This window comes from Mus musculus, chromosome 14, assembly GCF_000001635.26.
Source record: "Mus musculus strain C57BL/6J chromosome 14, GRCm38.p6 C57BL/6J".
Taxonomy (NCBI): Eukaryota; Metazoa; Chordata; class Mammalia; order Rodentia; family Muridae; genus Mus; species Mus musculus.
The window spans coordinates 45,350,279-45,494,457 of NC_000080.6; the positions used below are offsets into that span (position 1 = coordinate 45,350,279).

At 42.6% G+C, this 144,179-nt stretch overlaps 3 protein-coding genes and 2 long non-coding RNA genes across 11 annotated transcripts in view; 2 read left to right on the plus strand and 3 right to left on the minus strand.

The window, feature by feature from the left end:
• Window positions 1-907: 907 nt before the first annotated feature.
• Window positions 908-26,606, plus strand: Styx (serine/threonine/tyrosine interaction protein). The gene is made up of 11 exons (NM_019637.3): window positions 908-1,251; window positions 4,668-4,700; window positions 6,435-6,488; window positions 8,981-9,078; window positions 16,321-16,381; window positions 17,404-17,440; window positions 18,029-18,068; window positions 18,143-18,193; window positions 20,741-20,813; window positions 22,107-22,200; window positions 23,234-26,606. Exons 1-11 carry the CDS (start codon window positions 1,195-1,197, stop codon window positions 23,305-23,307), a joined length of 672 nt encoding a protein of 223 aa, NP_062611.2. The 5' UTR covers window positions 908-1,194; the 3' UTR covers window positions 23,308-26,606.
• On the minus strand, window positions 26,143-38,709 carry Gnpnat1 (glucosamine-phosphate N-acetyltransferase 1). Of its 4 annotated transcripts, none has more exons than NM_019425.2 (6): window positions 38,470-38,518; window positions 34,303-34,470; window positions 33,116-33,178; window positions 31,278-31,405; window positions 30,659-30,720; window positions 26,143-28,208 (listed from the first exon to the last, which is right to left on the minus strand). In NM_019425.2, the coding sequence occupies exons 2-6, from the start codon at window positions 34,454-34,456 to the stop codon at window positions 28,061-28,063; spliced, it is 555 nt and encodes a 184-aa protein (NP_062298.1). In that variant the 5' UTR covers window positions 34,457-34,470; window positions 38,470-38,518; the 3' UTR covers window positions 26,143-28,060. The 4 variants fall into 4 exon arrangements, with proteins under 4 accessions (NP_062298.1, XP_006519339.1, XP_006519337.2 ...); XM_006519276.4 differs by lacking the exon at window positions 38,470-38,518 and adding an exon at window positions 38,654-38,709 and having other exon boundaries at window positions 26,161-28,208; XM_006519274.3 differs by having other exon boundaries at window positions 26,161-28,208; window positions 30,655-30,720; window positions 38,470-38,677.
• Window positions 38,710-41,454: 2,745 nt separating this feature from the next.
• On the plus strand, window positions 41,455-72,092 carry Gm41143. Its single transcript, XR_874578.1, has 3 exons — window positions 41,455-41,558; window positions 69,090-69,297; window positions 71,621-72,092. It is a non-coding gene; the product is annotated as a predicted gene, 41143 (long non-coding RNA).
• Window positions 72,093-92,116: 20,024 nt separating this feature from the next.
• Gm34250 lies at window positions 92,117-96,789 on the minus strand. The gene is made up of 3 exons (XR_383393.2): window positions 96,602-96,789; window positions 92,933-93,161; window positions 92,117-92,543 (listed from the first exon to the last, which is right to left on the minus strand). It is a non-coding gene; the product is annotated as a predicted gene, 34250 (long non-coding RNA).
• An 11,724-nt stretch (window positions 96,790-108,513) lies between these two features.
• The window catches only part of Fermt2 (fermitin family member 2), a 71,519-nt gene continuing 35,853 nt past the window's right edge, over window positions 108,514-144,179 (minus strand). Inside the window, exons 4-17 of one of the 4 annotated variants that reach the window (XM_006518826.3) lie at window positions 132,154-132,288; window positions 126,140-126,172; window positions 125,610-125,835; window positions 125,295-125,397; window positions 122,494-122,601; window positions 118,962-119,096; window positions 118,225-118,274; window positions 117,060-117,184; window positions 114,806-114,912; window positions 114,446-114,667; window positions 112,437-112,457; window positions 111,838-111,962; window positions 111,489-111,630; window positions 108,517-109,745 (exon numbers count right to left, since the gene is read on the minus strand). In XM_006518826.3, the coding sequence (XP_006518889.2) occupies window positions 109,572-109,745; window positions 111,489-111,630; window positions 111,838-111,962; window positions 112,437-112,457; window positions 114,446-114,667; window positions 114,806-114,912; window positions 117,060-117,184; window positions 118,225-118,274; window positions 118,962-119,096; window positions 122,494-122,601; window positions 125,295-125,397; window positions 125,610-125,835; window positions 126,140-126,172; window positions 132,154-132,288 (1,706 nt within the window). In that variant the 3' untranslated portion in view covers window positions 108,517-109,571. 4 annotated transcript variants of the gene reach the window in all.

Below are 144,179 nucleotides of genomic sequence, written 5' to 3' on the forward strand. Positions count from 1 at the left end.
ATCCTGTATATTGAACATGCATTACATATATGACAACATGAAAAGAGTTAAGAGGAAATCCAAGTTAAACACGCGGTCCTTCCACTTTAAAGGATTTTTTTTTTTTTTTTTTTTGATAATGACAGTCCTGAGGTCTCTAGGAAGTAGTGTTAAAATACAGTGAAAAGTAGTGATAGTCTTAGTTACACACTTTGCAGCCTTCAGTGATTCCTTCAGTGAGACCAAAGGTGGTTCAGAAGTTCAAACCAGGCCTTTAATCATTTCATCTCAGAACTCTTGTAAATTTGAGGACCAGCCTGGTGTACATAGCGAGACCCTGAAGAAGGTATATTCTTCAAAAATTATTAACTCTAACGCCAGCTCCTCACACAATCATCTTTTATGTTGAAAAATAGGCTCGGAGAAATCTTAAAGAGTACCGAATACAATTTAGTAAGTAAACTATCATTTACATTTCTGATGACTTTTTTTAAGAATCATTTTCTTGAAATTTTCTGGATAATTTGAGTTGTTAACACTCCGGAGTATACCTAAGAGGCCACTTTCTACTTTGTTTAAAGATGATGGGTATCTCGGGGTTTTTTGTTTTTGTTTTTTTCGTAGTCTAACATGAATTTAAGCTGAACTCTTCCTGTTTGGTTATGACTTCCCCCACGGATTGGATCGAGCAGCATTCCTCTGAGTGTGGAGGACACTTTGAAGGGACGGACTCCCATCCCATTTGGGAAGGCCTTGGCCCCGACCGCTCCTCCCCTACGGCCGCAGCTCCGCCCTGCGGGAAGCTCCTCCCCCCGCGTCTGCGCGCTCGCGGACGGGCGGGGCGGAGGCGCGCTGACACCTGGCGGCGGGGGCGGGCCGTCGGCGAGCGTGGGCTGGGATTGGCTGGGCCGCGTGGGCTGGGGCGGGAGGAGACGGTTATGGGCTCGTGCCTGGGTCGGATCCCGGCTCTCTGAGGGGCGCGGAGACCTGCGGGAGGGACACGGCCGCAGCATGGCGGCCGGCAGCGCACCGCCCTGCCCTCCGCCTTCCTGTCGCAGCCGCTTGGATCCTGTGGTCCGCGAGTGCTTGCTGTGAGCCTGCCGCGCGTCAGCCCCCCCACCGCTCGCCCGCCCGCCCGCCCTCCTTCCCTTGTCGCCTCTGCCAGCCCGGAGGGCGGCCGGGCGCACCGCGCCCACCCACCGGGGCCCTGGGACCATGGAGGACGTGAAACTGGAGTTCCCCTCGCTCCCGCAGTGCAAAGACGACGCCGAGGTGAGTGCCCGGCGGCCCGCCCTGCCGCGGGCAGCCCCCGGGTCTCCGGCCAAGCAGCGCCTCTGGCCCAACTGTCCCAGACTCTTCCCTTTCCCCTTGGGCGTGAAGGGGCGTCAGTGAGGTCCTCCTCCCGCGGGACCCTATCGGAGGAGCCAACCCGGAGAGTACTCTTGACCACTCGCCTCGGCGTTGAGGCTTTTCGTGAACACAGACTCTTCCTTACCAGAGCAACACGCTGTGGAGTTGTTTTTAATCTGAGCTTGATGTTAGATTCACATGCGGGACACATAGCCAGCCCCACGTGTGGAATAGATCGGAGGCGTGAACTCTGGAATTGCACCCCTCTAATAGTACTCAAGTCAAAAACCAACCACCACCACTACCAAAAAACCCACAAAAAACGATGACTAGCGTGGGGCGGGGGGGGGGGGGGAGTAGAAAAGCTAAGCTTCTTTGAATTTGAAAATTTTTAGTAACAAATCTTGCCTGTACTATCGAGAGCAAAATTCTCCCAATTTATGATTTAAGGGTTCTTTTCACCCCACCTTGATTTTTTTCTTTACCTAACATCTGTTGCAAATATTTTATGGTACCAGAAACTGTTAAGTTAGAGTTTGCCAGAGGCTAAAATTAGTGACAAGGATTCTTACCTGTGACACTTAATAGGATCAAAAAAGGATTCTAGAGTTTTGCTTGTGTGTTTGATATAAGTCCTGGCTGTCCTGGAACTCACTAGACGAGGCTGGCCTGAAACCCAAAGAGATCCACCTGCTTCTGTACCCCAAATGCTGGGATTGAAGGTGTACACCCCTTAATCTCTCAGTGTTTTAAAGGTATTTGGGACTACTCTTGGCTGGCACACTTGTAACCCCTCTACTTGGGAGGTGGAAGGAGAAAGGAGGGGTCACTGTAGCCTTGGTTCTATAGCAAATTTGAGACCAGTCTCAGTTACAGATGAGATGGAGACTTTATACCAAATGCTCAATTCTATTGAATGTCTTCATTTGATTCAGATCACTTTTTTGTATTTGTTTTGTTGTGATGGTGGGTTTTTGAGAAAGGGTTTCTTTGTAGCCCTGGCTGTCCTGGAACTTTGTAAGACAAGGTCTTGTGTACCCAGGAATGTCCCCTGTTCTCCCAAGTGACTTACTGTCATTTGAAGGATTCTCTTTCTTATTTGTAGTAGTGATGGTTGAGGCATACATAATATACATACATGCACAAAAGCAAAACACTAATACATGTAAAGTAATAAAAATCTCTAAATAAAATTCTGGGGACAGATAAGATTCTTTAAATAGAATTTAAAATAGAAGTATAAATAAAAATAGACACAATGTTAATACTTTTGTTTTAACAGAACACTTTTAAATTTTTTCTTTAATAAGAATCTGTTTGGGGAATGCCAGGGCCAAAAAGCGGGAGTGGGGGGGAGGGTATGGGGGACTTTTGGGATAGCATTGGAAATGTAAATGAGGAAAATACCTAATTTAAAAAAATCTGTTTATAAAATTGGTCTTTATAGCCGGGCATGATGGTACATGCTTTTAATTCTAGCACTTGGGAGGCAGGGGCAAATGGATCTCAGAGTTGCAGGCAAGCCAGATCTACAAAGCAAGTTCCAGGACAGCCAGGGCTACACAAAGAATCCTTTTCTCAAAAATTAATTAATTAATTAATTAATTAAAAAATAAAATCGTGTTTTTATAAAAAGCTATTAGGGGGTCAGGGGCAGGATCTAATCTAAGCCGGCTTCGAACTCACAGGGATCCACCTGTCTCTGTCTCCTGAATATTGAAATTAAAGGTGTGCTACTATGCCCAGCTTGAAAGAAGTTTTTAAAGATTATAAAATCTTATTTGTGTACATAACGGATGTCCCTGTGTATGCACTCAGTCATTTATCACTGTGGCTATTCTGAGCAGGGTCTCTGCCTGAACCCGGGGCTCATGTTTTCTTGGCAAAGCTGGAAGCCAGAAATCCCAAGCCGTCCTCCTGTCTCTGCCTAAGTCAGAGCTGGTATTATGCATTTGAGCTTTCCTGGCCTGTAACATGAGCACTGGGATGGGAGCTCTGGTCTTGATGCCTGAGCTACCTTTCCAGACATGCTTTCATACAGGATTGCCATTTATTCTTGTACTTTTTTGTTTTTTACAAAATGTTTTTTTCTGAGCTTGTAGCACTGAGCTTATAGAACAGGTATTATGCTGCCAATTTTATGTCAGCCTAACACAAGCTATAGTCAGCTGAGAAAACAAGCGGAGAAAACTATGAGGGGTAAGCCAGTAAGAAACATTCCTCTATGGCCTCTGTGTCAGCTCTTGCTTCCAGGTTCTCATCTGGTTTGAATTCCTGCCGTGGCTTCCCTCAATAGACAATGACTACGGATTTGTAAACCAGATTAAACTCTTTCCTGCTCCCGAGTTGCTTATGCTCTGGTGTTTCATTACAGCAATAAAAACTCTTAAGACACTTTACCTTTTTAATTTTTCCTGTCATGGATTAGTCTTTATTTTTGTTATATGGTCTGTCATTTTGGCTAAGTGCTCTTTGTTTTCATTTGTTTGTTCAGGACAAGATGTCTCTGTGTAGCTCTGGCTATCCTGGAATTCACATTTTAGACTAGGCTAGTCTTGAACTCAGAGATCTCTCAGCCTCTGCTTCCAAATGCTGCGATTAAAGTCAATGTGTCACCATGCCAGGCTAAGATAGAAGAATATTTTATCAGTTTAAAAGGGCATCCCATGGAGCCTGGAGAGATGTTTCAGTGGTGGTTGCTCTTCTAGTGTACCTGGTTGACTTCTGTCACCAACATGGCAGCCTACCAGCATCTGTAGCTCCAGTTCCAGAGGATCTGACACCCTCTTTTGGCTCTGAAGAAACCAGGCCCACAAGTGGTACATTGGCATAATGCAGACAAAACACCCAGACACAAAGCAAAAGAAAATTAAATTTATTAAAAGAAACTAAAAGAAAGGTATCCAATGTCTATAGGCATTCCACCCAACATAACTCCAGGCAAATTGTAATCTGGTTTCTGTCACCAGGGATATCTACTATAGGTAGGTAGGTAGGTAGGTAGGTAGGTAGGGAGGGAGGGAGGGGTGTGTGTGTGTGTGTGTGTATGTGTGTGCTTGTGTTTGACAAAATAGCCCTGGTTGGCCTGGAATTCACTGTGTAGACCAGGCTGCCATAGAACTTGGCAATCCTCTTGATTTTATCATCTAAATAAATACATAAACATGCCACCATACCAAGTTATTTCTTTGCAGCATTGGGCTCAAAGGGTAGCTAGTATTCAGGATTCCGGTCTCTGTCACTTGGGTTTCAAGGATCAATTTCAGATTGTCAGACTTGAGCCATCTGACCAGCCTGTGATATTTTTCATGCTGTTTATTTTTGTTTTCCTTTTCAAGGAGTGGACTTACCCTATGAGACGAGAGATGCAGGTAAGGCAACTTTTAGTTTATTCAAACGACCTCTATTATTTAATAACTTACACTTCACAAAGGAGACCTGCTGGTTCATAATCTGTAGGTTTGTCATATTTACCCAGTTATGAGTATTATGCACTGTGTATATACATTAGAATATCATGTGATAAATATGTGCCATTTGTGTCAAAAAATTTAATATGTAAAATGAATCCTTAATATTACTTGGATTAGATTTAAGATGAAAGAAATATGTAGATGTGCTTAATGAGTCACTCTTTTTGTGTTCCTTTTAAAGCAGTTTGCTTTCCTGGCTAGTTTGGATAAATTCAAGAGACATTTACCATAAAATAATTGAGGGTTTTAGGTAGTTATTCTTTTTTTTTTTTTGTCTGTTTCCAAGTTGACATCCATAACTTACTGATCTAGTACTCAGTGAGTTGAATACTTACTATTTGGAATGAATTATCCTCTTTTGTTTTTTTTTGCTTTTTTTTTCTGAGACAGGGTTTCTCTGTGTAGCCCTGGCTGTCCTGGAACTCACTCTGTAGACCAGGCTGGCCTCGAACTCAGAAATCCGCCTGGCTCTGCCTCCCAAGTGCTGGGATTAAAGGCATGCACCACCACCGCCCTGGCCTCTTTTGTATTTTTTATCCTTTGCAGTCAACTTTGCTAGTCCTCAAGATAAGCAGTGCCCCTCACTCTTCATCCCATATCTTGCAAAGATCTGCTCCTTTTCTTAATGAAAACTGACTCTTCTTTGGGAAGCCCACACCCATGCTCTCAGGTGTCTTGCTTTCCCTTCTAAGTGTTTTTCTCTTAAGCCTCATGCTTTATCAAACCCCAACTCTGCTTCATTAAAAAGGAGAGAGAGAAGAAGAAAGTTCGCTTTTAGACCTTTAACTGTATGTGAGTACATATGAGAACTAACTCGATGTTATGGGGAATGCAAACATAAGTAAAATGTAATTCATACTTGTAAGATGCTGTTAGGACCATTCCTCTATAATCTCTGCACTCAAGAGACTGAGGCAGGAGAACTGCTTGGAGTTTAGGGCCATCCTTGGCTATATGTTAGGAGGATGCTATTTTAAAATGAAAAGAAGTTAGAGAACACAGTGCTATCTATCTACAGGAATTGAGTACAGTTAGCTTAGCTTTTATTTACTGTGATGACAATTGTATCCTGTTTCATCTTGTGCTGCTTTTGTTTCTGAAGAAAGGACAGGCTGGCCTGGAACTTACTATGTACCCAGACTGACGCAAACTCAGTTCCTCCTCCTCAGCCTCCTGGGTGCCGGGATTAGAGCTGTGTTCCACTATGCCTGGCTCTTGCACTGCTTTTTGTCTTGACCAAATAAAAGTTAGTGTAAATGTAATTCTAACAGGATGATTTTTTTTTTAATGCCTGTTTTATTTTTAGGCTATAGCTGCTAATAGAAGTTAAAAAGGGATTATTGATGTGGATGTCAATATTATATCCAGTCCTACTTATAAAAAATGTAGACTCTCAAATATCTGGCTTTTCAGAATAAAACTTAAATTGGGAACATCTCACTTGAATTTATAAAGGCACACCTATGTTTCTCACTCCAGTTTGCTAAATGTGGCTGGGAAATGCTCCCTGATCAAAGTTTTAGCCAGAATATTGCAAAGGCTGTTAGCCCTTGCACACAGAGACAAATTGAGCTATATGATATATTATATCTGCTATAGGCTTAAACTTTACATATGTATTTTCCCCCCTAGGAAGTTTTGCCTGGATTGTTCTTAGGCCCATACTCTTCTGCTATGAAAAGCAAGGTATGAACTTTAGGTTAGGTTCTCCAAGAGGCTTTAGTAAGCCAACTGTTTATCGGGTAAGTTTTTAATAGTAAGAGTTCTATACCTGGGAACATTTATATACAACTGTGTTCATAATACTTGTACCTACTTTTAAATTTACTGGACCATTAATAGTTTTGAAGTGTTTCACCACAAATTACAAGTGAGTTTTTATAGTTTATTTTTCTCATGAAATCTTGTGTTTGATAGATTTACAAATCCTGTAACTTTTAATAATTTATTTACTCTCTTAAAATGTTATGTCTGTGCCTGCTAGGCATCTTCTGACTAGTATCAGATCCACGCAAAGTATCAGAGGAGGAAATAGAACAGGGTGTTAACTAAAGTTATCAAAGTTAAGACTGCATGTTTTATAGTGGTTTTTCTTTTACATTGGAAATAGACTTGTTCAGTTGCACAGTTAAGATGGGGGTGTTTATTTTAGTATTTCGTGGTGGTCTTGCCACTTTCTAAGGAATTCTCAGCAGCTTTATGAATTATGGGGATGATATTAATTCTTTTTGAGTGATATATAGTGTGAAACATTGTATTGCAAATATCTTCCCCATGGGCTTGCTGATTCAGAATTTAATATACTTTTGTATGATAGTTTCATGACAATAATTTTCAGAGCCATCCTGAAATTGAAAGGTTCTTGATAGTTGAGGTGACCAACAAAGAAGCTGGAAAGGGTAGATGATGTAAAAGTGAATAAACAAGTAGAACTTTGACTTCCTAGAAGATGGTATCAGCAAAGCTGTTGCCCCAGATTGTACTGATGACCAGATGCAGGTCCTTACAATCATTTGTGCCCATAATAGCATATATATAAAAATTATACCTAGTAATGGGTTTTACTATGACATTGTTTTCTCATGTGTATAAACCATTTTGATATTCAAACACCTATCTGCTTCCTCTCTTGTTCTCCACCGACTCCTGTTAATCCCTTTTCCAACTTATGTCTTCTTTGTGTGCATATTTATATTTCCAATCTGAGTTACCATAATATATCTCACATTTCTACTTATACCACCCCCAAAAAAGTATCTTTTGACCATAAAAATTAATACTGGGGATAAAGAAACCAAAAGGGATGACTATCTTTCTAAAGACTCATTTACTAAAGGCATATCATACTATGTCCAAATACCATTTAAGTAAAAGAGATGAGTTCAGGTTGCTTGTAAGCCAGTGATCTATTTCTCTTTATAACTTTTGTCTATTTGTGTTCGGAAGGTAAAGTCATAGTTCACTTTTTATCAATGTTTCTATTGAAAGGTACAAATACATTCTGTTATTGCATTCACATTTCATTCTGATAAGCTTTGCTTTACTTAGTTAAATGTGCCTTGAAAGCTTTTAAAGGAGTTTTTGGTTTGGTTTGGTTTAGTTTGCTTTCTTTCTTTGTTGTTACTGTTTGAGACAGGGTTTCACTATGTAACTCAAGCTAACTTGGAACTTGCTATGTAGATCAAGATAACCTCAAACTCAGATCCACCACCACTTCTGCCTCCCAGGTACTGAGATTAAAGGCTTGTGCCGCCATGCCCACTTACAGCAGATTTCTTCATGCCCTCTTGTAGTTTTTCATATTAGTAAAATAAAGTAGATGCAGAAACCTCATCTTAATTACTAAGTGTGAATTAAAGAATAAATGTTAATTTTGGAGTTTGCATACATGTGAACATAGAACGTTGGCTCATTATTAATCCTGTCAAACACTTCTGAGTCATTCAGCAATCACTCCTGCTTATATACCAGGACATACTTAGAAAATATAGATAACTCCTACTAACATTAAGAAAACCATATTGTCTAGTCAGTTTGGACACTTCTGAGAAAACACCAAGGTGTTGGGTGACTTGTCTCACACAGAGAGTTCCTGGGAGCCTGACTTTGTCTCTCAAATGGTATATCCCTGCCTTATGATAGAGTAAGCAGGCTCTTTTTTTTTTTTTTTTTTTTTTTTTTCATATAAAGGTCATGTTCCCATATGGGATTTCCATCTCATGACTTTGTTTAAACTAAGTCTTTACACATTTTTCTTCCCTTACAGTTATTGTAACTGCTTAGGTAAGGATAGTGTTTCCCATTCTCCCAGGACAAAGCTGAGCCACAGAGCTCAGTCATTGGCAGACCTGGGATTTCTAGCTTAGGAGCTCATGATTCTAAACTCCCTGGTTTTTGCCACAATTGTTAATAGAACTGGTTTCTTGAAATGTTATCTTTTAAGTTCTCATCAAACTCAAGAAATAAACATAAATAATGTCCATGTTAAAGTTCAGAGAACATTTTGTGTGTTAAGCTTGAGTCATTGAATTGTCTTTTGTATCATGTCAGGTCAATTACCATAAAATTAACTTTAATCTTCTGTACTTAAGAATTAGATATAGGTCTTGTCTATTTTCATACATATTGTAATGTGATGTTTTGTATTTTAAACTATTATCTCTCCCTACTTTTTATAGCTACCTATACTTCAGAAACATGGCATAACTCATATAATTTGCATACGGCAAAATATTGAAGCAAACTTTATTAAACCAAACTTTCAACAATTATTTAGGTAAGAATTGTTACTGTGCTTTATGGAAAAAAAAATGTTAAGGACAAAACATGTACTGCTGTTTTATTATTACTGATCTTCAAAGTGTTTTAAGATTAAACCCAGAACCTCAAGCATGATTGGTAAGAATTTTCCCTGTCCTGTAGTGACTTGGTTTCAAGTTTGTTACATAATATAACTTTCAGCTACTTCATAAATATCAGCTATATGGTATATATTTTAATAGAATTTATTTAAAATTTTAAAATCTTTTTCTCTCTCCTTTCTCTCTCTTTCTCTTTCTTTCTTTCTTTCTTTCTTTCTTTCTTTCTTTCTTTCTTTCTTTCCTCCCTTCCTTCCTTCCTTCCTTCCTTCCTTCCTTCCTTCCTTCCTTCTTTCTTTTTTAATTGAGACAGGGTTTCTCTGTGTAGCCCTGGCTGTCCTGGAACTCACTCTGTCTACCAGGCTGGCCTTGAACTCAGAAATCCTCCTGCCTCTGCCTCCCAAGTGCTAAGATCAAAAGCATGTGCCACCACTGCCCAGCAAATGTTTAAATCTTGTTTATAATTCTAGAATGTGTTCCTGTACTCCTTATCTCCCAGATACTCAGCCCCTTCCTCAAAGGCACCTACTATTTTTTTCTTCATTGTGTCCACTCAAATGCATATTCCTGTTTATAAAGTTGTTCTGAGTATTTTTTGAGTCAGCCAACGCTTCCCTCAAACCCCACCCCCACCCCCATAACATACAGAGATCAGGAATGATTGTCCCTCAACAGAGGAATGGATACAGAAAATGTGGTACATTTACATAATAGAGTATACTCAACTATTAAAAACAATGAATTCATGAAATTCATAGACAAATGGATGGATCTGGAGGATATCATCCTAAGTGAGGTAACCCAGTCACAAAAGAACACACATGATATGCACTCACTGATAAATGGATATTAGCCCAGAAGCTCAGACTACCCAAGATACAATTTGCAAAACATATGAAACTCAAGAAGAAGGAAGACCAAAGTGTGGACACTTCGATCCTTCTTAGAAGGGGGAAAATACCCATGGAAGGAGTTCCAGAGACAAAGTGTGGAGCAGAGACTTAAGGAATGACCTTCCAGAAACTGCCCCACCTGGGAATCCATCCCATAAACAACCACCAAACCCAGACACTATTGCAGATGCCAACAAGAGCTCTCTGACAGGAGCCTGATAAAGCTGTCTCTTGAGAGGCTATGCCAGTGCCTGACTAATACAGAAGTGGATGCTCACAGTCATCCATTAGATAGAGCACAGGGTCCCCAATGAAGGAGCTAGAGAAAGTACCCAAGGAGCTGAAGGGGTTTGCAGCCCCCTAAGAGGAACAACACTATGAACTAACCTGTAACCCCAGAGCTCCCTGGGACTAAACCACCAATCAAAGAAAACACACAGAGGGGCTCGTGGCTCTATCTGCATAAGTAGCAGAGGATGGCCTAGGCTGTCATCAATGGGAGGAGAGGCCCTTGGTCCTGTGAAGGTTCTATGCCCCCAGTATAGGGGATTGCCTGGGCCAGGAAGTGGAAGTGGGTGGGGTGGAGAGGGGGGAGAGGATAGGGGATTTTTAAAGGGGATAGAAGTTTGGAATGTAAGTAAAGAAAATACCTAATAAAATGCAGAAAAAAAATGAGCTTTAAAAAGAATATATCTTTTTTAAGTTAGGATACATAAATCAAGTATTTTTAATCTTAGTGTTTTGCTTTACTGGTTGTGTATGTATAACATATACATAAAGCACTAAAATGTGTGAACACGTATTAGAATATATGTAACTACACAGGAGCTAAGTAAATGTGTACGTTGATGTTAGTGATTACAAGAACAAAGCAGGGTACACATAGATGTATAGTCCCACTATTTAAAATATATATGCTTTGTGTTTATAAGTGTTTTGTCTGCATATATATCTGTGTACCATGTAAGTGCCTTTGGAAATCAGAAGAGGACATGAGATCCCCTGGAACTAGTTGTGAATTGCCTTGTTGGTACTAAAAACCAAACCCAGGTTCCCTGCAAAAGCAGCCAAGTGCTTTTTAACCACTGAGCTATCTGTTCAGACCCAAAGTTTAATTTTGTCTGTCTGTGTCTATCTTTCTATCAGTGTTTTGAGACAGGGTTTCTCTGCGTAGTCCTGGCTGTACAGGAACTCACTCTGTGGACCAGGCTTACCTTGAATTTAAAGATCTACGTGCCTCTGCTTCTCAGGCACTGCCGTGTGTCACACCCAGCTCCAGCCCCAAGTTCATGTATTCTTATCTGCACATTGAAGCTTGAATAGTTGCTTCTGAGAAGGGAACGTCATGGTCCAGGATGGTAGGGGGAAAAGAGTCTTCCTCAAGACAAAGTTTGGATCTTTCTTTGTCTCTCTGACTGTCTTGTAACTCTTGTCTGTAGACCAGGCTATCCTTGAACTCAGAAATTCACCTGCCTCTGCTTTAGAGTGCTGCATTTAAAGGTATGAATCATCATGCCCAGTTAAAGTTTTAATTTTTTTTAAAATTTTAATTGTGAAGAACATTTTGTGTCTTAACTTTTTAGCCATGAAGGAAATGTCTGCTTATTGCAGTTTTAGAGTTGGAGGTGTTAATGGCAAGATTAAAGGTGCTACGTGGGCTTTGACTTGCGTTTGGACTAGTAGAAGGGGTTGGCTGTAGAGCTGGGTGTGGTCTCTGTAAAGGCTTCTGCCCTAGTAGTCGCTGGGTCTGCAGCTTGGGGGTTGCTGGAACCGCCTGCCTTCTCTTTCCAAGAGGCCATTATATTAAGTTTTGTAGGAGCCTGGGAAGTACTGATTTATAATACTAATTTTATAATTTAGCTAATGTTTTTTCCTAAATAAATGATATTGGATATGTTAAAGTTAGAAGTTTTTAGCAAAAATAAAAGAACAAAAACAAAAAACTAAAATATTCTATATAAAGTATAGTATAGTGATAGCACCATATTTTCTTTCTACCATGAAACTCCACAATAAAAAATCTTTTAGCTACTTTTTGCTTTACTAAGTATCAATTCAAAACAATGAATGGTTGACTCAATGTTTCACCAGACATTTTTTAAAAGATATTTTTTAAAATTATGTAGATATGTGCATGTGAGTCCGGGTGCCCTTGGGGGCCGGAGGTATCCACTCTCTGTGGAGTTGAAGTTACAGGCAGTTGGGAGCCACCTGTAAAGGGAGCCTTATATATTCTTTACCACCAAGTCATCTCTTCTCCCCTTGCTTTGCTTTTTTGAAACTGGAATCTCAGTAGCTCAGGCTGGCCTGGAACTCAGGCCTGGAACCCCCTGCCTTGACCTCCCACCTGCTAGAGCTACAGACTGAGCCACGACAGCGTTTTGTTAGCTCCCTCTCCCACATTCCAATGTGAAGGTTCAAGACAGGGACCACTGGACTTGGAGAGTCTTCCCACCGACTCACGGAGGGATTGATGGAGACGGGAAACAGGAGTGAGGAGTAGATGGACTTTTTGTTTTAACTTTCTAGATTCACTCTAAAGCGCTCTTTACTGCTTATGTTTTTTGTTTTAATTAGATAAACATTTTATACTGAAATATCAGATGTGTGTTGTAAGGCTTTAAATGTCAACGTAAGTTTATGACACAGTCCCTAGAGATATGGTGGGAGGAGGGGAGTAGGAGAAAACCCGAGTCCTGCAAGAGTTCCAGTGCTCTGGGCTGGTGGGCGTGGAATACTGCCGCACACTTTCCATAGGCCCCCGGTGGGTGTCTGGCTGTGTGAAGCCACTGACCCCAGCTCGGCAGGTGGTAGACAAGGGGCAGTCCTAGGCACCAGGTTCCCAGCCTCTGGCAACCCGCGCTGGATACCATGGAGGAGCTGAGAACAAATGGGGGCCCCGGGCGGCTTGATCAGCTCCAGGGCCAAAGGGAGGAGAGGGCACATGATGGCTAGAGTCCTTGGTCCAGTCCATAGCTAGAGCGCAGGAAGGCCGTGGGGGCGGGGGGGGGGGGGGGGCGGCGAGGGGAGTTTAGACACGGCTCATTAGGGGCAAGCCTATCCCATTGTTCAAGCACCACAGGCCTTGATGAGCAGAGACAGTCTGGTTTTAGAGCTTTATTGTAGAAAGGTAGGGAGAAAGAGAAGGTAGAAAGAGAGAGAGACCGGCCATGGCCACGTTGGGGGGGGGGGGGGCTAGAGAGTAAGAAAGGTGAGAGCTTAAAGAGAGGGAGGATGGGCCACTTTGTCGACCAGGCTGGCCTCGAACTCAGAAATTCACCTGCCTCTGCCACAGCTCCAGCTGAGTGCTGGGATTAAAGGCATCCGGAGCAAGCCTCATTCAACCAAAATAGGCAGCCTATCACAGCCCCACATCTCCTTTCCTTTTTTCTTTTTTCTTTTTTTTTTAAAGGGAGGGGTCACTGAGTGACTGTGTCATTCATGGTAAAAATTTAGGGTAGGGTGGAAGTATTAGAAGAAAACCTAGAGGAGTAGCACAACTAAGCCAGAGCAGTAAGGAGGATGACAGGTAAGGATTGGGAAGGCAAGAGATTATCAGTCAATTGTTTCATGGGTAGGACAATTTGAGTGTAATAACATCAGTTTTGAACAGCAATTAATTAATCTAGATAGACTTGATTTTGTTTGTTTGTTTTGCTATCATGTAACTTCCCCCAAGTTCTGCAGGCGTTTGGCTTCGGCTGGAGGATCTTAAAACTGTCTTCTGAGGGCTTCAGCACATGATTCGGGAGTCTTCAGTCAGATAAGGTTTTGGGAGAAAGGCAGCTTTGTTGTCTGTAGGTCTCAGAAGATGGCGCTGTCTCAGCTGGAGCTGTGGCAGCAGGTACCATGTGGACATAGACCTGTAGAGTAATTGTAACAGAGGAGCAGAACCCCAGCAGGGGATGTCTGCGTAGGGTGGATAGCAAACACTATGCCTGCAATTGTTTGTTTGGGAGCACATCATGGTCCCTTGTTAGGATCCTAGAAAACTGAGGGTGTTTGAGGGATTTAGTCCTGGAAGGCAGGCATCCTTCAAGTCTGCTTTGGATGGCTGAGGAAGAAAATATGTTAATTGTGTATCTGGGGTACACAGTAACAGATTGTCAAAGGAAACTGTTAATTAAGGGTTGGATGTTGGTAATCAGCCCAGTTGATTTGACCTGTGGAAGTAGATTAGATGTCTTTTGAACCTTAAAGGAAATCTTAAACACGTTGAAAGATTTTTTTGGACATATATCATGAATACTAGAGCGAAAATAAGCATTTAAATAAAGAAGCAAGAAAATTTTGGGTTGAAAAGCAAGATTTAGGTGTTCCTGCAGGGGGAGGGGAGCAAAGCCTCCGGTGCAGCTTTGGCGGGCTTAGCTGGATGGGGGAAGGGGCATGCCATGAGGTTGCCATGTGCTGACAGGTTTTCCCCCTTTGTTTTTTCTTGGAAAGCAGAAGGAGATGAAAATTGAAAAAAAGATTAGCATAGAGGGTTGTTTGAAAGGCTTTTTAGCCAATGTGGCTATAGCCTGTTGGCCAGTGTGAGAGCACGAATCTTGTCCTCTGGCCTGCAGAGACCTCAGAACCTCATGCCAGCTGGCAGAGGAAACAGAGCTCAGAGCAAACACTGCTGTCTGAGGAGGCAGAGTTTAGAGCAGGCACTGCCAGAGTTCCGGTGCTCTGGGCAGGCGGACACGGGAGGACTGCCGCATGCTTTCTCCATGGCCCCAGGTGGCTGGCTGGCAGTGTGAAGCCACTGATCCCAGCTCAGCGGGTAGTGGACGAGGGACAGTCCTAGACACCAGGTTCCCAGCCTCCGGCATCCCACGCTGGATACCATGGAGGAGCTGAGAACAAATGGGGGCCCCGGGCGGCTTGGTCAGCTCCCAGCTCCGAGGCCGAAGGGAGAAGAGGATGCTTGATGGTTCCCACACAGGCTAGAGTCCTTGGTAGTCCTTGGTCGAGTCTGTGGTTGAAGCATAGGAAGGCCTTCTGGCGGGAGGTTAGACGAGGCTAGTTAGGGGCAAGCCTATCCCATTGTTCAAGCACCACAGGCCTTGATGAGCAGAGACAGTCTATGGTTTTAGAGCTTTATTGTAGAAAGGCTGGGAGAGAGAAGATAGAGAGACCAGCCATGGGGGGTTGGGGGGGGAGAAGAAGGGCTAGAGAGTAAGAAAGGTGAGAGCTTAAAGCGAGGGAGGATGGGCCAAGCAGCTCCTTTTATAGTGGGCTGGACTATCAGGTAACTGTGGGAAGGAGCATACCTAGCTATAGTCAGGTAACTGAATAGGTGGAGTCTATTCAGAATGCCAGAAGCTTGGGACATTGTCTGTGTGACTGGTAGTCACAGAATTATGGAGTTGGGGGCTGTGTGGTGTCAGGCACGTGACTCGCTTTTCCGTCCCTTTTAGAGGTTTTTTTTTTTTTTTTTTTTTTTTTTTTTGGTTTTTTGAGACAGGGTTTCTCTGTGTAGCCCTGGCTGTCCTGGAACTCACTTTGTAGACAGGCTGGCCTTGAACTCAGAAATCCGCCTGCTTCTGCCTCCCAAGTGCTGGGATTAAAGGCATGCGCTACCACTGCCCGGCATAAAACCTTTTTAAAAAAATAACTATGACACCTTAGTAGTAGCACACAATCCCAACGCTGGGGAGGCAAAGTTCTAGACAGCTAGAGCTACATAGAAAAAGAAAAGAAAAAGAAAAAATGAATTTTTTTAAAGGGGTGTGAAGTATGAGAGGTGGAAGTAGAGTCTCTGTCCTGGAGGAATATGGGGAAACAATGGAAGATATAATCAAAATATACTGTACGCATCTATTGAAATTCTCAAAATAACAAATAATTATGTTAAAATAGATACAAATTTTTCATAGTAAAAATATACAGGGAAATGGAGCTCATAGAATAAAGAGTAGCTTAAAAACTCAAACTGTTAGCTGGGTGGTGGTGGTGGTGCATGCTTTTAATCCTAGTACTTTGGAGGCAGAGGCAGAGGCAGGTAGACTCTAGAGTTTGAGGTTAGCCTGGTCTACAAATCAAGTTCCAAAGCAGTTAGAGCTACACAGAAAACTATCATGAAAAAAACAAAGTCAAAATTTTAATACACAGATATCACATGATAGATGAGTTGCTTACATGAAAGATAAATGCAATGGAAATGTAGTTAAGAATGATAGCTTATTATAAACAAAGAGATGAAATGTTATTTTTATTTTAAAACTTTAAGTTTTTGTCTGGAGATTTATCTAAGAGTATAATCACCATAAACTTTGTTTTCAGATATTTAGTTTTGGATATTGCTGATAATCCAGTTGAAAACATAATACGTTTTTTCCCTATGGTAAGTATCGGTATTTTTATATCACTTAAAAATTTATGATTTGGACCTAATAATTTAGATTGTAGAACTATTTATGCTGCTTTATCACTGAAAAAAAAATGTAGGCTTTACTTTATAATGAAAGTGAAATATTGCCTGGCAGTGGTAGTGCATGCCTTTAATCCCAGTATTTGGGAGGCAGAGGCAGGTGGATTTCTGAGTTCGAGGCCATCCTGGTCTGCAGAGTGAGTTCCAGGACAGCCAAGGGCTACACAGAGAAACCCTGTCTCGAAAAATAAAACAAGAAAGGAAGGAAGGAAGGAAAGGAAGGAAGGAAAGGAAGGGAGGGAGGGAGGGAGGGAGGGAGGGAGGGAGGGAGGGAGGGGGAGAGAGAGAGAGAGAGAGAGAGAGAGAGAGAGAGAGAGAGAGAGAGAGAGAGAGAGAGAGAGAAAGAAGGTCTTTAAAAAAAAACCTTTAAAAGTTGTATCACTGAAGGTTTGTTATTGTTGTTAATACTTATGTGCGTTGCCTGAATGTGTGCATGTGTGTCACATGGGTACAAGAGCCCATAGAAATCAATAGTGTTGGGTCCTCTAGAACTGTAGGTAGGGATGGTTAGGAGCCATCATAGGAGTTCTAGGAACCTCCCCTGGCCTTCTGCACAGGCAGTGGACAAGTGCTTTTCACCACTGAGCCATCTCACCAGTCTCTTCATCAAGGTTTTTTTTTTTTTTTTAATTGTATTACATGTTTTGTGTTTGTGCTCATGCATGTACACACACTTTGTGTGCCATGGTGTCACTATGAAGATGAGAGGACAGCTTTTGGAGTCTGTTCTTTCTACCATGTGTTCCAGGATAGAACTTGGGTCATCAGACTTGTTGATTAGGTGCCTTTACCTGCTGAGCCATCTTGCCAGCCCAAGAATTGTGTTTTTTAAAGATTAGGTGTTTCTCTGTAACTTTCAGCCTCCTTTTGTTTTATTGTATAATATATTCATCTTACTCTACATGCTTTTTGTAACATGTTCTCTCTTACCTCAGACTAAAGAGTTTATTGATGGAAGCTTACAAAATGGAGGTAAGTAATTTTTTTTCTGTTATTAAACATTTATATCTACATGTATGGATGTGCACTACATGTGTGCCTGGGGCCTGTAGAGGCCAGAAATGTTCGTCTGATCCTGTATAACTAGAATACAGATAGTTGTGAGCTGCCCTGTGGGTCTGAGAATCAAACCTGGTCCTCTGCAAGAGCCACAAGCGTTCTGAACCACTAAGCCATCTCTCCGGGCAATAGCATTTGTTTTATTTTTAGGAGTTTTTGTTACAATAACCTTTTAGTTGATATCTTTTCTAAATGTAGGATAGAGAAATTCTATATTTATATGATAGATGATATTCAAATGTATATTTTCCCAGCTACTTAATATCATCTTATGCTTTTTAAAATTTTTCCACTGAACTACTTTCATTTTCCCCTAAAATCTGTTGTATTCTCTACGTAATTAAAATAAAGCCTTGAAAATTAATAACTAAGTGGCAAGTACAGGAAATAAACTATCTAAGGAAGATTCACCTTAGCCTGATATGTGGCTTTAGTATATTTTACATTCACATTCGAAATCTTATTTTTTTAGATGATTAACTATTTTTCAAAATTTTTCAGGAAAAGTTCTTGTCCATGGGAATGCAGGTATCTCTAGAAGGTATGAAGATAGATAACCTTTGTTTCTTGTGTTTAGTTATGAGTTGTATATTCTAACTGTTTCTCTGTCTTCAGTGCTGCCTTTGTCATTGCATACATCATGGAGACGTTTGGGATGAAATACAGGTAAGCTAACACACTCAAACCTAGCAACAGTTCACGCTCACTTAAACAGACTTAATAAAATAGTTGGGAATTTAAAGTTTAATATAGATAGATATTTTATAAATAGTCATAGTTGGTTAGGCAAAACTGGAAAACTACTTGCCATTAGGGAATTGATTAGTTTCGGCTTAAAAACTCTATAGATACAAATGTTGGTGTTTATTTTACTTCAAGTTGACATTACTGGGTATAGTAGAATATGCCTGTAATCAAAATACTCAGCAGAGTAAAGTAGGAGTACTGCAAATTCAAGGTGCAGATCAAGACCCTGTCTAAGAAAAGAAATAAGTAAGTAGGAATTGTGTATATCACTCTCTTACATATAAATCAGGGTGATCTTTCACACTAAAAATCACTTCTTACAATCAGTACATACATTTTTAAAGAGAGGAAGACCTAAGACCTTCATAATAAAAATCAAACTAGTATACAGTATTACCTTTCTTAGTCTTTTTTTTTTTTTTGATCCACTTATTTCTTTTTTTATTAGATATTTTCTTCATTTACATTTTAAATGCTATCCCCAAAGCCCCCACCTCCCCCACCCACTCCTGCTTCCTGGCCCTGGCATTGCCCAGTACTGGGGCATATGATCTTTGCAAACCTTTCTTAGTCTTTTTTTTTTTTTTTTTAAGATTTATTTATTATTATATGTAAGTACACTGTAGCTGTCTTCAGACACACCAGAAGAGGGAGTCAGATCTTGTTACAGATGGTTGTGAGCCACCATGTGGTTGCTGGGATTTGAACTCTGGACCTTCGGAGGAGCAGTCGGGTGCTCTTACCCACTGAGCCATCTCACCAGCCCCCCTTTCTTAGTCTTAAGAGAGCTAGAAATCCTGTCCACTCTATATCACTTCCAAACAGAAAACTTCATGTGGCTGGAGAAATGATTGAGGACCTGGCTTCAGTACCCAGCACTACCTGGAGGCTTATAACTTTGTTAACAGTTTCAGGGAATTCAACAGTCTTTTCTGTTCCCCTGCAGAACACACACACACACAATACAAGTAAAGCTCTTATATACATAGTTGTTTTTTAAGTAGTTGCCTCTGACAGATTTAGGCAGGGTAGAAAAGCTGTCAGTCACCCATTGATGAACCATTTCAATCCAAGGTCACACACACTAAATGCGTCTATTGAATGACAAGACATTTCCGATGGAGATTTAGTACAAATCTACTCACCTCCACTATGGAGTCCACAATAGACCAAAGTATGGGTATCACCACAGCCCAATTTGTTGAACCAATGCATCTTATTAGAGTTACTTACAGAAATATGTGTGAAGAATTACTTAGAGGAACAGAAATGAAGGCAGTTGCATCACCAAAGCCCACCCCTGCCTGAGTGACAGGTCACAAAAGCTGGGACTCTGGAACACACTCAACTGGTTGGAGAATGTTCTTTCCATGTGACTTAGTCCTTGAGTGTAAAGCTCTTTTCAGGCAGCTTATTGGTTATCTGCTTCTTTGAAGCAGCTTGGCTTCTCTGAGAGTAACTGCATTTGTTTACTATGGAGAGAAGGGCTTCTAAATCTGGTCAGTTTCAGGGACTTCCTGAGACTTTTGAGTTGTTTGTTTTAGCTTCCCTGCAGGAAAGAATGTTACAACCTTATTGGAAAGTGCTACACAACAGGTTCACAACACCAGAAGTAATTAATGCCAGGAGACTGGTATACTGAGGAGACAAGAATCCAGAGCCCAGATAAGGGTATGGCTGGGTTCATAGGGATGAGGAGAATAGGGCAAATTAGAATACAGTGTATACATGTGTAAATTTGTTTAAAAAAAAAATTGATACAGTTTTAAAATATTTGAATGCAAATAGTTGAAAAATATTTTCCTCCTATTTAGGATCTTGTCATTTATAATCTCTTAGCTCATTGTGTTTACTACTAGATATCACATGTAAGCTTTATAAACAAGGGAGTTGGAGTTCACTTCTCATTTAATGTGCACAAATGTGCATGTGACAAGTGTGCCACATGCAGAAGTGCTTTGCACGTCTCTCATCTTCCCAGCAATCCACAGAAGCAGCATCACAGTGCCTGCTTTCTTTACCAGTGAGAAGAAAAGGAGCAAGGTCCCTGTTAGAGGTGGTGAGGGGAACTGTGAATTTAGTTGGCCTAACCTCTCTCCACCATGACACATCACCTCTCTATTGTGTTATGACTATTGTTTACTATTTTGGCAGATTATTATTTAGGTGGTTTTTTTCTACTGTGTTGGGAATTGAACCCAGGGCCTTGCATTAGCTAAGCAGTTGTATCTTTGATTTATTTGAGACAGGGTTTCTCTGTATAGCCCCTGCTGTCCTGAAACTCACCCTGTAGACCAGGCTGGCCTTGAACTGAGATATCTACCTGTCTCTGCCTCCTGAGTGCTGGGATTTAAGGCACACAGTACCATCTCCCACCTACCTTCAAGTAAATTCTAAATGGAAAAAATATTTTAGATTATTTCATGAAATAGGTTCTTATATGACTTTTTCTTCCTTCGTTTTCAGAGATGCATTTGCTTATGTCCAAGAAAGGAGATTTTGTATTAATCCTAATGCTGGATTTGTCCACCAACTTCAGGTAATGAACTCCTATGTCCACTCTGTTTAAGGCAGAGTATAGAATGATTGAAATGGCTTGTCTATACAATTTAGGTATAGAATTTACTTTCTAAATACTTGATATTATTATAATCTGACTAATCTGATGATTATTCCAGTTTTCATCTTTATTTAAATAATTTTGTTTATTATATAGCTCTGGCTGTCCTGGAATTCAGCGAGATCTGCCCCTCTGCCTCTGAAGCAAAGGCAGGCATATCACTGTGCATTCAAGACTAGTAAAAACAAACAAACAAATAACAGCTTTTAGGGCTAGAGAGATGGCTCAGCAGGTAAGGGCACTGACTGTTCTTTTAGAGGTCCTGAGTTCAAGTTCCAGCAGCCACATGGTGGTTCACAACCATCTGTAATGGGATCCGATGCTCTCTTCTGGAGTGTCTGAAGACAGCAACAGTGTACTCATAGAATAAAATAAAAATAAATTAATCTTTTAAAAAAACAAAAAACAAACAAAAAGACTGGGGAATATAGCTAGCAGCAGACTGCTTTCTCACCCAGCTTGCTAGCATGGGTAAGGCTTTAGGTTCATTTCCTAGTGGCAGGGTAAAGAAGTATTTGATGAAGTCACATTTGCCAGTATGCTGTCACACACCTGCAATCTCAAAAGGAAGGAGGATCAGAGGAAAGGCCAGCCTCAGCTAAACAGCATATTGGAAGCCAGCCTCAGTTCTTTGAGATTGTGTCAGGAGGGAGGGGGAAGAGGAGGAAGAAGGGAAAAACATTTCAAAGGCAGAACACTCCAGCACTCAGGCATGCAGAGGATTTGGAAATAAGACTAGCAAAGGAGATGGCTAGTGATAGAGCAAGAAGATTCTGGTGCTCTGATTTGGGGGATGGAAGATTGAAGACTTTGCAAAAGGAAGGAGTTTCGAGTCCTTGTGGGGAAGATAAACTTGTTCAGGGAAAACTAGGAAAAGATAATTTTGTTTTTATTGATTCTTAGAACCATTTAATAAACTTACAGATTTAAGTTTTGGGTCCCTCTATCCTTTGGGCTATTTTAACATACAGAATTAAACCACTATAGTTAATGCCCAATGGCAGAAGGTACATTGTGTCTGGCGGTGAGCTATTGAACTTGGTTCATTCCTTTTGTAAGAGTATTCTTCCCTTTGTCTATAAACTACGAATACAAAGGTATACATTTGTATACATTTTTTTTTTTTTTTGGTTTTTCGAGACAGGGTTTCTCTGTGTAGCCCTGGCTATTACATTCATCTTTTATCTGAGCTATTTAAAATCCTTTTTTTAGGAATATGAAGCCATCTACTTAGCAAAATTAACAATACAGATGATGTCACCACTCCAAATAGAAAGGTCCTTAGCTGTTCATTCTGGTACCACAGGTAAGGGGTTTGCTTGCTTGTTTGTTTTGTAGAAAATTAAAGAGAAAGGTAATAGTGATGGAAGTAGAAAAGAAGCACCTATTACACATTTCACATACTGCTGAGCAATCTGTTTAGAAATGCTGAGGAAACTAAAGAATTTCAAAGGATTAGCAGTCTAACATGTACTATTTCTTCTTATTATTATGTTATGCATAAACTATAATGCATAGCCAATTATAATAACCAGTTGAATCTACTGTGTTTAATTTTAACTCTGTTAAGTTATATAACTATTATAAGATTGAAATAAGACCAGTCTGGATAACGTGGCTGACACTAAAAATGCCATTGCTGGATATGGTGGCAAGCCTATAATCTCAGCCCTGGGGCTGGAGAGATGGCTCAGCGGTTAAGAGCACTGACTGCTCTTCTGAGTTCAAATCCCATATGGTGGATCACAACCCTCCGTAACGAGATCGGACGCCCTCTTCTGGAGTGTCTGAAGACAGCTACAGTGTACTTACATATAATAAATAAATCTTAAAAAAAAAAAAAGTCTCAGTCCTGGGTGATGGAGGCAGGAAGATTATATCAAGACCTTGTCTCAGAACAAAATGAAAAAAGTGATTAATACATAAAAAAGTGTGTTTCAAGTTCAACAGTGCAATTCAAGTTATCTCAATTTCTCTTTGCTCCTGTCTTGAGTTTTTGTTGTTTTTAAGCTTTATTATGAGTGTTTGCCTGCATGTATGTACACACACATATACTACGTGCATGCCAGGTTTCTGAGAAGATCAGAAGATGGCAGCAAATGTCTGGAACTGGAGTTATAGATGGTTGTAAGCCACCAAGTAAATACTAGGAACCAAAGCTAGGTCCTCTGAAGGAGCAGTGGGTTCTTAACTGCTGAGCCATCCTTCCTACTATGTAGTGCTGGATGGCCCAGAATTAGCCATGTAGCCCAGGCTAGCTTGGAACTCACCTAGCTACTTTGCTGCTTGTGGTATCCCAACGTGAAGTTCTCACTGTGCGTTCATTCAATAACCTGTAGGTAGTGTGAAGAGAACACATGAGGAAGATGACGACTTTGGAAACATGCAAGTGGCAACCGCACAGAACGGCTGACCTGTGAGGACTGTTACATGGGTGTGAGCTTCCATCTGGAAAGGAGAGGATCCTAGTGATGATAATGTGAAATGGTAAACTCACAAATACTTTCTTTTCAATTATACATTGCTTCCAGACATGTTTCTCTGCAACACTTTAAGATGTTGGACTTATGCAGTAGATGGCACTGATGGGTGATGGGTTTACTTAAAAAAAAGAGAAAAAAAGAAACAAAAAAACCTTTATGGTTTTATTATAAACCAAGAATTTTGGACTTGCAAAGAGGTATTATTGCAATAATGCACTTTTCATACTTGAAATTTATTTGTATGATATAAAGTTATTACTTTAAACAAAATACAAGTTAGGGGGATTTGTTTATAGATTTTGGATAATTTATAACAAAAAAATTTCCTAATGTTTCCTAAAAACTCATTTTGTGTTATATATATTACATTTAAGGTAATTTTACAGTTCAATTTTATGATGAAGCCTCTTACAAAAACATTAACAAAATGTAGAACTTGTCCACATTTTTTAGTATAATTCAGTAACTTGATTACCATTTTTTTAAACTTCTTGGTCCCGTATCTTTAAATCATGACTTTAGCCAACTAGCCTACTTTACAATTTAATACAGTTAATACTTCCTTTCTAATTGCCTCCCTTATTCTAAATGAGAAAAGTTGAAATGATTAAAGAAAGAGGTCTTACTTTCTAAAACCAGATACTCCAAAAAATAAGGATAGTGTTATATTTTCCACATGACTTTTTTCTCTTTGCTGTTTAAGCCAAATGTAGACTTGGTCTTTTCAGAGTTGCTGAGCTCTTCTAACTTTTGTCCAAAATGGTTCAAAGTAGACCAAACCAATGTAGCACTGTTTCTTCAATATGAAACCCCCAAAAGAAAAGTGCCTTGCATCAACAAACAAGCAAATCCTCATGACTTCTAAATTAGTATATAAAGCAGTGAACAGCTATTAACGTTTTTCTGTAATTTCTTGTTTTAAAATCATAAATTAAATCTGATGCTTGAAGAAAGTAAATTATTTGGAATGAGACACTTCCTTCTATTTTCTGTTAATTATTTCTCTGAGGTTCAGCTGACAGCTTTGCTTTGAAGATGTATCCATTGGGGAAAGCAATTTGTGGGTGGCTTCAGTGTATTGTAGATTACTGTTTTAACTTGTTCCTAAATTAATTCAAATTTGTACCATAATTTGCATTAGCAAAATCATTTTATGGCTCTTTAGTTTTCCATGTTTTTATCTATATGTATAAAAGTTGTTCTACAAAAAACATTTTACTACTGTAAATGTGATGTGCAGAAGAGAGAAGTGTTTTTAACTTTTGTACATGATGACTTTAGGGTAGCACAAACACAGCTCCTTTATATATATATAGCTCACGTGTCTCAGCCCTCTTTCGAGGTGCTTTACGGTTGGGAATGATGCCCGCACACTCCCAGGGTACCATGAGGCACTGTGTAAGGTAACAGGTTGCACTTAAGTTCCTTGCTTTGCTCACCACCCTATGACATCAACAGTATAGAAAGGTTCTTTGTCCTTCACAGTAGGAGCCTGAATATAAACCAGAATTACTGTTACCTTGATTTCTAGCCTCTTCTGGTTTCCCATCCCATCTCCTATCTTTCAGCTCTGAAAAAAAGCATTGCTTTTAATTCTGTTGTGTCACAGGCATGGTGGTCTAGCAGAGCCAAGATTACATTGGGTATTCAAAAATCCCTGTATACATACAGGCCAACAAAGATCTCTCTTGGAGTCAACCCATAATCCATGGCTCACTGAACAGAAATTGTGATTAAAGCAATCTCTATTTTAAAAAAATTGGATTTTCAAGATGAGACATGTGAAGTAACTTTTTAAAATAAGTTTTATAAAAATACATGTTCCTCTTTAAATAGGAGTCTGTCCAAAAACAGAGGTTATTGACATTCATTTGTAGCTGGTAATTTTCCATTTTTCTATCCACTGTCATTTTTTTCTTCTCACATAAAGTGCCTATCCAGCACGATATACTGGAGACAGTCTCAGACACTAGGGACTGCCACCATGTTGAGCACAGTTGATGTGGACAGATGAAGTTTGTCCTTTCATAAGAAGCCTCCAAGTTTCTTTTCTTCCTCTGTATTTACTGTCAGTAGCTGTCTTAGGTTCCATTTCTAGTGATGTTTTGTAAGTTAACTATGATAAATTTATCCAATCATGATTTATTCTCTAGACAACTTGAATAATGTATGAATGTCCACCCAGTTTCAGTATTAAATATGAAAGCTGGGTTCATAATTAAAACTATACATTTTCTTATCAAAACTTAGGGAACTTCATTACTCCCCATTTGAAAGTTTGAGACAGCTCCTGGAAACTGGAGTGGAGAAGGGAGTCTTCTCCTAGTTTAACTGATTCATGCTAGTTTCTTGTCTATTAGATGTTATACCAACTCTATAGTAGGAATGTTCAAGTGTGATAACTTTGCTACCAACTTTCAACCGCTTGTAGAACAGAATATTCATTTGAAGGGGTGTAGGGCTGTACTTAATCTACTTAATCTGAGTCTAGAAGTAATGTCAGAAAATGCTAAGCATGTCCTTTGTAATAAAACATAAGGTTCTTAATTGTTTAACTGCTATGGAATTCACATGAATTAGAAGTATTTAAGTGCAATCTTGAATTATGAAGTTGGATGTATATATTAGGATGTCAACTTGATGTAAAGTAAATGAGCAGTTACCTGATGGATCTTTTTAAATAACCGGTTTAATTCACAATCCTAAAGCATAACTTCACGTCAGTATTTACAGTATCTTTGTCCATTCAACAACACTCCAATGAGCAAATAGTAGGAAATAGCTGAGAATTACTCAAGGATTTTGTTTATTTATTTTTATTAGGAAAATAAGTTTCTAGAGTCTTGAGTGCTGGATAATTCTTTTGTCTTTCCCATCCATGGCAGCTAAAAAAAAAATCACTCAAAATATTCAGGTTTACATGTTCTGCTCTCTTACAGGGAGCTACCATACCTCACAGTTCAAAGTGTTTTCTCAATCAGTAACATGATACTGACATGTAATTGCAATTTACTATGCAGCAAAAATGACTCAAGAACAGTAACATATGTGTCTCTTTACCTCTGTATAGGCAATTGCTTACGTTATTCTACTTTTAACATTTGTACTCAGATAAAATGCTTATGTATGTATAGGAATGTCACAGTGCAAGATGCTGCTAGCCTGGGCACAAAGTATTAAAATTATTTTGTGAAGACTGGTGGTTGTATTAAAACTCTTGTGCCATTGTACTTGCAATGATTGAGAAGCTCATTCATATTCCTTATGCCTCAAGACCTCTTTGTCTTCTGGGTAGAAGTAACCCAGCTTTACTCCCACAGATTAAGGTGAGTAAAAATTTAATAATATTAAAACGGTTTCAGTTGGTGACATGCTACAACTGTTTCTGTAAGACGATTTAAGAGAAAACACAACTCCATGGGTTTTATTGAAATACTAACATCACAGACTGTCTTACCAAAGAGTTTAATGTTAAAAAATAAAGTGCTAAATTTTACTTTGGGGAAAAGGCTTTTTTTAACATAGATAAAACCTAATGAAGCTGTGTCATGGTTACAGAACTAAAGAACTCTGAAAATCAAAGACAAACCTAATGACTGCAGGAAAATCCAAAGTCCAATTGAAGTACAAAGATACTTAAACCTAGGGTATTAAGAGCCAGGTCTTAACCTAATAGACTGAAGCTGATCATGGTGGTACATGCCTGGAATACCAGTTCTTAGAACATGTGTGAGGGGTTCCAGGATATCCTGGGCACCCTGTCTCAACAAAAAAGAAAAACACAAGACAAGATTCTAACATGAAAGACTATTCATATAAACAAGTTTAATGTAATAACATGGAATGCAAAAGATTAGAACCACTATTAATAAAGTATCTGATTCTATTTTAAAAATCATTTAAATAAAACAGAAAGGACAGGGATCAGAATAATAGTACCATTATAATCACATTAAATAGAAAAGCTACCATCATTTTAAAGCTATACTAAATTTAGGAAGTACTGAACATTTTTTTGTGACTCAAAGGCTTCAAATGTCAATGGTACGGAAACCAGGGTAGCAGCTCTGGGAGCTGCTCATTGACAAATGAAAAGGACCCTGGATAATTCTAATACCATGTGACAGGTGGCAGGTGGTACAGTATCTGCACAAAACTTTACACTTAGTAAATCGTTATTTAAGCTGTTGTACCTTGTCCCATTTTTCTTTTGTTGCTTTAAAAAGACTGCAGGGTTAGGATCAACAACAAATATGTATCTGGTGGTCATGATAACAGAAGTGTCCAATGAGAAATGGTGCACCTTAAGTCTATTTAGATGTATGAGACAAAAATAATTTTATGGTAAGAAACACCCTTATTCAATATATATGTATATACATATATTTAAAAATGAGCAGCATAGAGCAGACATGTTTACTACCCATACACTTGACTACCAAGAAATGAAGACAAACTTTAGAAAAATACAATGCAAGAAAAGATTCAAGTTGAAAATATATTCCTTTGGTTAAAAATCCTCCCCTTTATTTGTATTCCCAGCATCCTCCCAGGTTACTACACACTGGCACACCACAGTGTACTTCAGTCTAGTAGTTAGGGAGCTCACTGGGCTGCAGCAACAAAAATGAACTCTAAAACAGTTATTTAAGCTTTGTAGCATTAACCTCTTGATGGTGGTTTTTACTTTAGGAACCTCCGACACATGTAATTTTCTTCAGATACTGTATAGTCAAACTTTTTGTAGAAACCAACATTTTGTGGTAGACATTCAAGGGTGATCTTGTAACAGTTCAATTTCTTGCTTAGCAAAGTAAGAGTTGATAATAACCTGAAAAAAAGGATAAGAAGACAGCATTAACCAAAATGGGCCTTGATAATGACACAGATTAGTGTTACATAAAAATAATAGTATTGATTCAGTATATATAAGCTTAGATCGTGGTCTTTCCAATAATACTAACCCCACCCCCACCCTACCCCCACCCGAGACAGGGTTTCTGTCCTCGAACTCACTCTGTAGACCAGGCTGTCCTCAAACTCAGAAATCCACCTGCCTCTGCCTCCCGAGTGCTGGGATTAAAGACGTGCGCCACCACTGCCCAGACCAATAATACTCCTTTAAGTGTTCAGATTATTAAGTTGATAAACATTTAAGTCGCTGAAGCATTTTTATTCTGTTTCAAACACGTTAGCCTCCAGACTGTTAATAAATAACTCACCCTCTTTTATTATGGGCGGAGGGACACACCAGCAGCACAAGGGTGAAGGTTGTTTCCTGTAGTTCTCTCCTTTCTGCTTTCTTGGGATCAAACTGAAGATTACTCCCAAGTGTGGCAACTCTCACCCCCTTGCTAACCATATGAGAGGCTGGAGTGCTAGGCTGCTTGCCAAACCTGTGTGAAGCTCTAGCTTCAGTCCCAATGCTGGGGTTAGGGGAACCAAACACAGCAAAACAAACAGAAAGACACTAAAATGCATCAGGTTTTAAAAAACATAGCCCATGTTATTTTTTTGTGAAAGGTCTCTAGCTAGCTTTGGTGACACAGACCAAACAGGAAGCTCTGGAATTAAAGGTCGTCTTCCACCACAAAGCAACAGGAGACCTTAACTCAAAAAAGAAACCCCAAAATATCTTTGTTCCAGGTTGGGGGGTGTAGCTCAGTGATATTGTAAGGTTGCAGGGTGGGGGTACCTTTATGTTTTCTCCAACTGAAAGCATTTGCCAGGTTCACATAAAATGAGTATGAAATAGCTATGTTCTTGAGACAGTCTCATTGGCTGGCCTGGAACTGGCTATGCATTAACCCGCAGATCTGCCTGCCCCTGCCTGTTGAGAGCTGTCTTCAATCATTTTATAAAAGCTACTTTTTAAAGGAAATATGGATCAGATTAACTCAAGATTAGTCTGAATCGATTTAATTTCAGTACTAGGAAAAAGAGAGATCTCAGAGTTTGAGGCCAGCATGGTCTACAGAGTGAGTGTTCAGCCAGGGATGTACAGAGAAACCCTGTCTGAAAAAAAGCAAACTGTGCTAACTGAAGGGTCTTCTGTTGTGTGTATATTTAGACGCGATCTTGTCATATAGTCCAGGCTGGTCTTGAGCTTGAGGTGACTGTCCTGCCAATTTTATAGTTAGGCACATCCTTTGTCATTCTTGAAAAACAACGTTCATGTTCTAATGTTTTAGACATGACTAGTTGCCTGGATTAGAATAGTAGAAACTGGTGCAGTTCATACATCAAGGATCCCAATGCTTAGGGACTACATGATGCATACCCGATGCCTATTTATTGAGTAGACTCATTAAAACTCAGAGGTTATATCTAAATACAAGTTCTTCTACTCATAGCCTGGCAGTTCTCCTATGCAAATATTAAACATTGCCTTTGATTTGTATCTGACAAAGGAGCTGAATACTCACTGTGACTTGCTTGAGTCTGAGAATGCTAGTATTGAGAGTTAAGGAGGTTACTTTTCATAAGCCAGACCTGTTTTCACCTACTCCAGACTCTGAGGCAGAAGGATCACAAGTTCATAGCGCGACTGAATTAATGAGACTTGTCTCCCAGCACTCAGGAGGCAAGTGGGTCTCTGTGGCTTTGGGTCTGCAAACAGAGTTTGCAGAGTTCCAGGACAGCCAGGGGTACACAGAAAAACCTTGTCTCAAACACAACGGGGCTGGAGAGATGGCTCAGTGGTTAAGAGCACTGACTGCTCCTCTGAAGGTCCTCAGCTCAAATTCCAGCAACCACATGGTGGCTCACAACCATCTGTACCCGTCTGATGCCCTCTTCTGGTGTGTCTGAAGACAGCTACAGTGTATTTACATGTAGTAATAAATAAATAAATAAATAAATAAATAGATAAATAGATAAATAAATAAATAAATCTTAAAAAAAAAAGAAATACAGAGGGAGTAGGGGTTGGAGGGAGTGGTATCAAGGAGACTGCTTGCAACATTCCTCAGTTAGCAGAACACTACTTGCCTAGCATGTTAGAGTTAACAGTACCATACAAATACGCACAGTTCAATTACATGTTACTCTTGGTAAATGATATGTTTTCAGTTCTCAAACTATGAGGTAAACCTAACAAAACTGTACTTAATTTTTCATTAAATTCAGTCTAAGATACAGGAGAATGAGTTCAGAATTAAAGAAGGTCAGAAATAAATTAGAAAAATCTTAAAATAAGTTTCTCTTAAAATAAGTTTCTCGGCAAGAGGCCAAACTGGGACAGAAACCATACAGTTTCCATGGTTACGTGTACATACTTACAGTTTGCCGAGTTGCTTCCCTCTGCACTCGTCACTAACGACGACATCTTCTACTCTCCCTCTCTGCAAACAATCACAGTACTACAGGATGAGCCTTCAGCCTGTTTTCTACTAAACAATAGTTGCTAATTACAGTTTTTACTTTTTCACAGAGGAAACAGGAAAATCAGTTTCTCCTTAACCATTTTTTTTTAGCTCTATGCTCAACCTGCCCTCTGTACTGCTAAAGCAGAGCTCTAAACCCCAATCCCCATAATGCAATCTTGTCATAAACAGAGCATATCCAAAAAGAGTGTGTGAATGTGCATCTGCATTTGTGAATGGCTTTTGTGGAAGTTGAACTACAACTTGTGGGAATTAGTTCTTTCCTCCCACTGTGCTGATCTCAGTGCTAGGACTTGGGTTGTTGGGCTTGGTGGCCAACCTCTTGAGCCATCTTATTGCTGGCTCATCTATCTGAATTTCATTGTATTGTAATTTGCAGAAACTCCAGAAGTATCTTCTGCTAAGGAGCAGTGAACGGTTACTGGAACATTGATTTTGCTAATGAAGTTTTCCAAGTTGGTTTCATTAGAAAATATCTGTGTGCTTTATTCATAGGCATTAATGTGAGTACATACCTTAGCACATGAATGGATAAATTTATGTTCTATTATCAGAGTTGCTGTAGCCACAATTTGTCCTAGGGTCACATCTTCCACAACTGTAACGTAGTAATCTCCAGACTTCTTCATATGCTCAAAAGATTCTGTCAGGAAATGTCAAAAAGTGTTAGATAGTATGCATTTCTAGTTTACTGAATTCAAGAAAAGCACCAAGCCTGTGTGACTTCATCTTTGAATGTTGACGCTATTTTGCCTCAGTGAAAGCAAGTGAAGTAAATTGAGCTTTTGAGGCAGGGTCTCACTATATCACTCTGGGTGTTCTGGGACTTCCTCTGTAGATCAGATTGGCCTGTCTCTAACCCACCCACCCCCGCCCCCCAAGCTCTGGAACTAAGAAAGGGTGTGCACTTTAAAATTTAGTTTCCTCTTCTAAAAATACTACATTATTTAAAACATTAAGGAGTTGAAATACCAACGGTCAGCACTAGGTGGTCCACACCTTTAAAGTCGTCTGTTAGTACAGAATGGGGACGTAACCCTGAGGTAGAGAGTGATGTTACTTGGTTTAGTTTGCAGAAACACACATACAATCTGCTAGCAAAGTAAGACTGAGTTCTTTCAGATGAACAACACAGAATTACAGAGAAACTGTGCATGTTGCCATTTCTGTGACTAATTAAAACGTCAATATCTTCCCACTTAATTTACATTTATCTAAAACTAACACTCAACAGATACTCAAAGAACAAAACTGCAGGTTATTATAAGAGTATATTATATCCACAATTCAGTCTTGGCTTCAGTGTACTTTAACAAAACAGTTTTCCACTTGTTTTCCAATGTTTCATGATTATGTATTTGTTTCTTTAGAAATAGGATCTTTGCTGTAATAGCACCTTACAAAGATGAGAGATACATCCCCATTTAAACAACTTTTCCAAAGTCATACAAACAATGTTTAATACTTTGTATTGCTAGAAAAAGCTACACTTTCTCATCTCTTCTGATATGAGAAACTCAGATATTGTTTATTTTCAAAGTCTCATTCTATATAGGTCCCAATCTGGGGGGGAGAGGAAATAATTCAATGAGGGAAAATAAACAAAACTATAGAATATTGATCTTCATTCTCAGCCTAGTTGGAGAAATTACCGACTAAAGGAGCTGCATTAATAGAAAATGGGAATAGACTGAGTTACGACACTGGATAAAGCTAAGAAGGTTCCATCTCTCTTGGCAATAATTAACTGTGATATCGGGTACGACTGATTCTTTTTGGAAACCCATTTTCTCATGTCTCAAAGGGAGAAGGGGATTGTTAGACTAAGATACCCAACCTTAAAATTCAATATAAAAGCAAATAAATAAATGGATTAATGAATGAATAAATAAGAACAAAAGGAAAGTAGGAACATAAACTCATAAATTTTTTTTAAGTTTGTAATGAAATTTCTGTGCTAACCATAACCACATAGAAAGATATTCTACAGGGCTGGAGAGATGGCGCAGAGGCCTGCTCTTCCAAAGGTCCTGAGTTCAACTCCCAGCAACCACGTGGTGGCTATGAGATCTGGTGCCCTCTTCTGGCCTGCAGGATACACGCAGGCAGAACACTATATACAAAATATATAAATCTTAGAATTACTTTCCTTTTATTGTAGTATATATCTTTTTTAAGATTTATTTAAGATACATACTACAACAAAAGGAAAGCAATTCTAGAGTAAATATCAAGTTATACAAAACATCTCGATTCTATAAATAAGGATGGCTGATTTGTAACTAACCTATCTGACTGAGCGGGTACTGACCAGATTTCTATGCATTCAGACGAAGTGCCGCATGGTACTTACTCATGAACTGTTCCGGGCTGACGACGCCAGTCTCTGTCAGCTGACCCAATACCTTAAAAAAACCTAGTTTTAAAACATTTCAGGAGAAAAGCAAAAGAAAGATTAAAATATGGAAAGCAGCAAAAATATTCACTGGGTAGGTTAAAGAAAGTTACTTTTTCAAAACTCTATAATCATGTTTTATAATAATCTTTAATCAAGATTTGCTGATTAAACATGCAATTTTTTCAATAGTGTGTTGTGCGCATTCATTACACATGGTACCATACACATAAGGGCATTTTCATATAAGTACCTATTTTTATAAACAGGATAGCAAGTGACAGCCTTCAACAATATTTGCCTGCATATGATTTTACGGTAGTTCAAGCCTTAATATCAATAATTACAGAACCAGCATGTATACTGTTAAGCGCTATTTAAATTTTATGTAAGGGATGCCACATTCTCCTAAATATATGACCCAAAAAGTGCAAGATTCTCACTCCACTGAATATATCACTTGTAAGATAAAGTGTAACTAGTATAATGCTGTTGGGACAATTTAAAAATTTTTTAATTTTAATGTTAATAGTGGCACATAACTTTAAAAATCCCAGCACTTGGGAGGCAGAGACAGGTAGATCTCTGAGTTCAAAGATAGCCAGGAATACATAGACTGTGTCTCAAAAAAATAAAAATAAACCCAAAAAAACTACTGATAATGTTAAAAGTACATTTTCTAACTTTTTTAGTCTTAATTTTTCTACATGCAGTAGTTCTGGTCAAATTTACTTTATTCAAATACCTATCTAAAAGAAAATAGTAAGGCAAAATGTTACCAAAGTTTCAGGAAATTGTTTTGGATAATTTAGATGTTAAGAATTACACAGGACTAAATAAAACCCTTTCAGTTTGTCCAAAGAATGTTCCTTTGCCTGTCTTCTTGGAGAAAACTCATCCATGTGTTTATACATTATAACTTCAATTTTGTTTTCAGATATCCTTTTGGATGGAATACTGCTATATTTAGTTATTTTTAAATTCATCGTAGTAATATCTGGTCTTAGGCATGATACATGACTATTACAGTTGAGTGATCCAGTCACTTTAAGTACAAAGTCAAGTACTGTTTCAAGTTAGCATCATGCTTATGAAGAAAGCAACAAATTCTGGTCAGGATTCCCAAACTAAAATTGGGCCCATACCTTTATTTAAGTCTGCAGTACAGAGAGGCCTCAAAACCAAGCCTTCTCCAGGATGCGTTGGAGAAATGGCTGGAGAAAATATAGCTGTATTCTGACTCCAGTCCACTTCTTTGAGCAAACTTGGGTCAAACATGGGAGTTTCATCGGGTTTCATCTTTCCAGTAAAGTCTAAAATAAAATTTCAAATGTTGAGAGGCTTTATAAAAGGAAAAGTATACTTGTTAAGAAAGTTAATGTCATCACACAAATGGGTTCTATAACATTTTATCAGCTACTCTACTCTAGCTACCTAAAATCTGTAAGTGTAAACACGTTTACTTGTTAAAAACCATCTTTACTGTCAGTTGGGTTATGGGTTGAGTAGTCAAATTAAGTCACAAAAACAAAACTTTAAAACTAGCAGATCCTGAAGATGCTTTATCCTGTGGGTTGGGCTCCTGGTGTAGCACTGTCATCTTGTGGGTGCTCACATTTGAACACTTAGAATCTTGCAGTTATTACTAGGCTCAGAAATCACCTGGTAGCCAGGGGTCACTAAAGACTCACTTAAACATATGAATATGACTTATTTTATATGAACCACAAACAAGAAACGTAGGAATTACTCAAATTACTTCATTATTCTCTGTATTCACAATAGTATTATCTTAGCCATGACAGACACTGTGTGTGGTAGCTACTTCTAAACAGTTTAATAACCAGTGGGTTGTTTTGTTGGTGGTGGTTGGTTGTTTTTCATGCTATGCACCAGACATAGAGGGACGTGCTTATAATCCCAGAACTTCAGGCACCAAGGGAATAGGAGTCTTAGGCCAGCCTGGGTTAAACTTTGGAATACTGTCTCAAAAACACACATATGACCAATGTGATATGAAACGCTGTCTCAATAAAAATTAAGTCATAATAAATTTTAACCAGTTATTAATAGTTTTCTTGTACATTTCTTTAACTAAATGGTCCTATTTTGTAAATAATCATAAAAATATGTAATATTAATTTGGTGTGTACTTTATATTTGTTAACAAGTAATAAAAGATGTATCATGATCGTATCTTATAGACTAGCAAGTAGATAGAGGAACTTGCAAGGTTCCAGGCCGAGGACAATAACATGGCCACAGGCAGCATCCAAGTGTCACAGGCCTGTTGCACACAGCTTAATGTCACTCTGAAACTCTAGCAATTTTCTAGCAGTGAGTGTTACATCTTCATTTTGCCCTTTACCACAAGTTGCATCATTGATTCTACTAGGCAGAATGATGTCACCTCTTTACTAGTCTAGTTTAGCCAAATCCCTACACTCCATTATTGTTTAAGAGTTAAAATTAAAAAGTTAGAATTAATACTTGGAATCTCAATTTTGGAAATGAGAATTTCAGACTAATCAAAATGTATAAAGGCATTCTGGTAGAAATAAGAACCCACTGTCCAGGCACCAAGATATGGCTATCATGTTGTTTTAATGAACTGTTTACAAAATGAAAGCAGCTACATTGGGTTCACCTGAGCTCAGTCTTCAACTAGCAAAACTCTGGTGGTGGGCAGCGAGGATGTTGGGAAAGGGAAAGCAAGATGTGATTGACACCAAAGGATTTTAAAGAACTCATGGGTTATCAATAATTGATTTACAAAAGAAATCGTTAAAGGCTTCTAAATAAAATGACACGTTTACATAGCTACATGTTACACTGGATAGCTGAGGCACTTTAGTACCCACAAATTAAACCCTGAAGCTTCCAGGTAACTAAACGAAGGCATGAAAGCTGTGTCCATCCCACATGGGCCCCACTCTAGCTCTCCCTGTTCCCCCTTTATCCTTCACTAAGCTATCTCCACCCATACTGAAAAGGCCATTTTTGATAAGCTATGCTCCTGGCAAAGGTGAGCAGCTCAAGGGGCAAGCAGAAAAAGGCAACTTGTGATTAGCACAGTAATTTCTAGCTACTTTCCACTGATCAGCTACCCAGGTCCCTAAGTCAATGGGTGAGAAAGTACATGATCTACAAGGAAGCCACATAAATAGTGAAGAAAGAACAATGCCAGGAGGTCACTTTCTAAGAACAGTTTCATCATGTAGCTTAGGTTGGCCTCTCGCCCTTCATTGTATGTGTGAGTTTGTGTGGGCATGTTTGTATGTGTGCACATGTGTGTGTGCCTGTGAGAGTGGAGGAGGCCCAAGGTTGACATCAGGCGTCTTCTTCAATCTCTCTCCAAACCCACGACTCAGTTTTTAGGTTGGTGAGAATAGTCAGTTTACTCAAAGGACTTCTCTGTCTCCTGATGACACCATTACAGGTGGGCTACTAAGCCCACCCTATTTTCTTTACGTGCGCTCTGGGAATCAGATTTCTGGTTCTCAGTCTTGCACTGCAAATGATTTACTCTCTCAGCCAACCTCTCCAGCCTCCCTCTAACTCTTGGTTCTCCTGTTTCCATATTCCCCAGGCTGATTACAGGTGTGTCCCACACCATACTGGACAGCAACATTCCATCAGTTTCTAGCGTTCATTACTAACTAGATGAGGACAGGCATTGGTCTGGTTAAACACAAAGGATCTGATGAGAGCCAAACCTCTTTTTAAATGAGATTTATAAAATCCAAAGGAAAAAAAAGCCTTTCTTCCTAGTCATAAAGACACAGTTTATGATGCTGACAGAGGTCATGCCTAATTACAATCTAATAAAAATTCAGGTGAGGTGGCAAAGACCTGGATTCAGTGCTAGGGAGGCTGAAGCATGGACTGTGTGGGACTCAAGGACAGCAGGCTACCCAGTCACACCTATCTCAAACACACACACACTTTAAAACTAATTATTGGAGTTGATTAAACATGGAGATTTTTTTAAAAAGCTGGTTCTAAGGTACCCCTCTCTACTACTCCCCCCCCCACCCAAGTTCAAGGCTAGCCCCTGCTACACAGGCTGTTTTATCAAAACAAAACTACAAGAAGCCTTCATTCTGTAGCACTTAAAGGTCACCACCTAACTTCCTCTCTAAGTTTGGTTGTAAACTCTAACTAAAAGCCCCTCCCCCTCTACCCAGTAGGGTTTAACTTCTAAATTAGCATTTGTTTACAATGCTTGAGTATTGCCTAAGCCCTAGTCCAGTGAACCTCTAGTCAATGAATAATGAATGACGTAAGGTATTATCTAGAAATCACATTTCAGAAAGTCATGTAGAAAAAAAGATTGCCACATGGCCACAAGTGAGAAGACAAAAGACATACACCCAACTTCAAGTTTGGTTTCCCAGCCTCTGAATGAGTCTGGATATAGATGGGGAGCGGCTGCTTCCTGAAAAACAGCGGAGCAACAAGTAGGAAGATTGAAGACCAGGATTCACACATTTCTAAACATGATCTGCAGCCAAATCAAACTCGCTGTGATAGGTTACAGGTAGACAGACAGATAAGTAGACAGCTCCGAGTATCTTCATGAAAGGTAGTATTTCATGAAGCAAGAAGTCTTTCCCGTTAGTGTACTTAATCTACACGATCTGATTAGCCCCAAGTCTAGTTGCACAGTTGGGAGCACCGAGTTTCCAAGACTAGCCCTAAGGTTAGTTAACACTCATCAACAAATGAGTGGCCTGGAATGAGGATCCTCTCATTTTCCCATAGAGCATTACTGCAGGAAAGTCAACAGATGACAATCTTTGCATCATGGAATCTGTTTGAATCATACAATTCCTACCTTAATGAATCCATTTCCTGAGACCTACTCTTGGATTAATTAATCCCAAACAAACCCCCATTTATTTTTTTACAGGAACAAATTTTATGCTTGCCTTACATAAACATTAGCTCTAACACATAATAGAAACCACACAGTTGGTGTTTCTAGAGGTTCAAGTTCTAGGTTCCCCCACCCCAGGTTTCATACAGTCTGCGCAGCTGGGGCTCTTCAGAGCCGGTGCTTGTCTTCAGCGGCTCTGACCGCTACACCCGTAAAAGGGAACCGAGGGTTCGCGCCCTTTCATAGGGACGGCGGCAGAAAAGGTGAGGACCGTCCCCCATTCCCACGCCACGGACACTCCTAGGCCCTCCAAGACCCTGCCCGGCCAGACTGCCGGGCATCAAGCTTTGCCGCCCGGCTCCCGGGCAGGGCGTCTCAGCCTCTGCGGTCCCAAGCCCGCCAGCCCTCGCGTCCCAGCCCCAGGCCGCCTCACCGCACTGGAGCGGACCACGCTCCAGTCCCGGCGCGTCAGTCTCCCTGCGGGTCAAAGCGCCGCCGCATCCGGATCCGGCTGCAGCTCCAGCCCCGCCCCCCGTGCGCCCCCACGCGCCGCAGCCGGAACCGCCAGGCCAAACGTGGCCGGACCAACGCCTCTGCCCTGCCCCGCCCTCACGCACCGCTGCGCACGCGGAGGCACGGCCACGCACACCACTCCTGGGCTCCGGAGGCGAGGCGGGGCGGGGCGGGGCGGGGCGTGGGGCAAAGACCAGGGGCAAAGCTTGCGTCATCAGTTTACCTTCCAGACTTGCCTTTCGCTCACTGCACGAGAGTACCACCGTCGCTCTCACACCTTATCTGAAAATAAAGCCATAGGAGTATAAGCAGCCTACCGCGATGACCGGTGTGGGTTCCTTTCATTCTCCGAGCCCTAAGGCTCCTACCCTGTCAGTCCCATCGTCCCCCTCCCTCACTTGCATGCAGTCCATTAACAGGACTGGTGATTACATCTCCTGATTGTCAAATGTCTGAGACAAGGCTGGGCTTCTGTCTTCTAGAAACTGAGCTGGAACCACTCACCCTTGAGCTCTCTTGAGCTTTCCACTGCAGCCCTTTGCTTCCTATGACACCCGGAACATTTCAGCTTACTCTGGGCAAGAAGTGGCTACGTTCTCCAGGCAGTGAAGAGTGGGGTAGAGGCCAGGGCCCTGAAAGCATCTTACAGTATACAGCAAATACTGTGCTTGTTCTGTAATCTCAGTCCTGGGAAGGTTCCTACCTCCAGTGTCTCTCTCTTAAGTGTCATTTAGTGTCATCTGACAAGTGAGGAAGCAGAGATTTGGAGATATACATACATACATACATACATTCACACACACACACACACAGCGAGTGTGTGTGTGTGTGTGTGTGTGTGTGTGTGTAGTACTTGGTGCATGCCTTTAATTCCAGCACTAGAGACCAGAGGCTTTGTGCATCTCTGTGAGTTCAAGACAGTTCTACACAATTAGATCAAATACAGCCCCGAATATGTAGAGAAATGCTGTCACTAGATAGATAGATAGATAGATAGATAGATAGATAGATAGATAGATAGGGGAGGAGGAAGAAATGTCTTGAATATACCAAGACGTATACCACTTCCATCTCTGAACTCATTAAAATATTTGTTTTTTTTAAAGATTTATTTATTATATGTAAGTACACTGTAGCTGTCCTCAGACACACCAGAAGAGGGAGTCAGTTCTTGTTACAGATGGTTGTGAGCCACCATGTGGTTGCTGGGATTTGAACTCTGGACCTTTGGAAGAGCAGTCGGGTGCTCTTACCCACTGAGCCATCCCGCCAGCCAAAATATTTGTTTTTTAATGTCTTACTACATTATTTTGCTTATTTTAAAACTTGCAGCATCAGAGAAATACAGAATAAAAAGTCATGTGTCCCCATGGCTTCGCCTGTAGAATTAACATTATGTTAACAGCTTGGTAGAAATGTCTTCGGATTATGTGAATTTCCTTTGCTGTGCTTCCATTTTACTTGTGGCTTTGAACATTTGTGACACAGCTTCCTAATCTTTGGTGGTATCTGGTACCTAATCTGACACTGTGACGGTCTAATAAAGCAATACAAATAAAACATTCAACATGTATCCTGGCCTGTAATATGTGCTTAAGATGCTAGTTTGTGTACATGTATGTGTGTGTAGAAGGAATAAACTACAGTATGGTGAAATGAGGAACATCTACCCAAATTCCAGTGCAACAAAACCTGTTAGTTAACTGCATGTCTTACTCAGAAATGGCAGCGTAATTACTCGATGCAATCTCATAGGGGCCCAGACCACCCTGTCACAAAAATACTATACTCTGAAATAAATCATATCTTTAATGAAAAGAGACTAGAAAATCACAGGTAGACCTTTACCGATTAACTCAGGCTGATGTTCCACTCACAATGACTGGCCAATTAGTAAACACAGCCTTGCCTAAAACTGCTAGCTAACTGGAACAGGGCATAGTTAGTGAGCACCGCTACGTCTTTTACAATCCCCTGTCTCTCCTTTCACTCAGGGCAGCACAATACATGTGAACTGTATTCTGAATTTATATGGTGGATATCTCCCCACATCAGTGCAGCCATTCACCCGCTGACCACGTGTTGTGCCCTCTGCATATCAAGCGTTGTAGTGTTGGGATAACATATTTGCTAAGGTGCTACGCTCTCCGGTCGAGTCAACTGGACAAGCCGAAAGGCTTAAAAGTCACTCATGAGGCAAAAGAGTTTCAAGGAAGCTCTTCTCCTGGAGTCTAGCATTCCCTACCCATACAGTAATTTTTCATTCCCGCGTTCCATTCCTGCGTTAGTCTAGTGTATGGATCCACGTGCTCTCTTTCAGTATTTTCCTATTATAAGTGCTTTTTAAAATTGAATTCTGACATGGCTTAAGCCTTCCACCAGTGTTCCAACAGTCCTAGTTCGTCCTTAGCAAGACCTTGGTCTTGGAATTCAGTAAGATTGTAAAAGCTAAGTCACTCCCTTACACAGGAATTTACCATCACTAAGGAAGAAGGAAGTTTCAGACCAAAGGAGAAACCAGAATAGATTCTATAGCAGAGTTACACCCATACACACGTATTTACAATGGCCTAAGGGGAAGGTGGACTATACAAGAGACTAAAATAGGAACTATGGCAAGGACAGGAAGCCCTTGACCCTGGCTTCTAAGATTAGTGAATTTTAGGTGGAGCCCTTGTTGATCCCAGCTGTTATCAATGTATTCTATCCTGGGTGGTTCCTGTTAGACCTTTTGTGTTTGCATTCCTCTGTTTTATGTAAGATTCCGGTTACCTCAATTGTACCTTGCGAATATGTCACCCAACTTCCTTATTGTCCTCTGCATAAAAAGTCTGATGCTCAAGTTGTAAAATTACACTCAGATTGATTCCACATGAACTCTCCTGTGTGTGTGTCTGTTTGTCGTTCATCCACGCTTTGCCCACCCGCGTCGAGAGACCCCGTTCCACGCAGACACAGGGACCCAGAAGGTCTGCAGCAGCTGGCGCCCGAACAGGGACACCAGAGCGAGTTAGTCTTTAGTTCTTCTTCTTTCTTTTTTCTTTTTCTTCTTTATTTTCTCAGGCAAAGACAGGATCTCATCGGACTGTGCTGCAGACAGGCTGATTCGTAGATCAGTTAAAGGACGAGTAAGTTTTTATCATGGGGCAGTCAGAATCTAAAGAGAAGAGGCTGTTTCTCTCGGTTTTCAAGCACATGTTGTCTGGAAGAGGCCTAAAAGTCTCGGATAAATTTTTACAAGAATTTTATGATTTCGTGCAAAAAATCAGTCCCTGGTTTCCAGAGGAGGGAAGCTTAACATTAGAAGATTGGACGTGTGTAGGTAAGGATATGAGAAAGTTCTATAAGAAATTAAACCGTACAGGCAAGAAAGGGAGAAGGGTAGAGGAAAGTGAATCAGAGACTACTGACAGTGAAGGTGATGTTGAATGGGATATTACTGAGGGAATGAGAAAGTGTGAATTTAAGGGGAGAAGAGATCATTTTCGCAGCTACCAAGACAGCAGTGAGAAGGAGTCTTTACTAGGAGATCTCACACTCACTTACCCGGGTAATTTGCGAAGGGAGTGAGCCGTGATGGAAACCTTTGCCATTAAAAACTCTTAAGGAATTACAGTCAGCAGTAAAAACGCTGGGCCCTACTGCACCTTATACTTTACAGATTCTGGATGCAGTAGTAAGCCAGTGGCTGACCCCTTGTGATTGGCACCAAACAGCAAAGGCTACTCTCGTTCCCAGAGATTTCATTCTCTGGAGAACAGAGTATGAAGAGAGGGCCAGAAAGTTAGCTCAGGAAAAATCTACATTGAAAAATGGAGCTAAACCCACGGTACCTATGCTTCTTGGGCAAAAAGACTATGCTAGACCAGCAGCACAGCTGAAAACCCCAAAGGCAGTGTTGAAGAAAATCAATCAGATAGCCGTATCCAGCTGGCAGAGTTTACCTCCACCTAAGGCTAAGTCCACAGTCCTTTCAGGAATTAGGCAAAAACATGATGAGTCTTATGAAGGTTTTGTGGCTAGATTGGAAGAGGCAGTTTCTAGGATGCTTACCCCCTCGGAAGGAACTGATATATTAATAAAACAATTGGCTTGGGAATACGTGAACACCTTGTGCCAAGACCTGAACAGACCAATCCGCAAGACAAGTTCCCTACAAGATTATATTAAAGCATGTGTAAATGCCTCACCGGCTGTAATTCAGGAGATAGCTTACACCCAAGCAAAGAAAGGAAAGACATTCAGCGCTACTGATGGAATTACATGTTTCGGTTGTAAAAAACTGGGGCACCTGAGAGATTGTAAAAATCTCTCAGGAGACAAGAAGAACATTCCTTTGGGTCCTTTCCAGCGTTGTGACAAACACTGGAAAAGTGAATGTAAACCAAAGTCCCATAAGAATGGGACTCTGCTCAAAAAAAAGACAAAAAACTAAAGGGGCAGTCTCTTAGCCCCGTTCAGAAACTGTGGAGCTCATTATAGGACACAGCTCCAGTTATAAGAAAAACTTCAAGTGGTTCTGATACTTTAGGTAAAATTAAAAGTTATGGTTAAAAAGCCGGGCGTGGTGGCTCACGCCTTTAATCCCAGCACTCGGGAGGCAGAGGCAGGTGGATTTCTGAGTTCGAGGCCAGCCTGGTCTACAAAGTGAGTTCCAGGACAGCCAGGGCTATAGAGAAACCCTGTCTTGAAAAAGCCAAAAAAAAAAAAAAAAAAAAGTTATGGTTAAATTATGGTTAAAGTATAAAAAGAGACTTCATAAAGGTCAAAATATAGGTCACTTCTTACTGTTACTTTATAATTTCCCAGTCCTACATTGTGTCAAAAAATTTGTAGAAAAGGCTTTATTGGAAGTTAAGAAATCGTTTCCTAAAACATATAATTCATTTTGTCAATGGTATTTTTGTTGGTTGCAGAAAATAGAGAGCATTTTTGCAGATGGCTATAAAATATTTGACTAAGTGGACTGATGATGGCTTCAAAAAGATTCAGGATGGTAAACTTTTAGGCTATTTGAGACAGTTAGTGTATAGAGATTGTGTGTTTTCTCAAAAATTTGCCCTCAGATTAAATAAATTAGAAGTTTTAGATGCTTGCCAGAAGCTGTTAAAAAATTCTAGATTTTAATCTTGGTTTGACAAGCTGCCTCTTACAAACAGGAATGGAAAGAAAGAAATAGAGAAAATTGATTTTAGAACTCTCCCAGGGACAGAGAGAAATCGGGGGACGCCCTGTTTTATTCCCTCTGGCCCGTACAGGAGAAGTCTCTACCCTCTTTCTATTGTCTATGTTTGGTGCACCAATCATGTCAATTCATGTATGTTTTTTGTTTCGTTGTCTGAATGATTGTTTCGTTGTTTGAATGACTGACTGTTTTATGTTTCATGTTGAAAAGAAAAAAAAATGGTTAAAACTTTACCTACTGATTCACTCTCAGTTTGCACAACGGAGGCTGAGAGAGGCCTCTCTCACTTTAGCCAAAAATCAAGCACAGCAGGAGAGGGCCTGCTAAAAAACTTGTCTTTAAAGAAAAGGAGTCTGCAACCTCTTAGTTCTAAGACAAATAAGCTGATAGTTGTTTTTCCTAAAAAATTCTCTGCAAGTTTGTGATTATTGTGTTTAGCAAATTACAAAGTGTTTTATCTTATAGTATAGCTATAAAAAGTAAAATTCTTTGATTGATCTAAATTTATAAGATTCATGTAGCCACTTGATTTGGTTTTTGACTGGTCTTAAAGGTATAAATATGATCTGCATATCTTGGTCATAGAAAATTGGCTTATAAGTTATTTGGGTATGATTAAAAAGATGTATCACTGGTTATAAAGTTAACTTAAAAGTAGTAACTCAGGGCCAGAGTCATTTTCAAACAAAAGCACCTGGCATAAACCAGCCCAGAGAACTAGTCCTCTAAAGATACTTCTAAATTAAGATAACATTTTATGTAATTCTTATCCTAAAAGATAGACTTACAAAGATAAAATTTTAAAACGATGTCTCTTTAATGGAACATTAAAATCTAAACTGTCATACATTAATGAATTGACAGCCAAATTTTGTAACGTGATAGTGATGTTTTTAGTATTAATTTTAAGGAAAATAAATTGTTTAAAATTGGGTCTTGCTTTCCAAGTTATAGATATATTTTAATATTGCAACGGAAACTTAAAAATTATGGTTAAAATTGCTAGTGTCCCATTGACTGCAGTTTGCAGTTTGATCGAAAGCTTAAGATTTTTAACTCACCCAAAATTAAGATTGTTACAAGAGTAATCATCTTATGAGAGCTAATGGCACTCACTTTGGCCATTCAGCCATACAAAGCAAGGCAGAGTTAACTAGATAATTCGTCTTTGTGCAGAAATTAGACCCTCACAAAATCAGTTTGGCTATGGTTGCGGCCTTACAGGACCATAAAAGGTTATAAAAGAAAGTGTTTAAGGTATAAGTCATCTTAAAAAAGATTGTCCAAAATTAGAGACATGGATAGAGAGTTAAATTGTTCCTCAAAAATCGGTCCTCATTACAGGAGGGCCAAGATGCTCAGTTTGGAAAACATATACATGGGTTGATACAAAGCTTAAAGCAGCCTCAGGAAAGTTTGTGCAAAGTTTCTTGCGTTTTGCAGACTGCGCCTATGGAAATTCTTGAAACTTCACCCTCCCTGCCTTCAGGGAGATTTCTTTTAGCTAAACAACATTTTTTTCTTTTCAGATATACCCAGGTGTTGTTCATAATAAAGTCTAAATTAAAGATTTATAAAAGGTCAATCAGGCTTTAGAACTTATAAAGGCATTACAAGATAGCTTACCTACTTCAAACAAAATTATTATAGATTTGAAAGTTTATTATTTCCTTTGCATCCTGTTAACTGTAAAGAGTTTACTTCTAGTGAACTGGTGACCATTAAAGATTTTTGTCCCTAGGTATGGGTAACATAGCTTTATAATATGTAATATAATATATAATTGTACCTTGCAAATATGTCACCCAACTTCCTTATTGTCCTCTGCATAAAAAGTCTGATGCTCTTGAGTTGTAAAATTACACTCAGATTCCACACGAACTCTCCTGTGTGTGTGTCTGTTTGTCGCTCATCCACGCTTTGCTCACCTGCGTCGAGAAACCCCCGTTCCACGCAGACACAGGGACCCAGAAGGTCTGCGGCACTAAGGTTTCTCTTCATAGGCTTTGTTTGATTGTGAAAAGATCAGAAATAAAACTCTTTACAAATTATTTTTTATTAAGAGGTAATAAACGTTATGGTTAAAAAAGATAAGAAAAGGCCACTCCTAGGGCCTCACAACTTTAATTCCAACACTAAGAAGGCAGAGGCAGGTGAATCTGTATGAGTTCAAGGCCGGCCTGGTCTACATAGTGAGTTCCAGGATAGCCAGGACTACATAGAGACACTCTGTCTCAGAGAGAGAGAGAGAGAGAGAGAGAGAGAGAGAGAGAGAGAGAGAGAGAGAGAAGAGAGAAAGAAAGAAAGGAAGGAAGGAAGGAAGGAAGGAAGGAAGGAAGGAAGGAAGGAAGGAAGAAAGGAAGAAAGAAAGAAAGAAAGAAAGAAAGAAAGAAAGAAAGAAAGAAAGAAAGAAAGAAAGAAAGAAAGGAAAAGGTAATAAGGTAATGTTAGGGTGTTGTTCTATTCGTTTATTCATTTATTCATTCTTACTACATGGCCCAAGCTGGACTTGAACTTTTGACACACACACACATTCCCCACCATTCTTGTTTGCAGTTTAAAATGTGATGGTCACTAGAGAGTTCTCTAGTATCTCATTCGAGTTTAATTCTGAAAGGAAGTAATTCTTGTAAATATCATTAAAGAAAGAACATTCCAAGAAAATAAATGTGTTCCTAGCTGCTGCTCTCTCTCCAGCCCCTTGATAAACTTTGTTTAAAATATTCACATCTCCTAATTATTCTGGTTGTTTGGGTTTGTTTTGTTTTATTAGTTTTTTGAAACAAGGCTGCTCTCTCTGGAAGTCCTGGATGTCCTGGAACACTCTGGGTAGACCAGGCTGGCCTGCAACTAAGAGACCCATCTGCTTCTGTCGCCCTTGTGAGTGCTGAGATTAAAGGCCTGAACCACCACAACTGGCAAAAAGACCCTTTTTAAAACAAACAGAATAGAAGTGTGGTGGTGGTAGCGCAGGCCCTTAATCCCAGCGCTGGGAAGGCAGAGGCAGGCAGATCTGAGTTTGAGGTGGTTCTGGTCTACAGAGCAAATTCCAGGATAGCTAGGCCTACACAGAGAAACCCTGATTCAAAAAGACCAAAACCAAAATAAATAAATAAGTCTTATTCTGTAGCTCTGTAGCCTATTATACAGAACAGGTTGGCCCTGAACTTGTTTTGCCTCTGAGTCCTGGGATCACAGGCATGTGCCACCATGCCACCCACAATGTCTAACTTAATTTCCTGTTAATTTTATTTCTTCCTCCCTCCCCTACACAAACACACGCACACGAGTATGCATCATGTTTATACATGTATGGAGGTCATGGGGTGACATCATCAGTGGCTCCCATCTTATTTTTTACACTGGGTCTCACTGAACCTGGAACTCAATGATTTGGCTAGACCAACCAGCCAGTGAGCTCAGGAATCCACCTGTTTATGCTGCCGAGCTCTGGGTTACAGATGCACATTGCCATGTGCATTTAAGTGGGTGCTAGGAAGCCAGACTTGGGTTCTCATCTGCTGTGGGAAATATTAAAAAATTGATACCATCCCGCACTATGTCCTGCTACTCTCTACCCCGGCAGTCTCGGCCTCACCACCTCCACGGCTAGCCCCCATGCAGCAACTGATCAAGGTCTTCCCAGCTCCAGTATAGCTGCCTACACTCCCTACAGATGGAGGATGAACGGGACGATTCAGATTCCACATGGCTTTAAATAGCCACAGCTAGCTATAATATCATATAGGGATAGAATAATTGGGGTAACTTGTCTAATTTAGGTGAGCAGCTTGTATCATTATCAATTGGCTCTGAAATTATTGTGTGGGCATCTTGAGAATTTATTGATATACAAATCTGACTGATTAGTTATAAGTTTCTAGAGTTTTGATTTTTCTGAGTTACTGGAATTTGGGACTGCCAACTATGGGGGGTGGATGGCAGAGAAAGTACAAGCAGCTCAGAGGCAGGTGAACCGGAGCTGAGAAGACCGCCGCACAGAGGCTAGCCCAAAGATGGCGGGACCTCCGGCAGAGAGTAGCTAGGTGTAGCTGGGAATTTGCCGTTCTTTTTATTATGTCCTGCAACACTCATGCTCACACAGTACTTACTGAGTCCTCATACTGATTCAGATAAAACTTTGTGTTAAGAATACATACCTATGCTGGGCTTTAGTGGCACAACACCTTTAATCCCAGCACTTCTGGGGCAGAGGCAGTAGGTTTGAGGCTAGCCTGGTCTACAGAGTAAGTTCTAGAATAGTCAGAGCTACATAGAGAAACCCTATCTCAAAAACAAAACCCCAAAATACATATAATAGTGCATATATGCATATATACATGCATACACTTTTATATTATAAACAGTGGGTTATAAAACATACCTACAAGGAGTTTAAACAGCTGTTTCAAAAGTTCTTGAGGTGTTCTTGCAAGTCGCTGGATGCTTTGAGTGGAAAGTTTTTCTTAACCACATATTTATGATTCTTCTACTTTTAAAAGTGTTCTGTCATGATTTAATTTCTGTTGTCATAGAAATCAGCTGTACCACACAAACATCTTGGTGACTTCCATCATGTTTTGGCTAAAATGACTAAGAATCTCAAGAGCTCTAGATCACTGGTGAGGTCTGAGACAGAAAATGAGATCAGCCTGGGCTGAGCCCAGAGAGTTTGCTCAGCCCTTACAGGATTATATTGTGGAGTCACTCCCAGATGCACAGGGAGTGTCATGGAAAGATCACTGTTTTAGAACTACTCAGTGCTTAAGGGAAATGGTGACAGGCTGGTCACTTAGTGAGGAAGAACTCTTGTCACCGACATGGTTGCTACCATTAGCTATACAACCAAACCTAGGTGTCTGAAGGAAAACACACCACTTGTTGAGGAGTTGTGTTAAAAGAGCTTTGGCAGACAGGGTGTGTATAGCTTAGTGTGTGAGGGCCTGGGCTCTGTTCCCAACATAGTGGGGGGATGGGGATGGAGAGTGATGGATGTGAGAGTGATACAGGCAGGTTGAACTTCATGACATTCATAACATTAAAATCCTGTTTCGTAGCCAGGTGTGGTGGCATGTGCTTTCAGTCCCAGCACTCCAGAGGCGGGAGCAGGCAGATCTCTGTTGGTGCAGTGGCTTGTCTTAACACATATCAGGCCCTGGTTTGATCTCAGCATTGGAGGAAAAACCAAAAGCACCGGATGCTATGGGAACTTTCCAAAGGTCACCAAATGTCACCAAATGTGGTGTCCAAAGTGGGCTTTAGAGATATCAGTTAGAAGCACAGGATCAGACATTTGAAACCAGTCTTGACTACATAGAGAGTTTCAGGCCAACCTGGGGTATGTGAAAACCTGTCACAAAAGAGAGAGAATGCTAAACAAGAAACTGAGTTGGCTAAGGGTGTTCCTAATGAGTTCTCATGCAGCTGGGAAGTACTTCAGCTTACACTTGCTTGCCTTGAAGTGACTCTTCATCTGTGTGTGTGTGTGTGTGTGTGTTTGTGTGTGTGTGTGTGTGTGTGTGTGTGTGTGTGTGTGTGTGTTGGGTGTTACTTTCATCACATCTGTGTACCCACATGTGTGCCTAGCAAGCCAGAAGCTGTCAGATTCCCTGGGACTAGAATTACAGACAGTTGTGAGACAGATGCGGATGCTGGGAATCAAACCTGGATCCCCTAGCAAAGCCGCCAGTGATCTTAACTGCTGAGCCATCACTCCAGCCCACACATATCACTACTTTATACTTCTTTCTCTGTTCTCATGGTCAGTTCCCAGCACCCATATGGCAGATCACAGCTATCTGTAACTCAGCCCCTGAAGGTCCAACTCTCTCTTCTGGCTTCTGTGGGGACCAGGCATGGCCATGGTGCACATATACACATGCAGGCATAACACCCACACATGCAGGTCTAAAGTTGTAACCTAATGGTTAAGAACATTTACTGTAATTCCAGAAGACCCAGTATACTCAACAGGCTGGCTCACAACTGCCTACAACTCCAACTCTGGTGGATCCAGTGCCCTCTTCTGGTCTCTGTTGGCACTGTACTCCTGTGCTAGGAAACTTAGCAAGACTGTGTGGAGCAAAAATGAATAGAAATAAGGGCAGGAGTTGTGATTCAGCGATGGAGCACATGGCCTAGGCTCGATCCCCAAGAAGATAAAAAGAGCTGAGCCAAGTTCTCAGTCAGGAATAGAAGAGAGGAGGAGAAGAACACACGCAATAGGAACTCAAACAGATCCCACCTTCACCTGTGACAGGAACCATGGGCTGAGTGTGATCGGTCTCCTTGACCTTCCGCAGTTAATGGAGTCAAGAGGGCTTACACCTACTGCAGCCACGGCTTATCTAGGTGAGGCCTGTAGACAGTGATTCAGATTACAAAGCCTCTAGATCGAGCCCTGTCACTGAGTCCTGGTAACTTTTAAAAGAGGGATAGGCCAGCTACAAAGACATAGACCAGCTCGCTCCTTTTCTTCTGCAGTACGATGCCACGTGGCACCTCAGAACTCTAGTAGGGCAGTAGTAACCAGTACCGAGCCAACACCAGTGCCATAACTATCAGCTCACCAACTAATTAAGCAAACATATACACACAAATACACACACACTCACATATACACACTCCTATATACATACACTCTCACACACATAGACACACCACACACACAGAGGCAAAATATTTTGGCATTGGAGTCAGATGGGACTCTTTTTTTTTTTTTTCAATAATAAGACTACATAACCCAGCTTGGTCTCAGATTCCCATGACAATCTCATACTAAAGATCTTACTGCCTCTGCCTCCCAAGTTTGGGGTATAGGTATGCGCCACCATAGTCAACATAGTGACATTGACAGTAGAGACCAAACCTGGAAGATTTGCACCTTTCGATGTAAACTGTTGTAGTAAGAAATGCAGCAGCATACCACAGGCCAGAACAGATGCAACACCTGCACTAGGGAGGCTGAGGCAGAAGGACCAGAAGTGTGATACCAGCCTAGGCTACATAATGAGGCCCTGTCTCAAAAACCTTTGGTATCCAAGAGGCACACCTAAGATGCCAAAACCATAGCCAGTGACATGGCTCAGTAGGTAAAGGTGCCTGCAGCCAAGCCTAACTACCTGAGTTCAGTCACTGGGACCCATATGGTGGAAGGAGAGAGCCGAGTACCATGGGTTGTCTCTGTAACTACCACATAAACACAGAGAGAGAGACACACACAGAATCAATCAATGTAGTTTTAAAAAATGCCAAATCCATGGATAACCAACCCCTTTGTATTTATATAGAGTTGTATTTGCATAACTTATTTCACTAGTATATTTTATTTTATTTTATTATTTTATTTATTTATTTGGTTGGTTTTTTCCGAGACAGGGTTTTCTCTGTATAGCCCTTGCTGTCCTGGAACTCACTTTGTAGACCAGGCTGGCCTCGAACTCAGAAATCCGCCTGCCTCTGCCTCCCAAGTGCTGGGATTAAAGGTGTGCGCTGCCACCGCCCGGCTCACTAGTATATTTTAAAGAATACTGATGAAACCTAATATAATAAAAATATTATGGGATTATTCATTATATAAAACCATGTATAGAATAATGATAAGAAGAAAGTATATATGTAGTACAAACACAGTTTCAGAACATTTTAAATTGTTATTACTATTGTACCTGTGTGGTTGGTATGTGTGAGGTTCATGTAGGGTCAGAAGACAAAGTCAGTTTCTCCATTCACCATTACGTGGGTTCTGGGGATCAAATGCAGGTTTCCAGGCTTGTACCATAAATGCCTTTACCCGCTGAGAGCTCACTGACTCTCAGACACACTTTTTCCAAATTTTTTTTTCAGGAACTTAATATTTGTTTGTCTGTTTGTTTATTGGGCGTAACTTCCAGAAGCTTCCATCACATAGGTCATGGGGATTGTCTGCGACAAGTGTCTTTACTTGTTAAGCTACCTTGCCAGGCCCATTTTAGGAACTTTAATTCATGTTTGTTTGTTTAAAGATTTATTTTATGTGAGTACACTGTAGCTGTCTTCAGTCATACCAGAAGAGGGCACCAGATCCCATTACAGATGGTTGTGAGCCACCATGTGGTTGCTAGGAATTGAACTCAGGACCTCTGGAAGAGCAGTCAGTGCTCTTAACTGCTGAGCCATCTCCCCAACCCCCTTCCAAATATTTTTAACTTGTTTTTTTGTTTTTTGTTTTTTTTAAATCTGAGTGTGTGAAAACTGAGCTATTAAAGGCTGCTGTGTAGATCGTTGGGTCTTTGTCCTCAGTTCTTGGCATCTAAACTCCTCCATGCCTCATAGTTTTCTGAGAGATAGACAATGGGAGCACATTTGTTATAATTTGGTTCTTAAACGAAGTTTCTAAAACCCTTGAAGCTACTGAGTGTTAGGTTTCAAACCCAGGCAAAAGGCTAACTGAATTACCTGCTTAACATATCAAATCAGACCTGGATGCCATGTTGTCCCAGAATGCCTCAGTCCTTTCTTACCTGTTACAGGGTGTGGCTGGCATACCATGCCCCCTATCCTAAACTTCTCCAGCTCAGGGGCTGGGATGCCCTTCCCTAGCTGTCCTTCCCTATATAATCCAACATTTGGTTGCCTGGCCTTTTTTGTCTACCTTTCACTCTCCTGGTCTCAGGCTCTCTCCTCTCCCCTCTCCTCACGTGGCCCAGCTCAGGGTCCTGCTCACTCTGGACTCTCCTAGATGACTCTGCCCCTGACTATGCTTTATCTACAATAAACCTCCTCCACCAGACCTAGGAGCAGCCATGTCCTCCTTGTTGCTTCTCCGGTTCACTTTCTGGGGATGATGCTATCCTACCAACTCCCTTTGGCTCACACCTGAGTGTATTCTAATGAGACAACTCATGACATGGTATGATACCATTGGGCTGGGTTACAGAAAGACCCAGTGCTTAGAGAATGACAGGGTTGGAAGTTGCAGCCCATTCAACCCTAGGAAGTAGGAGGTGGGACCTGGAGCTCAAACTGGGTTAAAACTTTTGGATATGAGAAAGCTTAGTTTCTAGGCTGGCCCTAGGAGGGCTGCCCACCCTGAGTCAGCAGGACAAGAGTTCAAATGCTTGCTGGGCTGTGGTGGCACATATCTTTAATACCAGTACTCAGGAGGCAGAGGAAGGTGTATCTCTGTGAGTTCGAGGCCAGCCTGGTATACAGAATGAGTTCCAGGGCATCTAGGCTACACAGAGAAATCCTGTCTCGAAACAATAACAACAACAGAGGAGTTTGAATGCTCTGGAACCTTCCACACATTGCTCCATGTCGTGGCTTGACTATGAAAGTCACACCCTCCTCCCCAGCTCCTGTGTGAAATGCTTGATCCCCATTTGGCCATGCTGTCTGGGGAAGTAGTAAGACTGCGGGAGAGTGGGCCCATCTGGAGGAAGGTGACTGGGGACATGTCTTTGGAGGCTGTGACGTGTTCTCTGCCATTTCTCTCTGCTTCCTATCTGCCATCGGTGAGCAGCCCTGACACATACTCCTGCTATTACAATGTCGTCAGGCTTGGCGGTAAGTACCCTTGCTATGTCATCCCAAGGGAAGAGGGCTGCACTTTATGGCTTCTCTTTGGCATATCCGAATTGCCAACAGGACCATTCTTGGTGTCATTATTAAGTAAAATAAAACCTCGTTAGGCACAGCAGCTGTGGCTCCATGAAGGCGAAGCTGAAGGTCTAGAATAAGATCACTACTGAAAATTTGAGCCAAGGTTGAAGCAAGCTTTAATTAAATACTTGCCAGGAGGATGTAGTCTGGCCAGGACCGTTCTAGTGTCACCAAGAAATGGCCACGAGCCATGTTTTGCAGAGGCTTAAAAAGCAAACCCACGGATTTCCATATTTTTCATCAGGTCCAATCAGGGCAAGAGAAGATCCAGACTCACTTCCTGCCTGCGTAACCCACCCCTTCCACCCACACCCAATCAGGGGCAAGTGTACCTCCTGACATATTTCCTGCTCATACCCCCCCCCCATCTCCATGTGATCACAGCTGGTGTCGTTGGGTCAAGTAAACACATTTAGGGGAGTGAGAACGTGTGTTAGTTATCTCCTATTAACATCAGCCTTCAACATTTCAGGGAGTACTTGCCCTTGGGCAAGGGGCTTGCAAGCTAGAGAGAGTTCTGTTTCATGGACCTCTTAGGCACAGAGAAACTTAAATCATAACTTTGGCTCTCACAGTTGATTAGCTGATTCACTCCCAGGGCAGAATCAGGTGCCATTGGCAGACACTATCATGCAGATGATATACTGATAGTATATTATAGTATCAGTCAGGGTGTGATTTAAAGTTTATAGATTGCTTATGTTTAGAATGTTCTGTTTAATATTCTTGACCTTGATTAACCATAAATTTGTTTGTCACAGGGTGACATTTAGTCTTGGCTGACCTCAAACTCATTACCACTTTAGTCAAAGATGACTTTGGTCTTCCTTTTTCAACATTCTGAAAGGCAGAAACCTCAGGGAAACCTCTGCCTCCATCAGGAAAGTGAAACAACTGTTGGGGGTGGGGCACTTGTAATCCCAGCGCTCCAGGCACAGAAGCAGGAGATTGCAAGCATGGGACAAGCCTGAGCTCCGTTGTACAATACCATCTCAAAAATATTGAACTTGCTAAATAATAAAAACAAACACAAATAAAGCAAGCTGACCGTGATGGCACACACCTGTAACCCTGTATTAGTCAGGGTTCTCTAGAGTCACAGACCTTATGGACAGTCTCTAGATAGTAAAGGAATTTATTGATGACTTACAGTCGGCAGCCCAATTCCTAACAATGGTTCAGTCGCAGCTGTGAATGGAAGTCCAAGGATCTAGCAGTTACTCAGTCTCACGCAGCAAGCAGGCAAAGGAGCAAGAGCTAGACTCCCTTCTTCCAATGTCCTTATATTGTCTCCAGCAGAAGGTGTAGCCCAGATTAAAGGTGTGTTCCACCACACCTTTAATCCCAGATGAAAGGTGTAGCCCAGATTAAAGGTGTGGTTCTTAAACTCGGAGATTCAATCTTCTGGAATCCATAGTCACTATGGCTCAAGATCTCCAAACCAAGATCCAGATAAGGATCTCCAAACCAAGATCCAGATAAGGATCTCCAAACCAAGATCCAGATAAAGATCTCCAAGCCTCCAGATAAGGGTCACTTGTGAGCCTTCCAATTCTGGATTGTAGTTCATTCCAAATATAGTCAAGTGGACAACCAGGAATAGCCACTACAAACCCCAACCTTCCAGAAGGTGGAAAAAGGAAGATCAGGAGTTCAAGGCCAGTCGACTGCAGTAGTGAGTTTGAGGTCAGCCAGGACTAACTGACACCTGTGAGAAACAAAGGAAGGCAGGTGTATCCTGATACACTTGTGCCTCTCATCCCAGCCCTTGGGAGGACCAGGAGTGCTGCAATTTTGAGGCCTCATCTACATAGAGCATTCTAGAGCAAAGTCCTGAGACCTTTCGGTATCTATACTCTGTCTGAATGTGTGTGTAAATTTAAGAAAGAAAGTGAAAAGACAGCAAGTCACACAGGACAGAAGAACATGGCGGCTGAGGGTGACAAAGCTCCCAGCCGAGGGAGGACACAGGATTGGCAGGAGTAAGGCCTGAAGCTCGTGGGCAGAGGCCCGTGGCATCAGCTGCAGACTGTTTTCAGTGAGAGTAAGCAGGTTCCACTTTTAGCTTAGGTTTTCCCTAGTCTGAGACAAAGACTCAGGTGCATGACTCAGGAGCTCTTGCAAGGATCAAGGTGATAAGGGGGGGAGTCAGACCTGAGATGGGAGAACCACGGGAAATGACTGGGTGGCGTTGATGTCAGCAACTGCATAGTCTATTGCATAGTCTCTCAGAACTGCCTCCTTGTACCCGAAGACTCCAAACTCCCCTAAGATTACTTTTCCTTCACAGGTATTAGAGATTCTGATCTATATAACCGAGACTCTTTTAGGCCTGATTCATAACTCAGATTCCGTTTCATCAACAGCCAGCTCTTACTTGGTAGTCATGGGTAGCAGCTCTCATGGGGTCCACAGAATAAGAGAAGTCTCATTTAGCAAACACAGGGCAGGTTAGGTCATGCCCAATCTACACAATGTAGCTTTTGTTATATTGATTGTATTAACGCCAAAACTGAGGCTCTCAAACTTAAGAAACTTGGTCAAGATCACAAAAGAAGTAAATAGCAGATCTGGTTTCAAATTCAGGTCTGAAGGAAAAAAAATTAAAAACTCAAAAAGCAACCTCCAAAACCAAGTCTCTTTTGTTGTTGTTGAGTTGTGTTTTTCTGAGACAGGGTTTCTCTGTGTAGCCCTAGCTGTCCTTGAACTCACTCTGTAGACCAGGCTGGCCTCAAACTCAGAGATCCTCCTGCCTCTGCCTCCCAAGTGCTGGGATTAAAAGCTAGCACTAAAGGTGTGAGCCACCACCAGCTGGCCCAAACCAAGACGCTTTATCATGATGCCTCTTAGAAGAAAGGATTAAGATCCTTAAATCCCTCCTCAACCTATATACTTTATTTTATTCTTAAGTAGGTCATGTAATCACTTAGTACATAAGTCAATAGCTGTACGCTGGTGGAAGCTGGGTGTGGCAATGCAGTCTTCAGAGGCTGAGGGCAGAGGAGGGCTACCAGCTCCAGGCCAGCCTGACTGCATAGCGGGACCCAGTCTCAAACAAGACAACCAAAAATAGGTCCTGAGGTGATGGCTCAGCCAGTAAGAGCTTGTTGCTGCAGGCACAGCAACCTTCCTTTCAGATCTCCAGATGTGGTCCTATAGCCCCAACCGGGGGGGGGTGGGGGGGTGGGGGCAGCATGATGGAAGAGAAAGGCAGACACTGGTGGATTGTTAAGGCTTGCTGATCTCCAGCCTAGCTCCAGCTTCTATGAGACTCCAGAAAATGGTGGGAAAGTGGTAGAATCGTCACGACGTGCCAGAGGGCAAGAGACAAACAGCACAAAAATCCAAATAGGCACAAGCACTACGAACTACCCTCCCTCCCACAGAACCCTCCAATCCAAAGAGCATTCAGTAAGAACGGGTCCCCCTCCCCTTCCTTCCTCCCTCATCCTCTCCCCAGTTCCTTTTGAGAAGGCTGATTCCATGACAGACTTCACCTTGGCAGTTAAAGAGACTAGGCCTAAAAACTGGGCAATCCAGGCAAGTCAATTACAAATAGAAAGATTCCCAGGCTCGAGCCTTCACATCCAGGTAATGGAATGTCCCAGCCACCTGGCCTGAAGCAAGGACCATGGGTCAGCAGCAGTTTCCAGACTTCCTCAGCTTCTTCCTCAGTAACAGTTCCCAGATCTTCCCAGAAAGTTTCCAGCCCCCACACCCTGTAAGGGAATGTTCATGTTTGTAGAGATGGACTCAACAGATTAACATAGAGATCATACCCCGGAATTCCCTAATGTGCCTAATCAGGCCTGCAAGCTCCCTTGGGGGTCTCTTTCTATCTTGATAATGGGAGACCCCAGCATGCTGGACTTCTGCAGGATGAAATATTCTTTGTGTTTGCATACTATTTGAGACTGGGATATCATTCCTTGGTAAGTCATGGACCCTTACATTTGGGGGCTCTTGTCTGGGATCTTCTGGAGACCCCTGACCCGAACAGTGCAGGGTTTTTCCGATTGGTAAGACTGGGTGCCCGGTTGTCTTTTGTTCTGTCCATCTCCGTGTTTCTGGTTTGGGTTTAATCTGGAGGCTGAGAGGGACAAAGCAGACAAGTATTTTGTCACCTGGCCAGGGGCAACTGAGGATGCTCTCAACCCTATACGAGGAGCTGGAGAGCTTGCTAGTTCTCAACTGAACTGGCTGTGGGTCTATGGGGCTCCCACGCATAAGGAGGAAGACCATCTGAGACAGCCTTTCTGTTTGTTTTTATTTTCCTGGGGATGTCCTTCTGTGTCTGTCTGTCTGTCTGTGCTGTGCTGTTTGTGCTTTTTGTCCTCTCGTACAATTTACTCTGCGTTTACATACTATTTGAATCTAGGTTATCATTCTTCATCGAATCATCGACCCTAACACTTTCTCCTCTCCCCTTTGTTGCTAAAACATAACCCCACACCCTGTGCCTACTGGGTGAGTGGTCTAACACTCCGTGTTCCCAGGCTAAAATCCTACACTGTGCCCAACAGTCACCAGACTCCTTTCTTCAGGTCGCACTAATATTTCTCCCCGCTTCTCTCCCAAAACGTTTCTGTTAGGTACAAATACTGTTTTCTTAACAGAAATGTACACATGTACTGGCTCCTCCTCAGTTTTGTTTCCTGCACTCAATGTATGGAGGTAGCTTGGGCTCTCCACCAAAAGTCTTCCCTTCCTTGTGTTCTTGCATGGCCTTGCTCTCTTCAGTCATAGTGTTTAGGTGTGTTGTTTGGCTCCCAAGTTCCAGGCTGAGAAGATAGCTGCAGACATGCCTGGCAGGTCCAGACTCTGTTCTCCAAAAGTCCCAGTGCTCAGGTCTCTGTTTCAATGTACAGTCCTTGACTGTATTCAGACTGTTCTAAACCATCCATAAGTCTAGTTGGATCTGACACCCTCCTCTGACCTCTCTAGGCATCAAGCATGCATGTGGTGCACAGACATACACAAAGACAAAACACCTATTCACACATAATATGAAAATAAATGTTTCTTTTAAAAAAATTATTGAGGGCAGAGACCCCATTTCCCCTCACTGAGCTGACGCAAGGTGGGTTAGTAGGTAGTTGTCTTAGGGCTTACATTGCTGTGAAGAGACACCATGGCCCAGGCAAGTCTTATATTGGAATAACATTTAATTAGGACTGGCTTATAGTGTCAGAGCTTCAGTCCACTATCATCATGGCATGGCAGCATCCAGGTACACATGATGGTGGAGGAGGAGCTGAGAGTTCTGCATCTTGATCTAACTGCAGCCAGGAGAGGACTGACTTCTAGGCAGTTCCGAGAAGGGTCTCAAAGCCCACCACCACAGTGGCACACTTCCTCCCACAAGGCCACACTTCATCATAGTGCCCCTCCCTGGGCCAATCATATTCAAATCACCACAGTAGCAAATGACAAAAAAAAATAAATAAATTTAATTATCCTGCTGTTTCCTTGTGCACCGACAGGGACCCCTGCAATTGGAATGACCGACACACTCCTCTCTCAGCCTCTCAGTTAAAGGAGGTGAGAGAAGCCCGCTTCATAGAACTCTCTTTTTTTTATTAGATATTTCCTTTATTGACATTTCAATTGTTATCCCCTTTCCTATTTTCCTCTCCAAAATTCCCCTATCCTCTCCCACCTCGCCCTGCTCTTCAACCCACCCACTCCTGCTTCCTGGCTCTGGCATTTCCTTATACTGGGGCATAGAACCTTCACAAGACCAAGGGCCTTTTCTCCCATTGATAACCAACTAGGCCATCCTCTGCTACCTCTGCAGATAGAGCCACGGGTCCCTCTGTGTGTTTTCTTTAATTGGTGGCTTAGTCCCAGGGAGCTCTGGGGGTACTGGTTAGTTCATATTGTTGTTCCTCCTAGGGGGATGCAAACCCCTTCAGCTCCTTGGGTACTTTCTCTAGCTCCTTTATTGGGGACTCTGTGCTCCGTCCAATGGATGACTGTGAACATCCACTTATGTATTTGCCAGGCACTGGCAGAGCCTCTCAGGAGAGAGCTATATCAGGCTCCTGTCAGCAAAATCTTGTTGGCATCTGCAATAGTGTCTGGGTTTGGTGGCTGTTTATGGGATGGATCCCTAGGTGGGGCAATCTCTAGATGGTCATTCCTTCAGTCTCTACTCCACACTTTGTCTCTGTAACTCCTTCCATGGGTATTTTGTTCCCCCTTCTAAGAAGGATTGAAGTATCCACACTTTGGTCTTCCTTCTTCTTGAGTTTCATGTGTTTTGCAAATTGTATCTTGGTTACTCTGAGCTTCTGAGCTAATATCCATTTATCAGTGAGTGCATATCAAGTGAGTTCTTTTGTGATTGGGTTACCTCACTCAGGATGATATCGTCCAGATACATCCATTTGTCTAAGAATTTCATAAATTCATTGTTTTTAATTGCTGCATAGTACTCCATTGTGTAAATGTACCACATTTTCTGTATCTATTCCTCTGTTGAGGGGCATCTGGGTTCTTTCCAGCTTCTGGCTATTATAGATAAGGCTGATATGAACATAGTGGAGCATGTGTCCAAGTTGCTCTTCAAGTTGGAGCATCTTCTGGGTCTATGCCCAGGAGAGGTATTGCTGGATCTTCCAGTAGTACTATGTCCAGTTTTCTGAGGAACTGGCAAACTGATTTCCAGAGTGATTGATTGTACCTGCAGTCCCACCAACAATGAAGGAGTGTCCCTCTTTCTCCACATCCTCACCAGCATCTACTATCCTCATTCTCCTGATTCAAAAGTGTAGCTACTTTTGAAGACTGCAAGACAGATGCAGATATCAAATATCAACTGCCCATTCTAGATGCAAGTTATTTCATTGCATTTTATGTATTTATTTTGTGTGTATATGCACAAGCATACATGTGTCATACATGTGGAGATCAGAAGACAGCATGGGGACTGGGTCTCTCCATTTACCATGCAGGTCCTCCAGATTGGAGCTCACATTCTTAGGGTGGCGACAGCTATCTTTACCTGCTGAGCCAGCGCACTTGCTCCAGATACAAATTATTAAACACTTTTTTAAAGAAAATATTGGGCACAGCATCCTAAGTCTTTAATCTGAGCACTCAAAAGGCAGAGGCAGTCATGTCTCCATGAAATCAAGACCAGCCAAAGATACATAGGCCTTATCTCAAAGATATATGAAGCCCTATCTCAAAAAGTCAATAAGTAAATAAATAAAGTGGAATAAAAATGGAAAAAAGACAACTCTTCCATTGTCTTTTCTGTCTCCCTTTTTGTTTTGTTTTTGTTTTTTTGCTTTTTTGTTTTTTTGTTTTTTTTTTTTTGAGACAGGGTTTCTCTGTGTAGCCCTGACTGTCCTGGAACTCACTTTGTAGACCAGGCTGACCTCAAATTCAGAAATCCACCTGCCTCTGCCTCCCAAGTGCTGGGATTAAAGGTGTGCACCACCACCGCCCGGCTTCTGTTTCCTTTTATTTTTCTTGCTGTAATAGTAACACAAAGAAAGGACTTCTTCCTGAGTAGCCTGGCCTGCAAGGTGAAGTCTAAGAGAGGGAGAGTGGACATGAGCATCCGCAACTACGACACACAGTCCACTTTTGCCCATCCCAAACATTTCATGTGACTGAAGTGATTCCTTTGATGTTGTTGTTCTGGGGTGTTTGCTTGTTTGGTTGGTTTTTGTTTTGTTGTTGTTGTTGTTTTGTTTTTGAGACAGGGTCTTATGAATTCCAGACTGACCTCAAACTCATTTTATAGGCAAAGTGACCTTGAACTTATGCTCCTTTTTTCTCCATCTCCAGAGTAGTAGGATTACAGACATGTGTCAGCACACCTGGTTTTATGTGATGCTGAGAATTGAATCCAAGACCTTGTCCATCCTTGGCAAGTGCTCCACAACCAACCTGAACCACACCTTCAATCTGCTCCCCCAAGTCCATTTCCTCTTCCTCTGCTTCCTCCTCCTCTTCCTCTTCTTCCTCTTCTTCCTTTTCCTCCTCTTCCTTCTTCTTTCTCTTACTCTTCTTCCTCCTCCTCTTCTTCTCCATGCAAATTTTCTTCTTCATGCAAAATTTTCTGACAAAGATTGTGGTCTTATGATGCTAATGTCTAGTAATGAACACTCCAGTTATATTTTTAACCACTGAGTAGGCACCCGAATTCCCTCAGATTAGTAAAACACAGACCTGGTACTCAATCCCAGAGTTGCTGATTCAGTGGGATGAAGTCTAAACATATATATTTCTGATAAATTCTTACACAAAGCTGACAGTGTTCTAGGACAGGCTTGAGGAAGCACTGTTCAGACGATGGTAGCTTCCTATGTCCTTGTGGGAGGGAGAGCATAGTGCAGAAACTTTTAAGAGCAATCAGGAATGGCAGTCTCCTATTTTTTATCTTTTTGGGGGGACGTGAGGGGGGTGGGGAGGAGCAGTGTCTCATCCAGCCCAGGCTAGCTTCAAAGTTGCTATGGCTGCCATCGCCTTGAATGCCCGATCTTCTTGCCTCCTTCTCTCTAACGCTGAGATCAATGGCACTGATAAACACTAACAGGGAATTTGTATAACACACGACTAGAGAGAATGTCTGTGGCTGGTTATTTGTTTATGGGGGTTGTGTTTATTTTTTGAGACCGCGTTTTGTTTCACGCAGACCAGACTGACTTCAAACTTAGTATGTAGTCCGGCATGATCTTGAACTCCCAGCATGCCTCCTGCTCCACCTTCTCACTTGAGATTTCAGGTCTGTGCCACTCCACAAACCGCAGGAAATGGTCTTTAACATAGCCTCATCCAGAAGGTTTCAAACACTTGGGTAAGACTTTCTGGGTTCTGACCTAGAATCTATTCTTTAATAGTAGATGTTTCATTTAGATTTTAAAAAGTTTTTGTTTGTTTGTTTTGTTTTGTTTTGTTTTCTCAAGATAGGGTTTCTCTGTATATCAGCCCTAGTTGTCCTGGAACTTACTTTGTACACCAGGCTGACCTCGAACTTACAGAAGTCCGCCTGCCTCTGCCTCCCAAGTGCTGTGACTAAAAGCATGTGCCACCATTCCAGGCATTTTTACAAGTATTTTTATTTTATTTTTTTATTTTTTTGGTTTTTCGAGACAGGGTTTCTCTGTATAGCTCTGACTGTCTTGGAACTCACTTTGTAGACCAGGCTGGCCTCGAACTCAGAAATCAGCCTGCCTCTGCCTCCCGAGTGCTGGGATTAAAGGCGTGCGCCACCACGCCTGGCGTACAAGTATTTTTATTTACATGTTTGCATACATATCTGTGTGAGTGTATGCCGGGCGTGTGTGTGTGTGTGTGTGTGTGTGTGTGTGTGTGTGTGTGTGTGTGTGTGTGTGTGGTGTATGTGGCGTGCAGGGGGTAGGAGTCTGCAGAGAGCAGAGGAGGAGGACAGGTTCCCTGGAGCTGGAGTTACAGGTAGTTGTGAGCTCCTGATATGGGTGCTGGGAATTGAACTGGGTCCTCTGGAAGGACAGCACTGAGTCACCTCCACAGCTCATCATTTAAGACTTTAAATAAAGAAGACATCTTGTTGTCCCTTTCCCAACTCAAGCATAAAATATACTTTGGGTCCACCTACTTTTCTTTTTTTTTTTTTGTTTTTTGTTTTTTTTTTTTTCGAGACAGGGTTTCTCTGTGTAGCTCTGGCTGTCCTGGAACTCACTTTGTAGACTAGGCTGGCCTCAAACTCAGAAATCTGCCTGCCTCTACCTCTGCCTCCCAAGTGCTGTGATTAAAGGTGTGAGCCACCACACCCGGCTTCCACCTACTTTTCTACATTGTTCATGCCCCATACTGCTGTGTGTGTGTGTGTGTGTAAAGATAATCTATTTGTTTTAACCTACATTCTTCCATGTGGCTGGTTACCTGTGCTCAGGTACCATGTGTCTGTCTGTCTTCTCACATCTTCCCAGACTGCCCTATACTGCTTTGAATCAAGTGTAATTTCCTACTTGGTGGCATTAATACTTAAGGTGAGCCAAAGTGAAAAAGGAATATAACTATGGAGTTGAGCAGTGTATCTTACGTACTATTAAGTATTAAAGATGCATAATTTTGAGTCAGGTATGGTGACTCGCCCTTACAATCCTAGTGCTTGAAAGGTGGAGAAAGGAGAGTTCCTAATTCAAGGTCATCCTCAGCTACATATCAAGTTTGAGGCCAGCCTGTGCTACATGAGGGCCTGTCTCAAATAAGAAAAAGGTGGCCGGGCATGGTGGCACACGCCTTTAATATCAGCACTCGGGAGGCAGAGGCAGGCAGATTTCTGAGTTCAAGGCCAGCCTGGTCTACAGAGTGAGTTCCAGGACAGCCAGGGATATACAGAGAAACCCTGCCTCGAAAAAAACCAAAAAAAAAAAAAGTGTATGTATATGCATACAGACACATATACATGCGTATTTATATACATATATGCATATATTTAATTCTAAAATATCTTATTTAAATTTTGTCTGTGTGAGGGTGTTAGAGCCCTTGGAACTGTAATTACAGTTGTGAGCTGCCATGTGGATACTGGGAATTGAACCTGGGTCCTCTGGAAGAATGCCAGAGCTCTTAACCACTGAACCATCTCTCCAGCCCCAACATTTAAATTTATATATATAATTTTATTTATACATAAATAACATGTGCAGCCCAGACTCTCCTGACACTTGTGATCGTCCCTCTTCAGCCTCTGAGTGTCATGATTACAGGCTGTGCCACCATGTTTTGGCCACACAGTTGATGTTTAATTCTGTTGCAGACAGCTGGAATTGAGCTTACTATAACAGTGCTGGATTAGCGTTGCTCAGCTTCCCCTACTGACGACTCTCAATGGCCTCGTGAGTTCTCTCTTCAGGTTGTGTAGACTCTGAACCTCTTGAGACCCTCTGCGTGCTCTGAGGATCATATACTCCCGCGCTGGTCAGCTCTTCTGCGCTCAGCCTCACAGAGATCCACTTTAGGACTACAAAGATTGTTACTTAGCCAGAGATTTACATGTCTCCTGTATAGATCTGGGAACTCTTTCTCTGCATAGCTTTATCCTGTCTGGACCTCTGTTTCAGCATGCAGGAAGACACGAAACCCGAGCTATAGATGTGTGACAGTCACACATCAAAGTAACGACTTAATGCCATCAGACTGTACACTGTGGTGCTGGGATCCAGCCTGGCTTCAAATTGGCCTTTCTTCATATCTAGGTAGCTAGTCTTTGGCTTTTAACTTCTGGAACCACAGGCACATGGCACTCTGGCCCCAGAGCCATAAACATTGGGGTTTTGAGCTTAGATCACAAGCTACTGGCACGCAGTGCTTGAAGCCTCCAACACTAAGTGACATGTACCTTGCCTGTTGTAGATTTCTGCCTGAACAGAGTACAAGAATCCTCCGTCAGCTGCTTGTGACATCTCCCCTCAGTAAGCCTGGCTTTTTTCTACCTTAGCACTTGCAACAGGGAGGTCCCCACAGTCCCACAGCTGAAGGTGGAATGATAAGCAGCAGTGTGTGGCAGTATGCAGGGTGAGAGTGTGAACCCCCAGAGTGTGTGGGATGAGAATTGAACCCCCAGAGTATGCGGGGTGAGAATGTGAACCCCCAGAGTGTGTGGGGTGAGAATTGAACCCCCAGAGTATGCGGGGTGAGAATGTGAACCCCCAGAGTGTGTGAGGTGAGAATTGAACCCCCAGAGTATGCAGGGTGAGAGTGTGAACCCCCAGAGTGTGCGGGGTGAGAGTGTGAACCCCCAGCATGTGTGGGGTGAGAATTGAACCCCCAGAGTATGTGGGGTGAGAGTGTGAACCCCCAGAGTGTGTGGGGTGAGAGTGTGAACCCCCAGAGTGTGCAGGGTGAGAATGTGAACCCCCAGGTGAGAATGTGAACTCCTAGAGTATGTGGGGTGAGAATGTGAGCTTCCAATTTCTCTTTTTTTCCTCTCTTTCCCTTCTTTCTTTCTGTTTGCTTTTGTTTTGGTTTTGGTTTTGGTTTTTTGATACAGGGTGTGTAGCTTTGGCTGTCCTGGAACTAGCTCTCCAGTCCAGGCTGTCTTCAACCTTGAATTCACAGGGATGCACCTGCCTCTGCCTCCCAAGTGCTAGGATCAAAGGCATCTATCACCATCAGCACTACCTGGCTTTGAAGTCCTTTTTTTCCCCCTTGAAATTATTTATTTATTTATTTATTTATTTATTTATTTATTTATTTATTTATTTAATGTGCATTGGTGTTTTGTCTGTAAGTATGTCCATGTGAGGATGTCAGATCATCTGGAAATGGAGTTACAGAAAGTTGTGAGCTGCCATGTGCTTGCTGGGAATTGAACTTGGGTCCTCTGGAAGAACAGCCAGTGCTCTTTTTTTTTTTTTTTTTTTTTTTGGTTTTTCGAGACAGGGTTTCTCTGTATAGCCCTGGCTGTCCTGGACCTCACTTTGTAGACCAGGCTGGCCTTGAACTCAGAAATCCGCCTGCCTCTGCCTCCCGAGTGCTGGGATTAAAGGCGTGCGCCACCACGCCCGGCCAACAGCCAGTGCTCTTAATTGCTGAGCCAGTTGTCCAACTCTGAGTTGAGATTCTCCTATAGTGTGTCACGAAAATCATATTTGTGATTTAAGAATCACTCTCCTCAATTGTCTGTCTCTTCTAAAGTACAAATGTGTTTTGTTTTGTTTTGTTTTTTTAATAATCCACAGAAAACTGACTCTCCAAAATCAGAAAACACTTTAGGTCAGTAAATGACAGGAAGGACTACCTTCCCATCACAGAGTATTTACCAACCCGTGTATCAAAACCTGATGAAAGTGTGGATCTGTGACCCCCATTGCAACACTCACCCGCAATGTCTTGCCAGAGATGGGGAGGTTCAAATGTGATCACTGTTTATTTCTGTATCTATGTGATTCTGGGTTTTGAAAATTCCGTGACCCGAGAAAAGACAAGAAAAATTGTCTGGATCCTAAACCCAGTGTTTGGTACTGGTCCTGGCTAGTTTGGTGTCCAGATTTAATACATGCTCTAGCCAAGCAAGACAGATAGGAAACTCTTTTCCCCTTGATGTTCATTTAGAGCCATGTAAAATGTTGAAATAAAATCTGGGACTGAGAGATGAGGAGGGCAGTGAAGCTCTTGCTATGCTAGCACGAGGACCTGAGCTCAGATCTGTAACAACCACGTAGAAGTTGGGGATAGGTGAGCCTGCAATCCCAGCACTGGGAGGCACAGACAGGTGGGCTCCAAGGCCACCTGGGATTGCTAAATACCCCATCTATCTCTAGCCCAATAAGAGACTCTTTTAAACGAACAAACAAACAAACAAACAAATAAGGTGGCAAGTGGTAGAGAAAGATATCTGACCTAATGTCATCACATAGTCTACTTACTTGCAGTCTGGGTCATGCTCACTGCACACACATGCATACACTTGTGCATGCATTCGTACATGCATACATACACTCACGTACATCTGTGTACAATGAACAGGTAGGATGAACATAAACTGAGTTTGTTGTCTTGCACCATGTGGCTTTAGGAAGCTAATTAATTAGCTAATTAGACTTGTTAAACATACCTACCTACTCAAGTGTCTAGAGAAGTCAGTGAGGCTGTCACAAAAACTCAGGTACCTTCCCATCATGCTTGCACACAGTGTCTCCCCAAGACTGGAAAAGGATACCATACCATTGATCCCACAGTTAGTTAGTTCCTAAAACTAGTCAAGGTTTAGTGACTGTAATGGCAGATCACTAAAATCTATCAAAGTATTCAGAGATAGACACCCCACTTTAGCATTTTACATCACAACAAAACCCTCCCCAATCTTCTTGTGACAAACAGGATAGCCATGCACTTTGGAACATTGTAAGTGCCCAGTAGATGAGCGCTTCACCAACAGCATAGTCACCTATAGTGTGTTAATGTAAATGTTAAATCGATCATGATTTTTAAAACATATGTAATACACACTCTCGGGACAATTATTAACATTTAGGTTTGAGCTGGAAATTCAGGCATTGCCTTAGGTGTAACAATGCAGCTTTGAAGGACAATGCACCTCTTATATGAGTCTTGAGGAAGTATTTAGGTGTAACATGTCATGACAATGTTCAACTTCTTTTCAGTGGTTCAGAAATATGGTTAGAAGTGAAACATGATGGTGCACACCTTTACAGGAAGGTGCCTACCAATACTCAAGAGGCAGAGGCAGTCAGATCTCTGTGATTTTGAACCCTGCATGATCTACATAGTGAATTCCAGGGCTGCCAATGCTGTGACGAGAGACCACACCTTAAACAAACAAATGAACAAAGAAACAAACAAAAAAACAACATCAAAACAACAACAACACATGGTTAGATGAAGATTGTTAACCCTAGCTAATAGCTAAATGTAGGTGGGTGGCAGGTTCTGTTCCTTGTGGCTTGTTAATAATGGCTAATAATAGTTATACAGGGGGGTTGGAGAGATGGCTCCGCAGTTAAGAACTCAGGCTGCTCTTCCAAAGGTCCTGAATTTAATTCCCCAACAACAAATGGTGACTCATAACCATCTGTATGCCCTCTTCTGGTGTGCATGAAGACAGAGCACTCATGTACATAAAATAAGTCTTTTTTAAAAAAAAAAGATGTCCTCTGACATCCACACCTATGCTTTGATATGTGTCTATCCTGCCCACCCAACACAATAATAAATAAAAATATTATTTTTAGATAGTTACACAGATTAGATAAATGTAATGGTTTCCAGTACTTGGGACTGAATTTAGGATCTCAGGCGTACTCGACAAGCACCGTGCCTAGACCTGTATCCCCAGCTTGGTCTCCTCCTTTTAACTTTTCTGGGTGTTTAACTTTTTTCAGAATAAAAACTTTGGGAAAGACTTTCATTAGTTTTTTTCTTCCCTGTCAAAAACAAGTTACGGTTATGTAATCCCCCAAAGGGAATCCCTTCCCAAAATATGAATTAGAAATTGGAGACCAAATGAGCTAAATACCTAATAAAAAATGGAAAAAAAAAAAGAAATTGGAGACCATACAAATCTGAGCAGTTTTCAAAGAGATTGTGTTTCTTTTAGATCATTGCTCAAGGGTAAACACAGATCTGAAGCAACACTTCCTGACCTTTGTCATAACAGTTATTGAATGTTTCTTTATCCAAATGCTCCTGGACCTTGTACACTCAAATTTGCCAGAGACACTGGGCCTTCTGATCATCAGCAAGCTTTATCATACGGTCCACACACGTGCTCATAGTATGATACTCTTGGGGGGTCTGTGAGAGCACATCCAGGATGCATTTTCCCCTGAAGAGTTTCCAATTCAGTTGGAAAGCAAACCATTTTGAAATTAAGAAACCCAGAAAGACTTAGAAATATGAACTAAAACAAGAGTTCCAAAAGGGATCATGGGGGGCAGGGGGATCATCACGGGCTAAGAAACCGTGTTCTAATGAAGCTGTGTTCACAGTAACTGGACAGCCACCGATCTCATCTGTGTTCACAGCGACAGCCACCGATCTCATCTGCCTACACACATTGTGATTTTTGTCAAGTCTAAGTAGATTCAGAGCACTGTAACAGCAATTTTCTGTTGCTATTCTCCACATCCCTAATTCAGGCATTCTTTCTCTGAAGCTAAGCCTAGAACACTAAATATCTAAGAGGGAAAATAGTGGCTGGAGGGGCTCAAGAGATGTTCAGAGGTTAAAAGTGCTTGTTGATCTTACAGGAGACTTGAACGTGATTCCCAGCGTGGAGTCTGCTTACTTATACACGCCTGTAACTCCAGCACCAGGGGGTCCGATGCCCTCTTCTGTCCTCCATGGGCACATCTGACTTCTGTACACATGTAATGCCCACAGACACACAAACCAGAGGCTGCAGTTTCATCATGCCTGTCCACAACCCTCTGGATAAAGAGTGTGTCCCAGGATTGGGTAAGTATGACACCTGTGGTATGTGCTGCCTTAGTGATGTCCCTGGTACTCTTAAAGAAGGCTGAAAACAAAAATGACCTTTCTCCCAGACTCAAATAGGTAAAAAGTGGTAGTTGCATGGGAACCAAGAGTTTTTGTGGCCACTATGACTGATACATTGTAAAAGTTTTGCCCATAAATCAAAACAACCCTGAGTTTCCACCTCACACCAGGCAGAATGGCTAAGATCAAAAATTCAGGTGACAGCAGATGCTGGCGAGGATGTGGAGAAAGAGGAACACTCCTCCATTGCTGGTGGGAGTGCAAGCTTGTACAACCACTCTGGAAATCAGTCTGGTGGTTCCTCAGAACATTGGACATAGTACTACTGGAGGATCCTGCAATACCTCTCCTGGGCATATATCCAGAAGATGTCCCAACCGGTAAGAAGGACACATGCTCCACTATGTTCATTGCAGCCTTATTTATAATAGCCAGAAGCTGGAAAGAACCCAGATGCCCCTCAACAGAGGAATGGATACAGAAAATGTGGTACATTTACACAATGGAGTACTACTCAGCTATTAAAAAGAATGAATTTATGAAATTCCTAGGGAAATGGATGGACCTGGAGGATATCATCCTGAGTGAGGTAACCAAATCACAAAAGAACTCACATGATATGCACTCATTGATAAGTGGATATTACCCCCAGAAACTTAGAATACCCAAGATACAATTTGCAAGACACATGAGAATCAAGAAGAAGGAAGACCAATGTGTGAATACTTCATTCCTCCTTAGAATAGGGAACAAAATACACATGGAAGGAGTTACAGAGACAAAGTTTGGAGCTGAGACAGAAGGATAGACCATCCAGAGACTGCCCCACCCAGGGATCCATCCCATAATCAGCTACCAAACGCAGACATTATTGCATATGCCAGCAAGATTTTGCTGACAGGTCCCTGATATAGCTGTCTCTTGTGAGGCTATGCCAGTGCCTGGCAAATACAGAAGTGGATGCTCACAGTCATCTATTGGGTGGAACACAGGGAAGAGCTAGAGAAAGTATCCAAGGAGCTGAAGGGGTCTGCAACCCTATAGGTGGAACAACAATATGAACTAACCAGTACCCCCAGAGCTCATGTCTCTAGCTGCATATGTATAAGAAGATGGCCTAGTCGGCCATCATTGGGAAGAGATCCCCCTTGGTCTTGCAATAAAAAAATTGTAAAAAAAAAAAAAAGGATACACACAGACTTAACACACACACATGCACAATCACAAAGACATACATCCACATCCACAGATATATACAAAAGCATGTACAGACACATAGACTCATATGTATGGATACATATAACATACATATAGGGCTGGTGAGATGGCTCAGTGGGTAAGAGCACCCGACTGCTCTTCCGAAGGTCAGGAGTTCAAATCCCAGCAACCACATGGTGGCTCACAACCATCCATAACGAGATCTGACTGGAGTGTCTGAGGACAGCTACAGTGTAAATATAATAAATAAATAAATAAATAAATAAATAAATAAAAAATAACATACATATAAACATGCACACATATGCATACAGAAACAAAGACACAAAAACAGAAATATAGACACAAACACAGAGACACATACACACATAGGCATACACATATAAACTTGCACATACATATGTTTGTATACAGAGATATAAACAGAGACATAAATGTACACAGTCATATACAGAAACACAAGAGCACACACACACACACACACACACACACACATACACACATGCAAACTTGGACACACACATATGCTATGAGAGCAGTACGTTTCAAAGTGGTATGGAAGGCAAGTTGAAGAATTCTACTAGTTACAGACAATACAATTCAGATTAAAAAAAAGTTTTGCCCATGTATTGGTGCAAGTCTTTAATTCCGGCACTTGGGAAGCTGTAGTAGGTGGGTCTCTGTGAGTGAAGGCCAGTCTGGTTCTTATAGGAAGTTCCAAGACAGCTAGGGCTACACAGAGAAATTCTGTCTCACAAAAACAAGAACAAAAGCAACAACAGATAGCTTTATCCTTGGCTCTCTCTGTGTGTAGTGTCTGTACTTGCGAGAAAGAGACACCATAAATTCCAGCCTAGTCTAGTCTATCTAGCAAATAAGTCTAGCAAATTTCAGGCTAGCCACAACTACATAGCAAGACCTTGTATCAAAAAACATGACAATAGATACAGCCTATATGAGCCGGGATACAGCCCTGTGGTAGAGTGTTTGCCTAGCATGCAGAAAGCCCTAAATCCAATCCCAGTATCTCACATATACACACAAATTCTATTTTATATGACAGAGCTATTAAAACCCTGACATTCTGGAGATGACCCTTGCCTGCCACCACCAAGCGTGGGTAGAGCAGAAGATACCCGGAGACGTGAGTGCCACTAAGAAGAGCAGGTGAGTGGTGGAGAGATGGGAGAGGAGGAGAAGCAGAAGGATGTGGGCACAGTGAGGAGAGGCGGGATGGAGACTGGATGGAAGTGAGGAACAGCCTGATGTGAGTAGCCTGCTCTCTCATGTGACACCATGGTGAAGTCCCAGCCTGTGGGTCCGTGGCACTGCAGCAACAGGGGTCTGTGTTGATGAACATGACCCACCAAAGGCCATGCAGACATCCCTGGTCTGGGTTGCAGCCTGGGGCCATATAGATGTCCGAGGGCGCTGCAAGACTGGCCCCGCCCCTCATCTGGACAGTGCTGGAGAACTGGCCCTAGGGGTGTGGGTGCAGGAGAGCTCATGAGCTGACCAACTCAGCTGCCACCCAGGCCCAGACCCAGGGCTTTGAGTTGGTTCACCCCAACATCTACCCCATCCATGAACTGCTGGAGCACTTGAAGGGGCTGGTCCTGCAGATCCCAAGCTACAGGATCTCCATGACACAGGACAACAACAGGCTATCAGTGAGGAGTCCCAGTGAGGATCCAGTATTGATAGTGTGGCAGAAGCCAGAGGCCTGGAACCACGCCAGTGACTCATCACAATGAACGTTTGCAAACAAAGATGTATGAACAACAGGGTGTATTGAGGGACACGCTGACACACTACAGCTTCCACAATGAGATGGGGTTTGTTTTGTTTTGTTTATTTCTATTTTACTCGTTTTTATTTTCTTGTGGGGAGAGGTTGCAAGGGCAGAGGAGGATACACAGGGATGGGGAGATGAGTAGGATTAGGGTACATGATGGGAAATTCACAAAGAATCAATAAAAAAGTTTAAAAAAAAACTTGACTTTGGGGCTGGAGAGATGGCTCAGTGGTTAAGAGCACTGACTGCTCTTCCAAAGGTCTTGAGTTCAACCACATGGTGGCTCACAACCATCCGTCATAACAAATCTGACTCCTGGAGTGTCTGAAGATGGCTACAGTATTCTTACATATAATCAATCAATCAATCAATCAATCAATCAATCTTTTTTAAAAACCAAAATAAAACTTGACTTTGGGGGGAATATACTGACATGGCAACTTGGTTTTAAAATAAAAACATTATTTTTTAATATTTGAGTGTGTGTGTGTGTGTGTAAGAGGGGGGTTTTAAGTGATTGTGATCCATCTGGTGTGGGAATCAGAACTGAACTTGGGTCCTCAGAATATAATAAATATTATTAATTAGTAATAATTACTAACAGAGTCTCATAGATTCCAGGCTATCCTCACACATGTATGTGGCTGAGAAGAATTTTGAATGTCTGATCCTCCTGCCTCGGCCTTTCAGATGCTGGGACTACAGGTGAGTGCCAGGATGCTGGGTTCGTATGGTGCTGGGCACTGAACCCAGGGTTTCGTGCATACTAGGCAAGAACGCTACCAACCAAGCTACATCACTGGTTCTTAGCAAGTGAAAATTATGTTGCTACCACTAGATGGCGCTGAGTGTGTGCATGATTTTTTTTTTTTTTTTTTTAAATAAGCACAAACCACCTACTGAAAAACAAGCTACTGGCAACTTTTAAAGTAAAAACTTAGGGTTTGGAGCTGAGTATGATGGTGCATGTTTGTCACAGTATCATTTAGGAGGCTAGAGAGTTTGAGACCAGCTGGGGTTACATATTTAGTCTTTGTCTTAAAAGCTAACAGGAAAATTTGTGGGATAATTTGGAGATAAAATATTTATATTAATTTATTACCTATTTGTCCAAAGTTGATCATTCTATAATTACTTAAAACAGTATTTTTAGCAATTTTAATTATGCGTATGTGTGAGTGTACATGTGTGTGTGTCTGTGCCTGTGTGCACAGGTGTGTGTGTGTGTGTGTGTGTGTGTGTGTGTGTGTGTGTGCATATGAGTGCAGGTGCTCTCGTAGGGTTGAAATCCCCCTGGAGCTTGAGTCACACTTGGTTGTGAGATGCTTGATGTGAGTGCTGGGAACTGACCTCAGGTTCCCTTTAAGAGCACTGCATGTGCTTAACCACTGACCCATCTCTCAGCCCCAAACAGGATTGCCCTATTGTGGCAGGTTTAAGGATTTATTTTATTTATTTATAAAATTATCCTAAGAAAATATTTCTTCTACTTAGGACATCTTTTCCTATACATATAAATTACTGTACTAGACTCTTAATAAAGAAAGAACAAAAAGATAATTTCCTAAGGGAGAAATACAAATTCATATAGCTATGTGAAAATATATGCAAACTCACTAAGAGTCAACTCAAAACTAAAGCAACAGGAACAGGTCTTTTAAAGCAGTCCCTCCAGGGAGGCGAAAGCAGTAAGAGGTATTTTGTACAAGCTTGTAATTCCAGAATGTGGACTATATACCAAGAACTTATCAAAAGAGGGAGAAGAAAGAAAGAAAATGAAAGATTTTAAAATGTCCAAACTTTAGCCTAGTACTTCAACTTCTGAAGGACATAATCAGAAACATATAAGGGAATGGATTATAATGTTATATATAATTATTGCATAAATTAGTGTATGCATATGTCACTTGATAGGCATTTATAAAGTCAGAACTAATTTTAAATGACAGAATAAAAAGGCAGAGAAACACTCTGTACCTGGGAATCCAGTGGCCACACCACACCTGGCTGAATATCGGGCATATTCTCCTCTCTCCTTCCTGCCCTCCATTACTCTTGCTTAAGTTGAATTCCCAGTCCTCTATCAGAACACTTGCGGGGTCCCCTCCTTCTCCTTTCATTCCCAGTGGACTCCACCAACCTCATGGTAGATCCAGCTATCTCCCTCCCACACCTTCCTGTCAGCTGCAGGTACCTAGAATGATCTCTGGAACTCCCAGTGACCACATTGGGCTGGGACTTGGTAGGTGACTTTCACCCTCATTCCTGTTCCCCACTGCAGTCTCTCCAGCCCCATCCCAGAGCTGTAGCTTGAAGGGCACTCCTCCCACCTACCGCCACTCCTGGATGCTGCTAAACCTTGAAGCACACACACCACTTCTCCTTCCTGTGGACCCTCTCAGCTACCTCATTCTAGCACATTCCATCCCTTCCCTTCCTGTCAGCTGTCCCCACACACACCTAAACATACTTTATACATAGTACCCTCAGTATCCACACCTAGCTGGGACTTGGGTAGGTGAATCACACTATCTTTTCTGGGGACATTACAATCTCTCTAATCCCACCCTCACTGTAGCAACAACATGTCTATAAATACCCCTCCTCCCACCTCAATCTCATTCACTGGAGACTCCAAATCTTGGCTAGGACACAGGGTCCCCCTGTTCCTTTCATCCCTGTCTCTCTAGAAAATCATTTACCTTACTGTAATATACTTGCAAAATAACCTCTTCCCATCATGTTCACACCTTCAAATCCCTGAGGACCCCACTTCTAGGTGTAAACAGGATCCCCTTAGCCCCCCTCAGCCTTTTCTTCTAGCCCACTTCTATTCTTCTCTGCCACCCACTGACCTGCAGAAGCTCCTCCTACCAGACAACCCACAGCCATCACACTTTCCTAAATTCCAAAGAGGCCAATAATAGCCATAGAATGGAAGACTCACCCAACAAAAACAAGACCAGACATCAACACCTAGAATCACAAGCATCCAGAGCCCAGATGCCTAGACACAAGAGTAGAATCAGAATTGATACCAGCCAACACAATATGCCTCCACCAGAATCCAGTAATCCTATTCTACTAGACTCAGAGAAATGTAATATAGCTGAAGCACAAGATAAGGACTTCAAAACAGTAATTATGAATATGTTCAAGGGCCTTAGAGAGAATATGAATAAATTCTTAATAAAGTCTGTGAAAACACAAACAATTGAATTAAATAATAAAAACAGTCCAAGACATAAAAGAAGAATTTAACAAAGAAATGGAATCACTAAAGAAAACCTAAACTGAAATAAAACTGGAAATGAAAGATTTAGAAAGTCAAACAAAAACCCTAGGTAAGCCTCACCAACAGAGTATAAGCCATGAAATAGAGAATTGCAGACATTGAAGACAAAGTAGAAGATATGGATGCCTCAGTCAAAAAAAAAAGTTAAATAAATAAATAAATAAATAATCCAGGGACCACAAAACATCCAGGAAATCCGGGATACTATGAAAAGACAAAAATCTATGAGTAATAAGAAAAGAGAAAGAAAAAGAAATACAAGTTAAAGGCACAGAAAATATTTTCAACAAAATAAAAAATAAAATTTCCCTAACTTAAAGAAGGAGGCCCTTATCAAGATACAAGAACCATACAGAACACCAAATGGAAAGATCCAGAAAAGCCATTTCCCATGATACACAATAAAAATATTAAGTGTATAGAACAAAAAATATCAAAAGCTACAAGGGGAAAAGAATTAGTAACACATTAGACAGACCTATTAGAATAATATCTGACTTCTCAATGAAAGTCTAAAAGCCAGAACGGCCTGGGCAGATGTTCTACAAACTCAAAGAGATGATAGATGCCACCCAGACTACTATACCCAGCAAAACTATCAATCAAAATAGACAAAGAAAGAAAAATCATTGCATGACATAATTTAAACAGTATCTGTTTAAAAAATCTAATTCTACAGAAGAATTCTAGAGGTAAAACAGCAACCTAAAGATGAAGTAGAAATTTCTGGTTTCTTTGGAGACTTAGTTGTGTCATGTGATATTTTTCTGGAAACTGTTCTGGAAAGGGGGCATGTGATGTTTTGCTAGAGTGGATGCTTGAGAGAATACATGATGTTTGGAAAGGATATAAGTATCATCCAAAAGACAATGGATAACATGGTCATATTGGTTTTCCTTGCCACTCTTTGCTGGTCTTCACTGGGCTTTGCTGACACTGGTCTTCACTGATGATGCTGTGGTATTGGTTCACCTTGCCTTCTTTACTGATCATTGTTTGTCATGACCTTCAAAGAGAGAAATGAACCAAAGAACTTCTTTGTATAATCTGGTGGCTTCTTGCCACTTCCACAGATTTGGGTGATTGGCAGAGCCTCACGGTTTCTTCTGGATGGAACTGCCATTGCTGATTCATGAACTGTGCTTGGAAGTGGATCAAGTTACACTGACGATTCATGTGAATTGAACTGCTAATGTCCCAACATCAAAGATCGGAATCACCGCAAAGAGCTATTTCCAAACGTTTCTACATTCCCCTTTGCCTTGTTAACCTTTCCTTTCTACTAACTCTGGTAGGTGGTGGGCTAGAAGGGAGGTTAATACATTTAAAAACCCTTATTAAAAGTAGATCTTGAAAAAAATCAAAGCCTACATAAAAAGGTTAACCACATCCAAGAAAACACAAGGAATACATAGTCCCAGACCAGCAAATCAAAAGCAAGGTGGGTGAGACCTCACATGTCATCAACAAACACTGCTTATTGATAATTCCCAACATTAATGGTCTTAATTCCCCAATACAAAGACACAGAATAACAGAATATATTTGAAACAGGATGTTGCTTTCTGTTACATCCAAAAAACACACCACATCAAGGATAGACATCATCTCAGAATAAAGTGATGGAAAAAGATATTCTAAACAAATGAATCCAAAGAGCAAGCAGGAATAGCCATTTTAATATCTGACAAAATAGTCCTCCAATAAAAACTAGTCTGAAGAGATAGAGAAAACACTTCATATTCATTGTGGTGTTTGACTAGGTATGGTCTCCATAAACTCATGTGTTTGAATATTTGGCCAATAGGAAGTGGCACTATTAGGAGGTGTGGCCTTGTTGAAGTGAATGTGGCCTTGGGGGAAGTGTGTCACTGTGGAGGTGGGCTTTGACGTCTCCTATGCTCAAGTTCTGCCCACTGTGGCACACAGTCTCCTTCTGCTGCCTATGGATCAAGATGTAGAAGTCTCAACTCCTTCTCCAGTACCATGTCTGCCTGCATACCATCATGTTTCCCATGATGTCAATTATGGACTAAACCTCTGAAACTGTAAGCCAGCCTCAGTTAAATGTTTTTCCTCATAAGAGTTGTCATTGGTTATGGTGTCTCTTTGCAGCAATAGAAATCCTAAGACACTCATTAAAGGAAAAACACTACTATACTAAAATCATATATTTACCCTCACTCGGTGATAGAGGGAGCCTTCAGTGCCCCACTTTCACCAATAGACAGGTCAGTCAGACAAAACTAAACAGAAATCTTGGATCTACCTGATTTTATAAGTCAAATGGCCCTAACTGATATTTACAGAACATTTCACCTAAACACAAATAGTATATCTTTTTCTCAGAATCTCATGGAACTTTCTCCAAAATCAACCACATACTTGGACACAAAACAAGTCTCAGAAGATACCAAAAAAAAAAAATTGAAATTACACCCTGCATCTTATCTAACTGCCAAGGATTAAAGCTGGATAGTCACAAGAACAGAAGCAACGGGAACTTTACAAATACTTGGAAACTGAACAACTCACAACTGAATAAAAAAAAAAAGGGGGTCAAGACAAAAATAAAGAAGGAAGCTTAAAACTTTTCAGAATTGAATGAAAATGAAAACACAACATACCCGAATGTATGGGACACAATGAAGATCGTTCTAAGAGGTACTGAGTGCCAACACCAAAAAATTGGCGAGATCTTGTATTAGGAGCTTAACAGCACACTTGGAAGATCTGGAACACCCCAGGCAGTGGTGGTGCACAGCTTTAATCCCAGCACTTGGGAAGCAGAGGCAGGCAGATCTCTGTGAGTTCAAGGCCAGCCTGGTCTACAGAGCAAGTTCCAGGACAGCCAGTGCTGCACAGAGAAACCCTGTCTTGAAAACCCAAGGAGTAAACTGTAAGTCAAACTCAGGGTTGAAATCAATAAAATAGAAACAAACAAATGAAGAACAATAACATAAAGAATGAAACAAAAATTGAATTTTTGAGAATCAATATGACTAATAAACTCTCAGCCACATTGACTAAAAGACAAAGAAAGAAGATGCAAATTAATAAAATTAGAGATGAAAAGGGGAACATCACAACAGACACCAAGGAAATCCACAGTCATAAACACATGCTTTTAAAATCTGTACTCCACCCAACTGGAAAACCTAAAAAAAAAAAAAAAAAAAAAAAAAAAAAAAGATAAATTTCTTGATATATATAACCTACCAAAGTGAAATTGGAGTCATATAACCAATTTAAAGAGATCAGAACTGCTAGTGATATAGAACTAGTAAAATGTGTCCCAAGCAAAGTAAGTCCAGTTTCCTGTGGATTCATTTCAGAATTCTACCAAATAGTCAAGAAGAATTGATGCTAACAACCCTCAAACTATAGAAACAGGAGGAACATTGCTCAATTCTTTCTAATACCTGATTACTCTGATAGCTAAACGCACAAAGATCCAACGATGAAAGAAAATTACAGGTCAATTTCCCTTATGAACATAAATGCAAAAATCCTCCAAAAAAACCATTTCCAAGCCGAATCCAAGAACACATCCAAAAGATCATTTGTCACAATCAAGTAAGCTTCATTTCAGATATACAGGGATGGGTCAATAAATGTAAATTGATAAATGTAATTAATCTACTACATAAGCAGGCTGGGACCACTGGATGGTGTCATTAGATGTAGACCAGGCTGGCCTTGAACTCAGAGATCCGCCTGCCTCTGCCTCCCAAGTGCTGGGATCAGAGGTGTGTGCCACTTCCACCCAAAGTTCATATTAAACAGTAGGGAATGATGGAAATCACGTTTAGGCAGATGTGACTGAGTCTATGGTGTCAATTTGTCTTCTTCAAAACTCCCCTTCAGTTTACTTATGGTTTTGGTTGACTCAAATTTAAAATTTAGTGCCCCTCACCCCATTTTTGTTTTGTCTTGTGTTTGGAACATGGTGAGCAATCCAGGCAACTCTCATATTTATGATCCTCCTGCCTCAGTCTCCTTAATGCTGGGGTTACAGGTATGTGCCGCATGTGGCTTTAAAATTTAATTTTCTGTGCTATAATTCACACCAAGTTTTCGAATTACTACAAGTGAACTCAGTTGCTCCTCAGCTCATCGTAAAATTCGTTACTGAAAACGTCGTCCGTTTAAATGAAGTCACTGCAAGCATTTGCAAGCAGAAATGTTCGCTCGTCGGATCCTCCCTGTTAAATCCAGGCCATCGGTTTAGCGTCTGGACTAAAGTCTGGGCTTAAGCTGCAGGAGGACCTAGCTGTCCTTGCAAGGACTGCTCAGAGGACAGTTAGGAATTAACAGGGTGACATTCCATCTGGCAATGATTTCTTGTTTCTTGTGTGATGTTTGGTAAATTATTTATCCTGTTTCTTTGCCTATAAAGTTAAGCTGGTGGCCCAGATGGCCTGTGACTCACAGTCTGATGGGGCAGGAGAGTTGAAATGAGTCTGCGGTCAATGCTGTGATATTCAGGGTCTCTTCAGGACAGTGTCTATGGGAGGGTCCTCCTGGACTTGGCACTAACTTTTCTCCCCAGAAGTGTAGTTTCGAAGTTTAACTTCCATTTTCTTCTTTTCAAAGATGTATGTATATATTTTATATATACGGGCACTTTTGTCTGTATATCCATCTGAATACCAGAAGATAACATAAGACAGTTGTGAGCAGCCACGTGGTTGCTGGGATTTGAACTTAGGACCTTTGGCAGAGCAGTGAGTGCTCTTAACCACTGAACCATCTCCAGTGCCTGACTTCCATGTTTTAGTGCTATGGTCTGGATGCTTGTGCCCCTTCCAAAACTATGCAGAAATGCTACTCTTCGAGGTGATGGGTGTTGGGAACTAGACCCCTGGGCGGTGACTGAGACATGAGATCAAAGCTCTCACAAGTAGGGCCTGGAGACTCGTCTGCCTCTTCCTGCTATGTAAGTTCAGTTCGCAGCTGGAAGGTGCTGGGTGAGAAAGGCCCCGCAGCAGAGCCAGGGCTGTGTTCTGGGAGTTCCCAGACTCTGTAACTGTGAGAAATTCGTATTTATTTATAAATTACCAGTTGGTGGGTTTATTTGTTTTGTTTTGAGAGACATTGTAGTAGTCAGGGTTCTCTAGAGAAACAGAACAGATAGGATTAATCTCTACATTTGTAGAGAGGGGATTTATTAGAGTAGTTTACAGACTATGGTCCAGTTAGTCCAACAATGGCTGCCTCCTAATGGAAAGTCCAGGAATCCAGGAGCTGTTCAGTCTGTGAGGCTGGATGTCTCAGTTGGTCTTCAGTGTACACCGGAATCCCAAAGGCGTAGGCTTTAACATCAGCGATGGAACAAACATGCTAAGCAGGGTGAGGGCAGGCAGGCAAAGAGAAGTGCTTCCCGCTTCCTGCTTGTATGTCCTTTATATGAACTGCCACCAGAAAGGGTGACCCAGATTTAAGATGGGTCTTCCCACCTCAAATGATCTGGGATTAGGGCAGGTCCTTCCCACTTCAAATGATTTGGTCAAGAAAAAAAATCCTCCTCCGCAGATGTATGGGACTTTTTTTTAGTTAATTCCAGATGTAGTCAAATTAACAACCAAGAATGGGGGCTGGAGAGATGGCTCTGACCTCTTCCAGAAGTCCTGAGTTCAAATTCCAGCAACCACATGGTGGCTCATGCCACCTGCGAAGGGACCTGATGTCCTCTTCTGGCATAAGGTGTGCATACAGATAGTGCACTCATACATACAAAGAGAATACATAAAATACGAACAAAGCAAAACAAACAGAACAAAAATGGTCATCACTGAGGGTGTCACACTGTTGTTCAGACTGGTCTCAAGTTCATGGTAGGCACTTCTGCCTTAGCCTTCCAAATGCTGGCATTACAACTGTGATTATCATGTCCTGTCTCAAAGTAGACTGAATACACTTTCAGGGTGTGTTTAAGGGACTCCAGACAAGGTATTTTATCCAAAACACCCACCCCACCTCCTGCAAATCCAATGTTATTGTATTTAATTTTGGTTGCTGAAAATGTTGCAAATTCTTTATAAAGACATTTCTTAAAACATTCAAAGAAACCCAATCAGAAAAGAGCAAAAATGCTTGTAGAGTAAGTGAAGTTCAAATGAAAACTTTGGTGAGGTTATAAGCAGACCTCCAGTGGGGCTGGAGAGACAGCAAAGCAGTTAAGGCACTTGCTTTTGCTGGGACCTGATTTCAGTTCCTAGCACCCACCAGGTAGTTCGTAACTGCATGTAACCTCGGTTTCATGGAATCTGGTGCCCTCTTCTGGCCATTGCCGGTACTGCATGCATGGGGTGCACTAAGTGCATTCGGACAAAATGATCAGATGCATAAGAAAAGGAAGTTTTTTCCAGGGCCAGCTCAGCTAGTAAAAGCCACCAAGCCTGGTGAGTTCAATCCCCAAAACCCACATAGTAGGAAGAAGTAAGTCTTGCAAGCTGTCCTCTGACTTCTATATATCTTCTATGACACACGTACAGTTCCTCATAAGTAAAAAAATAATTGTTAACAATATTTACAGCTGGGTGTAGCAGCGTATGTCATAATTCCAGCACTTAGGGACAGAAGGAGGAAGACTGTAAGTTCAGGGCCAGTATAGACTGTATAATAAAAGCCTGTCTCAAAAGACAACAATAAAAATACAAGGCCCAAATATAAACAGACAGACAAGCAAACAAAGCTCAAGTGTTCCCATTTCACCTCTCCCCATGTTCTTTCCGTTTCTGCTGTGCCTTGCTTGAATAGCCTGTCACAGTTACTACTCAGCCACCTGCAGGTCAAGATTTACTTTATATTTGTCTAAAAAGTGTTTTCCTTTTATTTTTGGCCATCAGGAAATAGTAAGTCTAGGGTCTAAATTTTAGTCACTGCATTTACAGACATTAATAGTCAGAGAGCCCAACTCTTTAAGCAATATTTTATTATTTGTGGGAGATTTTCTCTGCCTTGGCCTTGTAACCTGTGAACCACAAACAGAATTTACTAAGTTCTTAGAGTCACTCATATTTATGAACATATAAGGATGTTATGAACTCTTAACATAAATTTATGTTATGAACTCTTAATATAAATTTATTGTTATGCTTAGCTTACTATGATTAGTGACCGGCCCTGAGTAGACTGAAGAAAGGGAACGTGTCCATCCTATAGAGATACTGCTTTCTAGATACACTGTAACATTACTTGCCTGCTGAGTAGACTGAAGAAAGGGAACGTGTCCATCCTATAGAGATACTGCTTTCTAGATACACTGTAACATTACTTGCCTGCCGCTTGTGTGGGGATAATCACAGTTCATTTATTGTTGACTAAAACTGAGACCTGGACAATACATTGTTCTAATTTATCTCATCTGTTTCATTGATTTCTCTGATTCCTCCTCTACTTTGTTTTTGTTTTTGTTTTTTTCCTATTGTTTCAGTTTTTTTGAGACCAACCCAGGCAGCCCAGGGTGGGATTCTTATATGTTTCTGAGGCTCTGTCTGAACTCCTGCTTCCCCTGTTTCCACTGCTCTGGGGCTGGGATTCCAGGCGGGCACCACCACAGCGGGCTCTCCTTGTTCTTTAGAGCGGTTCTCTGAAGCTTCAGGTATGCATTCCTTTGTTAAATATCTGTTGGCTACCACTGTGGGGGGAGGATTGTGCTTGAACTTGAGCCATGCAATTGACTAAGACGAAGTCGCAGTGGGAGACAGAGATGTTACATCACAAACATAAATGTGCTTAAGTTGCCCAGAGACTACACTGGAAGGGACTCCTGATTCTGCCTAGGTATAGCTGAGGCTAGACCAGTTACCCTGCTAGAGGAGAAAGATAAGCGTCAATGTGGAGTGCTTGGATTGAAAGAGTCCTGGTACACTGTGCAGGGCAGCCTGCGTTATTCTAGGATGTGGCTCTGTTTATAATCCACTAGAGGTTATAGAAAAACTTGAAAATAATAGAGTCTTCTGAGGGGCTAGACAGATAATTCATCAGGGCAGATAAGAGCACTGGTTGCTCTTCCAGAGGACTGGAGCTCAATTCCCAGCAACCACACAATGACTTACAACTAACTCCAGTCTCAGGGGATCTAACACCCTCTTCTGACCTCTGAAGGCACCAGGTATACACATAGCGCACAGACACACATGCAGGCAAAACACCCATATACATATAATAACCAAAAAGAGACGTGAGAAAAAGAAAAAAGTATTCCACAAAGACAGAGCAGAGGGCAGGGCACAAAGCTGTTTCCATAGCTTCTCCAGGAAAGAGACTCAGACAGGTTGTGTGAAGGGGGTGTGTCAGGGGAATTGATGAGGAAAATATAAATTTGCATGATAGTTGTTGTTAGTACTTAGACAGCACACTGTTCCAAACAGTTAAAAGGGGCCGGCGAGATGGTGCATTGGTAAGAGCACTGGCTGCTCTTCCAGAGATCCTGAGTTCAATTCCCAACAATCAAAGAGAGGGTTGTTCGAAACTGTCTGTAAAGGGATATGGTGCCCTCTTCTGGCAATCAGGTGTGCATGCAGCAGAGCACATCAGTTAATATCACGAGGTATTACTATTTCTATCCCATTTTACAGAGGAAACTACCGTGGTGCCATTCAAATTTGCCCACAAAATTTTCTGGTTCTTTTAAAGACGTGGAGCCCAATCCTATTACTCTATAACTAATGAAGTAGGGCAGAAGTGTGTGGTCTCTGTAAACACCACAGCATCAGAGCGTTGATCCACGTGAGACAGGAGGAAGTCTGGTTCAACACAACTCAGTAGCCAGCGTCGGTTCAGACTTCAAGAGTCTGACACCGGGAGGTTTATTTTAGGGATATTTAAGCACAGAACAATTTGGGGAAAAGGTTTTCTGGTGATAACTAACCCAGTCCATGTATACAAAAAAGCTTAAGACGTAATTTCATTGAAAGTCTTTTCAAAGTACATGTGACCTCTTCCATAAAGATGGGTTCTATTGACTGGGAAGCAATGGTCAAGATAAAGACCCAGAGGAAGACTGAAATAAACAAGGGTCTGGGGCAAGGGCGTGGGGGTGGGGAGGTGTGGCTTAGCCATACAGATAGTGCAGACCACCATGCTATTAACCACCTCTGCTCCATTTGTAAAGTACGTGTGACGTCTTCCCTAAGGATGGTTTTGACTGACGGATAAACAATTCGAGAGATAAGGTTGTCAGGAGGAAGAGACTGGGATAGACATACGTCTGGGGGAGTCAGATGTGGCCTGGCCCTACAGTGAGCATGGGGGCACCAGGCTCTTATCCATTCCAGCGTTCTGGGTGGGAAACAGGTTATATACATGCCTTCCTTTAAAGAGCCAACCCTGTGTCTTTAAGGTTCCTGTTTTCCCAAGTGCTTAACTGTGAGCATAAAGACCTTGTGCCCTCTCCACAGAAGTGACAAGCTGTGACTCTAAGACGAGGTTGTAAAAGGCATGGGGCCTTCTTGCACCCTCTCTAATGCATCATCCACCCTGGGGGAAGCCTGAGGCCTTACCTGGGAACTGAAGCAGCCTCAGGAAGTGGTTCCCACCGTAGGAGACAATGACTTTCCGCTAAGAGCCATCTTGGAACTGCAGCCTCTCGTGCTCTGCCGCGGGAGCAGCCACTTCAGAAAGGTTGCCTAACCAACCACACTGCTGCCTTCAGATGTCAGCAGCTCCAGCTTCCACCTACCCAGGGAGGGAACCTGTGCAACCCACCTGGCTAAGCCTCTCCCAGGTTCCTGACTCAGACTAACCTCAAAGACAGTAAATGTTGGCTAGTTTAAGCTATCGAGTTTTTTGTTTTTCTTTTTTAATTTATTAGATATTTTCTTTATTTACATTCAAAATGCTATCCCCTTTCCTAGTTTCCCCTCCTAGAACCCCCTACCCTCTCCCTCCTACCCTGCTCACCAACCCACCCACTCCTGCTTCCTGGCCCTGGCATTCCCCTATACTGGAGCATAGAGCCTTCATAGGACCAAGGCCCTCTCCTCCCATTGATGACCAACTAGGCCATCCTCTGCTACATATGCAGCTGGAGCCATGGGTCCTACCATGTGCTTTCTTTGATTGGTGGTTTAGTCCCAGGGAGCTCTGGGGGTACTGGTTGGCTCATATTGTTGTTCCTCCTAGGGGGCTACAAACCCCTTCAGCTCCTTGGGTGCTTTCTCTAGCTTCTCCATTGGGGACCCTGTGTTCCATTTTATAGATGACTGTGAGCATCCACTTCTGTATTTGCTAGGCACTGGCAAAGCCTCTCAGGAGACAGCTGTATCAGGCTCCTGTCAGCAAAATCTTGTTGGCATCTGCAATAGTGTCTGGGTTTGGTGGTTGTTTATGGGATGGATCCCCAGGTAGGGCAGTCTCTGGATGGTCATTCCTTCAGTCCCTGCTCTGAACTTTGTCTCTGTAACTCCTTAAGCTACTGAGTTTTGAGTGATTTACTTTGCAGCATCATTAACAAATTAAATTGTGTTTCTAAGTTCACACGACTCATATGTCATGTCTGATTTCTGAGGTGGCATAAAGACAGAGAGACAGAGACTAGGGTCTGACCTCTGCAGATGGAGTTATCTTTATTAATTCACAGGGCAAGGGGCAGCCTCTCTCCCATGGGAAACTGAGGGTTCTGTCAGGGAAAAAGCTGGCGGGGACCCTTGAGGTTGTTGCAGCTGTCGAAGTCTATGTGTCTCTCCCGCAGTCTCTCTTTCTTGAAATCATTTGTTGCTTTTTAACAAAATCTCAAATGTTCAATTTTACCAATAGAGATTTGGGAGCCAGACACTGGGTTTAAAGCCTGCTCGCTCGGAGAGGCCGAGAAAGCACCCAGCTGACCTTCTTCCTCATCTAATGTCTCAAAAGGAAAAGTGAGCTCTCCTTTTCTCAAAAACTTTTCAAACGGAATGTCCCTCCCTTCTACTTCCTGTGTGTCTCTCTATCCGACCTCCTGGCTTCCTCTCACTCTATGATTTTTTTCCTATGTTCACTCCCTATCAACTGGTTGCTTATTCCACCTCTTGACCTGTGGTTGACTTTATTTAATCTTGTTTACAATAAACAGGAAGCTCTTAGATTAAAGGTGCCAGGGCCGAGCTGCACCACCACTAGGAACAGGTTTTCCCAGTAAATAACACAATCTTGGGGTTCACAGTGTGATCAAATATCCTGCAACAATCATTTGCCCAAGGTGAGACAGACTGTCCTTTCTGGGCTAACTGTCATCTCTGGAATCCTGTTCTACAGCTAGGCCACTCTAGCAAGTTACAAACTTGAAATATGAATCCAGGTCTGAAGACTCCAGAGTTTCCACACCTGAACTTCATATAATCTTCCCCGGAAAGGCACAGTGGAGGTCATGCATGTATTAGGCACATATTTGCACCCACCCACATCTCTGTGCAGCATTTTTTTACCCATGTATTAGAACTTAAACCTGACAGTGGCTGGGAACTTGTAAAAGCAATTACACTTCAGAAAAGGCCCAGCTGGAAGAGGCCAGCCACACTGTAGCAGAGTCAGAAGATAGGGATAATCCAGATGTCAGGGCGAGGTCTTGAACTAAGGCACAGGATAGGGAGGGATGGGCACCCTCAAGCCCAAGGGACCTTTTCAAAAGGAGATTGAAGTGATTTTGTGGCCACTTAAGTATTTGTGGTGTTGGCTCTGACAGTGATGGAGGGGTCACTGGCAGGGCTTCCAGAACTGTGTGTATTCTAACGCTCATGGAGGTGAGGGGGGGGGGAGAGAGAGAGAGAGAGAGAGAGAGAGAGAGAGAGACAAAGTTCTACTTTGAGATGGTGCGGCTGAGGTGCCTTTGAGACTGTCAAGACACATCTGAAACAGGGAATCTCAGCCTCCCTGGGCAGCTGGCAGAGATGGAGCTGAGAAGGGATTTGAACGACATTTTTCCGTCTCTAGTGGCCGGTGATGTCATGACATTGACTCTCCTCCTCGGAGAGATGGAGATGTCTATCAAAGGAGGACCCAGAAATCCTAACCTTGAGTTGCGATGGGCAGAGAGAAACCAGAGAAAGGGGAGCTAGGTAAAATGGCATTAGAAGAGCTGAGGGGAATGCAATTCTCACAGGAATGTTGACAATCAGAAGTGGTCTCCGCAGTTGAACAAGTCCCCGAAATCTGCCTGTGATTCCAGATCTGTCACTTGGAAGACACGAAGTGGAAACCTGTCCCTACTGGCCACTGAGGTAGTAAGCGCCAAGGCCCAGTCTCAGCAGACTCTTAAGAGTTAGCAGCTGGCTGGAGAGATGGCTCAGCAGGTAAGAGCACTTTCCAACGAGCCTGTGGACCTGAGTACAATCCCTGGAAGCCGCCTGGTACAAGAAGAGAACCAACTCTTGAAAGTTGTCCTCTGACCTCTGCGCTGTGTACCACCCCCGCCCCCATGCGCACAGCAGACACGAAGTTTAGCAATGATAGGACACGTAATAAATGACTGGCGAATGAGCGAACGCTTTCAAAAAAGTCACAGGGTAGCACAGGCTTTTTCCATTTGTGCATTGCACACGTAAGCCATGAGACTGCTCAGTGTGCCCCTTTGACTCATTACATTGCTTCAGATTTTAAAAATAATCTGATGTCTCCCGTGATGCTACACAGTCTTGCCTCTCCTCTGGAAGGGCTGTTAATTTTGACAACTTAAAATTCAGGGGCTTATGGTTCCAGCATATTCCCTGTCGTTCTAAGATTGAGTTTAAAAGCACCACTTGAGGTGCATCGTGTTCTTCTGGGTGTGAGCAGCTTCCATCACTGGCCCAACTTCTTCCAACTCCGCTGTTCTAGCGGCAATTTCCTGTCCATCTGGGAGTCATTATCTCCCAGAGCTGCACTTAAGTAAGCTGGAATAATGTCAACCCGTACCTTTCCTGCTAATTAGCAGTGTTGGTTGGATCCTCTTCTTAAATCGGGCTCAAGTTGCCGATCAAGAAAGCCACGCAAAGCCATAAAATAATAGGTCACCAATAAAATTTCAAAGGTCTGAAAACTTTTATTGTGGAAAAAAAATATTAACAAAACTGAATTAATGTGGTAATCATCTTCAAGGCAAAAAGTTTCCCACATGTTTAAATAATTAAGACAATTAGACAACTGTAAACCAGGCTTTCAAGTCTGTGGTTCTTTATAGTAGGAAGGCTCTGTTGTAAAGATTTATTAACTAAGGTCGCTCATTCAAGCAGGGCATAAAGTCTGTAGACAATGTCACCTGCTGAGAGGCCCCTTTATGCCCTTGTTTTGTTTTGTTTTGGTTTGGTTTGGTTTGGTTTTTTGAGACAGGGTTTCTCTGTGTAGCCCTGGCTGTCCTGGAACTCATTTTGTAGACCAGGCTGGCCTCGAACTCAGAAATCCACCTGCCTCTGCCTCCCAAGTGCTGGGATTAAAGGCGTGCGCCACCACACCCGGCTTGTTTTGTTTTTTTTAAGTGACAAAAGAATTAACCGAATTCATCTGGAAGAGCCTTGCCCTTCTTCTTTAGGGAAGCCTTACCCTTCAGTCCACCCCACTCCTTTGTGGTAGCCATGTTCTTTTCCGAGTCTTCTCACTTGCTCTGTCCTGCAGTGCTTAGCCCCTTGGTAAAGAGCTTACAATCACGACATTTTATGCGTTTCTGTGGTTATTTCCCGGGTGCCTCGTATAGGCTTCATCTCTGGCGCTCACTCTTCCTTAAGGCCGACTGGAAGGTTAGCCTCATTTCCCACAGTGCCTTAATCAGGACCCCTGGGGTTAATTTTCCAAGGCTCTCAGCTGTTTGGTTAAACATGGCGTTGCTTTGAAAGTATTTTTAAGTCAGTAGAAACCGAGTAAAGCTTTTATGTCAGGTGGGCCTTGTCCAGTGAAAGCCAGAACTGGAGAACTGAGGGTCTGAGGGTCTCTGAAGTGGAAGGAATCCTACTCAAACTTGCAACACGGACACCCTGCCCTGTGGAACTCGGACTCCACCGTAGCATCCGCTCTTCCTTGAATCTCCAGCCTGTGGGCCAGGCGTGTTCAGAGTTCAGACTAGCCCACTCTCACTGTCACCTGAGTTAAGCTTCCAAAATAATCACGAGAGAGAGAGAGAGAGAGAGAGAGAGAGAGAGAGAGAGAGAGAGAGAGAGAGAGAGAGAGAGAGAGAGAGAGACTAGTGTTCACTGAGCTACCTCCATTAGACCTTGGAGGAAGCTACGGTGTAGGCAATATGTTTGCAAACATGATCACATTGAAGGCATGTGATGGTGCATGCGTGTTAATTCCAGCACTGCAGAAACGGAAGTAAGAGCTAGCTGGGGCCAGCCTGGGCTCCATTACGATCTCCTATCTCAAGAAAGTCAAACTCTCCAGAAGCAACCAAGTGCACCCTGCCTCCTCCAGAAGCTAAGACGTGGTCAAGTACGGCCATTTTCCCCAAGCCAGACTAAACTTATCTGTCACTGGTTTTAGCTTCCCGTTTGGTAGAAACCTCAGGTTTATGGAAACGCTGCAAGAATAAGAATAGAGCGCGCATGCGCATACATATTCTGACCTGTTTGAAAGTCAGCATCTTTCTTCACATGCTGCAGTCTGTATTTCTTAGGGATAGAAATACCCTAGTCGTTCACAGACAGATTTTAACACTAACCAAACACATCCATCCCAGAATCCATGTTCCAGTGGGATCTATTAGTGCGGCATTTTCTTTTCAAGCTTTTTATTTTTCTTTAATAAAGGGTTCAGTTGCGCTGCCTTCCTAACCTGGAAATTTCTCCTTGTTTTTCTTTGTCAGTTATGATAATGCGCTGTGAGTTATGATGCTTAGCGTAACGATTTTTTCATGAAAGTTAGCTTTGTAGCGGGACCAGCATACACTGTAGTTTTCCTACTAGACCCTCTTTAGGCCCATTCACGGCCCTGGGCATGAAGCAGGCTCTTAAAGGATGCCTCGCTTGGCCATCTTTAGGCCTAACCTTGTTCTCCTGGGGTCCTGACCCGGGCCACCCCCTTTGCTCTGGGCGCAGTCATTAGATATCTCAGCCTTCCTGTCTGAAATTCTATGACGAACAGCTTATTATGAATTAGGGGTGGTCTTGCAAATTAGAACCAGATCTATTTTTCTTCTAATTAATTCATAACAAAATTTAAGAGCATGAGTTAAGAAATATTTAATGAGAAAAACCTGAAGTCCCTGGGCACAGGCTTTTCAGGAGTCCATTCTTATAAGCTTTATTTGATATATTTTGTAATTAAAAAATGCAATTAGGACAGAGCCATATCAAGCTTTGAGTTTGTTTTTAGAAAGGGGAAATTTGATTAAATTACTCTTCATCTGAAAATAACATTGGATAGGGAAGTCCCCCCAGGTGTGCAGAGATGGATATACTGAGCAGCTAATTGGGACCAAAGACTCACATGGTGTCACACAGACAACCAAGGAGAAGATGTCTTCATTTTAAAATGCTTTTTTATGAGTGTCAGATAGTCCGGTTAGTATGACTTGTCAGAGATTTTTTTTCCGCCATCTGAAAATGGAAGGCAGTCAGTGGGGAGAGTGTAGCCTGTTTTTTCTGGCTGACTCACACGGCATGGGTTTCCTGCAGATGAGATGAAGACGGCTCACCACACTGAGGGAAACTGTCTCAGAGAACAGCAGAAAGAGCACAGTTAAGGGGTGTCTGAGCTAAGCTTTGCTGGTGTGTGTGTGTGTGTGTGTGTGTGTGTGTGCGTGTGTGTGCGTGCATGTGCAGAGTGTGTGTGTGTTTGTGGTATGCATATGAGTATGAGAGTATGGGTATGTAAGTGTGTGTGTGGTGTGTGTGTGAGAGTGGGCATGTGGTGTGTGTCACTGTATATGAATGTGTGTGTGTGTAAGTATGGTACTGTGTGTGAGTATGAAAATATGAGTGTGTATGTGTGTGTGTATCTGAATGTGGTGTGTGTGTGTGTATCTGAGTGTGGTGTGTGTTTGTGTGTGTATCTGAGTGTGGTGTGTGTTTGTGTGTGTATCTGAGTGTGGTGTGTGTTTGTGTGTGTATCTGAGTGTGGTGTGTGTTTGTGTGTGTATCTGAGTGTGGTGTGTGTGTGTGTATTTGAGTGTGGTGTGTGTGTGTATCTGAGTGTGGTGTGTGTGTGTATCTGAATGTGGTGTGTGTGTGTGTATCTGAATGTGGTGTGTGTGTGTGTATCTGAGTGTGGTGTGTGTTTGTGTGTGTATCTGAGTGTGGTGTGTGTTTGTGTGTGTATCTGAGGGTGGTGTGTGTTTGTGTGTGTGTATCTGAGTGTGGTGTGTGTATTTGAGTGTGGTGTGTGTGTGTATCTGAGTGTGGTGTGTGTGTGTGTGTATCTGAATGTGGTGTGTGTGTGTGTATCTGAGTGTGGTGTGTGTTTGTGTGTGTATCTGAGTGTGGTGTGTGTGTGTGTATTTGAGTGTGGTGTGTGTGTATCTGAGTGTGGTGTGTGTGTGTGTGTATCTGAATGTGGTGTGTGTGTGTGTGTATCTGAGTGTGGTGTGTGTGTGTATCTGAGTGTGGTGTGTGCATGTATACTGGAGATCAATCCAGGGCTTTGCTTAAGCTAGGCAAGTACTCCTCTGTTGAGCTATATCCCCAGCCTGAATTACTTAAAAGCATTTTCTTGGGAACAATAGGAAGAACTTAGTTCTTTAAAAAAGCAAAGGAGTGAATTTTAAGTTAAAATCTGATAGGGAAGGGCACAGATGTTTAGTGATTACAAATCAGAACACTCCAGAAGCCAATAACTTCCCTTGTAGAAAAAAAGACTGGTGTATTGGGGTGGGGTGTTTCTCAGAAAACAATGAAATAATCGCCTCTTAGAAGCTGCTGTGGTGCACAGGTCGTCTTCAGCAATTGGGAGAGAGAGAGGCTGGACGGAGAGCATGGAGCTCAGGAGAAGCCTTAGCAGTGTGAGGTCCTGTCTCAGAAAACAAAACAAAATAAGGAAAAGAGCACTTAAAAGACTAACAACCATTCTTTAGAAACAAACTAGTTATGGGGCCTACTCAGAGCCAGGAAGTCACTAATAAAGTTTATGAAGACAAATGTTACTCCATCCAGTTAACAGCCCCTTGTTCTGGAAACCCATATGGCCTTGAGCCAGAGGAGGTCTGCTGGCTAAGGGCTAGCATCTCTGATGAACTTGCCAGTGAGCCACCCCAGGGGAGGTCGGTGTGATGGGAGCCACTCACACACTCAGCCTGTTTCCTCTTGGATGAGGCTGTAGAAAGTACTTGGGTGCCCAGGAGGAGGTTCCGGCTTTTTTTCTTCCTACTTCTACAAGCGGTTTTCTACTCCTTAATTTACCTGGAATTCAGAGAAATTGTTCCTCCTTCCTTCCAAAGAGGCAGCGTTTGCAGTGAGTCACAAAGACGATGCCTCAGCCACCTGGGAGTTTTCTCTGCTAAGCACAGAAGGGTTGCTCAGCAGCTGCGTCTTGTGTCATCTACAACATCAGCAGCCTCCTCCAGTCTCTCAGAGCAGGTCTAGACTACACCCGGTGCCGCGGCCCCACAAAAAGCCAAGGAATAGTGTCCTGCAAGGGTGGGGGTGGGGAGTGAGATGACTATGTCTGATATGCTTCCTATTTCACAAGAGCGTTTGATTGTGAGAGCGTGGTGCTCTCTAGAAGTGCGTTGCCAAACCAGCATCACCATGCTTTTGACCTGGGTTTCTTTCCCAAGGGTTTTAGAGTCCAGTTTCCTTCTACTATGTGAGGATATCCAGTTTTCTAGGATCATTTGTGGAAAAGATTCTTTTTTTTCTAAGATCTGTCTGTCTGTCTATCTAATGCCTATGTGCACACTATCACTGTCTTCAGACACACTAGAAGAGGGCATCAGATCCCATTACAGATGGTTGTGAACCACCATGTGGTTGCTGGGATTTGAACCCAGGACCTCTGAGCCAAGTCAGTGCTCTTAACCACTGAGCCATCTCTTCAGCCTCCAAAGATTGCCTCTCTTGGCCTTGAATGGTCTTGTCACCTTCACTTGTGTTTATTTTATTTTACCTTGAGAAAAGGAATCTATTTACGTTAGAATTACACCTCAACTTCTGGACTGCCATTCACATTTTGGTAGTTTTTTTTAAATCTATGCAGCCATTACAGTTTTTTTCAAAGGACAATGAGTGTGGTGGATTTCTCTGTCACTAAGGTTATCGGCTTTGAAAGGGTCAGCTCAGAACTCCCAAGACCAGGGTCTCAGCACAAAGGAGATTTATTCGTCCCAGAGAGACAGAGAGCAGGGATAAGGGACAAAGACAGGAGATAGGGCAAGGCCGAGAAGAGGAAGAGGACAAGGGAGAGGGGTATTTGTCCTGCAGGAAGACAAGGGACTGCATCTGGATAGAGAGGAGACAGACATGGCCCACAGGCAAATGGTGGTTTATAAAGGTAAAAGGGGCACCCCGAGTTAGGGTGAGGTGTTTAAGAATTAGCCTGGCGCCGGGCGTGGTGGCGCACGCCTTTAATCCCAGCACTCGGGAGGCAGAGGCAGGCGGATTTCTGAGTTCGAGGCCAGCCTGATCTACAGAGTGAGTTCCAGGACAGCCAGGGCTATACAGAGAAACGCTGTCTCGAAAAACAAAAAAAGCAAAAACAAAAAGAATTAGCCTGGCTTCTCCCAGGCCTAGTTGGCACCCCCTGCACCTAGATGATCTCTCTTGCCTGCACTCCCGCTATTGTGACAGCGCCCACTGTGAGGACGCCCACTGTGAGGACGGCACCATAGAGTGCAACCTCCATAAGCGTGAACTATCCAGCCTCGCTGGATAAAGCGTAAAGCTATCCAGCCTCGCTGTTTAGTTGTAATAGTAGAAAACTAGCCCCTGTTGGGTTTTATAAAAAGAAAAAGCAGGGATATGTTTGGTGGAGGGGTAGTATGGTGTAGGGGAAGGGAGTACCTCTGCGGGCCCATGCTGAGGTATCTCTTCCCCTGAGGTACCAGTCGCATGATGTATAGTACAGAATAGAAGTTATTCAGGGTATGGGTGGGGTGGTGGGGGGGGGAGAAGAAGAAGAAGGGAGGGAGGGAAGGGGAGCAGGAGCAAGAGGAGAGAGCAAGAGAGGAGGGGCAAGCAGCCCCTTTTATTGTGAGTCGAAACACCTGGCTGTTGCCAGGTAACTGTAGGGCGGAGCCTTGACGAAATGCAACCCCACCCCACCCCCTTTTCTAGTTTAGTATTCTACAGTTGGAGCTTCCCTCTTAAGGAGCCCATTCCTCTAGAAAGCCAGGGTGAACCCGAGGAATAAAAAGCTTTAGTTGCTCACAAGCCTGTGTGGGTTCATTTGCGAACACGGCTTTCCTCCCAGTTAGTCAGCTAGAGGGGGCCTTTCCTTTACCTTCCCCCACCGGCCTCCCTCTTTTCTTTTGAGACAGAGTCTTATGTCTCTCTAGCTCGGTTCAAACTTGTTCTGTTTGGCCTTGAGCTTCTAGATCTCCCCGCCTCCACCTCCCAGGTCCTAGGATTATAAACGTAAGCCAGTCTATGTGCTGCTGAGGTTTGAATCCAGGACCGGTTCCCCGCTGCTAGGAAAGCAACCGCTCCACAGACTCCACATGCCTACCCTCTTGCGATTTCTGAGAAGGGCGTTCACTGTGTTGCCCAGGCCCTTTCAACCGATCTCCACGCCTTGGCCTCCACCTCTATCCTGCCTCATCTGTCTTTATCTTTGTTAAGTACTGGGGAGAAAAGAATAGACCGGAAGACTTGCTGCTCTAGGGTCAAGGGCATATGCCCGGAGGGCAGGCCAGGGTGTGGTGCCACTCTGGTGGCTCTGAGGAGGCAAGTGCCGGGAGAGCGGACCAAGCCCCCAAAGGGGAAGCATGAGAGTCTAAAGATAGACTGTCTGCACACAGCTGTACCAGGGAGGGGCACTGGGAGTGAGTGTAATAATCCCGAGATGTGCAAGGGACTCGCCCAATCGTGTTTATTTTTAAGCTAGTCAGCCTTCAGCACTTGGCTTTTCCAGGCCAAACAACACGGCTGTTAAGTATCCTCCCACCAGTCTGACTTTTAAGGGAAACATGAGGAGTTTAAGTGCTAAAAACCTCTAATTGTTTTCTTCCGATGACCCTCACATCTACCTCTAACTCACACATGCACAAAGACCATGCTGTTTTAGGGCAGAGCAAGTTATCATGATTTTATAATCTAATTAAATTAATTAATTTCACTTAGTGGGAAAAAAAAAGAGGTGAGTTGATATTGGAGTTGCTATGCTATGTGGCCTCTCTACCTTGAGATTCACTTTGCCATCCAGGCTAGCTTACAACGTATAGCTCTTTCTATGTAAGCCTCCAAAGTTCTGTACAAACAGGTGTCTGGTAAATAGTATATATACATTTTATTTATCTACTTATTTATTATTTGAGACGGAGCCTTTTTACATAGCCCTGCCTGTCCTGGAAGTCATTGTGTAGACAAGGCTAGTCTAGAACTCACAGAGATCCACCTGCCTTTGCCTCATAAGTGCTCGGATTAAAAATAGGTGCAGCCATGCCCAGCTAAATAGCAGATATTTAAAATGTGGATGAATTAATGATATTGAGGCTAATACTTCAATTGTCTGTTCATAGCTTTCAAGAACAGGATGGTCTTAGAATGCCAAAGGCTAGCATTTTGTCTTGGAAGCACCTCTAAGACAAAGAAGAAATAGGTAGTTTTACATCTGTCTTGAAGCCTATTGTGGTGGTACCTACAAGCTGGCGTAGGCATTGAGAACGAAAGGCAGATGCATCAGGAACCCAAGAGCATCCTCAACTGTGTAGTGAGTTCCAGGCCAGCCTTGGCTATGAGAGACTGCTTAAAACAACAATAAAAAACCCACACAAACAAAAAACCAGCGAGCTTTGTTTATCCCCGAAGCTCCTTCTACTTGGGCTACACTCAGAACTGATATGTCATTAGCATCTCATTAATCATTAATTTGGCTTTGAGAGGCTCAGCTATTAATACATGTCAGGCCCTTACCACTGAGGCCAAAAGGTCTCCCTATGTTACATTCCTGATGAGAAGTCCCTATTGTACAGCTGGTCCTGTCTTTCTTGTTGGTCTCTGTCCTGTTGACTTGAGATCGCAAGAGGCAGGAAAGTGCTGCAGCTAACCATTGTTCTAACAAGTCACCAGCCAGGGGAGGCCTCTCCTGCTGTCACTGGAGGCTGAGGCCTCCCCTTTCCATATCCTTCATTCTGTATCTGTGGGCTTGTTTGTTTTATGATGTCGAGTGCTTTATGAATCAAATCTTGTGAAACAATCCTCCGCTGCAGACTGTGTGGCCCTCCTCTTTGCTAAAATGGTTTTGAAAATTTACCGGTCTGGGGAGATGGCTCGGTGCTTAAAAGAACTTGCCACACAAGTGTGAGGATTGGAATTCCCAGAAACCCCTGTGTGGACATGGAGGCCTGCATGCAATTCTGACCTTGGGAAATGGAGGTGGAGACCCTGGAGAAAGCTGGCTGGCAGGATCAGCCATACTGGTGATCTCTTAGTGTAGAGAGACCTTGTCTCCTTGACTAAGGTGGAAAGATTCCTGGTAGTAGCCTCTGGTCCCGCCACATGTACAGAGGATGAACACACACATTTGTAAGCACGCGAGTGCACACACACACACACACACACACACACACACGCGTGCACCTAAGTCCAATTCACAGAACCCACGTGGAAATGGCAGTGTATCCTTCCCATCGCAGGGCAGGGGAGACAGATGCGATGCCTTGCTGGAGCTCACTGGCCTGCCCGCCTAGCATAAGGAGGGTCTCCAGCCCGCACACAGAAAGATCCTGTCTCACAAAACAAGAAAACAAGGTAGGTGGCCCCACCACCTGAAGACGATCTGTGGCTTTCACACACAGCACACACGTGGACTCATAGTCACATGGGGTCCTGCATACACACGTGTGCATATACACACAACACACAAATGGACCAACGGTGGAAGGCTTTTGTATGTGACTAGGATTTGCAATTTAAGCCATGCTATCAAAACAGAAACCCATGAAGCAAACATGGACGTGTGACCCCCTTCTCAAAAACAAGATAGATGCCAGGCATGGTGGCACACACCTTTAATCCCAGAACTTGGAAGGCAGAAACAGTCAGATCTCTGTGAGTTTGAGACCATCCTAGTATACCAGGATACCCCAGCAATACAAAGTTAGACTCTTTCTCAAAAAATAAATAAATAAATAAATTTAAAGTAGGTTCTGAATTCAATACTTAGAACAAATCCTATTATCCTCCAAAATGGGTCGTTTTTAATATGGACAAAGAAGTTTTGTTAAAAGAGGATTGTAAGTCAATAGGAAAACAACAATATTTTCTACAAATAGTTCACAAATATTCTATATATCCACAAAAAAAAAAAAAAAAAACCTACCAGGGCCAGTTATAGCTCAGTTGGTAGAGAGCTTGCTTAGCATGCACACAGCCCTGGGTTCAATACAGAGTACAGAATGCACCAGGTATCGTGGATGGTATATCCTGTCATTCCAGAGCTTGGGAGGTAGAGGCAGCAGGATTAGAAGCTAAGGTTCTTTCTTGGTTACATTGAGAGTAGAGGCTAGTCTGGCTAGGTAAGCTAATAGGTCAAAATAACAACATCAACAATACCCACCTCAAAACAGAACAACACATTTGACAAACTCCTTAGATCATTCCCAAAGATTAAAATAGGACTTACACTTTAAAATGAGAGAAATAAAACTTTTTTTTTTCCTCTTTTGAGACAGGGTCTTGCTATGTAGCCCAGGATGGTGTCAGACTCACAATCCGGCTTCAGCCTCCAGAGCTGGGATAGCACCATCATGTCTGGATGTTGGACTGGGAAGCCTCAAAGCTTTAGAGAGGACACAAGAGACCTCTCTCATGAACTGAAGTGAGGCAGCTGATTTCCAGTAGAGAATAATACTCTCAAAAGAAAAGGTTATAAACCATACACCTTTAAAATGAAGTATTTCAGGCTGGAGAGATGGCTCAGTGGTTAAGAACACTGAGTGCTCTTCCAGAGGTCCTGAGTTCAATTCCCAGCCACCACGTGGTGGCTCACAACCATCTGTAATGGGATCTGATGCCCTCTTCTGGTGTGTCTGAAGACAGCTCCAGTGTACTCATATACATAAAATAAATTAAAAAGAAATAAGTATTTTGCCAGGTAGTGGTGCACATGCCTTTAAACCCAGCACTTGGGAGGCAGAGGCAGGCAGATTTCTGAGTTCAAAGCCAGCCTGATCTTCAGAGTGAGTTCCAGGACAGCCAGGGCTACACAGAGAAACCCTGTCTCGAAAAACCAAAAATAAATAAATAAATAAATAAATAAATAAATAAATAAATAAATAAATAAATAAATAAAATTTAAAAAATTAAAATTAAGTATTTCTAGTTATCAGAAACTCCTTTAAGAAAAACAAGCTATCCACAGTCTGAAAGAAGCTATGGACACATACTTAATACAGGGTTCGTTTCCCAAATGGAGAAATCCCTTCCTTCCACTGGAGAGCAAATTCAATAATAGAGCTAAGTTTCTCAAGAATGGGCAGAAATGTGAGTCACTTCGCAAGGAAAGGCACACAGGCAGTCAGCAAGCTCCTGAAATGATTCCCAGAATCCTCTCTCTTCAGAGAGACACAAATTAGAGTCACTTCACACCTCCCATTAGGGTGGCTAAAATATCAAAGACTGACAACTTCACATTAGTAACCCAACACTGCACGTGGACACATTAAAACAGCGTGTCTGTCACCCCCTAACGCCAGACCTCTTAGAAGGGATGAGATGTTCGTCCTCCATGTCACAAAGCCAGGAAGATAAAATCAAGCTGAGCATCAGCACAAGTGGCTCAGGTGGCCCAGGAGTGGGGAAACAGCAGGTGAGGCCCACAGACACCTTTTCCAGCTTTTTGAGGAAAGAAAGTTATAGATACAATGCAGAGGACATGAGGAGCTTACCTCTGTCTTTCCTTAGGTGGTGAGGTCACCTGGAACTCCTTTTGTGGTCTGGTGCTTCTCTGTATATCCCTGGCTGTCCTGGAACTTACTCTGTAGACCAGGCTGGCCTCGAACTCAGCAATCCACCTGCCTCTGCCTTCCGAGTGCTGAGATTAAAGGTGTGTGCCACCACTGCCCAGCTTCTTCTTCTTCTTTTTTTTTTTTTTAAGATTTATTTATTATTATATGTAAGTACACTGTAGCTGTCTTGAGACACACCAGAGGGCATCACTATGGATGGTTGTGAGCCACCGTGTGGTTGCTGGGACTTGAACTCTGGACCTCTGGAAGAGCAGTCAGTGCTCTTAACCACTAAGCCATCTCTCCAGCCCCAAGTGATGCCTTTTCTTGACAGGATGTAGAAATAACTGATCCCTGAGAGCCAGCCTAGGCTAACTCTCCACCGCTCTTAAAAACCAAAAAATTGACTTAAATTTTTAAAAAATTAAATATTTTAAAGATACTTTTAGCCAGGCAGTGGTGGCACACACCTCTAATCCCAGCACTTGGGATGCAAGGCAAGCAGATTTCTGAGTTTGAGGCCAGCCTGGTCTACAGAGTGAGTTCCAGGACAGCCAGGACTACACAGAGAAACCCTGTCTCAAAAAACAACAACAAAAAGATACTTTAAAAAATTATCTTAAAACAATTCTTTTGCTTAATTAAAGCACAGCTTTCTGATGCGTGGAGATGGGTGTGAGAGAGTCTTGTGGACACTTTATCAGAGAAGAAATTAGAAAAATTGTAGTGGGCTCCTATTTGAGACTTTAGCTGAGAGTAAATGCCTGATGAGAATGCCTTCTGTTGTTGTTGTTGTTTCGTTTCAAGACAGGGTTTCTCTGTGTAGCCCTGGCTGCCCTGGCCAGGCTGGCACTGACCTCAGAGATCCACCTGCCTCTGCGTCCAGGGTGCCTGGGATTAAAGGTGTGCACATATGCCTCACCATCCCCCAGTGAGAAGGCCTTTTTGCATAAAACACGTAACAGGATAACCCAATGGTCCTTACTTTTTGTTGCTGTTGTTGTTTTTTCCTTGTTTGATTTTTTATTTTGAATTTACATTTTCTGTTGGAAGCACCTGTCTACAACAAGGTCTGACCTGTTCATTATGTAAATGGGCACAGTTCCCTGATTTCAAAAAGGCAGCAGGGAGGGGAAGACTAAGATTTTTGAATTAAAAATAACAGAAAGAAAAAAAATTCCTATTGGCTAACAGAAACAAACCAAACCAAACCAAACCAAACCAAACCAAACCAAACCCTTCAAGTCTGAAGGCTCTGTTCACACTCCTCTGGCCTGAATGCTGTTTCCCCTGAGCACTTTGGCCCCAGCTGGCCCCAGGGATCAGGCCCCAGGCCTTGCACATGCTCAGTGCTTGGCAGATAACCTATAGCCCCAGCTCTGCTGATGTTACAAGCAAGTCACGTGCATGCATTCTTCAAGCTAACCCTTTTCTTTGTATCTGGATCCTGCCCTCCCTTCCTCCAGAAGTCTGTGCCGAGCCACTTCTGCATGCCTGGCTTCCTGAGGGTCTGGCCTTGTGTGGCCCTGTGGTCTACTTTCCCAGATGAGCTACTCTGAATTGCTAGTAATGCTTTTTGGGGGTACACCTCATAGTTGTGGTCAGTGTCGGACTCCTGAGAAGTCATGAGAACAGATCTGTCTGGTGACAAGAGCTCTTTTTCCTAGTTTGGGTTCTTTAGAGATGTGTTGTGGTAAATATTATTTTGGGGCTTTTTTTTTTTTTTTTACCACACTTTGACCATATAGTTTCTAAATAAAAGGCACAAACACCTTTTATTTTATTTTATTTTTTTTGAGACAGGGTTTCTCACTGTAGCCCTGGCTGTCCTGGAACTCACTCTGTAGACCAGGCTGGCCTCGAACTCAGAAATCCACTTGCCACTGCCTCACAAGTGCTGGGATTAAAGGTGTGCGCCACCACTGCCTGGCTTAACAACTTTTAGATTTATAATAAGCCATGTATCATTAAAGTTGGGCAGATATCAACACTCTATACTATTTTGTCTACTCCCCTGTCAATAACTCCGAGATATCACTTGCCATGTTCTGCCTGGGCCACTCCTGCTCTGATAGGCCAGCCCTCACCATCCACCTACCCCATGGCGACTTCTTCCTTTCCTCCTCTCTCCTCTTCCTGGATCCTGCCTGCCTGCGACCCCAAGGCAGAGAACCTTCACTCTGTCCCCTCTTCTGCCCAGCCCAGGCTGTAGGCATCATTATTAACTAACCAGGGATAGATAACTTGGGAGCAGGGGTGGGCAAGGGGGAGAGGAATGTGCTAGAAAGAGCTGACTTCGAAGGCTTATTTACAGCAGTGGTCTTTCTCAGTCACTTCAGAAGTTTCCCTAAGCAAAAGGACACACAGGCACAGCTGCTCCGGGTCTAAGGTCCCCACACCCTCCTCCTGTTGGGAGATTCCCACGATGCTCTGTCTCCCTGCAGGCTGTGATTCCTTCCCCTCTGCCCTCTCACCGGATGTGCTCTGAGTGTCATGTCCCTCAGACTCAGTGGACAGCATCTTTGAAAATGCAAGCTGGCTTTCCCACTGGTCCTCTGCAGCATCTTGCTCATAGAAGCCTTTGCTCTGGGCTCCTGTATCTCAGTCATAAAGCCTTTCTGGCTGTTTTCTTCCATGTCCCTCCACTGCCTCTGAAAACTCCGGGCATTTAAGTTGACTTGGGCTATAGACCTGATGCTTACGTGGATATCACTGATTGGCCTCGCTTCTCCAGGACGATTTTTTTTAATGGCTCTACTCCCAGGAAACCTGGTTTTCCCATCTGTACTTCAAAAACAACTAAATTTAGCCTTGTTTCAATAATTCGACAGACCTCATTATTCCCCGTAATTTTTTCTCTTTCTTTTTCCTTTCTCAGCCCTTCATTGAGGTTTTGAGGGTTATTTCTTGAGATTCTCCCTTTCCTGGGAGAATTTCCTGGGCTTTGGATTTTCTTATTTCCTGCCATCTGGTCTCCACCCCCACCTCCCACCCCCGCATGGCTTCCCTTGGGCCCTTGGTGTCCCCTTGGTCACATGGCTTTCCCAGGGCTATGCCTCGTGAGCACTTATCACTCCTGTCCTGGCTGCAGTTAGTTATTAACGGCTGTGGGGCTGTCAAGGGCGTCGTAGCGTGCAACCTTCTCTTTTGGAGCCCTACAGGCTTCCCCGCTTCTCCTACTGCACGCACACCCCAAGATTTATCAACAAAATCTCCTTGTTTCTTCCTCCATCTCTGGCGGCAGTGACACACTTGGGTCTGAATGCAGAGATCTTTGGGAGAATGAACTCTATGGGAACCAAAAGAGCTGACTGGCTTCTTTGTCGACCCCTGACCTTCCTTAGAGATAGCACCCAATTAACTAGGTAGCAAACAGTTCATTGTTTTGTCTCTCCCCATTCAGAAATCAGGGCAGCCTAACCTACTGCCACAGGCCATACCCTCAAGCTTTGCTGGGACTCAGTTTTTTTGCCCCAGTTGCTCCAGATATCAAAGGGGTTCTAAACACACTTCCTAGGTTTAGAAATTGTTTTTGTTCAGAGATCAACATGATTTGACCCGAAGCAGTTCCTAAGGGTTAGAGGAAAGGCTGTTAGACCCATGTTGTTTGCCTAAACAAAAAAACCAAACACAACACACTTAAAATGTCTCCGTTCCACCACTGTGTCTTCAATAGTGAAGATGAAAGGAGACATCTGTCCAGTTTCCTTTCTAAACATCTTCTCAGGGAGAATTTGGGGCATGTGAAAGAGGTCAGGCTGCTGGCATGGGCCCCATTTACCATACAGCAAGCAAGCAGGGAATCTAGTTGCAGTTTCAAGCTCTGAGAGGAGACATTTGCACTTCACAGTGTGGCTGCTATCCTCCAGTCTGTGTAAGAGGCTCCAGGAGAAGATGTCAGGCCCTGTCTGGGATTTCTCAGCTATGTGGCTCCAGCAGGTTTGTGCTGGTTTTCCCAAGCCCAGTTGTATGCTGAGGCAAGCTTGGCATTTGCTTTCCCAGTGGAGCTGGCTGTGCTGTTGCTGGCCCAGTTGGGTCTGTGACTTACGTGGGGTCTCGGTATATCCTGAGTATGAAACAGAGCAAGGTCAACTGGACCTTGAAGAACTGAAGCCCTGGCCCCGGGCTCATTTGCCCTGTTCTTAAACCACCGAAGCCTGCTAGCCCCACCAATTAAAGATTCTCTTGGCAGCAGAGGCCAGAATTGGGGACCAGGTATCCAGGAGCAGTGTGGCTGCTGCTGAGACCACTCCCTCCCCCTGGCCTTCAGTGACTTAGTACCACTGTTACACATGGGACATTAGCACCCAAAATGGTCTCTCAGTAGTTTGGAGGTTGTCCAAATGGTGTAGTAGGGTGAAGTGCTTGCCACATGAGCCTAACAGCCTCAGTTAGATCCTGAAATCCAGGTAAGGGAGGAGGGGGAGGAGGAGGGGGAGGAGGAGCTTCATGTGCTTGCTCCTGCCTCCTCAATAATAATAAAAATTTCAAAGCACAGCCTGCCCACTACAATGACAAATATTTGCCATTTTTCACTGTTTCAAGCCCTCCATGTTTAAAAGCGAGTTGTATTTTCTGCAAGGTGGAACCTGTCATTCTTCATTCTACTGTTCCGTGTGTTTGTTTACAAGTCTTTGCTGCTTTAGGTAGTGAGCTGTCTTTTTTTTTTTTTTTTTTTAATCATTTTTAGTTCAGTGCTAGATATTGCCCACAGGACTCTGCGGTGGGACGTGGTGCGGGAAGTGGGGAAGGCTCCTGGGTAGCTCACACTGACTAGCCTTGAACTCACTAACACAGGCTGGTCTTGAACACTTCAGATCCTGCTCCCTCCCTCCCTGGTGCCAGAATTACATACAGGTTTCCCAGCCCTTTTGACTTTTTGCCCCGAGGTCTAACTAATTTGCTCATTGTGATTCTCCTGCTTTAGCTTCTTGAGCAGATGGGATTACAGACCTGTGCCACCACAGGGCCCTGCATGCCCTAGAACCTGTTTCCTGGTGGGCACGAGGACACACTTAAGTTTCTCCACATCCACGGTGGAATTGAGAGGGCCTAAAATGCACAGGATGGCAACAACCGTTTCTGGGGACGCTATAGTTTATAATTGCACCGATAAACATCCTGTTACCCCAGTAACGCTTTACTCTGTCAGATCTTAACCATTTTACTAGTACCACAGGCAAGAGACTACTTTAAAATTGGTGGCTGGGATGTAGCTCAGCAGCAGAGCATGTGTCTAATACACGAGGACCTCTGGGTTGGTTCTGTCCTCTGCACTTCACATACAAAGCGCCCATTTTCCAGAATCCTGTGCAGATGGACAGCTTTTCACTTCAGGCTTCCTTTCCTCCCTTGTGAAATGAGTACCTTAAGGGTTTGTGCATTTCCTCTGGATTGGCCTGTGTGAGCACAGACAGGTGTGCACATCTGTTTATAGTCTCGGTTCTCTTGTCCAGCCAATTATATGATGCAAATACCTTCTCCACATTTTCTGCTCTGTTGATTGATTTGAGAAAAGGCTTGGCTTTGTATAAGCTTGGCATCTTCCGGCCTCTCCAGTCAATGCTCTCCTCTTCCAGCTTTGATTTGCTGTCCACTCAATACTTCCTGCACTGTGTTGTCTCACAGACAGTGACACGTAGGACACATAGGCCAGGATTCTTTAACTCGGATCACAGGAGCATTTTTCCAACTTCAGTCCTTGGTCCACCTGGAATTGATTTCGATGACTGCATAGCTAGACGAGGCTGTGGCCCAAGCTCTTTGGGGAACTCTTTTGTGATGATCTCAGAAACAAGTAGCTGTCCCTACACCCTTGGTTCCAGTCTCTTTTGACTGCAGTGTTTCCATCATCTCTGCCAATGTCGTGCTGTTTGTGGGATGTTTGTTTGTTTTTTGAGGCAGGCTCTCACTATGTAGCCTTGGAACTCACTATTGTCAACCAGGCTGGCCTCTGTGTGCTAGGGTCCAAGGCATGCCAGGTGTGCACCACGACCCCACACTTTCTGTGTTTGAAACTTTAAAGTTCCGATACAAGCTGGGCGGGGTTATTCTGGGATTCTCATGCTCGTGTTTTCTGCTTTGTTCACACTCCTCTCACCCACTGTCCTATTTGGCAAAGCTGATTCCCTCGGCTGCTTGTTATTTCTCAGGAGCATTTTGACTCTTCCAAGTGTTCTGAGCACTGAGTCTGTAACTAGGCAAAAAGCTGAGAGGCTGTGTAGCTACCAGTAGGATTCGGAGTCTGTGTTTTCACTCGATTTTAGAAAGCCGGACATTAGAATTCTGTGCTCAGAATGTTTTCCTATCATGCATTTGCCACATTGATTCAGACATGGCTTCAAAGTTGTTTGGCTCACTGTGCTGTTTGTAATCATAAATGTAATTAACATTGAGCCTGGTCCAGTTCCCGGGGCAGTATTGTGGATAATGCCTGAGCAGCAAAGCCACAGGAGACTATAATTAGATCTCATGAAATAATGGTCTCAAATTATTTTTAAGTGCTTGTAATTTTTAGTAATACTTAGGCCAAAGCACAAACAACAGAAGGGACACTGAACAGGGAGCGACTCTACTAAGAGGAAGGGATATTTGACATCTATATGCTTATCCTGGGAAACTTGATTTTGCTTAATTAAATGTAGTGGAGGAATGGCACAGTGGGAAATCAGGTCACTAGATAAGCCTCTGACTTCTGTTTCCTGTTCTGGGTGGCTCTGCAGTCCACTGAGAATCTCCCTGCCCTTCCCCTGATTTCCCATTTCCTGTTAGTTTTCTCTCCCACCTCCCCCATTCTTGAGCTGCCAAACCACATCAGTTTGAACAGATAAAGAAAGCCTCCGTTAATTTGCTGAACAGCTCTGAGCTCCTGGGAAGGGAAGGGGAGGGGAGGTGAGGGGAGGGGAGGGGAGGTGAGGGGAGGGGAGGGAAGGGGAGGGGAGGGGAGGGGAGGGGAGGGGAGGGGAGGGGAGGGGAGGGGAGGGGAGGGGAGGGGAGGGGAGGGGAGGGGAGGGGAGGGGAGGGCGGGCGGGCTTCCTGAATTGCTGTGTAAAGGGCCCCAGTGGTTCTTCTGCAGGGTAAAAACTGGATCCATTTCTATTATCCCAGACTTTTAGGCCTATGCCTATAGCCTCCGTGCTGCGGCTATATGGCCAGAAAGGGGCACTGGCACAGTGGCCACAGGGCATGGCAAGGATCTGAGCCGGTTCCGGACAGGCAGTTCCGATACACGCTGGCATAAAGCAAAGGCGCAGATCTGGAAGGCTGTCAGGCTAGGGATGGTCCCATGTGTCAAGTGACTTGGATACAGATATAGTACAGAGACGCTGAAAAAACTGGTTTGCTACTGTGTTCACTACTGCTAGTGTTGACTTTAAAATACAGAGCATTGGTGTCTTTCAGCTAAGGGCCAAGAACCCAGGCTGGCCTCATTCTTCTTTATCACTACTGATTTCAAAACCTTTTAATAAGGCACAAATCGCAACTAGACAACACAGAACAGAACAGTCTGCCCTGTCTTTGCCGCTTGAATGTATGACATTGGAGAGATAAGAATGGAAAATGTTGTACCGGGCGTGGTGGCGAACGCCTTTAATCCCAGCACTTGGGAGGCAGAGGCAGAGGCAGGCGGATTTCTGAGTTCGAGGCCAGCCTGGTCTACAAAGTGGGTTCCAGGACAGCCAGGGCTACACAGAGAAACCATGTCTCGAAAAAACCAAAACCAAAAAAACCAAAAACCAAAAGAATGGAAAATATCTCTCAAGGTTACAAAGAAAACTAGTTTATGTGGAGTTGGCAATACTACACCAGAAGCTTCTAACAGGCCACTAGCCTGCTGCCTGAGAAGAACAACATTTGGATGGAGTTTGGTTAATATCCTGTTCCCATGCCCTTGTGAACAATCACAGGGAACAGAAACTCGAATGCAGGTTCTGGGAGTCCTAGACAGTGTTCTTGCAAAACGCTTTCTTGATAGAGGCTGCTGGCGACAGGTGTGAGGGTTACCAAGGCTTGCTTCCCATATGACTGGACAGAGGTGCGAAGCCAGGTCACAGTCTAGCTTTGCCTTGGTTCCCATTAAATGCAGCCATCTGTTCAGAGAAGGCAGAGTCTGCTTGGCTGCAAGGAAACTTAGAAGTATTTATGGAAGAACAGCTATAAACTAAAATTTCTAAAGGGAGACATAGATTTGGACAGAGGACAGGGTATAGGGCTAGTAAATAATATGGCAATGGGATGAATGGCTAGACCAGCAGTTCTCAACCTGTGGGTCCTGACCCCCCTCTCACAGGGGATGCCTAAGACTACGGGAAAATACAGATGTTTATATTATTATTCATAGCAGTAGAACACTACAGTTATGAAGCAGCAAAGAAAATAATTTTATGGTTGGGGATAACATGAGGAACTGTATTGCAGCATTAGGAAGGTTGAGAACCACTGGCCTAGAGAATGTGGCTGTCCAGACTGCTTAAGGACAAATGGGCCCCAGGGAGATGCCCCAGCTCAGAGGACCTGGAGCCTGAGCTTCTGTAGCACAGGGCACAGTCATCAGAGCTTTAGGTAACCAGGGCAGTGCTACACCAGGGCTCAGCAGGCAGGGCAAGCAGTGGTGGTGGGAGACAGAAGAGGTGAGCAGAGCTGGGTTTTTAGAAGCTGTCTTGGCCTCACAGGCACGGGACTGACAGAGGTGGCAGCCAGGCCCATGATGAAAGTCTGGAGTCTAACTGAATAACCACAAAGGTCTCTCAATGCCGGAGAAAGGATGTCTCCTAGAGAGAGAGAGCTCTTCATCTGGGACATGGCCTAGCACTGGCGGGCTGTTCTAATAACACACAGTGTTGGGAGAGTTGAGAGAGATCAGAAGTACAAAAGAAAACATTAAATAAAAGGTTTTACTTTTATTTAAAATAAAATGCATTTATACAGTCTTTAATTCATGGATTATTGGACAATACTGGTAAGTCCACCCCTCCCTGGCGCCCTTCTGGGCTCGTGAGCTAGGAATTGTCTAACTAGCACCAACGCAGATGTAATAGCGCAACAGACTAGAACACAGCCGGTCCAGGCTGTAGTTAAGGGCATCACGGCAAGTCACGAGCATCATGAAGTCATTCGTAATTTAGCAGATACTGAAACTGCAAATTAATTATATATTTTAAAAGCACTTAATTAATGTAAGGATGCTACATTTAAGCCATTTCCTAGTTGTGAATAGTTTTTTTTAAAAAAAACTGTACAATTTTATAAAATTTGTGTTTGTACATTAGTTACACAAAATGAATACTTCATAGATCTTTACTTCATATTGTAACACAAAGGCTGCATATCTTAGGCAGATAGTGAGTATGCTGGTGAATACTAAGAGTACTGTAATACAGTTTGGTGTAAAACTAAACACAAAACAATGTACAGCATGCTTACTCAAAGACAAAACCCACCCAATAACAACAGGTTAGCAGTGTTTCCTTCAAGGTCAACAGCATCAACAAATACCAAGCATCCACTGTAGACCGACTTTATACTGGGAGAGGGGATTAACTGGGTACCAGGAGCAGGGTACTTTAAAAGAAGGCATCAATTAAACACAAACACATGCATTACACATGATAAATAGACTTCATATAGGTTATATGTATGCCCTGGGTGGCTTGGTAGATGGCTTGTTTCTTAGTTTGGTTACTGTCAGTCAGTGACAGCTTTCCGTGGCCCTAAGGACTGTTGGGAATTCCACAGTCCACATACGGCATATCAAGGTAGGCAGCAGATTAACAATCGTGCTTGTTAGTGCACATATGTACTGGTCTGGTAAGGCAAAAAGGTATCATGATAAAATAATAAAGTTCAAGCTTACTTTATTAAGCAGCATATAAGAAACAATAGCTTTAAAGTTAAATATTGTTATGGCTGTGGAGTTTTATTACAAGTTTTCCTATTCACACCCAACCACTGGTGAGTTTGTAGAACATCTCCTCATCTAAACTTTCATTTTGGTCTTTCGCACGAGTTGAGAGAAATATGTAACCACCAATGAATTCGTGGACCACCTTGCAGTCTACTTCGGTACAGATGAAGGACAACCGGACCTCATCTGCAAACTCTACAGTGACCTGGAGCAAAGACAAAGAACTGTCAGTTCCCCGGAAGCTTCCGGACTTTAAGTTATGGTACTCCACCCCGCAGGGACGTGGGAACAGCCATCATGTCAGTGATGTCATAGGTCTAAACAGTAAGAAAAGTGTATCATCCCCACATCCCTTTCGTTTGCAAGTTCTCAAGGCGTTTACGTCGTTAAGGTCCCGAGTGGTCTCTAGTGATGCAATTAATGAGAATGGCCCTCTTTAGGTCCTGGGAGAAAACTTACTTCTTGAGTCTTATTTAACATTCGCTTCAATATGTAGTCTTTAGGTATCAAGCTTAAATATTTCAGAACGATGTGTATTTCTTTTTTTTTTTAAAGATTTATTTATTTATTATATGTAAGTACACTGTAGCTGTCTTCAGACACACCAGAAGAGGGCGTCAGATTTCGTTACGGATGGTTGTGAGCCACCATGTGGTTGCTGGGATTTGAACTCCGGACCTTTGGAAGAGCAGTCGGGTACTCTTACCCACTGAGCCATCTCACCAGCCCCCGATGTGTATTTCTGATAGCAGCTGAATACAGTGTATCCAATATATGCCAAGCAAAATCGCCTGCCAGTGAGCCGGTTTTATATGATCACAATGTAACAAAGAAAAGGGCACCAAGCTACATAGTGGGATGCGCACCAGGTTTTACAGACCCTGCTGCGGCAGTCATCAAGTGTGTGGGCGTGGACACTAAGCAGCCCTTAGGCTTCTAAGTGGGAGCGTCCTCATTTGTGAAGTCCAGGCAACCTGCCTGCTTTAGAAGGCTGAGGTGAGGCATAGAGGCCAGTGTAAGTGCAAACGTCTAGTGTCATGTCTGACCCCATAGAGGAGGCACAGGACATAACCTCTGACTGCTGTTTCGAGAAGCTGTTACAGAAAGATATCCTTAAGTATGGATGGTAAGTTCAAGTGAGAAATGAGTAACCAACCACATGGTCTGCACTTTAAAGATTATTTTTTACTATCCATATTTTTAGAGAGTCTTCTGTATTTTGTAGCCCAGGCTATTCTCTCTCTCTCTCTCTCTCTCTCTCTCTCTCTCTCTCTCTCTCTCTCTCTCTGTATATATATGTATACATACACACACACACATACACACACATATATATATACATACATATGTATGTATGTATTTTACGAGTACATGTGTTGTGTCTGCATGTATGTCTGCAAGGCCAGATGAGAGTATCAGATTCCCAGGAAATAAGAGTTGCAGGAGGTTGTGAACCTCCATGCCTGTGGGTGCTAACATGAACCTTAGTTCTCTGGAGGAGTAACAACAGCTCTCAGCTTTGGAGCCATCTCTACTCTGATTATCTGTAAATAGACTACCCTATGCAGGGTCTCACTGGGATGGGGATAGGGTCTTACAGCTTGGCTATCCAATGGTGGCCTTTAAAAGCTTACTTGAAGATTCTAGCATGGGAACAGAGCTACTCGGACAGCCTTGGCAGAAGGAAGGCTGTCTTTCTTCATCAGGAAATGCCGTCTGCTCCACCCAGTATGAGAGGAGAGAGCAGACACTAAACTTCACTAGCCTGATAACCTAAGCAGCCTTAGCAGTTAATGGGGTGCCAAATACCACAACCAAATCATGTCACAAAATCCAATCTTCAAAATCTACCTTTTGTCTTAGTCCTGGGGATCAAACCCAGACCCTGAACTACGCCCTCAGGCTATCTGCACTGAGTGACACCTGAGGGGCGTTCGTGCTAGCTCACCATCTTGATCTCCCAGTTGACATTCCACTGCTTCATGTTGCTGAACCGCCAGGTTTTGATGGCGTCACCTGTGCTGGCGTCCATCCGAATCAACCTGTTGTATGCAATTCCAATAAGTTCTTCTCTCTTGCCGCCTTGAAACCTGTAATATTGAAGAAACACCACTCAGAACGGGGGAAGGGATTTTCTCTAACCCTAAAAACAATGCAACTATTATAAGACATAATAATAGCATTAAGTTTTGGTGTAGAAGAGGTTAGTGTAGTCTAAGCAGCCCTGCCTTCAATGGTGAAGATCTAAGCCAACGAGGCGGACAAACTGAACACACAGACCACAGCAGCGCACTGACCTCGCAATGAAGTGTGTGATGCCGAACTCAGGCAGAGACTGCCAGGCTTGAATGAATCTCATCTTGGCTTCAATCAGGCTCATCTGGGCTACATTTTGATGGGCCTCCAAGATCCGTGCTGTTATCTAAACAGAATTTTAAATGTTTCATTAAATAACCAGACATTATTATCTTTTATTAAAAAAATTAAAAAATGATGTGCAACCATAGCATTATGCTGAATTGGAATTAAAAATTATCTAATGCTTCATTTGGGAATCCCAACAAAGCACCAATGTTAATTTCAGTTTTTATGTACCACACACAAGGCATTATTGGGATTCTAGTGTAGAGCTGCCAGGACCGAGAGATCCTGGTGGGCAATGAATGGCACAGTAACACATCCAGATGGCTACAGAGGTGCCGGCTGGAGTTCTGCAGTGCAAACCAGAACACCAGGAGGCAGAGCATCACGTTTCCATGGCAACCAAACAGGACCGCTCTGGTTGCATTTACCAGTACTTGCTTTAGGGTGAATCCCCCATGGTGGGGGACAGATGGCTAGGACTACGGCTGCTCAGTGTCTACTTTCCTTCCCTCTGTACATATAGAGAACTTACCAAATCTCTTACACAGCCTGGCTGTAGATGGCAATGCGAGGAAAGAAAAAGGAAGCAGAAAGGGGGGAAAAAAAAAGAGGCGATCAGGAAATGGCAATGAAGCAAAGAAAAGGCTATGGTACCTGCAACCCCAAATTCCAGCAGAAAACCATGCAGAAAGAAAGGGCACTCAGGTGAAAATGAAACGCAAGGAAGGATGAGAATGGGGACAGCAAGCGGCCATCGCTGTCTATGTGGCTACAGCAGAGGCGCCACACTGCAGCAAGTGTCACTCAGATTAAAGACAGAAGCTCACAGAAGACAATGCAAAGGGCAAACCCCTCCTTCTCCCTCACGTGTCTTACAGTGAGGGTAAAGCTAAGTATTTTAGTAGCGAAATAACAGTTACTAGTCAAAAGCCTATGTAGCCTTTTCCGATTTAGTCAGATGACAGGACACACGCACTCTCCTCAGAGAGAGCTGAGGGCTGCCTGTGAGCTTGCTGGCCACACTGGTCCTCTATTTGCACAAAGGCAGCAGGCCTTCAATTACCATCTGCTTTTTGCATCCTTTTTCCTGGAAGGAGAAACAAAAGGTTGCCATCCAGGGCCCTGGGAGCTAAGGCCACACAAGCATGATGTCTTTTCAGTGAGGGACTACAGTGCAATTCTTTTATTTATAGTTAAAAGCTCATTCTTACTCAAACTAACCCTGGGAAGTTTAGCGAATATTCACAGACTACGTAAGCTATGCTGACTGTCCTGTGCCCTGGCAAGGGTCACCTGCAGTGAACTTCGTGCCTGGGAATCTCATGCTACAGGGCAGCAATGTGAAGACCCAGCCTCAGAGACTCCTGAGAGGAGCGCAGGGGCCGTAACCACAGGCCACACACTGCTCCTGTCACCAAACAGAAGAGTCCAGGTCACATTTTTGTCTACAACTCAAAGACAGAAAGCTATCATCTTGGATGCCCGACATCTATGGAAACAATCAAACTGCCAAGGTCAGAGGCCATCTGAAGGCAGGAGTTCATTTTTAGAAACTCCGTCTCTTTGAACACAGTTCTTCCCTGAGTGAGGAGTCAGTGCGTCCTTCCTTCCTAACTCAGCTGCATTCCACAGGGCTCCCCGGGGCAGCACTTCCGCCATTCCTCAGCACACACTCCCACAGCCTATGACTGGGGGATAAACAATGTCCCTTCTCTGACGCAGCGGCCTCTGAACCGCACAGACAGACAAGTTCTGATTAAAGTTCTGAACATTTCTGTGCAAAGCGAAACCGTTTCAGACTCATTTAATAAAGTTATGTTTAAAATCTAAGGAAGGAAATGTTCTGTTTGGACCTTTAATGTTTTAAAATTATTTCTGAAAGATAAAAACTAAACTCAGTAAAAATGATTTATTTATTTTAGAAGCATTCCCTGCCCCCCCCCCCCTAATCTGAATCCTTCCTTTTATGGAGTGCTGTTCAGGGAAGGGAATCCTGGGGGCTCTCAAGTCAAATTCCCCGCAAAGGACCTTTTGTGATGCATCAAAGAGCCATTTGCCCAAATAGCAAACCTTTTATGGTATTAATTTCCAGGACAGGAGTTCTAAAGAGTGGACAAAGGCAGTGAATTTTAAGTTAAAATTGATAAGACGTTGTAACCCTGGGTAAGGTTCTATTAGGTTTGACTCCGGTTAAGACAGTGACGTGGGGTAAAGGATCTCTACCACATGACAGTTTATTTCTAAAGGTGGAAAATCTTCCTCAGCAAACCCAAGAACGAGGCCCTCTGGCAGGACCTGAATGTGTGACTGGGCTTTTCGCCTGTTTCCACAGGGAAAATCATTTCCTTGTGCTGAGCAACAACCTGGCTTTATCTATTAACTTTACAGACGATCTAACAACCAGTTTAAGCTGACCTCCGCCTCCCCTATTTCCTGTTTTATATTCTACCCAAGCTGGTGCTAGCTTCCATTTAACAGGAGGAGCAGCGTTTAAAGCAGGAGCACAAAGCGACACCCAGCAGGTTAGGCAGGATGAAGTACCTGTTTGCTCTTATACTTCTTCAGGTACCGCGGGGACACCAGACACTCGGGGTTGACGTCGGTTGTGATCTGGTCAGGGATCAGCTGGGGGTCTGGGTTCAGATGCTGCATTTTCAGGAAGGAAAGAATGTTCTGAACTTCCAGGTTGTAAGAACTGTCTGCCATGGTCTTGCCTTTGGAGGCTAACCTGCAAGCTGCCATCCAGTGCGCGTACTGCTTCTCCTGTGGAAAGCAAAACTGTTTCAGACTGAGAGATGAAGGCACACGGTGTCTAGGACCCAGGTACAGAATGTAGGGTCAGCGGGCCAACACACTTAGGAGTCAGAAAGGTAAGGTTTATGTGTTAATTGGAAAACTTACGTTATCACAGCGAAGCCAGATCTCATTCATGCCCTCTGCTACCGGAATTAGGAGTTTTATGTTAAATTTCTGGCCTGAAATGTTTACATCCGGAGTAACTTCACATCCTAGAAAAATAAATTTAATTACAGAAATGCATAAAAGAAATCCTGAGCCCACACAGTAGCTTCATTCTCTGAGGTCTGACTCTGCTGAACTGTGCCCATTTTAAGAACACCCCTATTCGGTGGAAGGGGGCTTACTCCAGCTTTGGCACTCAAGTGGGCGCAGAGCAAGGATTGGGAAATGCAGACCTGGACTCAGCTCTACCTCCAGGGAAGTGTTTAAACCATTAAAAGAAAGAAAGAAAGGGCACTTTAGGTAGAGTCCTAGTCTTTCTAGGAAAAATACTACATATAGTCACCTTATAAGGCCTTTTGTGGAACTTTTCAAATAAGGGAGAAGTGATGTGGTGAAGTTAAAATAAATGTGTGAGGATACATAAGTTCTGTCAACAGTCCTTAAAAAATATCAAGAACTGAACCAGGGAGTTTTCTCTTGTCGTATCAGAACCAACCACGCTGAGTGGTTACATTTACCATGCAAGCAACCATCACATTAGCACCTGTAGCACAGGTCTCCTCATCCATTCCCCACATCCAAGCTTCTCTCTCCCTAAACCCTGTTTTATGTTCCAATCACCTTATCCCCATTTCTGCCCAACTGCACCCACTGGGGAGTTTCTACCAGCGCCTGTCTCTGCTCCACAGGCCCACTTACTGTGTGTGCAAGGGGAACCAGGGCCTAGAGCGCACTGCAGCGCACACTTTCCCGTGAGTTCTATTAGGATCCCTCTCTGCATCTCGAGTCGGACCCCATTTACCCCATGGCATTCTCACCACCTCCTCCCCCATGGCCTTTTCTAAACCATCACTGCAGGGTACTGGGAACTGCACTCAGGGTCTCACACACTACCACTGAGTGCCACCCAGTCCCCAGATGGAGAAGTAAGTGTCCTTCTACCCGAGCCTGTGCAGCCATCAGGAGCAAGAAGGGAAGAAGTGACAGAGGCCACCAAGTCGGCAAATGAACCTGTAGCTGCATCCATAGGCCAGAATGAACAGACTGAGCTAGGGGCTGGAGGAGGCGGAGCTCAGCAGGAGCTCAGTTACAGCCACCTCTTATTTTAGCTCCAGTGGATCTGATACCCTCTTACCTGTACACACACACACACAGACAGACAGACAGACAGACAGACAGACAGACAGACAGACAGACATACAAACATATGCACACATACAAGCACACTTAAAAACGAGATAAAGCTTTTAAAAATATTAAGTAAAAAAGCAGAGCTAACAGCTGAGCGGGTACCAAGGTGTGGCTCAGGCTGCAGGTGCTCTGTAAGGGGGCACGCCCCTTCAGCTCCAGGACCTACATCTCAGCCAGCTCTGACAAGGGAAGGGAGACTCAAGATGGCAGCTAGGAGCCTAACAGAGACATCCTGTGCTTGCCTAGGGGAGAGCACAAAGTAAGGATAAAAAAGTGGATGGGGCCGGGCGTGGTGGCGCATGCCTGTAATCCCAGCACTCGGGAGGCAGAGGCAGGCAAATTTCTGAGTCCAAGGCCAGCCTGGTCTACAGTGAGTTCCAGGATAGCCAGGGCTACACAGAGAAACCCTGTCTCGAAAAACCAAAAAAAAAAAAAAAAAAAAAGAGTGGATGGGGGGTCGGTGGTTAGTGGTGGTGCACACCTTTAATTCCAGCACTAGGGAGTCAGAGGCAGGTGGATCTCTGAGAGTTTGAGGCCAGCCTAGTCCAGGACAACCAGGGCCACAACAACAACAACCCCACCTCCAAAAACACCTGGATGAGGAAGAGGGAGATCGGGCCCTCATCCCTAAAGAGGCTGTGGCTGTGGAAAGTGAGGTTAAGCAGGCTGACCAGAACCAGCCTATGATCAGAGGCAAAGAGCAAGCAGGAAGCTAACGACCAAAGGAGAAACCAGAAATGCACACGTGATAACCAGGAGGCTGGAAATGAGGGCACTCTAATGTGCTTAATGCTCAAGATTAAAAAAGTGACAAAAATACTTCAGCTCCAGTCGGCCCACAGAATGTAACAAAATATCCACACGCGATTCAATACCAAACTGGAGAACCAAAAACCTTTAAAAACCTGAAAGGTGTAAAGAAAGTGCCAGGCAGGTGCTGGCAAGTGACATTTACTGAAGGACATTCACTGACAGAGTTCCAGAGGTCACGAGGGCCCCCTACCTCTGAGGTTCAGCTGATGAGCAGGTGTACCACTGGACTCTTCTCGGCTCTTGTAGCAGGAGATGGACGTGTCTTTGAAAGTGCACCAGTACTGCTTGTACCCCTTTAAAGTCAGCTTCTTCGGCCTGTAAGTCAACAGAATGGAGACAATAACTACTCTGAAGTAACGTTGCCAGCGCTATGCTTTAGCAGTTACATGTCTCAAGTGTTGAAAAACACAAGGCCAATTTCACAGGCTGAAGTCATCTCCCTTTGGCCGTTTTCTTCCTGGTCCAGGCTGCTGGTGTGCTCTCCCTTCTCAGTCTATTCCACCACACCAGTCAGCGAGAGGGTGGAGAGCCCACAGCCCCCACGGCCCCCACTTCTCACTTAAAGTTTGCAAAGGTCCATGTGCACCAACAGCCTGCAGAGGCAGTGGCGTCCGTCCGCAGCATTACTGCTGCTGAAGCCCAAGCATCCTACGTCCTCAGTGTGAACGCAGGGAAGGGGAGTCTAATCCTGACACAAACACGCCACTCCAGTGCCACACACAGAAGGTGACCTAGTGAGGGTACAGGTAGATGCAAGGTGTGGAAAAGGAAGAGGGTGGGGACAGTGGCATTTGGAAATCTTGCTGTTGTAAGTGCTGTACACTGTGAGCTGTGATATTATGCTGCAACAGTTGCACAGCACAGGACAGTGGGCAGTGGGCACTGCATCTTTGTCTCCCGTCTGCCTCCCTGTCTCCTCGGCTCTCAGTTTTGAGGATTGCAGGTGGGTTGTTTAAAGGTCTAGAAAGATTTACTGGAACTTTGTGGAAAGGGCTCAGGAGCACATGAGCACATGAGCACAAGCTAATGGAGTCTGGAGCTCGAAGCAAAGAGCCAAACTGGCAGTCACAGGGCACCATGTGAGCCCACTGGGGTCAGCCTCTATCACCAACTATATGATACAACCAACCTCGAAGCTTTTAAGATCAAAATCAAAAAAGATTAAAACAATGACTGCTGTGGTTTTAATTTAATGAACATGATTACCTTAATGTTAAGTGTTTAATTGGTAAATCTTACAGATTTGCTTTACAAATAAATTTGACAAACTCCCTGCACACGTAAATACTGTGAACATGGCTATAAAACAGACAGTTCTTATTTGTATGTGACATCTCTCCCACTTCTGTACTTACTTGAAAACTTTAATATAGTCAGCAAGTTCTGGGATTGAAGTAATGTCACCCTAAGGGAAGAAGTCAAAGAATATTTCTCTTAATTAAAAAAAAATCTAGTTTGGTATCTGATATAAAAACCATGCTTACTTAATATTCAAAATTCATATGTTAAAGACTTCAAGGATATGATCATGTTATATGGTTTTGTTACAAAAGCGTTTAGGAAGAGTGTAGAAAGTTAAAAATTTGAACAAAACGGCAATCTGTACAACTACAAGAATATATTGTTACTTCTAAATATAGCTGAAATTGTTTTTAGCAACATATGGAAATATTATAAATCATAATGACACTGAGAAAATGTTTCTTCAGCAATAACTCATTCATTAGTTTTAAAAATAAGCATTACTTAACCGCTACTATGAGCCTCATATCTCCAAGGAGACTACCACATGAATCTTACCATGACTTGATTATTCTTTCCTCTGGAGAAATGCCTTCCCACCACTCGCAAAACAAGTGTTTGTGTTGGAAGCCCTAGCTCCTGGCAATACTATTTCTTCACAAAAGGTTTCCTGGGGTGATGAATGAGGCCCTGGGGTCAATCTTCCCACCATAAAAAAAAGTCTCTGTAACTTCCTAAGAATCCATGACTGACTTCTGTAAAGAAGCCACCTTGCAGGTACCTTATCTGGCAATGGGAAACCCACACCGAGGTAAGACTGAACCAACCGTTAGCTGAAGATCCACCCTACCAGAATTGTTGATGTTTTCCCGCCTTCCAAAGTGATCTCCAGGTCAGAAAGGGCAGCGTCAACTTCATCAACTTCTTTGTCACTGTTGTTTAAATGATTTTCTGATGTCATGATTGACAGCTTATTGATATGATACTGAAACCACAAGAACATGTTGTTGAAATGACTGTTTAACTGCAGAACTTTAAGATGAAATTACTACTTGGCTCTAAATTGGACACTGTCATGTGATTTGCAAAGACAAAGCATCAGGCTGAGGGGGAGGGGAAAGAGGATGGTTCAGGGCCTAAAGCACTTGCTGCTCTCACCGTGGACCGAGGTTTGATTTCCAGCACCCACACAGCTCACAGCTGTCTCTGTGGGTCTGGTGGCTTCATCGCCCTCTTCTGGTCTCCACAGATACTGCATGCACGTGTGCACAGACAAAATGTAGATCAGAGACCTACACACATCAAAGCAAGCACAGTGTCCTGGGACTGGAAGGATACAACGCTGGGCCATGGCGCCAGGGATCACTGTGACAGCCCTACAGAAAGACTTACTCGAATGAGCACAGTCTCTGTATACACACAAAAGAACTCGGTCTCTGCTTCCCTTGGTGTGAAGGGAATTTACGGTAATGAGCAGGGTTTCTGTTGTCTGTCGGTTGGTTGGTGTCCACCGACTGGAACAGGGCCTCATACAGATGCACAGCCCATGAAGGGTCAGGCCATGCATGAAGTCTTCTGTAGGGATGAACTAAGCCATTTGTTCTACGTTACTGGAAAAAAATGAACCCTCACTGCCCTACAGTTCCAACCACTCAGGACAAAGAGGAAGCCAGCTCCACTCTCCCCAGCTCTGATCCGATACTTTAGCGCTATCTAAGAATAGGAAACTGTTTCCATGTGTGAACAGAGAATGTGTGGGGACAGTTACATAGCCCTTCTAGCTAGCTAGGAAACAGTCTTCGGTTTAGAATTTCCTAAAATATAAAATGGTTGACTTTAAATGTGCATAGTAACTCAGAATACTAACAATATAATAAGCTCTGATGTCAAGCCGAGCCTGAGAGATTTTATACAGAGAGCAACAGAATCTGGTGTGGCTGCTTCTCAAAGTGTTAAGTGGCTCTGAACTTCTGAAGACTCCATTTACCCGATGAAGTCTATCTGTAGGGACACGCAATGCAAAGACCTGCAGCCTATCACCAGTGTCCTGTATTCTAACACACAGTAGTAAACTTTCTGGTCATACCTTCAAGTGGGCAAATGTGCTATCTTTAAGGTCACATAAATGTCTATGGTAATTAGTAAGAGCAAAGTATGCAGACTGTCAGATATGGCCTCAAATGTGGAGAATATTAAGAATTCCATGCAGAGTGGGTTAAAAATCCTAGACACCCTAGAGATCCTGACTTGGCCTGAAATCTGCATTTTTAAAAAAAAATTATTTATTATTATCTTTAAGTACACTGTATCTGTCTTCAGATACCAGAAGAGGGTGTCAGATCTCATTATGGATGGTTGTGAGCCACTATGTGGTTGCTGGGATTTGAACTCAGGACCTTTGGAACAGCAGGCAGTACTCTTAACCACTGAGCCATCTCACCAGCCATGAAATCTGCATTTTTACAAAACACTCCGCTGATTTTGACACAACAGGCCTCGGAGAGTCCACTGGAGGGGTCCTGGCTGTGGACAGACTGGAGTCTAGCTTTGCTTCCAAAGGCATATGGAGTGCCAGCCAAGCATTACAGCATACACTTGTATCCACAGGCTTTAAAAGCTATACTAATAACGTTTTTGCACTCACAGTTTATTTTGAATTGTCAGTCTTTTGGATTTGTACCCTAAAACTCCATTATAGTTATCTAGATTCCAAAATGGTTTAAGAGGGCAATGCCCGAGGGCCTTCAGTTACTACGAATGGAATCTAAGTCTTGATGGGACAGATGTCAGCGGCAGAATGCCTGCTTAGCATGTGAAGGCTTTGGGCTCAATCACTAGCACATACCAAAACAACAACAGAAGACAAAAGAACAATGCTCTACAGCAACATCTATGGTGGTAAAACAGACACGCTTCACACATTCGATGCTTGTTTTTGGTAAAACTTCTACCGGAAAACAGTCTGTATGCATAGTGCAAAAGAAATGTAAGTCACTCAAGTGGGGCTCTCAATGAACTGCGCCCAAAGTTAATTCAGGAAATTCTTCAGACAGTTGAACCCACCCAGAAAGTGTGAGATTCTTAACCAAACGCTTTTCACCTCTCTACAAGTGATGAACTAACTCGTCAGTGGGCACGCAAGAGCGTGCCTTATGCTCTTTGCCTCCCAGCAGTGACTCTGCTTGGCACTGGGAACTTCTTGCATGCTGGTGCATTTGGAAGGCTGAGAGCATTTCTGTGTTCTGAGAACAGAAGTAAAATCTCTACAGAGACAGCTTCTTAACTGAGGGTCAGTCCAGCTTCTCCCACTTCTATTTAAAGAATACCAACTGCACTGGGACCTTAGGGAAGACTAGACTCCTGCCATAACCCAGGAGTTCTTGCCAAAGCCCCACTCAGACACAGTGAAATATGAAAGACAATGGATATCACTGCTTCTAAGAACTCTGATTGGTCTAGAGCCACTGAGGGTAGATCAGCAATGGGAGTGGATAGTTAGTTTTTTAATAAGTACCCCTATAATTTAGAAGCATATGGCATTTAAGGCTCACATTTGAAAACATACTATGTTAAAGAAACACTAGCTTTCACTTAATTAGTAATCATAAAAACACTCATGTTTATCTTAGTCTCTTGAACTCTTATTACTTAAGTCATTATTCCTGCCACAGCAGGCTGGAAATGTGCCTTATCATCAATTTAATACTGTCAGCTCTTTATTTCCAAGAGAAAATCGAGTTAACTTCAAATTAGTATATACTTGGAGGGAAAAGAACAATTTTTTCCCACAAGATTCAGGAAAGTAAACAAAAGTATCATTGATTCTTATTTAAAACAAAACAAAATCATGTTTGTTTTACTTTCATAAACGTCCACATTCAATGTCTACAAGTTTCCATTCATTTATTGTGTGTGCACGCTCCATGCACCATGCACGTTTACACATGGAGTTGAGAGGACTTTAAAACCAAACAGAAAAAACGGGCAGTGGTGGCACATACCTTTAATCCCAGCACCCAGGAGGCAGAGGCAGGGGCAGGTGGATCTCTGTAAATTCAAGGCCAGCCTGGTCTACAGAGCAAGTTCTAGGAGAGCTAGTGCTACATAATGAGACCCTGACTCAGACTCACAGAAGTCCACCTCCCTCTGCCTCCCTAGGGTTAGGACTAAAAGTGCCATATGTCCAGATCAGAAGGCAGTCTTTGGGACCTGGTTCTCTCTTCCACCAAGTAGGTCCTGAAGATCAAAACTAGATTATCGTGCTGGGTAGCAAACATCTACCCGCTGCACCATCTTGCCAACCCTAAGTGCAAACGCTTGCATAATCACTACACCACTTTTCTCTCTCCCCGTAAAAGCCACCCACTGATCCCTCTGTTTACCTGCAAGGCTGCGAACATCATCATCTCTTCTTCCGTGCATTCGATCTCTTCTAGGAGAAGAGCCCACTTGGCCTGCTCGTAAAGCTGATTGATTCTGATGGCATCATACTGCAGAACAAAGGAGACACGGCCTGTAACACAGCGTTTCCAACACCAGAAAGTTCTCAATGAGAGATGGCTAAGCAGTTAAGTGTGCATACCAATACTGTGGAAGAACCCATATCGGACAGCTCACAATTGCCTGTAATTTGAGCTCCAGGGGGTTCTGACACCTCTGTCCTCTGTGGACAATGGTACTCACATATACCTACATTTTAAAATAATAAGTCTTTAAATAGTCTCTTTTAAAAATATTTTATGAATGTTTTGCTCTTGTGTATGTTTGTATACTACATGCAATGCCTGGAGCCTGTTGCGTCCCTGTAACTGGTTGTGTGGCGTTGTGTGGGTGCTGAGAAGTGAACCCAGGTCCTCTGCAAGTGCTCCTAACCAGTGATCTATCTCTCTAGCACCCCTCACTCACCTTTCTGAGACAGAGTCTCACTATGTAGCTTTGGAGAGCCTGCAACTTGCTATCTAGACTAACTAGAGAACCTCCTGCCTCTGCCTCCTGGTTGTTGCCATTAAAGGCATACGTCACAACACCCAACTTAATACTCACTTTTAAAGCATGGCAGAAAGTGAATATAATTTTTTTTCCAGCTTTATAGTATCAAAATAATTCTAAAAAAGGGGAAGAGATCCATTAGTGTTAGACATAAAATATAAGAAGAGACCTGCTCAGGGATTTAGCTCAGTAAGTGGAGGGAGTTGCCCAGTGTGACAGAGGATTTAATCCCCAGCACTGAAGGGGAAAGGGGTTCACGTAACAACTGTTACAATTTCAATGTAAGAAATCTAACTTGAAGCAGGGTACAGTGGTACATGTCTGCCATCCTGGCACCTGAAGGCTAAGGTAAAAGACCCTTCACTTCTAGGCCAGCCCAGGCTGCACAGATCTTGTCTCAAAAACAAACAAAACAAACCTCATGAAAGTGGGTATTGCTGCAGCCTTGTAATCAGCACCCATAGTCTGAGGGATCGAAAGTTTGAGGCCAGCCCGGATTTTATATTAAGTTCCTGGCAGCCTATGCAGAACGGCTGGACTGGCTCAAAAAGGGGTGGGGGAATGAGATATATAGTTGGTAAAATTAAAACAAAGTACAAATAGAGATAGTTTTTAACACTGTTATTTCGACTTGCCACAATAAAACCCAGTGAGAACAAATTAATTACTTTGGAAAATACCTTGTTCACAGAGAGAAATACCCAAGGAGAAAGACCCTCAAAAGGGGGAGTTATTTAAGTATCCAAAGCAGACAGTACATACACAATTTGGGGAGTATGTTTATCTATGTTATTAGACTATCCATTTAATTCTATTAGCAAAAAGTAATGCTCTTAAAATGTTAATCAAACATTCCACCCCCCCCCCCAACCTACAACTAAAAGTAGATATGATGTGGCCAGAAAATAAGTCTTATATAGCTCTATTACATATCATTTAATATATATGTTAAAATATGTGTGTGTGTGTACATGTATCTATGTAAAGAATTATATGAGTACATAATGAAAGACACTGCATCAGTGTTTTTCAGCCTGTGGGTAGCAACTCTGGTATATGTGTGTGTTTGTGTGTGTGTGATTTAGGGGCTGCCTAAAGCCATCAGAAAACATACCTACATTACCATTCATAACAGTAGCAAAATTAGTTACAAAGCAACAACAAAAATAATTTTATGGTTTGGGGTCATCACAACGTGAGGAATGGTATTATAGGATTGAAGCATTAGGAAGGCTGTACTAGCTAGAGTATAATTCAGACATAATAAGACAAAGCAATGAGCCAAGTGCCTCTCTCCCCAAAGAATCCAAACCTCCATGCCATCTGGTCTTGGGGAGAAACAGATTTTTAGAGCAAAGTTAAATTGCAGCAGAAAAGCAAAGAGTTAAAGCAGACTTACCAGTCACAGAAATTATTAGTTTGTTAGGTAGGATAACCATGCAGGTGGTAAGACAATACAAAGCAGGCTTGGTGCACACCTTTAATCCCAGCACTAGGGAGGGAGAGGTGGGTAGATCTCTGTGAGTTTGAAGCCAGCTTTGTCTATATATAGAGTTCACAGGATAGCCAGGGCTACCCTGTCTCAAAAAACAAACCAAAACCCAAAACCAACCAACTAATCAGCCAGTCAAAAAAACCCCAACCCCCCCCCAAAAAAAACAAACAAAAAAACAAACAAAAACAAAACATCAAAAAAAATTACAAAAAGTGATCTTTCAGAAAAGTATTTTTTTAATCTTAAAAAAATACTTACATACAATGGTGCTTTGCCTACATGTATGTTTATGTAAAGGTATTGGATGCCCTGGAACAAGAGTCACAGACAGTTGTGAGCTGCCATGTGGGTGCTGGGAATTGAACCCAGGTCCTCTGAAGAGCAGTGCTTTTAACTGCTCAGCCATTTATCTATTCCCAGAAAATTATTCTATGCCTTACAACATACTCGCAGATGATAAAATTTTTTAAAGTGACCAGTACCTTTGAAACACACAAAGAAAATATAATTACCTTAACAAAAGAGAAGAAAATGTCTAAAAATGGTCTCAACCTAGGAAAATACCAGATTTACTCAGAATACAAATACCTTTGCCTAAAGGTCTAGTTTTTTTAGTATTATTCAAAACGTGCTATAGTTTCTTAACACTCAGATGAGAAGAGGAACAGAAGTAGAAAGAGCCCTTTAAGTCCTTGGTACCTTTGGATTCAAATCAAAAAAGCTGTAGTACTTGAATCGGAGCAGCAAGGCCTCGTTCTCCTTCACATCTTGCTCCATGAGAGATCTTGAGGAATCTAGCCACCTGGGACAAAGCAGGAACAGCACTGAACACTGCAGACGAGCTCGCCAAATCCCCCACGGTGTAAGTTAAACTTACCCACGGCCAGGCCTGCTGGTGCATGCCTTTTTAAATTAATCCCAGGGCTTAGGAGGCAGAGTCAGGCAGTTCTCTCTGACTTTGGAACCAGCCTGGTGTCTAAAGAGACACCCTGTCTCAAAAAACCCAAAACTTACCCTTGGTTGGTTTTTGCTTTATCAAGAAGAGCTTGAGGCTTGAACATTTTTGCCAGTATTTCTGGTGATGTTACTGGCTGACTGACAGCAAGTATCCCAGGATTGCCTTCTGACAGGGCACTGTCACCAAACCAGGCAGAAGTTGGTGACAAAGGGCTTCCATCATGAGCGTCGTAAGTAGGGGTCATTGTTTTACTATAAAGTCCCGGGCTTGAATATATGCTTCCTAGTAAGTGAGAAGAGATGGCTGTCAGGAGCGGGTCAGAATCTTAGTGCAGTCAGGACACACACTACGGTAGGAAGCACACTGAGCCACAAGCTTCAATCTGGAAGGAAAGCTTTAGTCCATTATTTACCTGCCTCAAAACACAAAAGAACTCTGCTCGTACATTAGAGCACACAGTACCAAAGCCGTGAGAGTGTAATTAAGTTGGCAGAAACTCTGAGGAAAAAGCCAGTTTGAAGGAACTAGGGCTATGGCTGAAGCGCGCAGACCGACACACTGTGTGTGTAATTGTGGTGAGGCTCACCTTTCAGAGGGCCAATGTAAAGAACATCGGTGCCTATAGGAAAGGAAAGAAAGGAATTCAGAAGGCAAAGGAAAGGCAACACTAGAAGACATAAGAATGAAAAGAAACGGGAAAAAGGAAAACAGACTTGCCCCAGTTGTGACTCGTAAGTAGCCGAGTCAACAACCTCAGGAGCTTCAACATAAATCCATCACTTTGTCCACTGCAAAATGAAGCTATGCTCTAATCAAGCATACCCTGATTTGGTTTATGTACAGCTGACCTAATAAAGGCAGAGGCATCCCCTCACTGATCTCAGGACCCTCAGTAACAGCTACAGTAGAGGTCACATAAAGAAGACACATTAGCTAGTGGTAAATGTTCTTTGACTTGAATAACATAATTAAGGCGACCAAAGACATCGAGTAAAAACATCTGCCTTAACTCTGTTATATTTGGTCCTGTCCTGTGTTCCCCCCCCCCCCCCAGACAGGGTCTCATACCATGGTCCAGGCTGGGCTCAAACTTGGCTATAATCATGATTTTAAAAAAGAAAATGTGCAATTGCTGTTACACGGTTACTGGACGTGGAGAGAATAGTAACTGTTCACTCTCCGCCAGTCATCTAACTGGAGGCCATGCTTAGGAATCCTCCTTCCTCCCACCCCGTGAGCACAGAAGCGATAACCTAAGAAGTCACAGTGAAATGGAAGGACTTTCACTGAACGTAAGCGGATCTTGTCAGCCACCTGTATCTGCCCTGGTATCCCTGTGCTCTGTGTTGTGCTCAAACAACCTGTCCATCTGAGCGCTGAGACGGGGAGGAGGCCTGAATTCCCCTCCACCTTGAAAGCAGACACTGGGACACAGCCCTGAGGTACTGTTCACTAGGGAATCATTTTCAAACTTCAAATCATGTGTCCATACTCACCAAAGGCAGGAGCCACTGCCCCAGCTCACCTGGGCAGAGAGTAACTCTGCTAAGGAGTACACAGAAATACAGTACGGGAAATATTAACGTCTAGGCAGAAACCTGTTTATTTAAAAGAACTGTTAAATACACCTTTCACGAAAGTCAAAATATTGACCTTCTTCCCACTAAAATAATATACTAGAATTATTTAGAACCTAGTAAAACTAAAACTGACCACTCTTTACGGAGTTTCCCATACAGAAAGTATGTTAGTAGAGCCCGCCCAAGGCCTCTGCGCTTTCAATTTCCTGGAGTTTGCATTTTACATACCAGTTTCAATTTGTCTTATGGATGCTCTAGGATGACAACTCATTTAGTGTCCCAACGAATTTATTTTCTCCCTAGAGAACAAGCTGTAGCCCCGAGGCTGAAGGCCTTGGTCACAGTCGTGAGCTAGCAGCTGTGGAGCCATGCCAGGAACCAGCCCATCTTGGTCGCCTGCACACAACCTTCACGTCCTGCAACTCAAACCATTCCCAAGCCTTGTGCGTCTGACTGCTTAGAATCTTGGTGCCACGATAAGGGAAGCCTCAGTAAATAGTTCTTGTACTGATTTCCCAATTCTGGTTGCACCGCAGGGTCAGAGGGTGTGCATAGTTCAAATTCCTTCAGGTCCAGCTCAAAGGCTAACACTAACTATCTTGTTTTCCTATTTGCCTGTGTTTATATAACAAACATTGCAAAGAAAGAAAATAAAGAAATGGCTGGCACTTGAAAGGGAATAGCCAAAGAATAAGTTTAAAAGTAACTTTTACTACTAGCCTAGCTTATTTTCTGTATTATTTGACTTTGTTATAATGAAATTATATTCAGTATCTGACTTCTGTAATAGAAAATATGAAGCTCATTAGAACATATTACTGAAGAAATCTTTCTCTCTCTCTCTTTCTCTCTCTCATAAATCTCACTTTAATTGGAAAAAATAAATTGAAGAAAATTTCAACCTTTAGTATTTGAATATTTAATATCTTAATATATACTTTTTTAGTTTTTTAAAGAATAGGTTTAATAGCATTTTGATACTTAAAATAGTCAAGATCCAGATAGGAAAAAATTGCATCCTACATAAATAATCTTCCTAGTAAATAGAATGCTGACTATATTCAATGTTAGTGTAGAACCCAGATTTTCTTTTTTCTAGATGCCTTCTGATTTTTTTCCCCAGGAAAAGTTTCTAATGAGATCATTTCCACTTATATAACAAACTGATAATAAGTTTCTTTGAAAATTAACCACTAGACTGTAAAAGTGTTCTTTCTTTGAAAAACTGCTTTTAGTCTGTGTGGTAGTGCATAGCTGTTGACCCCAGCTGTGGGGACTCTAAGACAGGAGAACCGTCCAGAGTCTGAGGCCAACTCTGGCAATAGTGAATTCATGCCAAGGACAGCGATGTAGTCGTTAGAATTTATAGTGTATGTGTATATCTGTTGGCCAGGCAGAGTGGAACCTGACAGATACAGGTTATACACACACACAAATGCACACATAACTGTAATAAAAATGACTTTGTTTGCATTGAGAATACACAGCTACATTCTTGCCACTACAAATTAGACAGCTATGCAGAGGAAGAGCCTGTATAGATTCTTTATGACTCGTTTGCTACCAATTTTTCTACAGAACCAGAGCATGTTCTAAAAGGGGACATCAATCTGAATGACCACGGCTCAGCCAGCCCTTCTGACAGTCATTATTAGAAAAAGAGCCTAGATAATAAACCATGACAGCTCACCCAATGCTTCCTCCCCAGCTAATGTCTACATAAACAGCTTATTCTTGTGCCTCTCAGACTCAGAAGACACTTCCAGCCACTTCTGTGTCTTGGATTTCCTGTGCACACTGATAGTCACCATTGGTTTCTGGGCTACAAAGCTCACTCAGCTTCCCAGCTTCCAGTACTCAAGGCTGACAAGATCTTCCGTGCTGCAGCTTCTAATGTGGATGGCCACACACTGTGCTGATCACTACACACACACTGCGAGGTATAAAGAGTCCTTAAGGAACTGAAGTTTTTTTCTTTATTGTAATCAAAGTTTTTTTTTTTTAAATCAGTCAAAGCTAGATTCTGGCTTTTGTGTCCTCAGTAGTGGGTTGGGGCATGTGGCCACATGGTCAGAGCTTTAGCTTTCGGGACAGACCTGACAGAGCTCACGTCTGTCTCCTTTACAGTGTCTGATCCCAGGCAACTGACTCAGCCTGAGTTTCTCATGCTACTATTACTCAGAACCGAGTCGAGTTACACACTGGCTCTGCATGTCCTGTTCAGAAAACAAGCTGCCTTGTCAAGGAACGTAGCCCTTGACAGCTGCAACCTTTCAACACAACCCTGGTTTTCCCTTCTTAAAAAGATGTAAAGGAACTGCAGATGGCTAGATGGGTCCAACTGATCTTCCAGGCGACCCAGGTAGAGTCCCAGCATCCACATGGCAGCTCACAGCTGTCTGTAACACCAATCTAGGGGTTCTGACCTCCTCTGACCTCCGTGAGCACCTCACACACAGTATGCACAAACATGCATGCAGGCAAAACACCCACACATAAAAGATAAATCTCAGCCGGGCGTGGTGGCGCATGCCTTTAATCCCAGCTCTCGGGAGGCAGAGGCAGGCAGATTTCTGAGTTCTAGGCCAGCCTGGTCTACAGAGTTCCAGGACAGCCAGGGCTATACAGAGAAACCCTGTCTCGAAAAAACCAAAAAAAAAAAAAAAAAAAAAAAAAAAGATAAATCTCAAAATTAAAAAAAAGTATTTTAAAAAGTCTCTTGTAAAGCTGTCCAGTGGTGTCCTTAGGACACTCAGAGCTGCTGGAAAGGCCAAGCCTGAGGAAAGGACTAAAGAATGATGCACGGTCCAGAAATAAAGATCAGCTATAGTCTGGGTGAAAAGGAATTCACCAGTATTAGGCAGGGGAGGAGAACAGCATAAATTCTAAACTACAGTGGACCGTGATCTCTGTCCCCACACAAAGAAGAAAACCTAGTGGATATGGTGGCTCAGGCCTACAGGCAGAGGAGGGAGGACTGAGTGTCACCACTGCGGTATGTGAGGTCAGAATGGCGTACACAGCGAGCTCCAGCCCAAGCTACACCAAGGCTCCACTCAACTGAAACCCAGAACCAACTCGCTGAAGTAAGGAAGGAGCAGTAACTACCAAAGAGCGCAAGGGCACAGGTGTGAGCAGAGCAGAGGTGTGAGCATCGACTCTGGCAACTGGCCTTGTCCTAGCGCTTAAAAGAGTAATCTTATCACTGTTCTCAGAGGACCCCAGTTTGGTTCCCAGCACCAGGCTGGGTGGGTCACAACCACCAACTAGTAACTCCAGACCCTGGAGATCTGACCCAGTGTTTTGGCATCTTCAGGCACTATACACACATGCACTCCTCCCCCCACATACACTTATATAAAAGGATTCGGAACTCTGGCCAGCAGACACACACTAAACATATACTTTTAGCCCTACATAAAAAAAAGTGGGAAAAAAAGGAATATGTGCGTGTGTGTGCATGCGTGTGTGTGCATGTGTGTATATATATATATATATATGTTTTGAAGACATTATCTGGCCCTAAAGTATCCCTTCTTTTCTCTGGAAGAGATCTTCCACTGTTATCTGTTAACACTGGGTGACTTCTAGGGCCAGGGCCTGTCCATGTGCTCACCTGGGCTTCTAATCCTGGCTACCCATTAGAGCTCCTGCAACTGTCTTCATAACTCCCTAGGGTAGCCGACAGAACTCAGAAACTCCCTCCCTCCATCACAGGATGGAGGCACAGCCACATGGAAGAGGAATGTATTTTATCAGGATGATCTTTGCTGCCATTCTATTTACAATAAAATTCTGACCTCTGCCACATCTTTAATCCCCGCACTCAGGAGGGAGAGGCAGGTAGGTCTCTGTGAGTTCAAGGATAGCTTGGTCTACATAGAGAGACGCTGTCTCAAAAAAATCAAACAAACAATTCACAAACGAAATTCCTCAACCCATAAAACCGAATATACCCTGAGATGAGTAATATTGGCCTCTGAATTCCTAGCACGTTTTCTAACTCATTTAGCATCTATGTTTAACTCCTTTAAATGTCTTGTTTGTATTTCTCAGAATCCAGCCAATGCAGAATATTAACAGTACAAGCCCTTTCTAACTTTCTTGTGCCCCTTAGTTCCATCCTCCTTAAAACGTGGGTCATTACCCAGCTACCTCAAAGGCTGGGATGAGAATCCAGTTTCCAAACTGCATCACACAGCTATGGACAACGCATAGCTCTGTGCCTCAGTAGAGTTGGCTTTCATCTCCACCAGGACATAATTTAAGTGGCCAGGAATGAATTACATCAAAGCCAAGTCCAGATATCTGCAGCAGGGAAGGCTCTCAAGTAATGGTGGTCAATGGAAATGTGGCAACCGTGATGTTGATGTGTCCAGGACTAAAGAACCATTAACCCATTTAGTCTTCCAGTGATGAGAATCACCTACCTGCCTGATGTATGCCAAACAGAGTGGGTTTTCGCTTAAAGCAAAGAGGGTGAGGGACTCCCTTTGTGCAGGGAATGCACAATTATTACAGCATACAACTCACTCAACACAGAAAGCCGTAAGATAGGAGAATACCTAGTTCAGCTTGGGGAGGGATGAGTGGGAATATGAGGACACTTCTCAAAGGGAGGACTCCTGAAGAAAAAGGTAGGGATGCAGAGGGACCAAGACATGCAGAGCACAGAAAGGTCTTAAGAAACTAAATAAGGTTTTAGGTACTAATGTAACAACAAAAGAGTATTTTTTTTTTCACATTCTACCTATAAAAAAGCTTTCAATTTCTGCAAACTAAATAACTGAGTCCAACTGTAGAGTATCTTTTTTAGACTCTGTGATCAAAGAACCAGGCTCCTTTTTCATTGACCCCATCAGTAACATGAGATATGATGACAGGCAGGATCTCAGCTCTGTGACTGAGGAGAGAGGCTGAGGGGGCTGGACCACTCTCCTGACCTCTCTGAGCCCATACCCTTAACAGAAGACACAGTTTAGGAGCCTCACGCTCTGCCTTTGTTGAGTCTAGTTCTCACCTGATCCAGGCATGATAAGAGGTCCTTCCAGCTCAAGCGCTTCGTCTTCAGACTGGTCATCTAGCTTTTTCTTTTTTTTCTTTGTGGGATCTCTGGGTTTTTTTAAGAGAGAAAGTTCTTCAGGGTGTCTTATATCTGTGAAATGAGAAGAGGACAGCACAGTAAGTTTATTTAACCTAGTTTGAGGTATGAATTTGTCATTTCCCTCTGTGTTTATGGATGTCAGCGTTCTGTCCAACACTCATATCGCATGGAAGACTGACATATGTGATGTGCTAAAAGTCCCCAAATGTACAGCAGAAGACTGTCTCACACACACAAGGCCCCGGAGAAAATGAATCCAAAGCACTCCTAATTCATTATTAGATTGTAAGTGTAATGACCTCAAGATTGGACAGAGAAATCTACAGGGCACACAAGGAAAATCCACTAGAAGGGGTGGTGCACGCCTTTATAGTCTCAGGCAGGTAGATCTATATGAATTCAAGGGCAGTCTAGTTTATACAGTGAATTCCAGGACAGTCAAGACTACATAATGCACTGTCTAAAAACGACTGTCCAAAAGCCATAAAGAGAATCCTAGAGTTCTTATTTATTCATTTTTATCCATTTTATCCAAGATTTTGTACTATGCATTTTCTTTTAGCTTTATGTGCACGGGTGTTTTGCCTGCATGAATGTCTGTGAGCCACCATGTAGGTGCTGAGAATCGAACCCTAGACCTCTGAAGAGCAGCCAGTGCTCTTAACTTCTGGGCTATTTCTCCAGATCCAAGCAGATATTTCTTACATACACTATTAACCATGTTTCTGAATTGCAAGGCCCATCATTAACCCTCTCCCAAAATTAGTGGGACCTCAGTCAACACCCCCATGGTTGATAAGCAGGTTAAAAATTGTGTGTGTGGGTAGTGGTGGTGAACGCCTTTAATGCCAGCACTTGGGAGGCAGAGGCAGGGGGATTTCTGAGTTCGAGGCCAGCCTAGTCTACAGAGTGAGTTCCAGGTCAGCCAGGGCTACACAGAGAAACCCTGTCTCGAAAAACAAAACAAAAAATTGTGTGTGCATTTGTGAGGTCATGAGTACACTCGTGGAGACCAGCCGTCAGTCAACACCAGGCATCTTCCTCAACTGTCCCCGTCCCCAGCACTGCTGTGAGAAGTGCACGCCAGCATGCTTGGCTTTTACACGGACGTCCCGGATCCAAACTCCACTCCCCAGGCTTATGCCTTCAGCCAACTCCTCACCCGCACAGGTTATAAACTTAGAAGAAAAAGGAACAATCCGACAAGACAATGCATTCCTTTTTTTTTTTTTAAGTTTTTTTTTCTTTTTGAGACATTATATTTTAAAGTCATAAAAATTTTGTAATAGTTAAATGCCTCTTAAATATACATGATGTCTTCTGAAGCTAAAAGCAATATTCACCCAACCAGTTTTAAAAATCTATTTGGTACATTAAACATGATAGAAGTAGAAAAAAAAATCAATCTCTCTCTCTCTCTCTCTTGGTTTTTCCAGACAGTGTTTCTCTGTGTAGCCCTGGCTGTCCTGGAACTCAGAAATCCGCCTGCCTCTGCCTCCCGAGTGCTGGGATCAAAGGCGTGCGCCACCACTGCCCGGCTGAAAAAAAAATCTCTTATGTAGTCCTCTATGAAAGGAAATTGTGACAAGTTCCTGACTAGACAGAAACCATCCCATCTCCAAGGGAGAATACGCAGTGTAACTGTGGCTTCATATAATGAATTGGGTTGTGTTCCTTCTGTTTCTATTTTGTGGAATAGTTTGAAGAGTGTTGGTATTAGGTCTTCTTTGAAGGTCTGAGAATTCTGCACTTAACCCATCTGGTCCTGGGCGGCTTTTTCTGGTTGAGAGACTTTTAATGACTGCTTCTATTTCTTTAGGGGATATGGGAATGTTTAGGCAGTTTATCTGATCCTGATTTAACTTAGGTACCTGGTATCTGTCTAGAAAACTGTCCATTTCATCCATATTTTCCAGTTGTGTTGAGTAGTGCTTTTGTAGTGGGATCTGGTGATTTTTAAAAATTTCATCAGCTTCTGTTATGTGTCCCTTTTCATGTCTGATTCTGTTAATTTGGATACTGTCCCTGTGCCCTTTGGTTAGTCTGGCTAAGGGTTTATTTATCTTGTTGATTTTCTCAAAGAACCAGCTCCTGGTTTTGCTGATTCTTTGTATAGTTCTTTTTGTTTTCACTTGGTTGATTTCAGCCCTGAGTTTAGATTATTTCCTGCTGTCTACTCCTCTTGGGTGAATTTGCTTCTTTTTGTTCTAGAGTTTTCAGGTGTGCTGTTAAGCTGCTAGTGTATGCTCTCTCCAGTTTCTTTTTGGAGGCACACAGAGCTAAGAGTTTCCCTCTTAGCACTGCTTTCATTATGTCCCATAAGTTTGGGTATGTTGTGCCTTTATTTTCATTAAATTCCAAAAAGTCTTTAATTTCTTTCTTTCTTCCTTGACCAAGTTATCATAGAGTAGAGCGTTGTTCAGCTTGTGTGTGTGTGTGTGTGTGATTTCTGTTCTTTTTGTTGCTATTGAAGACCGGCCTCTTAGTCCATAGTGATCTGATAGGAATATTTTTTAAGAAATTATTTACTTTATGTATATGAGTACAGCTCTCTTCAGACGCACCAGAAGAGGGCATCAGATCCCATTACAGATGGTTGTGAGCCACCTTGTGGTTGCTGGGAATTGAACTGAGGACCTCTTGTAGAGCAGTCAGTGCTCTTAAACCCTGAGCCATCTCTCCAGCCCCAAAGCATTCCTTGATAAGAATAAATCTGGTGAACTTAGACTAATTGATTTCAATTCATCATAAAGCTAGAGCAATAACAAGGTGGTCAGAAAATCGACGAAAGCGTCCAGGCAATTCAAACAGACAGGAAAATCTTCAACAAATACTGCTAAACAATCAAAGATTCAGGGTTTTAAAGAGAACATTAACATTTACCTGACTCAATGTGTTAAAAACTCTTAGTGAATTGTGAACCTACATCTAAGAGTAAAACTAGAAGACACTGGGAGATCCCGACTGCTGAGGAAGGATAGCAGTAGTTGGAACGAGGCTGTCTCCAGACAAGCTCATGTGTGTGAACGCGTTGTTCCCAGCTAGTGATGCTGTTTGAAGAGGCTGTAGAACATGTAGGCTTTGGAGTCTTGAAAGGACTATGTCTCTCTGAGGTGGCACTCTCTGTCAGACCAACAGGAAAGTATCTACCTACCCTCCTACCTCCACCTACAAGCTGCCTTTGAGGCTGAAGAGACACTCAACAGTTAAAAGCTCTTGCTGATCTTGCAGAGGACCCATATTTAAGTTTCCAGCATCCATATTAGGTGGCTTGCTGCCACCTGTAACTCTAATTCCAGGAGATCTGATGCTCTCTTCTGGCACACATGCAGGCAGGCCCTCACACATAAATCTTTTAAAAATTTCTTTTACTTCAAATATATTAATGAAGTGGGATGGAAATATAACTTAGTGGTTAAAAGAATGGGCTGCTCTTCCAGAGAACCCAGATCCAAGTCCCAATACCACATGGAGGCTCACAAACCTCTCTAATTCCAGTTCCAGGGGACCTAATACCCTCTTCTTGCCTCTGAAGGCACTGGATGCATTTGGCACTGAATACATGCAGGCAAAACACACATATACATAAAATAAAAATAATCAACTTAACCAACTAACCAACCTGCACTTTGAAAGGTACTGTTCAGAAAATAAGGAGAGAAGCAATATTCTGGTATAAAATGTTTAGAGACTTGTATTTAAAATATGTGAAGAATATATACTATAAGGCCACCGGATTAAAGGCTGGAATAAACTCTTCAAGGAATGGCCCAGAAATACATGAAAAGATAATGGGTTACCACTCAAAGAGATGTGAACTAAATTATGAAATAGCACTATTACCACACCCCACCCCACCCTAGACAGAGCAAAGCATGTTCAAAGACACACAGGTAGGAGCTATATGACGCAAGGCAGAGCCACCTGCAGTTCTCACACCCAGCTGGAATGGGAAATGAGAGAATGTGTGGAAACAGTTCTTCAGTTTCTTATAGGTTAAACATGTAGCTAACACACTACTTGAATATTCTTCTAAATACCCAAGACAGTGAAAAGCACATTTACAACAGCTTTATTCATAAAACTGGGAGTAACTCAAGACGGATAAAGAAAATGTGGAATTTGCATATCATCGGAAACAATGTTCATACAATGAAGCCCATTCATCAGTAGAAAGAAACAGCCTATTGACACATACTATAACGTGAATGACTCTAAGTGGAAAAGGCAAATCTGAAAGGAGAAATTACGATGAATATCTATAGTTTCACTAATTAAATTCCAGAGAATGTGAATGAATTTCAGTGGCAGCAGCTGAGCAGCACCAAATGACCTTTGGCAGAAGATGGGAATCACTGGTTTTTAAACTGTGGTGACTTCACAGTGTAGACACACTGTGTGTTGAAGCAGGAAGATGTTAAGTTTAGGCTGGACTTTAGAAGTGGGTTCCAGAGTAAGACCTTCTCGAAACACCAGAAGTTTGACATGTCAAATGGTACAGACAGTTGTTTGTTGCATCACAATCTACTTAATTTAACAAAAAATTCTAAAGGGCTAGGTATGGGAGTGCAGGCCCTTACTTAGCACCGAGGAGACAGAGAACTCTGAGTTCAAGACCAGCCTGGTCTACATAGTGAGCTCCAGGCTGTGCGGAGTTACCTAGTGAGATACCCTCTTAAAAGAAAAGAAGTGGGGCTGGAGAGATGACTCAGTGTTTAAGAGCACTGACTGCTCTTCCGAAGGTCCAGAGTTCAAATCCCAGCAACCACATGGTGGCTCACAACCATCTGTAATGGGATCTGACTCCCTCTTCTGGTGTGTCTGAAGACAGCTACAGTGTACTTACAAAGCAGGCTGGCATAGATGCTCAGTCACAGGACTCATGGTCTCATAAGTGGCAGGCAGCCTTCCAGCTTCAGAAGGCTTACATTTGACCCAGTAGGATGGGTCACGAAGCTCTGTCTCAAGAAACCAGAGACTAAGATCTACTATCTGGCTAAAGGGCTAAGAGACACAATTTAAGGTAAGAAAGCACAGTCAAATTACCTTGTTTACCAGAACTCAGACAAGTTACCCAGCCTGCCAGGGTCTGAGCTTCCTTATCAACTGCTATAAAAACAAGGGATGAGAATTGTTTTATTTTACAAGTCTCCATTTGTCCATGAGGCACACATTCTACAGCTCCCAATGAATGCCCTGCAACTTCAGAGGGTATCAAGCTCTACAGTGTTTCTTGTAAATAAGTACCTATAAGAAAGCACACTTCTAAATAAGGCACTGTAAGAGATCAATGGTAATCAATTAAAGAACAACCACTACACAGACTCTAACAAACAAAATTACATTAATACAATGTTGCCAATATCTGTGTTTGGTTTCTCCTTTGGTGTCTTTGGTGTCTTTGGTGTCAAGGGCAGTTTTAGGCTTCTTTGTAGGCCAAATTGCCAACATTGTGTCTCTTGCCCTCTGAGACCACTAAACATGGGTTAAACACAAGCTGTTGAGAGCTTATCTGATAATTTGATGGCTACTGGTGGTTAGGGGTAGGGGGTGATTTACTACCAATGAGGCAAGGTGAGATTACACTGCTCAGAAGGATAAAAAACTCAATAGTTGTTGATTTCTGGAATTTTCCATTAAATATTATAGAACTGTGTCTGCCCACTGGTAAATGGAATCTTAGGGAGTGAAACCACAGACACAGTGGGAATATAAATTCATGTAATATTTTCTTCTAGTTATAAGAAAATATAGTTGTGCTAAAAATTGAAACAGAAAAAGTATGAATTGTTTATAAATGGTCTCTCTCTTTTTTTCTTTTTTTTTTCTTTTGAGATAAGATCTTGCTAAGAAGCTTTGGCTGTCCTCGAACTCATTATGTAGACCAGGCTGATCTTGAACACAGAGATCTACCTGCCTCTGTCTCCTTTAAGATATTTTATTATTGAAGAATGACTTTGTAGATAATTTTAACATCTACACAGTATTCTCTGTAAATATAATGATCACTTTTAATTCTGATGTCATCATAAATATTTCTACAAACACCTATGTTCATCTTTTTCCACACCCTATTTTTCTTTTGCAATTTATTTTTGTGAATGACTGGATTACTGCTAGACGCCATGATGGTTTAAGGCACTAGCAGAGCCATAGGGCTATATCTCATGTTTAAACACTGGCTCTGAGCTCTGTGTGTAGCTAATGACTTTGACCTCAGACCTTCCTACAGTCATGACATTCCAAGCAAGGACTGGGAGGACAGACAGGTGACTAATTGTAATTGATAACTTAACACAATCTAAAATTAGCTGAGGATACTCTGGGTTCTCTTCAGAAAGTATAAGTATATAGATAAATTATATATATCTTTATATTTTTTTAAAATTACCTGGGAAGAGAGTTTCAATGAATGATTGTCTAGATCATTTTGGCTTATTGATATATCTATAGGGGACTGTCACAACTGATGTAGAAAGACCCTGCCCACTGTGGGCACCACCATTCCCCAGGCTTGGGTTCTGGAATGTATCATCTGACAGATAATTAATATCTAGAATCATTTATTTATTTAAAGACTCAAAAGATTAAATACCTCTCCCCTTAAACCATCCAATCAAAAACAAGCAAATGAATGATGCCACAGAAGAAATACAGTGAGGGCTAGAGAGGTGGCTCCATGGTTAATAGCATAGCATTAGCTGCTTTACTGGAGGATCTGGGTTTGGCTCCCAGCACCCACATGGCAGCTCGTTACTGTCTGAATTCCAGTCCCATGGGGTCCAATTTGACCACTGTGGGCACATCACACATGTGATATACAAAGACAAAGCACACACATAAAAAATTTAAATTTAAAGATTAAATTCTAAAGGAGAAGAAATATAGAGATCCAATAAGTATTTTTAAAAATTTTAACATCATTAGTGATCAAATAAATGCAAATAAAAACCACACTGAAATTTCATCTCATCCCAGTGGGAGTGGCTATCATTCAAAAATCCAGTGTGGAGCTAGAGATGGCTAAGCAATTAAAGAATACTGGCAGCTCTTCCAGAGGACCCAGGTTCAATTCCTATCACCCACATGGTAGTTCATATCTGTCTATATAACTCTAGTCCTGGGGGATCTAATGCCTTCTTTGGCTTCTTTGGGCACCAGGTACAGACATGGTACACAGACATACATGCAGGGAAACACATCCACAAAATAAAATTTAAAAACCCTTTATTGCCAGGCAGTGGTGGCACATGCCTTTAATCCCAGCACTTGGAAGGCAGAGGCAGGTGGATCTCTGAGTTCCAGGACAGCCAGGGCTATACACAGAGAGAAACCCTGTCTCAAAAAAAAAAAAAAAAAAAAAGTTATTATTACTAGTGAGTGTGAACTCTTACAGCCACTATGGAAATCTGTGTGGAGCTTTCTCTCAAAACTGAAACTCAGGCTGCTGTCTGCTCCAGCCATAACAGGCCTGGGGATATGTACTCACAGGGTCTTTCAGCAGATCAGCATGCTACACTATTCACTACAGATGAGCCTTAGGACTGGCCTAGATAGTCAGCGGATGAAGGGATAAAGAAATTGTGATATGTAAACACAACAGAATTTCATTCTGCTGTAAAGAATAAAATTAATGACGATTTCAGGAAAATGAATAGAAGAGTGAAAGACAAATATTCCAGTTTTTCTCATAATAAGAGTCTCTCTCTCCACAAACCCCCCACTCACACACATACACAAGCATGTACATACTTATGTATGAACATGAAATTAGAAGGGGATTATATGAGAGAGAGGAAGAAGGGGCCAAAAGATATGCGAGAGAACATACGACATCATGGGGAAGGAAGAGATAAGCCTGCACTTAGCAGAATCTACGTTCATTAATCTACACATATACAGGAAATCATGATGAGCGAAGGAGGAGACGATGGGGGAGGAGAAACAAGGGTGGGGATGGGGCGGGGAATGAGTAGAGCACAATAATACATACGTAGGAAAATGTCATATGGAGCTCGAGACTTTGTACAGCTAGCAATGCAAACAAAATTAATACAGCAGATTTTAGTTACATAACTAAGAAGCAAGGGTTTTTCTTTTCGAGATAGGGTCTCCTTCACTGTGTAGCCTTGGCTGGACTGAATTCACTATGTGGACCAAGCTGGCCTTGAACCTATAGCAATCTGTCTGCCTCTGTCTCCGAGTGCTGTGATTAAAGGTATGTACCTCCATGGCTTCATTCTTATGTATTTATTATGTATTCTTATGTATTTATGTATTTAAGATGTAATATTAGCTCACCCCCATGTGTGGCTTTTGGATCTTATGCCTCATTACTAGCTGGCTATGTTCAGAAACCCGGAAGATATTTCAGGTGATTGATCTGATCTCTATTTACTTAATATAAATGAATCGTCATTATTCTCCTAGACTACTTTTCCTTTTTCATACAAATATGTGGTGTGTATGTCTGTAACCATGTATGTGTGGACATGCATGGTGTGTATATATGCATGTGGAGGTCCTATGTTGGTGCCAGGAATCTTCCTCCAGCATTTTTCTACCTTATTTACTGAAGGAGAGTTTTTACATCAAATTCAGAAATATGGCTAAGTCTCAGTAGCCAGCTTGCTCGAGATGTCTTTGCCATCCCTATCTTGTACAGGCTAGTTACCAGGCCCATTCAAAATGCAGACATGCTCTGTAGATTCAACTCTAGACCCTCTGTGGGTACAGCATGTGCTCCCCACTGCTGAGCTATCCGCAGCCCACAGAATACTTAAGGAACAAATGTAACATCTGACTGACCTTACATGGTGGCCCTCCTGACTGAGTTCGATTGGCATGAGAGCATGGATATAGAAGACTAGTGAAGCACTCCTTTGGGCCTGTGTGTGAGGGCATTTCTGTGAGGATTAACTAAGGGGGAAGTAGCTGTCTAGAAGGTGGCTGGCCCAGAGCCTGAATGGAAATCAGAAGAAACAAAGAAGAAAGTCCACTGCACAAGCATTCTCCCTGCTCCACGCCATGATGGATGGAAACTGATGTCCCAATAGACGGCTCTCCCTTTCAGCTGTTTCTCTCACATATGTCATGCTCACAGTGACTAACCTTCAACACACTTAGATGTTTATGAGCTGTGCTCTTAATTCTCAGTGCACCCTTGGATTTAAATGCGATCACTGCCACATATGGAGAAGAGAGGGACATGAGAAAATGTCATGCTGGGCTTGAGAGATGGTTCAGCAGTTGAGAACACGTACTGCTCTTGCAGAGGACCGGAGTTTAGCGCCCACATCAGGCAGCTCACAATCACCTTTAACACAGGTACAGGGGGATCTAACTCCTCTGGTCTGAGGGAACCTGTACTCATGTGCACATACCCCAAAACAGATAGAAAAATACATAACTAAACATAAAAAATCTTTTGAAAAAGGAATTTTAAGCTTACTTCATACTTTAGTACTAAGTGGGGGCCAGGTAGGTTGGTGGTGATGGCAAGCTTTCTCCCCCCATAGTTGTTTCCCCTTAGATAAACTACATTAGAATATGGGAAAAATCCAAAATATCGGAGGGCACCAAATGAGTCACAGGCGAGCTGTGACACACTTCCACCACTTCTGTGTCACTGACCAGCTGGAGAGGGGAAGGCAAGCATGTGTCATCTGAAGTCTTAAGTGTTTCTGGAATGTTTCCTAGGTTCTGAGAATTTCTGCACTGCACATTCGTACGTTGAGATTTTTGTCTCTAAGTCATTTCCTGTCCAGCTCACAGCTATAAATGTAACTAAGACAGCAACAATGAACTATGAAGTAACTTTTCAGTCTATTATAAGCAGACAAGTAATTCTTAACCAACTGGGCCAAGGCAAACTGCTTGTCCAGTCAAAATAGTAAACAATGTCAAACTGACTGATAATCTAGATGGGCTAGAAACTGTAACAATATGCCTGGAGACCTTCCCTCTCCAGTGTTCTCTGGCGCTTAGCACACGCAGGAGCTTGTTCTGATAAAAGCTCTAAACATTGAGTTTTATTCCTACTTCTTACAGAAGCTTAGGAGCTTGCCTCAATCTATCTCCTGCTTATTGACAGTCCCACCCTTGATCTGCATAAGCCGCTGGCTGCACAGGAAATCTGATGAGTTGACTTTCATTTTATTATAATGATGACAAGAAGAAAACCCAATCATTCCTGCAGGGGACTATCTTACTAAGGAAAGGACATTTAGAATTTACTGATTTATGGGCTAAAGAGATACCTCAGAGATTAAGAGCTCATACTGCTTTTGTAGAGGACCCAAGTTCGTTCCTGGCACCCATGCCAGATGGCTCACGACTGCCTGTAACTTTAGTTTCCAGGGAATCCAACACCCTCTTGTGGTCTCCATGGGTACTACGGCACTTACATGCATAAACTGGCACGCAGATACACATCTACACATTCTACTTTACATTTTTAGAATAGAAATATAACCTACTGACTTTACTTTGTGTCTTTTTTCAGGAACTGGTACATCTAAAACATCTAAGTTAAGTACAAGAGTGGGACTGGAGAACAATATAGGACTATGAGTCATGAAAATGTTAGACATAAAACATACCATCCCAGTGAATAATAGACATAATAATAACATAGCTGACATTCATGAGGCTCCATACAGAGCAATGTCCTTGCTCGTATTGCCACCATATGAAACTATATGACAGTGGCATTTAATGCTTATGAAATCAGTATTATCAAACTGACTGATAATCTAGATGGACTATATAAATATTGTACGTGTATGTGTAACACAAGTGCATATATATGTGAAATTATAGGGCCTAGAGATAGAGAAACTAAGAATGAATCTACCATGGGTGTCTGAGGAAAATAATTTTAGATTTCCTTCAAAGAAAACATTTCTTGTGAGTTTCTGATTAAGTATAAAGAGTCTACGCATCCATTGTTTTAATTTTTCCAAAATGACAAAGAAATACCTGCTGATAAAGGGGAGGGGGGCACAGCAGCATCAAGAGGTCCACGTAATGGGATACGTTTATAATACCAGCATTTGAGAAGCTGAGGCATCAGGATGTCTGCAAGTTCAAAGCCAGCCTAAGTCTAGGCCACAAAGCAGGATCTTGTTTCCAAGAAACAAAACTATGATATCAAATACAAACCAAATAGTGAGAAGAAATAAGCCAGACAGATCAGCAGGAACTGGCTGGCCAATGTGGTGAAGCATCGAGAGGAGAGACAGGCAAGGCCCACTGACTCACTGGGTCACAAGCTAGGAGCGAAGAAACAGCAAAACCAAAGCACTGTAGATGGAAGCACACTTTGCCACAGTCTCCTGCTCCATTACTGTGGTAAATCCACCCCACCTGCCTATATGATCCAGTCAACAGAAACCTTAACAGTGCAGGATAATGAGCTAATGAGCTGAAAAACTCAGTGTGGTGACTTGGCTCCCTGAGGCAGGGCAGTGGGCTAAGCCCCACCCAAACCTCCCTATTAGAAATCCAGGGTGCATCATCACAGAACTGTGAATGTCACTTAAAGAAAGGCTTCAAGGAGAGAGACTCCAGGGGCAAACCTTGCTTTACATTTCAACAATGTGGGACATTGCCGTGAAGGTTACTAAGCAGCTGATCTTAGGGAGAGAGATGGGTTATCTGGATGGGTCCAATATAATCACATCGTCCTTTATATACAAAAGAGAGGCTGAAGAAAGAGGCACAAGAGAGACGAGGCAGGAGAGAGCGGATGAACTTGAGAACTCAGAAGGTCTCAGGAACGATGGTGGGGAGCCTTGGGACCTTATTCCTACAACTACAAGGAACCAAACTGTGCCATGAAGAACTCCCTCTCAAGAGTGTTGAGGAGGGAACAAAGACCTAGGTGAGTCACGCTGCTGTGCCCAGACCTTCAGCCTAAATATAAAAATTCTGTGTTGTTT

Coding starts and splice junctions, on each gene's coding strand:
- Styx (NM_019637.3), top strand. CDS start 1,195: ATGGAGGACGTGAAACTGGAGTTCCCCTCGCTCCCGCAGTGCAAAGAC. Junction 1,252..4,667: donor AGTGCAAAGACGACGCCGAG/GTGAGTGCCCGG, acceptor TTCCTTTTCAAG/GAGTGGACTTACCCTATGAG. Junction 20,814..22,106: donor GATTTGTCCACCAACTTCAG/GTAATGAACTCC, acceptor TCCTTTTTTTAG/GAATATGAAGCCATCTACTT.
- Gnpnat1 (NM_019425.2), bottom strand. CDS start 34,456: ATGAAACCCGATGAAACTCCCATGTTTGACCCAAGTTTGCTCAAAGAA. Junction 30,721..31,277: donor TTATCCATTCATGTGCTAAG/GTATGTACTCAC, acceptor GATTGTTTGCAG/AGAGGGAGAGTAGAAGATGT. Junction 28,209..30,658: donor GGGAAGCAACTCGGCAAACT/GTAAGTATGTAC, acceptor CCTTTTTTTCAG/GTTATTATCAACTCTTACTT.